The following is a 137,584-nucleotide window of genomic DNA, read 5'->3' as shown; positions in this document are numbered from 1 at the left end:
AGTGAGACTCTGTCAAAAAAAAAAGAGAAAGGAAGGAAGGAAGGAAGGAAGGAAGGAGGGAGGGAGGGAGGGAGGGAAGAAAGGAAGGAAGGAAGGAAGGAAGGAAGGAAGGAAGGAAGGAAGGAAGGAAGGAAGGAAGGAAGGAAGGAAGGAAGGAGAAAATTAGAAAAATATGGTGGCAAAAATGAAAAGTATCCCAGAAAATTTGGAAGATGAAGTTCATGAACTCTCCCAGAAAGTAGAGTGAAAAGAAAGAGATGAAAAATGAGAGAAAAACAGAATTTAAAAATTCGTGGTCTGGTGCAATGGCTCACGCCGGAGGTGGGCAGATCACCTGAGGCCAGGAGTTCAAGACCAGCCTGGCCAACATGGTGAAACCCCGTCTCCACAAAAAACAAAAATTACACTTTGGGAGTCTGAGGCGGGTAGATCACCTGAGATCAAGAGTTCGAGACCAGCATGGCCAACATGGTGAAACCTTGCATCAACTAAAAATACAAAAATTAGCCAGTCGTGGTGGTGCACGTCTGTAGTCCCAGCTACTTGGGAGGTTGAGGCAGGAGAATTGCTTGAACCCAGGAGGTACGGTGGCTCACACCTGTAATCCCAACACTTTGGGAGGCCAAAGCAGGTGGATCACAAGGTCAGGAGTTCCAGACCAGCCTGGCCAACATAGTGAAACTCTGTCTCTACTAAAAATACGAAAATTAGCTGGGCGTGGTGGCGGGCGCCTATAATCCCAGGTACTCAGGAGGCTGAGGCAGGAGAATTGTTTGAATCCGCAAGGCGAAGGTTGCAGTGAGCTGAGATGGAGCCATTGCACTCCAGCCTGGGCGACAGGGCGAGACTCCATCTCAAAAAAAACAAAAAACAAACAAACAAACCAGTAGACAGAAAATCAGTTCAGTATATGGAAGACCCGGACATATTATCAACAAATTTGAGCTAATTGACATTTATAGGTCACTTAATCTAACAACAGAACACACAGTATTTTCAAGAGTACATAGAGCATTCATGAGGATAAATGATATTCTGGTCCACACAGCAAGCCTCAACACGTTTAAAACAATTGAAATCATAAAAAGTATGTTCTCTGACCACACTGGATTAAATTAGAAATGAATAACAGAAAGATACCTAGAAAATCCCCCAAATATTTGTAAACAGCACTCTTCTAAAAAACCCAGGGGTCAAAGAGGAAGTCACAAGGGAAATGAACAAATAGTTTGAATTGAATAAAAATAAAAACACAACATATAAAAATGTATGGGACACAGCCAAAGTGGTGTTTAAATGAAAATTTAAACATTAAATTAGAAAACTAGGAAAGTTTCAAATCAGTAATTAAATATTCCACTTAAAGAAACCAGAAAAAAGAAGAGGAAATTAAATCCAAAGCAAATAAGGAAGGAAATAAAGTAGAAATGAAATGGAGAACAGAAAAACAATAGAGAGACCAGGCACAGTGGTTCACACCTGTAATCCCAAAACTTTGAGAGGCCAAGGCAGGTGGATCATGAAGTCAGGAGTTCGAGGCCAGCCTGGCCAAGGTGGTGAAACCCTGTCTTTACTAAAAATACAAAAATTAGCCAGGTGCGATGGCGGGTTCCTGTAATCCCAGCTACTCGGAGGCTGAGGCAGGACAATCGCTGGAACCTGGGAAGCGGAGGTTGCAGTGAGCTGAGATCATGACACTGCGGGAAGGGGAAGGAGGAAGGGAAGGGGAAGGGGAAAGGAGAGGGTCAATGAAACCAAAAGCTGGTTCTTTGAAAAGATCATTAAAAATCAATAAACTGCTAGACAGACACATTAAGAGAAAAACTATATGAAAAAACTGGTGGCCGGGCATGGTGGCTCACGCCTGTAATCCCAGCACTTTGGGAGGCCGAGGCAGGTGAATCACAAGGTTGTGAGTTCAAGACCAGCCTGGCCAATATGGTGAAACCCTGTCTCTACTAAAAATACAAAAATCAGCCGGGCGTAGTGGCATGCACTTGTAGTCCCAGCTACTCGGGAGGCTGAGGCAGGACAATTGCTTGAACCCAGACGGCGGAGTTTGCAGTGAGCCAAGATCACACCACTGCACTCCAGCCTGGGCGACAGAGTGAGATTCCATCTCAAAAAATAAATAAATAAATAAATAAATAAATAAAAAATGATAAAGGAGATTAGGTCATTGCTTGTAGGAGCTGCCAGTTAGGGGAGAGATTGACTACAAAGGAGCCAGAGGGAACTTTTAGGGAATTAGAAATGCTCTATATCTTGATGGTGATGATGCACATAATTCTGTACACTTATCAAAGCACACAGAACTGTACACCTAGGCCAGGTGCAGTGGCTCACACCTGCAATCTCTACTTTGGGAGGCTGACGTAAAAGGACTGCTTGAGGCCAAGAGTTCAAGGTTGCAGTGAGTTATGATGGCACTACCGCACTCCAGTCTGGACAACACAGCAAGACCCTGGCCACCCCCCACAAAAAAAGAAGAAAGAAAATAAAATATGAATGCATTTTAGTATTTTATGTAGAAGGACTATCTTATAAACTTTTTGTTTTAGATGTGTGTTCTGGATTGCAGAGTATAATGTGTTATTTTACCTCATGAATTATGGTTTTATAAAAAGAAAGAGGCCAGGCGTAGTGGCTCAGCCTGTAATCCCAGCACTTTGAAAGGCTGAGGCAGGCAGATCACCTGAGGTTGGGAGTTTAAGACCAGCCTAACCAACATGGAGAAACCCAGTCTCTACTAAAATTACAAAATTAACCAAGTGTGGTGGTGCATGCCAGTAATCCCAGCTACTCGGAAGACTGAGGCAGGAGAATCGGTTGAACCTGGGAGGCGGAGGTTGCGGTGAGCCAAGATCGCGACATTGCATTCTAGCCTTGGCAACAAGTGCGAAACTCCGTCTCAAAAAAATAAACAAATAAATAAAAGAGAAAAAAGAAGAAAGAAGAAAGCAAGCCCTTGTCTGAGAACATGCCGCGGTCTTTCCCACCTCGGGACTTTCGGACCAGTGTTCTCTCTGCCTGAAGTGCTGGAGCATTCTTCTACTTCAGGTCGCCTCCTTGGGAAGCCAGCCACTCTATCAAGTAACTAAATCTCTCCCCACTCTCTATCTCTGTCTATCACACTATTTCCTTCATATCACTTTCTCCAATCTGTCATCATTTTACTTCTGTGGTAGTACATGGAGACTGTGGACTTGTAAATTGCATCAGATAGCTGCTTTCTCCAGTCCCACCCCCGTAGTTTTAGAGATGGAGTCCCCCTGCGTTACCCAGGCTGCAATGCCAGGACTATTCACAGGTGCAGTCATTGAGCACTACAGCCTCCAACTCATGGGCTGAATGCAGAGCTTAGAGCTTGCAGTGAACGCCAATAATGAGTTCTTCGACAATTCCAGCTGACTGGGGCCGGGGGGCAGTTCTTCTAAGAGAGTCTGCCCCCGCATCTGTCTGCCAAGTATTTACTGCAAGGGCTTGTTAAACCACATCCACTAGATGGCTTTTTTGAGGTCGGGTCGTGAGACACCTGTGGCCCTGTAAAAGCACTCAAACTGCATTCTCAGGAGGCTATTTTCAGCGTTCCTTATCACACCACACACTCCACTCTCTGTCCTGTTTTCAGGGTCAAGGAGTTTCATTCTCACACACAAATAACATACACACAGGGCCTCAGTATTTTCCATGCCCCGACCTCAAATGCCATGTACATAAGCTTGAATATGTTGCCGTGCGCACCACCCCCCTCTTCTCCCCCTTTTTAAACAAAGCCTGCGGGTCATCCAATGCAAGGTAAGCTTCTATCATTCTTCCCTGGTCATAGATGTGTTGGTGGCAGTACAGAGTCATCTGCAGATGCCTAGCAAACAGATACAAAAAGAATAAGTACAACAGCCATCACCTAAATGCATACGTTTAACCCACACTACCTAACACTACTAAAGTGTTAGGGTTTAACCATTGAAAACCTTCTTGTAATTGCTGAACGGTACTTGTTAGTAGTTACTGTGACTATTCTTCAAGTTGTTTCTTTAATTTACACTCAAGAGTGGAAATTTGAGAAGACAAATGGTTGTGATAAGCCCCTCGTAGAGGTGCTTTTACTCTCTCCCAAGCATATTGGGAGGTACTATATGGCAGCGGTGTGACACAGATAGAATTATATTTCCAATCACAATGTAAATTTTGACGGGTAATGAATGCCTGCTGCTGATTCCCCAGCTATTTCACAGCAGTTGAGAGAGCCTTCAGGCGAGACAATAGTTTTATCAATATTTACCTATTCTTGAAGTTCATGGGTTACATTATATACCATGTGACTTACCACCGAGGCTGTGTAAATAGATTGTCAGAGAAACAGCTGTAGTAGCGGCAGTTGCTAATATAGTAATAGCTGAGCCTAAAAAGGCAATTAAAGTGGCCAGAAATCTTTTTTTTTCCAAGTATGAGACAATGCTTTTTTTGTTTTGTTTTGTTTGTTTTTGAGACGGAGTCTTGCTCTGTCACCCAGGCTGGAGTGCAGTGGCGTGATCTCGGCTCACAGCAAGCTCCGCCTCCCGGGTTCACGCCATTCTCCTGCCTCAGCCTCCCGAGTAGCTGGGACTACAGGCGCCTGCCACCACTCCCAGCTTATTTATTTATTTATGTATTCATTTTTTCTGTATTTTTAGTAGAGACGGGGTTTCACCGTGTTAGCCAGGATTGTCTTGATCTTCTGACCTCGTGATCCTCTCACCTCTGCCTCCCAAAGTGCTGGGATTACAGGCGTGAGCCACCGCGCCCCGCCGAGACAATGTTTTTCTAAATAGCTGCAGGGTGGAATCTCCCTCCCAGCTCCGGGTTAAATTTACAGGCAACCACAATTCTGCACGCCATTTTAAGATCATGACATAGGTTATATTCAACTGGGTAACATTTGGATGAAACAAGCATGTAGCATACCTACTACTGGAAGAGACTTTAATACATGAAAGGATTGATTCTGCTCTATGTTGGGAACACCTTGCCCAAACAAGAGTATGTAAGGGTGTGTAGTACAAATTAAGACTGTGTCAGTAGCATTATGATGCCAGGAGAGGGTATAGTTGCCACCGCTAGTAATAAACTTACCATGTGAAAAAACCCATTCAAAAAAAGGAAGTCCTAATCTCTAAATTTGGGTATGAGCAGGGCTTAAAGCTTGTTTCCTTTTCAGTTGTAATATTGATCCTGAGGTCAGGAGATCAAGACCATCCTGGCTAACACGGTGAAACCCCGTCTCTACCAAAAATACAAAAAATAGCCAGGCGTGGTGGCGGGCACCTGTAGTACCAGTTACTCGGGAGGCTGAGGCAGGAGAACAGCGTGAAGCTGGGCGGCAGAGGTTGCAGTAAGCCGAGATCACGCCACTGCACTCCAGCCTGGGTGACAGAGCAAGACTCTGTCTCAAAAAAAAAAAAAAAAAAAAAGAAAAAAAAAGAAAAGACCGGGTGCGGTGGCTCACGCCTGTAATCCCAGCACTTTGGAAGGCCGAGGCGTGCGGATCATGAAGTCATGAGATCGAGACCATCCTGGCTAACACAGTAAAACCCTGTCTCTACTAAAAATACAAAAAACTTAGCCGGGCCTGGTGGCGGGCGCCTGTAGTCCCAGCTACTTGGGAGGCTGAGGCAGGAGAATGGCGTGAACCCAGGAGGCAGAGCTTGCAGTGAGCCGAGATTGCGCCACTGCACTCCAGCCTGGATGACAGAGCGAGACTCTGTCTCAAAAAAAAAAAAAAAAAAATTTTGGTCCTGAAAGCCCATACTCTGACTAGGTAATAGAATTATTGGAGGGACTTCCAAATCCAATAGTCTGATTTGTAGACATAAGATTACCATGGGGACCCCAATCAAGTAAGGTGCCATTGTCAAACAGGCCCTTGACTCGGTGCAGGTTGTCTGCACAGCGACAACTGGACGGCCTCAGACTTATATTGCCAGTCCCTGCTTGGATAGCATATAGGAAGATTAGGCAGTTGTGTAGCTTCATTAGACACCTCAGTAAGATTAGTGGTAACAGCAGAAATAAAGGTCAAGTTTGCAAACTTAGTATCCCTTTTGGGCTGATAGTAAAGATACTCCTGGGGAATGAGAGTAACACACTTATGTGCTATTGCGCAAAAACAAAGAGGGATTACTAGACAATAAAATCAAGGAGTCATTAAGTTTAATCCATCCCAAATTTTCAGTTAAGGGTAAGACAGGGGCATCCATCGACCTTCTGTCCAAGAAGTATCATTAGATGACAAAGGCAGGTCAGCATCCCACCATTACATGGTTATTACATAACATTAAAAACAGGGGGATTTAGAACATGACTCCAATAAACATGTTCTTGAGCTTATCTCACTTGGCAAAGGACAAGAATTACCAGCCACCCCAACATCCATGTCTGTCTTACTTTCTCAGAAGTTTCCCCAGTTACCGTCAGATACATAGGAGACCAATTCTTTGCAGTTGCAGGGGCTTCCACAGCTGCATGCCGGATAGGTACTTGCTGATCCAATTTATTTTATTTTATTTTTTTTGAGACAGAGTCTTGCTTTGTCACCAGGCTGGAATGCAGTGGCGCAATCTCAGCTCACTGCAACCTCTTTCTCCCGGGTTCAAGAGATTCTCCTGCCTCAGCCTCCTGAGTAGCTGGGATTACAGGTGCCCGCCACCACGCCCGGCTAATTTTTTTTTTGTATTTTTAGTAGAGACGGGGTTTCACCATGTTGGCCAGGATGGTCTCGATCTCTTGATTTTGTGAGCTGCCTGCCTTGGCCTCCCAAAGTGCTGGGATTACAGGCGTGAGCCACCGCACCCGGTGATCCAGTTTCTTTAGCTGTCCCCAGGTAATGTCAGGTGCCTCTAAGTCATCAACGTCATTGTTCGTTCTCCAACAACCCAGCCTATTCTTGAGAAGAGCCCCATATTCCCCCGTTTTTGTTTAATAAGATATATGTTAAGAGTTTGATGAGCTTGTTTAACAATGGCCTGACTGGTTGAGTTATAAGGAATATTAGTTTTGTGTTGTATGTGCCAAAGTTGTAATGCATATGCAAATAGAACACTAAGATAGCAAGGTCCATTATCAGTTTTTATAGTGTGTGGAAAGCTTAAAGTCATAATAAATTTAAACAAAAGAGCAATTGCATCTTTCGTTTTTTCTCTGGTCTGGAGGGTAGCATGTATCAGGCCCGTGTCGTAACGTGGAGAAATTTGAAACATCCAAAGGGCGGATACGGAGTAACATCAATTTGCCAAATAGCATTAGGCACTAGACTTTACAGGTTGGCACCAAGGCCTAAGGAAAACGGGGAAAGAGAATGCGGTTGGCAATGAGGACAAGTTTTATTCATCATGTGAGCTTGAGTAAGTGTCAAATGAAACTGTTAAGACTGCGGGCGTTCTGATGAAAAAAAGCATAATCAGCTTGAGCTTGCAGAAAAGCAGGAGATTCTGCAAACCACATTTATGGTCATACTAGAGCATCAGCTTTAGCATTCTTTTCTGATAAGGGACCAGGTAGCCCAGAATGAGAGCTGAATATGTGTGATCTAAAGAGGGTGACGACGGCGGGTACAGAGGAGCTCTTGTGCCACAAGAAACAAAGCTAGTGGGGTTCATTTGTAATGCCCTTCACATGTGCAAGATCTAAATGAGTAATACTATATACCACATAAGTGGAATTACTAATTATATTTATGTTTTGGTGAGGAAAATTTGTAAGGCCAATATCAGGGCATGTAATTCTGCCTGTTGCGTAGATTTTAAAATGCTCTTGGAATTTGTGCTGCCAGTTCTGCGTGGCATCTTGCCACACTATATAGTTGCTTTTTCAGTTTTCTTTTTTTTTTTTGAACCATCTGTAAAGACAGTGGTGGCATAAAGTAAAGGCTCAGAGACAACAATAGATGCAAATTTAACAGGCACAGTTTCTAAGAAGTTCAGGAGCTTAGAAGCTGGTAAATGAAAGCTGATATTACCAATAAAGTCAGCCATTGCTACTTGCCAATCAAGATCACAAGCTAAGAGAGTACGAAATTGTTCCTTGCTTAAAGGTAGGAAAAGAGTAGCAGGGTCATATCCTGACAGCTGGACGCAATGTTGGCATCCCTTTATGAGAAAGAAGCTATTAAATCTGTAGTCTTTCGTACATGTTTAGAGGGATTATGAGACAGATACATAACATATAAAATACAGAAATGGCAAAAGATAAAGCCTACCTGTTCAACTCAGGCGTGGAAGGGAAGGATATTTTAAATAATTTTTACTATATTTTGGCCCTTGAAAGTCATTAGAATGGGACTGCAAGTCACCAGGACAATAAACCTGCACTGAGTTAGCTTAAGTGTGTAAAAAAAAAAAGGGGGGGGGAAAAGAAAAACTTTAAAAAATGTCCTTTGGTGTTAGCCATTTTCCTGCATCAGCCTTTAGCTGGAATGTCTTAGAAGTGAGCTTGGGAAAGTAGGGCTGTGACCGGGTTCTTTTTATTCGTTCTGAGCTCCTTAGGCAGCTTCTCTTTGTAACTGCCTGCCACTAGTTGCTGCCCTTACCCTGAGAGGAAGGAAAGAAGACTACAAGTGGCAGTAAGAGACCAGAGAAGGACCAGGTGGTAAAGTGTGTGTGTAAGCGTGGAGGCTGGAGGCAGGAAGGTAACAGGCTGGGGGAAAACCACTCCCCTTATCTTCTAGGCCACCTACGCCTGCAGCCAACCCTGTTAGGTAAGGTACTGAAAATATACTGGGCTTTTTATTATTTTTACCACCCTCAAGCAGAGAGGCTCAGGGGAGAGCAGACAAGCAGCACAGGGTCTGCTTTGAAGTTTTCTTTTTTCTTTTTTTTTGACGGAGTTTCACCCTGTAGCCCAGGCTGGAGTGCAGTGGTGCGATCTCGGCTCACTGCAAGCTCTGCCTCCCGGGTTCATGACATTCTTCTGCCTCAGTCTCCCAAGTAGCTGGGGCTACAGGCGCCTGCCCCAATGCCCGGCTAATTTTTTGTATTTTTAGTAGAGACGGGGTTTCACCATGTTAGCCAGGATGGTGTCGATCTCCTGACCTCGTGATCCGCCTGCCTCGGCCTCCCAAAGTGCTGGGATTACAGGCATGAGCCACCGCGCCCGGCCTGAATTTTCTTAGCCACAGTGCTTTTAAACATTTTACAAAAAAGCGAAACGAACATGCCTTACTGCTGCATGTAGCTTCTGAAGATGACAGCAGCTGACAGAGCTCGTCCACCTCAGTCTAGTTAGCATTTAAATGTGGCTATGGGAGAGCATCCCTTATTAGCGGGCTCCTCCCCAAGGGCTCTGTACTCTAGGCTGCTCCACACTCCTTCGCCCACCTTAGGCTAGTAAGGTCGGAGTGCACACAGACTGTTTCTTAGCCCTTTCCCGAGGGGGCCAGGGAAGACAAAGAATTGCTTGTCAACTGAGACTTGTGAGGGATGGCAGGGAAGGGCAGAAGTAGGAAAAGCAGCAGCACAGCAAGCAGCAGGCCACTTCCTGGGCAGAGTTACTAAGGCAGGTGACCATGGTGAGGAGGATCCTCAGGACTGGGCTGGAGCTGCCTGCAGCCACCCAGGGACTCGGTCTGTGCCTTTTGGCCTCCTCTCCATCACCACAAACCCAGAAAGGGGCAACCTGCCCAGACTGCCAGTGACCAAATGGGCACTCCATGGCATCTTAGCAACTCTCCTGCTCCAGGCCTCTGTGGGCAGCAAGAAAGCTAGAGCTACCTGGGATAAACCCCAGGAGGCAGCATGCAACTTCCCCTTATATTCCAGGGTATTCGAATGTAATACCTGGTCCCAACACCAGGCCGTGGGGCTACTGTCCTACTTTTAATCCAGCTGTAGCCTGAGCTAAAAGAGTAGCCTTATGTAAGTTACCTCCAATGCCATTTCAAGCCTTAATATATTCAGCTAAATGAGCCTTCCCTCTCAGGGGTCTAATAGCAGTTTGACACTCTGCATTAGCATTATCGTATGCAAGAAGGTGTATTACAACATCCTGAGCTGTTTTATCAGTTATGGCTTTATTCACAGCCTCTTGGAGCTGAGCAATAAAATCAATATATGGTTCTTTAGGTCCTTGTTGGACAGAACTGAAAGGAGGATATTTTTCCCCTGTAACATTTATCCTTTCCCAAGCCCGTAAGCACATAGGGCGCAGCTGAAAAATGGCAACATCCTCCATTACTGCTTGATTCTCTAATCGACCCCAGTTAAAGCCAACTCCCATTCATTGTTCAAAGGAAACAGGCACAGGTGACTGTGCTTGTGTTTTTTCCCTTGCCTGAGTTTGAGCTTCATCAGCCCATCAGGTTTTAAACTGTAAATACTGAGATGGAGTGAGAACAGATTTTGTCAAAGCATCCCAATCATATGGTATTAACCTATTATCAGAGCCACATTTTTCAACAAAGTTTGCACAAAAGGAGAGTTTGGTCCATATTGACTAATGGCTTGCTTAAATTCTTTTAATAACTTAAAAGGAAAAGTGGCCCAATTAGCTATATTCTGTCCTCCTTGCTGGGTTATAGTAACTGGAAATTGCCATGCTTCGAGGTCTCCCTCAGCTCTAGCTTTTTGAATAGAATTTCGTATAGCACCATCAACTGCTCCAGGTTTTAACGTTGCAACTACAGGAGCAGAAAGTTTTTCAGCTAATTCATTTTCTCACCCATTAAGGGGAGAGGGAGGAGGTGGTCATTCACTTAATTCAGCAGGTGGAGTCGACCGGCTAGTAAAACATACCTTTTTTATAGTTTTCCTTTCTTTAATCTCCTCCTAGCTGTTCCTTACACTCAGAATCTGTGGTTTTTTACACCTGTCCTCCTCTTCCTCATCTGAATCGGCCTCATCATCTGTTTGAAATGGCGCAAAAGCTGCTTTTATTAGCACCCACATTGACCAAATGGAAACTGGAATTTCTGTTCCATCTTTATACGCCTTTTTAAAATCTCTTCCAATTCTCTCCCATCCATCCAATTCCATAGTCACTTGTTCTGGAAACCATGGGCGAAACTGCTCCACTGTACTAAAGAGTGATACCAAATTCTGAGTACTCACTTTCACTCCCCCTCTTCATAATAAATGCCTTAAGAAATTCAAATAAGCAGAATGTTTGCTTTCACTCTGTCCCATTGTTACCCTGGTTTTCCGCCAAGCTTCTTTCAATCATCCTCGGGTGTCCTCTGACAATGCATCCTCCACTTTCACATGCTCTAGGGTTCCTTCACCAGGGTCTTCGTCACCCCACGTTGGGCACCAGGAATGTTGGGGTGATCAGACCCAACACCAGGCCGTGGGGGCTACGAAGTCCAGCAGAGTCAAAGGAATGAGAAAACACAAGTTAAGACTTGAGAAAGTGGGACCAGGGAGCCAACGCTAGTATGGAGGCTGCGAAGGTCCCGAGCTCTGGGAGCCCATGCTATTGACTGGTGATCAAACAAAGAAACAGGTGGTGAGGATGTGGGGGTTGAAAGGAAGATGTATCAAGTGAATGAACTACAGCTGTGATGGTTTAGCATTTTCTTTGAAAGGTATGGCTACTTGAGATAATAGGAGAGCTAGAAGCAAGGAGCCAGCAAGTCTGGACACATTCCAAAGGCCTCCAGGGGTTTTACCGTGGACCCCGGACATGTTCCAGGCCCTGCCTCAGCTTCTCTCCCAACACTCAGTTTTTCTCCCAACACAACCTAGCTTAAAGGATCCTCACATGCTGCAGTGATGACTCTGTGCATAGACCAAGGAAGCAGAAGCTGTGGTAGCCGGTAAAGTACTTCCTTGGTGGTCAAATTCTGGAGGGCTAAATGTGTGTGTATGCACGTGAGTGACCAACAACCCTGCCTGCGGTGTTGTTTGTGTGGATGGTGACAAGTCCTACTGGTGGATGGAGAGTGGGTCCTCTCCAGGGTTCCATAGCTACCTCATATGGCTTAGGGCGGCTCCTGCCGTGGGATTTATACCAGCATGCCAACACTAAGAGGGGCCTAATTCTCCTTTAGGGGAACAGCCAGAGAGGACAGCACGAGTGGGAAGTGTGCAAAGGACCTTCAGAGAGGGAAAGCAGGGAAACAGGTCAACCTCCCAGAACAAGCAAGGCAAGACACCCCCTGGTTTGAGGGGTTGTGCCTTCCAGGACAGGCAAGACACACCTTGGTTTGAGGGGTTGAGCCTTCCAGGACAGGCAAGGTGACACATCCCTGGTTTGAGGGGTTGAACCTCACACAAACCCCGCCTTTCTTCTTAGGGGAAGAAAGTAGCTCTACTCCCACCAGTCCCTTCCCTAGGGGAAGAGGAAGGATAGGGGAGAACAGCGGCATAAGCAGCTGGCAGAGGCAAGGAAAGACCAGCAGAGAGAGAGGGGAACAGAGAGGAGAGAAAAAAGAGAGAAGGAAAAGAGAGAGAGAGAAAGAGAAGGGAAAACAGGAAGGAATTATCTACACCATTTTTTTTTTTTTTTTAAGACGGAGGCTCGCTCTGTCACCCAGGCTGGAGTGCAGTGGCATGATCTCGGCTCATTGCAAGCTCCGCCTCCTGGGTTCACGCCGTTCTCCTGCCTCAGCCTCCCAAGTAGCTGGGACTACAGGCGCCCGCCACCACGCCCGGCTAATTTCTTGTATTTTTAGTGGAGACGGGGTTTCACCGTGTTAGCCAGCATGGTCTTGATCTCCTGACCTTGTGATCTGCCTGCCTCAGCCTCCCAAAGTGCTGGGATTACAGGCGTGAGCCGCTGTGCCTGGCCCCATCTATACCAATTTTAAGTTAATTTGAACTAAACAAGGTCTTATTAACAGCAAAAGATAATTGAAATCCCAAACTTACAAGGTTTTCAACAAAAGTAAAGTTTGCTAAAAGTTAAGTGTAACATATATTATCCTAACTTCTAATCTTAGGCAGTCTAGTCCACAAACATGAAGGAAGTTCGCTTTGGAAAAGAATGGCTGTCAGGCACCGTGGCTCACGCCTGTAATCCCAGCACTTTGGGAGGCCAAGGTGGGCAGATCACAAGGTCGGGAGATCAAGACCATCCTGGCTAACATGGTGAAACCCTGACTCTACTAAAAATATAAAAAATTAGCCGGGCATGGTGGCAGGCACCTGTAGTCCCAGTTACTCGGGAGGCTGAGGCAGGAGAATGGTGTGAACTTGGGAGGTGGAGCTTTTAGTAAGCCAAGATCACACCACTGCATTCCAGCCTGGGCAACAAAGCAAGACTGTGTCTCAAAAAAAAAAAAAAAAAAAAAGGCTGGCGTGGTGGCTCACACCTGTAATCCCAGTGTGTCCGGAATTTGTTCCTTCTGGTGGGTTCTTGGTCTCGCTGACTTCAAGAATGAAGCCGCGGGCCCTTGCGGTGAGTGTTACAGTTCTCAAAGATGGTGTGTCCAGAGTTTTTTCCTTCAGATGTTCAGATGTGTCCAGAGTTTCTTCTTTCTGGTGGGTTCGTGGTCTTGCTGACTTCAGGAGTGAAGCCACAGACCTTCGCAGTGAGTGTTACAGCTCTTAAAAGGTGGCGCCTCCGGAGTTGTTTGTTCCTCCTGGTGGGTTTGTGGTCTCACTGGCTTCAGGAATGAAGCCACAGACCCTCATGATGAGTGTTACAGCTCATAAAGGTAGTGGTGACCCAAGGAGTGAACAGCAGGAAGATTTATTGTGAAGAGCGAAAGAACAAAGCTGCCACAGCGTGGAAGGAGACCAAAGCAGGTTGCTGCTGCTGGCTCAGGTGGCCTGCTTTTATTCCCTTATTTGGCCCCATCCACATCCTGCTTTTTAGTCCATTTTACAGAGAGCTAATTGGTCCACTTTACAGAGTGCTGATTGGTCCATTTTTACAGAGGCTGATTGGTGGGTTTACAAACCTTTAGCTAGACACAGAGTGCTGATTAGTGCATTTACTATCCTTTAGCTAGACAGAAAAGTTCTCCAAGTCTCCTTACCCAATTAGCTAGACACAGAGCGCTGATTGGTGCGTTTACAAACCTTTAGCCCCAATTAGCTAGACATAGAGCGCTGATTGGTGTGTTTACAAACCTTTAGCTAGACACAGAGTACTGATTGGTGCATTTACAATCCTTTAGCGGCCGGGCGTAGTGGCTCAAGCCTGTAATCCCAGCACTTTGGGAGGCCGAGACAGGCGGATCACGAGGTCAGGAGATCGAGACCATCCTGGCTAACCCGGTGAAACCCCGTCTCTACTAAAAAAATACAAAAAACTAGCCGGGCAAGGTGGCGGGCGCCTGTAGTCCCAGCTACTCGGGAGGCTGAGGCAGGAGAATGGTGTGAACCCAGGAGGCGGAGCTTGCAGTGAGCTGAGATCCGGCCACTGCACTTCAGCCTGGGCAACAGAGCGAGACTCCGTCTCAAAAAAAAAAAAAAAAAAAAACAAAAACAATCCTTTAGCTAGACAGAAAAGTTCTCCAAGTCCCCATCCAACCCAGAAGCCCAATTGTCTTCACCTCTCACCAGCACTTTGGGCAGCGGAGGCAGGTGGATCACAAGCTCAGGAGATCAAGACCATCCTGACCGACATGGCGAAACTCTGTCTCTACTAAAAATGCAAAAAAATTAGCCAGGCGTGGTGGCGGGCGCCTGTAGTCCCAGCTACTCAGAAGGCTGAGGAAGGAGAATAGCATGAATCTGGGAGGCAGAACTTGCAGTGACCTGAGATCGTGCCACTGCACTCTAGCCTGGGTGACAGAGTGAGACTCCATCTCAAAAAACAAAAAAGGTTGGGGAATAAATATGTCTACAAAGTGTTATTAAAACTAAGTTTAACATTAATAGGCCAGGCGCAGTGGCTCACGCCTGTAATCCCAGCACGCTGGGAAGCCAAGACAGGCGAATTGCCTGAGTTCAGGAGTTCGCGACCAGCCCGGGCAACAAGGTGAAACGCCATCTCTACTAAAATACAAAAAAATTAGCTGGGCGTGGCACCGTGTGCCTGTAGTCCCAGCTACTGGAGGCTGAGGCAGGAGAACTGCTTGAACCCGGGAGGCAGAGGTTGCAGTGAGCTGAGATCACCCCACTGCACTCCAGCCTGGGTGACAGAGTAAGACTCCATCTCAAAATAATAATAATAATAATAATAACACAAATATAAAAGTGAAATTTCACTTATCTGGTCTAAAAATCATACAGGAAGCACTGTCAAATATAAAATGGTGTTTGGCGTTCTTTGGTCTAAAAACTAATAAAAATAAGTGCTAAAGGAAATTTATCAGTAAGAAGGCGTCAATGACTATAGAGTCCACTGTTAATGTCCTCATATTTAAAACAAAAGGTCAATTTCTTAGAAATTATATGCTTGGGCCGGGCACGGTGGCTCAAGCCTGTAATCCCAGCACTTTGGGAGGCCAAGACGGGCGGATCACGAGGTCAGGAGATTGAGACCATCCTGGCTAACATGGTGAAATCCCGTCTCTACTAAAAAATACAAAAAACTAGCTGGGCGAGGTGGTGGGTGCCTGTAGTCCCAGTTACTTGGGAGGCTGAGGCAGGAGAATGGCGTAAAAACCCAGGAGGTGGAGCTTGCAGTGAGCTAAGATCCGGCCACTGCACTCCAGCCTGGGCGACAGAGCGAGACTCTGTCTCAAAAAAAAAAAAAAAAAGAAAGAAATTATATGCTTGGTTTATCTTCCACTTTCCTTTCCCTCAAAACTAAAAGTCTTTTAGCACATGTACCACCCCTAGAATTTCCGGTAAACCAGCACCAGCCTGAAGATCATGTTGTCATTAAAGGGTGGAAAGAAGGAAAACTCGAGCCAGCCTGGAAAGGACCCTACCTTGTGCTGCTAACCACTGAGACTGCTGTTTGTACAGCGAAAAAGGGATGGATTCATCACACTTGGAGTCAAGAAAGCGCCACCCCCTCCAGAGCTGTGGGCTATAGTCCCAGGGGGAAACCCTACCAAACTAAAGCTAAGAAAAATTTAACTCTTTCATCTATTCTATTACTCTTCTTTCCTTGCTCTATTGCTGACCATCTAGTTATTAACATAACCAAGTCAATTTCATCTCAAACTATTGCATTTAATGTTTGCTTTGTTTTACCCCATGGGAACTTGCCAAGTCAAAGACAGCTCTCTACTTCAGAAAAGTACCTCTGTCTGTCCTGACTCTCCTCAGACTGGGCATTAGTAAATTAGGACCACTGAATCCAGGGGGATTTCAATAAAGTCCCCAGTGTCAACCAGGAGTCTTGACCTCTAATGTAGAGCTTTTATGCTGTAGTTGGTCCAGCGTTCTGTGGATCACTAAAGAGCAAGTATGGATTGCCCCAACCAGTTTTTGTAATTTCATAAAACCACACATTCATTTTACTAGAGGATCGTAGAAGTTAAAGACTTAAAAAACATTTTGGCAATTAAGACAGGATACCAAGATGCAAATGCCTGGTTGGAATGGATCAAATATTCTGTCCACGTTAAACAAAAGCAATTGTTATGCTTGTGCACTCGGCAGGCCAGAGGCCCAGATTGTCCCCTTTCCACTAAGGTGGTCCTCCAGTCGACCAGGTGTGGGCTGCATGGTAGCTCTTTTCCAGGATTCTACAGCCTGGAGTAACAAGTCATGCCAAGCTCGCTCTCTGCTATATCCCAAAGTCTGGCACCCTGCGGGTCAGCCCCCAAGGGCCATCCAGCTTCTGTCTCCCAACACTAAGTTCACTTCATGTCTCTCCCAACAGGAAGGAAACTTAGCGTTCCTTGGAGACCTGAAAGGATGCAGTGAGCTTAAGAATTTTCAGGAACTTATCATTCAGTCAGCCCTTGTTTATCCCCAAGCGGATGTGTGGTGGTATTGTGGTGGACTTTTACTGGACACTCTGCCAAATAACTGGAATGGCACTTGTGCTTTATTCCAATTGGCTATCCCTTTCACCCTGGCATTTCATCAACCAGAGGAAGGAAAAATAAGATATCATAAAGCAAGAGAAGCCCCTTATGGGTCTTTAGACTCTTATGTCTGTTTAGACACAATTAAGAGTCCCACAGGGAATACTAGATCAATTTAAAGCCCAAAATCAAATCGCTGCAGGATTTAAGTCAATATTTTGGTGGGTGACAATTAATAAAAGTGTAGATTGGATAAACTACATCTATTACAACCAACAGCAATTTATTAACTACACTAGAGATGCTGTTAAAGGAATAGCTGGGCCGGGCGCGGTGGCTCAAGCCTGTAATCCCAGCACTTTGGGAGGCCGAGACGGGCGGATCACAAGGTCAGGAGATCGAGACCATCCTGGCTAACATGGTGAAACCCTGTCTCTACTAAAAATACAAAAAACTAGCCGGGCGAGGTGGTGGGCGCCTGTAGTCCCAGCTACTCGGGAGGTTGAGGCAGGAGAATGGCGTAAACCCGGGAGGCGGAGCTTGCAGTGAGCTGAGATCCCGCCACTGCACTCCAGCCCTGGCGACAGAGCAAGACTCCGTCTCCAAAAAAAAAAAAAAAAAAAAGGAATAGCTGAACAATTAGGGGCTACTAGCCAGATGGCTTAGGAAAATAGCGTCAAGGGTGTCCATGTGAAGAGACCAAACAGGCTTTGTGTGAGCAATAAAGCTGTTTATTTCACCTGGGTGCAGGCGGGCTGAGTCCGAAAAGAGTCAGCAAAGGGTGGTGGGATTATCATTTGTTCTTATAGGTTTGGGATAGGCATACAAAGTACATTCTTAAGGGCAGGGGAGAATATTACAAAGTACCTTCCTAAGGACAGGGGAGAATATATTTATCAGTTAGGGTGGGGCAGGAACAAATCACAATGGTGGATTGTCATCAGTTAAGGTAGGAACTGGCTATTTTCACTTCCTTTGTGGATCTTCAATTGCTTCAGGCCATCTGGATGTATACGTGCAGTTCACAGGGGATATGATGGCTTAGCTTGGGCTCAGAGGTGAAAGGGTGGCCTACCCCTCCACACCTGTGGGCATTTCTCGTTAGGTGGAACGAGAGACTGGAGAAAAGAAATGAGACACAGAGACAAAGTATAGAGAAAGAAAAAGTGGGCCCAGGGGACCGGCGCTCAGCATACAGAGGACCCACGCCGGCACCGGTCTCTGAGTTCCCTTAGTATTTATTGATAATTATCTTTACCATCTTAAAGAAAAGGAAGTGGCAGGATAATAGGATCATGATAGGGAGAAAGTCAGCAGTAAGACATATAAATAAAGTTCTCTGCGACATGAATAAGTTTAAGGAAAAGTGCTGTGCCTTGATATGCATATGTAAACATCTCCATAAACCTTTTTAGTGCATAAAGAGCAGCATTGCACTAGCAAGTCCCGCCTTTCGCCCTAAGGCGGTTTTCTCCTTTCTCAGTAAATAGAACATACAATCGGGTTTTACACTGAGATGTTCCATTGCCCAGGGAGGGGCAGGAGACAGATGCTTTTCTCTATCTCAACTGCCAAGAGGCCTTCTTTCCTCTTGTACTAGTCCTCCTCAGCACAGACCCTTCACGGGTATCAGGCTGGGGGACGATCAGGTCTTTCACTTCCCACAGGCCATATTTCAGACTATCACATGGGGTGAAACCTTGGACAATACCTAGCTTTCCTAGGCAGAGGTCCCTGTGACCTTTGGCAGTGTACGACCTTTGGCAGTGTACGTGTCCCTGAGTACTTGAGATTAAGAGAATGGTGATGACTTTTAACCAGCAAGCTGCCTTCAGGCACTTGTTTAACAAAGCACACCCTGCACAGCCCAAAATCCTTTAAACCTTGAGTCACCACAGCACATGTCTCTTGCAAGGACAAGGTTGGGGGTAGGGTCACAGATTAACAGCATCTCAAATACAGCACAAAATGGAGTCTCTTATGTCTACTTCTTTCTATATAGACACAGTAACAGTCTGATCTTTCTTTGTTTTCCCCACAAGAGGCCTGACAAATAGGACAGCCTTAGACATGATATTAGCAGAAAGAGGAGGAGTCTACATCATGATTAAAACTCGATGTTGCACCTTCATCCCAAACAACACCGCCCCTAATGGAAGTATAACAAAGGCATTGCAAGGTCTGACTGCTCTATCCAATGAGTTAGCCAGCAACTCAGGGGTAAATGACCCCTTTACAGGATGGCTAGAAAAGTAGTTTGGTATATGGAAAGGAATAATAGTCTCAATTCCTATTTCCCTCACTGGTGTAATAGGTGTACTTATTCTTGTCGGGTGCTGTGTCATACCATGCATCCGTAAGTTGATGCAGAGGCTCATAAAAATGGCACCTACTAAAACCTCCCTTAACTATCCTCCACTTTATCCAGAGAAGCTGCTGCTTTTGGAAAATCAAGCAAAACAACTAAGCTAAGACATATTTTAAAAGTTTGAAAAGAAAGCTGTAAGGAAATACAAGGGGAGGGGTTGTTAGATGTGAGTTCTAAATTTCTTTTCAAAGAATTAATGTGTCAGTATGTTCAATTCTTTGCCTTCTGCTTTTAAACTTTACTTCCTTGTAAAGCAATCTTTTTTGATTACCTACCCCACCTTGACTCATTCGGATCACCTGTTCCACCCTAACTCATTTCAATTACCTGCTACCTGCTCTGCCCTGACTCCCACCAAAGCACTCACCCCGTCATTCTCTTTAAATTAGCCAATCGGAATTAGTTTAGCCTGTGTGGTCTAACCCTAGCCAACAGGGGAAGGACATAGCAGCAGCGGCCACGTGCATCAGGGATAAGAACCCCTTCCTCCACCTTGTCCAAGTGTGCGCTCACCATTGTTCCATCTGTAAGGGTGTACCCTTCTATATAGAAATACCTTGCCTTGCTGAGAATTAAAAAGAAAATTTTATATTTGAATGCTATTCCTTTTGTGGCACCAAAACTTTGTATATAACAAGGGAAACAAAACAGAGGCCAGAAGGCTGATGCTGGAAGTAGGAAATGAGAACTTGCATATGAGGGATACAATCATAGCCACTTTCCTTCAGTCCTGGAGGCACCCCTCCAGGGTTTGTCCAGCAGACGCGGCCACCCCATCATACAAATGTTCGCTGACCAGGGATCTTATCTAAGAACGGACTTATGGGCAGATTACAATCTTTTTTTCTGAGATGGCGTCTGGCTCTGTCGCCCAGGCTGGAGTGTAGTGGCTGGATCTCGGCTCACTGCAAGCTCCGCCTCCCGGGTTTACGCCATTCTCCTGCCTCCGCCTCCCGAGTAGCTGGGACTACAGGCGCCCACCACCTCGCCCAGCTAGTTTTTTTTGTATTTTTTAGTAGAGACGGGGTTTCACCGTGTTCGCCAGAATGGTCTCGATCTCCCGACCTCGTGATCCGCCCGTCTCGGCCTCCCAAAGTGCTGGGATTACAGGCTTGAGCCACCGCGCCCGGCCCAGATTCCAATCTTTAAGGCGGATGGGAGGCGCTGTTGGCTGAATGGAGCCAACAAATGCAGGTCCCTTTAAGGGTGGAGGAAAGGAGGCAATGGCTTTTCTATAGAGAGAGGAAAAGGCTCCAGTTCGTCCTTATCCTCACTAGAAAAAAAAAATCCTCCTTATGCCCTGCAGAAGGGAATGAAGTAGAGAGAGGAGCACCCTCCTGCTGTTCTGGTTCCTGTTTTTCCTCATTAGAAAAAATCTCTTATTCCCCATAGAAGGGAATGAAGGGAGGAGAGGAATCTCTCCCTTTAAATCGTCTGAATTCTTTTCAGGTGGAGGTAACAGGCGTTCTAACTCCCCACGATCTGGCAAATAAAGAAGATACAACGCAGATGGTCAAAATAGTAACATTAGTAAAATGACCTTGCTCATATCCTCTTTCCAGGCAGCGACCTACCTGCTCCCATAACTTTAAATTTAAGGTTCCTTGATCAGGAAACCAAGGACATTCCTGCCTAATTAAAAGCATAAGACTAGGCCGGGCGCAGTGGCTCAAGCCTGTAATCCCAGCACTTTGGGAGGCCGAGACGGGCGAATCACGAGGTCAGGAGATCGAGACTATCCTGGCTAACCCGGTGAAACCCCGTCTCTACTAAAAAAATACAAAAAGTTAACCGGGCGTGGTGGCGGGCGCCTGTAGTTCCAGCTATTCGGGAGGTTGAGGCAGGAGAATGGCGTGAACCCGGGAGGCGGAGCTTGCAGTGAGCTGAGATCTGGCCACTGCACTCCAGCCTGGGCGACAGAGCGAGACTCCGTCTCAAAAAAAAAAAAAAAAAAAAAAAAAAAAAAAAAAAAAAAGCACAAGATTGTGTAGAGCTTCAGGCTCTACAGTGCACTGGATAGCCTGAAGTAGCTGTTGCACTGTTTTAAAAAATACTTTCTAAGGCCAGGAGCAGTGGCTCACGCCTGAAATTCCAGCAGTTTGGGAGGCTGAGGCAGGCGGATCACGAGATCAGGAGTTCGAGATCAGCCTGACCAACATGAAGAAACCCCGTCTCTACTAAAAATACAAAACTTAGCCGGGCGTGGTGATGCGCACCTGTAATCTCAGCACTTTGGGAGGCCGAGGCGGGCAGATCACGAGATCAGGAGTTCGAGATCAGCCTGACCAACATGATGAAACCCTGCCTCTACTAAAAATACAAAACTTAACCGGGCGTTGTGACGCGCACTTGTAATCCCAGCTACTCAGGAGGCTGAGGCAGGAGAATCACTTGAACCAGGGAGGCGGAAGTTGCAGTGAGCCGAGATCGTGCCACTGCACTCCAGCCTGGGTGACAGAGTGAGACTCCATCTCAAAAAAAAACAAAACAAACAAACAAACAAACAACACACACACACACTTTTTGTTCTTTGTTCATTTCCTGACCCACGATAACCGAACCCCTGGTATTTTTCGCGTGGGTCCTATCCACCTGATGGCAGTCAGGAGTGTCTCTTACTGGGATTCTCCGAAAATTGATGTGCTCTCCTCCTTCACGCATAACTTCAAGGCGATGGTGTCGCCTTACAGAGTTTATAGCTCGCAGTGAACGCCAAGAATGAGTTCTTAGACAATGCCAGCTGAGTGCGACTGGGGGAGCGTGGGGGGGCGGGGGCAGTCCCTCTAAGAGGGCCGGCCGCAGCGTCAGTCTGCCAAATACTTATTGAAAGGGCTTGTTAAATCACAAACATCCACTAGATGGCTTTTTTGAGGTCAGATTGTGAGACACCTGCGGCCTTGTAAAAGCACTCAAATCACATTCTCAGGAGGCTATTTTCAGCGTTCCTTATCTCACCACACCCTCCACTCCCTGTCCTGTTTTCAGGGTCAAGGAGTTTCATTCTCACGCACAATTAGCATACACACAGTGCCTCAGTATTTTTCCATGTCCGGACCTCAAATGCCATGTACATAAGCTTGAATATGTTGCCATGCACCCCCCACACTCAAGTGTCCCCATCCCTTTAAACCTGTCCTGTGGGGTTAGTTCTCCCACTGCTCGTGAAAGATAACTCAGGCAGGCCACAGAGCATGTCTGCTCAATCCCTGGAACCAAAAAAAAAAAAAAAAAAAAAATCCTCCAAGCATCATTTTGAATTATATTTTTCTCTCGGCCAGCTCCGACTGAGTGTCTTGACACGGGAAGCTGCCAGTGGGAAACTGGCAGAGTGGCTGGCTTCCTCAAGAATTTCTTTCTTGCCTTCCTGTGTCTGACTCTCCACCCTCCCCCTCACAGCTGGAAGCAGAGGAGGTGAGGGGGACAAAATGCTTTACCTGACGGCCACACACTACTAGTGATTTTGGTTTCCTCTGGCTGTGGCAGATGTTCAAATGACTTTTGCTCTAGTATGATGTTTGTGGGTCTTTTATAAACTCCCAATAGCTGAATATCTCTCGCTTATACTCTGTAGCCCAAACTTTGCATTATTTTATTTTTTAATTTTTATTTTATGTTCAGGGGTACGTGTGTAGGTTTGTTATATGGGTAAATTGTGTGTCATGGGGCTTTGGTGTACAGGTAATTTAATCACCCAAGTAACAAGCATAGTACCTGATAGGTCCCACCTTGAATTTGTCTAGGTGTTAGATTGGCTGCAGTTCTCTACCACTTCCTGTTATCCGAGGCCTTTACAGCGTGCCTTGGTGGCTAGTCACTGTCACCAAAAGGTACTTAGGAGGGCATGGTACTTAGGAGGGCCCTTAGGAGGGCGCCCACCTGGAGTCCCAGCTACTTGGGAGACTGAGAAAAGAGGATCACTTGGACCCAGGAGGTTGAGACTGCAGTGAACCATTCATGTTCATGCCACTGCACGCTAGCCTGGGCAACAGAGCAAGACCCTGTCTCAAAACAAACAAAAAAAAAACATAGCAAACCCCTGTCTCTATTAAAAAGATAGAAATTAGCTGGTGGTGGCATACACTTGTAATCACAGCTACTGGCTGAGGCATGAGAATGGCTCGAACCTAGAAGATGGAAGTTGCAGCGAGCCGAGATCATACCACTGCACTCCAGCCTGAGTGATGGAGTGAGACTCTGCCTCAAAAAAAAAAAAAAAAAAAGTTTGATTACACTCTCAGCTGACAGGGGTGGGGAAAGGAAACTGGTACTGTCACACATTGCTGACAGGAAGGAAGGTACACTGGTGCGGCCTCTACAGAAAGCATTTAAAAAATATCTACCCAAATCAAGTATTTACATATTCTTTGACCTAGCAGTTCTACTTCAAAGAATATACATTTACACTAGACCTTTTTTTTTTTTTTTTCCTGAGATGGAGTCTTGCTCTGTCACCGAGGCTAGAGTGTAGTGGCACAATCTCAGCTCACTACAACCTCTGCCTCTGCCTCCCAGGTTCAAGCGGTCCTCCTGCCTCAGTCAGCCTCCTGAGTAGTTGGGATTACAGGTGTGCACCACCACACGCAGCTAAGTTTTTTTTTCTTTTTGAGATGGAGTCTTGCTCTGTCGCCCAGGCTGGAGTGCAATGGTGAGATCTCGGCTCAGTGCAACCACTGCCTCCCAGATTAGAGCAATTTTCCTGCCTCAGCCTCCCAACTGAGTAGCTGGGATTACAGGCGCCTACCACCATGCCCAGCTAACTTTATATATTTTTATATATATATATATATAAACTTTATGTGTATATATATATAAACTTTATATATATATAACTTTATATATATTTGAAGGGGTGGCCTGCCCCTCCACACCTGTGGGTGTTTCTCGTTAGGTGGAACGAGAGACTTGAGAAAAGAAATAAGACACAGAGACAAAGTATAGAGAAAGAAAAGCGGGGGCCCAGGGGACCGGCGCTCAGCATACAGAGGACCCACGCCGGCACCGGTCTCTGAGTTCCCTTAGTATTTATAGATAATTATCTTTACCATCTTAAAGATAAGGGAGTGGCAGGACAATAGGATCATTTTTAGGGAGGAAATCAGCAGTAAGACATAAGAACAAGGATCTCTGTGACGTGAATAAGTTTAAAGGAAAATCCTGTGCCTTGAGATAAACCTTTTAGCAGCATTGTTTCATTCTATCACATGGGGATAAACCTTGGACAATACCTAGCTTTTCGAGGAACAAAGACACACCCTGCACGCCCAAAATCCATTAAAGCTTGAGTTACCACAGCACATGTCTCTTGCAAGGACAAGGTTGGGGGTAGGGTCACAGATTAACAGCATCTCAAATACAGAACAAAATGGGGTCTCTTATGTCTACTTCTTTCTATATAGACACAGTAACAGGCTGATCTCTTTCTTTTCCCCACATATATTATATATATATAACGTTATATATTGTGTGTGTGTATATATATATATATATATATATTTTTTTTTTTTTCTGAGACAGTGTCTCGCTCTGTCACCAAGGCTGGAGTGCAGTGGCACAATCTTGGCTCACTGCAACTACACCTCACAGGTTCAAGCAATTCTCCTGCCTCAGCCTCCCGAATAGCTGGAATTATAGGCGCTCACCACCACGCCCTGCTTATTTTTGTATTTTTAGTAGAGACGGGGCTTCACCATGTTGGCCAGGCTAGTCTCGAACTCCTGACCTCATGATCTGCCCGCCTTAGCCTCCCAAAGTGCTGGGATTATAGGCGTGAGCCATTGTGCCAGGCCAATTTTTTGTATTTTTAGTAGAGACAGGATTTCCCTGTGTTGGCCAGGCTGATCTCGAACTCCTGACCTCAGGTCCACCCGCCTCGGCCTCCCAAAGTGCTGGGATTACAGGCATGAACCACTGCGCCCGCCCTTGTGTGTGTGTGTTTTTGAGATGGAGTTTTGCTCTTTTACCCAGGCTGGAGTAAAGTGGCACGATCTCGACTCACTGCAACCTCGGCCCCCCGGGATTCAAGCGATTCTCCTAACTTGGGCTCCCGAGTAGCTAGCTGGGATTATAGGCACCCACCACCACGCAAAGCTAATTTTTGTATTTTTAGTAGAGATGGGGTTTTACTATGTTGACCAGGCTGGTCTCAAACTCCTGACCTCAGGTGATCCACCCGCCTCAGCCTCCCAAAGTGCTGGGATTACAGGCATAAGCCATGGTGCCTGGCCTGCTGGCAATCTTTGACATATCAGCCTGATCTCTGCCTTCATGGTCACATGTCATTTTCTATCTGCAAGCCTATGTCCAAATTTCCCTTTTTAATAAAGGGGGTGAGAGGCCCACTCAACTCCAGTATGACCTCATTTAACCAATTACATATGCAACGACCTTATTTCCAAATAAGGTTACATTCTGAGGAACTGGGAGTTAGGACGTCAACATATGAATTTTATTGTTTTTCCTTTGACTTTTATTTTAAGTTCAGGGGTACATGTGTGGGACGTGTAGGTTTGTTACACAGGTAAACAGGTGCAATGGTGCTTTGCTGCACAGATCATCCCATCACCCAGGTATTAAGCCCAGCATCCATTAGCTATTCTTCCTGGTGCTCTTCCTTCCCCTGCTCCCCCTGACAGGACCCAGTTGTGTTGTTCCCTACCCTGTGTCCATGTGTTCTCATCATCACTTATAAGTGAGAACATGCAGACAAATGAATTCTTTACTGTTTTTTTGTTTGTTTGTTTGTTTGTTTTAGAGGAGTCTTGTACTGTCACCGGGGCTGGAGTGCAATGGTGAGGTCATAGCTCACTGCAACCTCGGTCCCCTGGGTTCAAGTGATTCTCCTGCCTCAGCCTCCCATGTAGCTAGCTGGAATTATAGGTGCCTGCCACCATGCCCAGCTAATTTTTGTATTTTTAGTAGATACGGGGTTTTGCCATGTTGGCCAGGCTGGTCTCGAACTCCTGACCTTGTGATCCACCCGCCTTGGCCTCTCAAAGTTCTGGGATTACAGGGGCATAAGCCGCTGCACCTGACCTGATCTTGTTCTTTTTTTTTTTTTTTTTTTTTTTTTTTTGGAGATGTAGTCTCGCTCTGTTGCCCAGGCTGGAGTGCAGTGATGCGATCTTGGCTCTCTGCAACCTCGCCTCCCGAGTTCAAGCCACTCTCCTGCCTCAGCCTTCTGAATAGCTGGGACAACAGGCCCATGCCACCATGCCTGGCTAATTTTTTATATTTTTAGTAGAGACGGGCTTTCAGCACGTTAGCCAGGATGGTCTCAACCTCCCGACCTTGTGATCTGCCCGCCTTGGCCTCCCAAAGTGCTGAGATTACAGGCATGAGACACTGCGCCCAGCCCAGCTCTTGTTCATTTTTATGGCTACACAACATATGAATTTTTAGGAGACACAATTCAACCTGTAACACATGGTTATACTGGGGTTGAGAGCGAGATGGAAGAAATACAGCCAAGTGTTGACAAATGGAGAATCTGAGTGAAAGAGGTACATGCCAAAGTTCTTGGAACTGTTCTTAAATTTTTCTGTAAGCTGAAAATTATTTCAAAATTAAAAAAAAATTCCAACAAGGTGCTAGGTTTATTTATTACACAAGATCTTGGTGCTGAACCTACCATGTGAAAGGAATGGTAAAGAGACAATAAAGGTATTTGTGTGGCCTTATTGCCCACTTGCCTGGGACGTAAATGAGGGTATCAGAGATTAATATGTTACATTTACATAGGGCTTTATAATTTACAAAACACCCACAACATCAAAAAACCTTTGTTTCATTTATCTCTCAGAATAATTCTGGGAGGCAAGAACTTTTTCTGATTTTATTAAAAAAAAAAAAAAACTAAACTAAAGAAAGGTCATGTGACTTGTCCACAGCTTCACACAACTAAGAGATCAGTTTAAATTCTAGTCCAGGGTTTTTTTACTCTTTTGAGACTCCTTTGCAGCTGCCATAAAAGACAATGCGGCACGACTTGAAACAACATTTTTTTTATTTGAGACAGAGTCTTACTCTGTCGCCCAGGCTGGAGTGCGGTGGCGCAATCTCAGCTCACTGCAAGCTCTGCCTCTGGGGTTCACGCCATTCTCCTGCCTCAGCCTTCCGAGTAGCTGGGACTACAGGCCCCCGCCACCACTCCTGGCTAATTTTTTGTATTTTTAGTAGAGACAGGGTTTCACCGTGTTTGCCAGGATGGTCTCGAACTCCTGACGTTGTGATCCGCCCACCTCGGCCTCCCAAAGTGCTGGGATTACAGGCGTGAGCCGCCGCGCCCAACCCTCGAAACATTATAACATCATTTCTGCTCTTTTGGGGGGTGACTTGACTTTCCGAGTAAGGAAGGTTTTCCTAGTCAGACATGGAGGCTTATGCCTGTAATTCCAGAATGATGGGAGGCTGAGGTGGAAGGATTGCTTAAGCTCAGGAGTTAGAAACTAGCCTGGGTAACATAGCGAGACCCTGTCTCTACAAAATTAAAAAATGAGCCAGGCGTGGTGACACACACCTGTGGTCCCAACTACTCAGGAGGCTAAGATGGGAGGATTGCTTGAGCCAGGGAGATCAAGGCTGCGGTGGGCCATGTTTGAGCCACTACACTCCAGCCTGGGTGACAGAGCAAGATCCTGTAGCCTGGGTGCGGTGGCTCACGCCTGTAATCCCAGCACTTTGGGAGGCCGAGGTGGGTGGATCACGAGGTCAGGAGTTTGAGACCAGCCTGGCCAACATGGTGAAACCCCGTCTCTACTAAAGATACAAAAAATTAGCCAGGTGTGGTGGCACGTGCCTGTAATTCCAGCTAGTCAGGAGGCTGAGGCAGGAGAATCGCTTGAACCCAGGAGGCAAAGGTTACAGTGAGCTGAGATCGTGCCATTGCACCCCCCAGCCTGGGCGACAGGGTGAGATCCCATCTTAAAAAAAAAAAGATCTGTTAAAAAAAGAAAAAAAAAAAAGGAACAAGGTCTTCCTATTGATGTAAAAATGAAAATGAAATATTTTAGGTAGGATTCTCTAAAGGTTCCCAGTATAAGGTTCACTACTACACACACTGCTTCCTCCACCGTTCCCCCTCCCCTCCCTCACCCTCACTTGGGGAAATCCCTTGTCTCTAGATGGCCTTCAATTTCCCTACCCAACCTTCAGGCCAATGCCTGGGGAACAGGATCAATAAAAGGTCTTCTTTTTTTATTTTTATTTTTTTGAGACAGAATCTCACTATGTCACCCAGGCTGGAGTGCAGTTGCAGTGGCATGATCTTGGCTTACGGCAACCTCTGCCTCTCGGTTTCAAGAGATTCTCCTGCAGCAGCTTCCCAGGTAGCTGGGATTGCAGGCACGCGCCACCACTTATGTCCGGAGCTGCGTGGCCCGGCCATAGCGATTATAACTGACGACTGATGCCTGAGCGCTATACATTTCCACTTTATGCCTCCTCCCTAGATTTACTTTCTTCCTTATTCTGCTGTCTCATACGCCAGTACAAAATGGCGCTCTTCCGGGTTCTTCATCACCCATTTTCCCGTGCCCGGGAAAATGATCAACTTACAGCGCAGGCGCCATCCCGCGCCCGGGAAAATTACCAACCGACGGCACAGGCGCAACATGACGTCTGACCGAAGAAACCAATACCTACCTGGCCACGCCCACTGCAGGGCCACCATCATCACCCTGGCCCAACCTCCACCCTTGCTGGTCTATATAAGGCATTACACTGCCACCAATAAACGAGACTTGATCAGGATACTGTCTTGTCTCCATTTCTCGTGTCTCTTGTTCCCCTGAGTTCCCACTCCCTCTTCTAGGGCCTACAATGACGATCCTGCGGGTCGGGACACGTGGCGCCCAACGTGGGGCCTGGAAATGAGGGATTCTGTGAGGAAGAGGACGCGAAAGAACGGTCAACCGTCAAGGTGAAACTAAACTCCTCCGATCACCGCGGGAACCTGCCGCGTCAGAATCGAAGGTAAGTGATGCGTCCGAAATGGGACAAGAATTAAGTCAACATCAAATCTATGTAGGACAATTAAAAGAGGCTTTAAAGATACGAGGAGTAAAGGTTAAAAGTAATGATTTGTTTAAATTTTTTGATTTTGTAAAAGACACTTGCCCTTGGTTCCCACAGGAAGGAACTATTGATATTAAAAGATGGCGTAGAGTAGGAGATTGTTTTCAAGATTATTATAATGCTTTTGGGCCAGAAAAAATTCCTGTGACCGCCTTCTCTTATTGGAATCTCATTAAAGATTTGATAGATAAAAAGGAAGCCGATCCACAAGTCATGGCCGCGGTCACTCAAACAGAACATATTCTAAAGGTTAGTTCTCACTCTAACCTCACAAAGCCTCCGCAAGATACGGAGGAGGATCTCATTTCCCTTGAGAGTGAGGATGAGGGAGTCAAGTCTCCTTCTGTAACAGATAAAGAAATATTACACAAAAACAAACAAACAAAATATCCGGTTTTACAAACACTTCAAAAAGAGGAAGAAACTAATAAGTCTGATCAATTAAACATAAATTGGGATGATTTAGAGGAAGAGGCGGCTAAATATCATAACCCCAACTGGCCTCCCTTTACTTCACGCCCGCCCCCATATAATGGGACACGTAATGGGGCTTCTGCGCCCATTGTTATGGTAGTAGTAGATCCCAAAGAAGAATTAAAACAAAAAATTGCTCAACTAGAAGAACAAATTAAACTTGAGGAGTTGCATCAATCGTTGATAATTAGGCTCCAAAAATTAAAAACAGGAAATGAAAAGATACCTAACCCAGATGTTATGGAGGGTTCCCTGCACCCACCTCAGCAGCCTGGACAGCATGTTCCAAGAGGGAGGTTAGTTGCTAGCCGACATAGAGAAGACTCCTCCCCCAAAGACATCTTCCCAGTTACTGAAACCACAGATGGGCAAGGACAAGCTTGGAGACATCATACTGGGTTTGATTTCACTATCATAAAAGAGTTAAAAACTGCTGCTTCTCAATATGGGGCTACTGCTCCATATACTCTTGCAATAGTGGAATCTGTAGCCGATAACTGGCTCACTCCTACAGATTGGAATACCTTAGTTAGGGCAGTTCTCTCTGGGGGAGATTATTTAATTTGGAAGTCAGAGTTTTTTGAAAATTGTAGGGACACAGCTAAAAGAAACTAACAGGCAGGAAATGGCTGGGATTTTGATATGTTAACTGGTTCAGGTAACTATGCAGACACTCAGGCCCAAATGCTATATGATCCTGGCTTGTTTTCACAAATCCAGGCAGCTGCTACAAAAGCCTGGAGGAAACTCCCTGTTAAAGGAGACCCAGGGGCCTCACTCACGGCAGTCAAACAAGGACCAGATGAGCCGTTCTCAGATTTTGTACACAGACTCATGACTACGGCAGGTAGAATTTTTGGAAATGCAGAAACGGGTGTAGATTATGTTAAACAGTTGGCATATGAAAACGCCAACCCGCCTGCCAAGCGGCAATCAGACCTTATCAAAAGAAAACAGATTTAACAGGATATATTCGCCTTTGTTCAGATATTGGGCCCTCATATCAACAGGGTCTAGCAAAGGCCGCCGCCTTTAGCGGTCAAACAGTAAGAGACTTCCTCAATAACAAAGGCAAAGATAAAGGGGGGTGCTTTAAATGCGGTAAAAAAGGACACTTTGCAAAAGATTGCCATGAAAATCAAAATAAAAATCCAGAAACAAAAATTCCAGGCCTTTGCCCAAGGTATAAAAGAGGAAGGCACTGGGCCAACAAATGTAAATCTAAAATTGATAGTCAAGGAAATCCTTTATCGTCTCAGCAGGGAAACGGGGTGAGGGGCCAGCCCCAGGCCCCAAAACAAGCATATGGGGCGGTCAGCTTTGTTCCAGCCAGTAGCAACAATCCATTTCAAAACTTAGTAGAGCAACCCCAGGAAGTGCAGGACTGGACCTCAGTTCCACCTCCCACACAGTATTAACACCTGAGATGGGACCACAAACCTTAAATACAGGAATATATGGGCCTTTACCACCTGTCACTTTTGGGCTACTCTTGGGAAGAAGTAGTGTCACCATGAAAGGTTTACAAGTCCTCCCTGGAGTTATCGATAATGATTATGAAGGAGAAATTAAAATCATGGCCAGAGCTATTAACAACATTATTACTGTCCCTCAAGGGGTTAGAATAGCACAGTTAGTTTTGCTACCCTTAGTTAAAACAGATAATAATATCCAACACTCTAACAGAAATACAAAAGGTTTTGGATCATCAGATATATATTGGGTGCAACCAATTACAAATCAAAAACCCTCTCTAACCTTATGGTTAGATGGTAAGGCATTTACTGGGCTAATAGACACAGGGGCTGATGTAACCATCATTAAACAAGAAGATTGGCCCTCTCATTGGCCTACCACAGAGACTTTAGCTCACCTGAGAGGAATTGGACAAAGCAGTAATCCTAAACGAAGTTCTAAATACCTAACATGGACAGATAAAGAAAACAATTCAGGCCTCATTAAGCCATTTATCATCCCTCACTTACCTGTTAATCTTTGGGGATGAGACCTGCTCTCCCAAATGAAAATTATAATGTGCAGCCCAAATGATATAGTTACTGCACAAATGCTAACTCAGGGATACACCCCTGGTAAAGGTCTTGGAAAAAAGGAAAACGGTATTCCACAGCCTATACCAGTCTCAGGGCAACTTGATAAAAAAGGGTTTGGAAATTTTTAGCTCAGGCCACTGACATACCTGCACCCCAAAAGTGCGCTGACCCTATTACTTGGAAGTCAGATGAGCCCGTTTGGGTTGATCAGTGGCCTTTACTTAATGATAAGCTAAGTGCTGCCCAACAGTTAGTGCAGGAACAACTGCTAGCAGGACATATTACAGAAAGTAATTCCCCTTGGAATACACCTATCTTTGTCATTAAGAAAAAGTCTGGCAAATGGAGACTCCTACAAGATTTAAGAGCCATAAATATCACTATGGTCCTTATGGGTGCCTTACAACTGGGACTGCCCTCACCAGTTGCGATTCCTCAAAAATATTTAAAAATCATTATTGACCTTAAAGATTGCTTCTTTACAATCCCCCTTCATCCTGCTTATCAGAAAAGGTTTGCCTTTAGTCTTCCATCTACAAATTTTAAACAACCAATGAAACGTTACCAATGGAAAGTCTTACCTCAGGGTATGGCCAATAGTCCTACCTTATGTCAAAAATATGTAGCCGCTGCTATAGAACCAGTCAGAAAAATATGGACACAAATGTATATTATACACTATATGGGTGATATTTTAATAGCAGGACAGATTGGTGAACAAGTCTTACAGTGCTTTGCCCAACTCAAACAAGAGTTGACAACAGCCGGACTGCAAATAGCCCCGGAAAAAATACAACTACAAAATCCATATACCTATCTTGGTTTTCAAATTAATGGACCCAAAATCATTAATCAAAAGGCCGTTATACGCCGTGACCATCTAAAAACTTTAAATGATTTCCAAAAATTACTGGGAGACATAAATTGGCTTCGACCATACCTAAAACTTACCACAGGAGAGTTAAAACCTCTTTTCGATATATTGAAAGGAAACTCTAATCCAAAATCCCCCAGGTCCATTTCCAAAGAAGCATTAACGGCACTCCAACGGGTAGAAGATGCCATTACAACACAATTTGTTACCAGTATTGATTACTGTCAGCCATTAATATTCATTATTTTTAACACAGCAATAACCCCTACTGGTTTATTCTGGCAAAACAATCCCATTATGTGGGTACACCTGCCCTCCTCCCCCAAAAAGGTTTTGTTGCCTTATTATGATGCCATAGCTGATCTAATTATCTTGGGAAGAGAAAACAGTAGAAAATACTTTGGAATAGAACCCTCTACCATTATACAGCCCTACACTCAATCACACATCCATTGGCTGTTACAAAATACAGAAGCCTGGCCAATTGCTTGCACTTCTTACACTGGCACAATTGACAACCATTACCCACCTAACAAACTCATTCAATTTTGCAAACTTCATGCATTTGTATTTCCTCATGTTACCAGTAAGGAACCTCTCAATGACACATTATTAATTTTCACTGATGGATCTTCCACAGGACTCGCTGCTTACACCTACAATAATACAATTGTCAAATTCCAAACCACTTATACATCAGCTCAGCTAGTCGAATTACAAGCCATAATTGCAGCATTATCAGCTTTCCCTTGTCAGCCACTTAATATTTACACAGACAGCGCCTACCTGGCTCATTCAATACCCCTCTTAGAGACCGTGCCACAAATTAAACATATTTCAGACACAGCTACCCTATTTCTACAATGTCAACAACTTGTTCAAAAAAGGACTACTCCCTTTTTCCTTGGACATATTAGAGCACATTCAGGATTACCAGGACCTTTAGTACAAAGTAATTCAACAGCTGACATGGCAACAAAAACCATAGCCACAGTCACTACAGACAATTTACAACAAGCACAAAAAGCACATGCCCTACATCATTTAAACGCCCAGACCTTAAGACTTATGTTTAAAATTACTAGAGAACAAGCCCGACAAATAGTTAAACAATGTGCCAACTGCATAACTTATTTACCCGTTCCTCATCTAGGAGTTAACCCTCGAGGACTCATCCCCAACGAAATTTGGCAAATGGACGTTACACATCACTCAGAACTTGGCCAACTAAAATATATTCATGTATGCATAGACACCTATAGTGGGTTCATTATTGCAACTCTCCAGACAGGAGAGGCCACCAAACATGTCATAACTCATTTATTACATTGCTTTTCCATCTTAGGTATACCCAAACAAATTAAGACAGATAACGGTCCTGGTTACATAGCCAAAACTTTCTTACAATTCTGCAACACCCTACAAATTAAACATATCACAGGCATTCCCTACAATCCCCAAGGACAAGGTATAGTAGAAAGGGCCCATCTATCATTAAAAACTACTATCAAAAAAATAAAAGGGGGGAGCTGGTACCCCGTGAAGGGTACCCCCAGAAACATACTTAATCATGCCCTCTTTATCCTTAATTTTTTAAATTTGGACAGTTACGGAAAATCTGCTGCCGACCGTTTCTGGCATCCTGAATCTCAAAAACAGTTTGCAATGGTTAAATGGAAAGATCCACTCGATAATTCATGGCATGGCCCTGACCCAGTTTTAGTTTGGGGAAGAGGCTCAGTATGTATTTTCTCACAAAAAAATGATGCAGCCAGATGGCTGCCCAAAAGATTGGTAAGACAAATGAATCATAACCATTGTCAATCCAGGGAAAACAATCCTCCCTGAGAAGTTTCTTCCCTTTTGTTTTTCAGAAAATGAAGCCCAACATGAGATTCTTTTGGAAAATAATCATTTTATATAACATAGTGACAGTCTATGCAGGTTTTGATGACCCTTGTAGAGCAATAGAACTAATACAAAAGCAACACAGCCAGCCTTGTGACTGCGGTGGGGGACAAGTATCTGAACCTCCGTCAGACAGAATCTTCCAAGTGACTTGCTCGGGCAAGACAGCTTACTTAATGCCAAACCAGCTATGGAAATGTAAGTCAACCCCAAGAGACACCTCCCCTAGCGGGCTGCTCCAAGAATGCCCCTGTAGTTCTTTCCAGTCCTCTGTACATAGTTCTTGCTACACCTCATATCAACAATGCAAATCAGGCAATAAAACATACTATACGGCTACGTTACTAAAAACACAAACTGGAGGTACCAGTGACGTACAAGTATTAGGATCCACCAATAAACTTGTACAATCTCCTTGTAACGGCCAAAAAGGACAGCCTGTTTGCTGGAGCACTACAGCCCCTATCCACATCTCTGATGGGGGAGGTCCATTAGACACCACAAGAATTAAAACTGTTCAGAAAAAACTAGAAGAAATTCATAAAGCCCTGTATCCTGAAATTCAATATCACCCTTTGGCCCTGCCTAAGGTTAGAGATAACCTTATGATCGAAGCTCAAACTTTTGATATCCTTAATGCCACTTACAACTTACTCCAAATGTCCAATACAAGCCTTGCCCACGATTGTTGGCTTTGTTTAAAAATGGGTCCCCCTACTCCTCTCGCTATACCTAACTTTTCATTATCCTATGTCAATTACTCAGGTGAGTCCTTGGTCAATAACTCTTGTCCAATTATCTCTCCCCTCTTAATTCAACCAATGAAGTTTTCTAATTCTTCTTGCCTCTTTTCACCCTCTTACAATAGCACTGAAGAAATCGATCTAGGCTACGTTGTATTCAACAACTGTACCTCCATAATCAATATCACCAGCCCCTTGTGTGCTATAAATGGCTCGGTTTTCCTCTGTGGAAGCAACATGGCATATACTTATCTACCCACAAATTGGACAGGGCTTTGTGTTCTAGCCACTCTTCTCCCTGACATTGATATCATCCCTGGAGATGAACCTATCCCCATCCCCGCTGTTGAGCATTTTATATATAGACCAAAACGGGCCATACAATTTATTCCCTTGTTGGCCGGACTGGGAATCACCACTGCATTTACAACAGGAGCTACAGGCCTAGGAGTCTCACTAACCCAATATACTAAATTATCCAATCAATTAATTTCCGATGTACAAACCTTATCCAGTACTATACAAGATCTACAAGATCAGGTAGACTCATTAGCTGAAGTAGTTCTCCAAAATAGAAGAGGTCTAGACTTACTAACAGCAGAACAGGGAGGGATGTGTTTGGCTTTACAGGAAAGATGTTGTTTTTATGCTAACAAATCCGAGATCGTTAGAGACAAAATAAAGACCTTACAAGAAGAGCTAGAAAAACGCAGAAAAGACCTGGCCGCCAATCCGCTTTGGACTGGACTCCACGGACTTCTCCCTTATCTCCTACCATTTTTAGGTCCTTTACTTACCCTTCTACTCTTTCTCACTCTTGGGCCTATAATCCTTAATAAGCTTATGGCATTCGTCAGACGACAAATCGAGGCCTTCCAGGCCAAGCCTATACAGGTCCATTATCATCGCCTTGAGATATCTGAACATGGTGAGTCTTATCCGCCCTTATAAGACCACCTCCCCTGTGAGCTGAACTGGACAGTCAATGACGGGTAAGAGGACACCACCCCCAATTGAGCCTAAGACAGGAGGGCCGCCCTTGCTGCTGCCTAATCCCATGACGGGCTTAAAAGGTGGGGATGAGTTGACCCAACCTAAGACAGGCACAGTTCCCAAGGGGCCATCTCTCATCATGAAATAATAAAAAAGGGGGACCTGTCCGGAGCTGCATGGCCCGGCCATAGCGATTATAACTGACGACTGACGCCTGAGCTCTATACATTTCCACTTTATGCCTCCTCCCTAGATTTACTTTCTTCCTTATTCTGCTGTCTCATACGCCAGTACAAAATGGCGCTCTTCTGGGTTCTTTATCACCCATTTTCCCGTGCCCGGGAAAATGATCAACTTACAGCGCAGGCGCCATCCTGCGCCCGGGAAAATTACCAACAGACGGCGCAGGCGCAACATGACGTCCGACCGAAGAAACCAATACCTACCTGGCCACGCCCACTGCAGGGCCACCATCATCGCCCTGGCCCAACCTCCACCCTTGCTGGTCTATATAAGGAATTACACTGCCACCAATAAACGAGACTTGATCAGGATACTGTCTTGTCTCCATTTCTCGTGTCTCTTGTTCCCCCGAGTTCCCACTCCCTCTTCTAGGGCCTACATTGACAATCCCGCGGGTCGGGACACACTTACAGGCGTGAGCCACCACGCCTGGTCTAAGAAAAGGTCTTCAATCAATCAAAAAGGAAAGAAAAGAAAAGGTCTTCAATCCTTGTCCCCACAAGTTCCTCAACCACATCCTCTACCAGTAGCCTCTGAGACCTGGACCATCGATGGGAAAACTTCACTCTTCTTTAAAATTACCCTGGCTGGGTGCAGTGGCTCACGCTTGTAATCTCAGCACTTTGGGAGGCTGAAGTGGGCAGATCATTTGAGGTCAGGAGTTCCAGACCAGCTTAACCAACATGGTGAAACCCCATCTCTACTAAAAATACAAAAAAATTAGCTGGACGTGGTTGCACATGCCTATAATCCCAGTGCTGAGACCAGCTCAGTAGGGGAGACCCTGACCCAGTGGCACTAGAGGAATTAAAGTCACACACACATAAAAATAGAGGTGTGAAGTGGGAAATCATGGGTCTCACAGCCTTCAGAGCTGAGAGCCACAAACAGAGATTTACCCACGTATTTATTAACAGCAATCCAGTCATTAGCATTGTTTCTATAGATATTAAATTAACTAAAAGTATCCCTTATGGGAAATGAAGGGATGGGCCGAATTAAAGGAATAGATTGGGCTAGTTAACTGCAGCAGGAGCATGTCCTTAAGGCACAGATGGCTCATGCTATTGTTTGTGACTTAAGAATGCCTTTAAGCGGTTTTTCACCCTGGGTGGGCCAGGTGTTCCTTGCCCTCATTCCCGCAACCCCACAACCTTCCAGCTTGGGTGTTAGGGCCATTATGAACATGTCACAGTGCTGCAGAGATTCTGTTTGTGGCCAGTTTTGGGACCAGTTTATGGCCAGATTTTGGGGGCCTGCTCCCAACATCCCAGCTACTTAGGAGGCTGAGGAAGGAGAATTGCTTGAACCCAGGAGACAGAGATTGCAGTGAGCTGAAATTGTGCCGCTGCGCTCCAGCCTGGGAGACAGAGCGAGACTCCATCTCTAAATGAATAAATAAATAAGTAGAGTAAAATAACCCCAACCCAATAGCCAAGTCCAAATCACATACCCTTGCCCTGCTGATCCATCATGGTCTTTGTCTTTTTATAAGCCTCCCCTTGGGCTCATGCAGTCAATGATAATCCTTGCATTATCATTAGGAAGAGAGTGCTCTGTGTTATAACATCTCAAACTTAGCTGCCTGCAGACCCAGTGGGGAGAACTACTCCTGTGAGAACTCAAGTCCCTTCTGCTTATTCCCACCCGCCTTGGTTAGGATAGACCATCTCACCCCCTACCATCCAGCCAGAAGGGGCTTTAGATCCTTGACTGACAATGGCCCACAGATGCATGGTAGTTCCATTTCCTCACTCTCTATCAGTTGGGGCCTAAGACTTTGAGCCTTGAGGCTTTGAGACTTGAGACCCAGAGTGACAGGCAATTCTAGCTTATGCCTCCATGTTGGGCCTTCAGTTTCCAAATCACAGAATTATACTATGAAAAAGCTGAAAAGAGTTCATGGATCATTTAGTCCAGACCTTTCACATCACACTGGATGTTTACATAATTGATCCGAAGGCTCAGAGGGTCCGCTTTCTTTTCTCTTAAGTGTGGGAATTAGGGTCAGGACTGGCAGGTGCAGGACTTGCCATGGCCATGCCCCTTAATCCCGGCAGTGCTGAGCAAGGCCTTCCATCCCAGCCCCCGATCCAGCCAGCTGTCTGACTGTGAGTCAGGATGACAGAGGAAGGTGATGTGGATGAGGGGGATGTGTTCCTGGCATTTGCCCAGGGTCCCTCTCCTCCCAGGGGTCCCATGCGACGTGCCTTGGACAAGGCTTTCTTTATCTTCCTGGCCCTCTTCCTGACACTGCTGATGCTGGAGGTTGCTTATAAGCTGCTGTGGTCACTACCATGGGCAAAGTTAGGGGACTGGCTCCTGGAGACACCTCAGAAGGAGGAGGAGCTGGAATTGTGACCACCTTTCCTATAAACATCTTCTTTCCGCGCCAAGGAGGTGAGAGGGGAGACAGGAGGGAAATGGGAGTGTTGGGGGCTGTGAAGGAGATGCTTGGATAGCTTAGGGCAGCAATCTTTTTTTTTGGTGGGGTGGGGGATGGAGTTTTGCTCTTGTTGCTGGGGCTGGAGTGCAATGGTGCGATCTTGGCTCACTGCAACCTCTGCCTCCAGAGTTCAAGGGATTCTCCTGCCTCAGTCTCCTAAGTAGCTGGGATTACAGGCATGTGCCACCGCACCCGGCTAATTTTGTATTTTTAGTAGAGACAGGGTTTCTCCATGTTGGTCAGGCTGGTCTCGAACCCTGACCTCAGGTGATCTGCCCGCCTTGGCCTCCCAAAGTGCTGGGATTACAGGCGTGAGCCACTGCGCCCGGCCAGGGCAGCAATCTTAAATTCTGCACCTATACTTGGGGAAATAATTTTGAAAAAGTATATACTCCTTCACATATCTTTAAGTAGGTATCTAAAAATTTTCATCATCAGTTAAAATTGTGGCCGGGCACAGTGGCTTATGCCTGTAATCCCAGAACTTTGGAAGGCCGAGGCAGGGGGATCACCTGAGGTCAGGAGTTCAAGATCAGTCTGGCAAATATGGTGAAACCCTGTGTCTACTAAAAATACAAAAACTAGTTGGGCAAGTTGGTGGGCACCTGATTCTCTGCCTCAGCGACTTGGAGACTGAGGAGGAGAATCGCTTGAACCCCGGAGGCAGTTGCAGTGAGCCGAGATCACACCATTACCCTCCAGCCTGGGTGATAAGAGTGAGACTCCTTCCAAAAACAAATAAATAAATAAATAAAAATTGTTTCAAGGATGTAATTCTGGCATATTGAAAATATTCACATTTATTTATTTATTTATTTATTTATTTATTTATTTATTTGAGGTGGAGTCTTGCTCTGTCTCCCAGGCTGCACTGCAGTGGCACAATCTTGGCTCACTGCAACCTCTGCCTCTGGGGTTCAAGCTATTCTCCTGCCACAGCCTTCTGAGTAGCTGGGACCACAGGTGTGTACCAGCACGCCTGACTGATTTTTATATTTTTAGCAGAGACGGGGATTTCACCATGTTGGCCAGGCTGGTCTCCAACTCCTTTTTTGTTTTTTGAGACAGAGTCCTTCTGTCGCCCAGGCTGGAGTGCAGTGGCAGTGATCTCGGCTCACTGCAGCCTCTGCCTCCCAGATTCAAGTCTGCCTCCCAGATTCTCCTGTCTCAGGCCCCCAAATAGCTGGGATTACAGGTGTGCACCACCATGCCCAGCCATTTTTGTATTTTTAGTAGAGATGGGGTTTCACCGTGTTGGCAAGGCTGGTCTGGAACTCCTGATGTCAAGTGATCCACCCACCTCAGCCTCCCAAAGTGCTGGGATTACAGGCGTGAGCCACTGCACCCAGCCTATTTATTTATTTATTGAGATGAGGTCTCACTATGTTGCCTAGGCTGGTCTGTACTCCTGAGATCAAGCAATCCACCCACCTCAACTTCCCAAAGTGCTAGGATTATAGGCGGTGAGCCACAGCATCTGGCTTTATTTTATTTTATTTTATTTTATTTTATTTTTTATTTTATTTTAAAATTTTTTTTAGTTTTTGAGATGGAGTCTTGCTCTGTCACCCAGGCTGGAGTGCAGTGTCAAAATCTCGGCTCACTGCAACCTCCACCTCCTGGGTTCAAGCGATTCTTCTGCCTCAGCCTCCCAAGTAGCTGGGACTACAGGTGCCAGCCACCACGCCTGGCTAATTTTTGTATCTTTAGTAGAGAAGGAGTGTCACCATATTGGCCAGGCTGGTCTTGAACTCCTAGACCTCGTGATCTGCCCGCCTCGGCCTCCCAAAGTGCTGGAATTACAGGCATGAGACACGTGCCTGACCTATTTATTTTTGTGAGACAGAGTCTCTCTATGTTGCCCAGGCTGGAGTGCAGTGGTGTGATGTTGGCTCACGACAACCTCCGCCTCCCAGGTTCAAGCAATTCTCCTGCCTCAGCCTCCCAAATGACTGGGACTACAGGTGCCCGCCACTGCACCCAGCTAATTTTTTTGTAATTTTAGTAGAGACGGGGTTTCATCATGTTGGCCAGGCTGGTCTCGAACTCCTGTCTTCAGGTGATCCTCCCACCTCAGCCTCCCAAGTGCTGGGATTTCAGGTGTGAGCCACCACGCCCAGCCTATTTTTTTATTTTTTGAGACAGAGTCTTGCTCTGTCACCCAGGCTGGAGTGCAGTGGCACGATCTTGGCTTAACTGCAACCTTCGCCTCCCAAATTCAAAGGATTCTCCTGCCTCAGCTCCCAAGTAGCTGGGATTACAGGCACCCACAACCACAAGTGGCTAATTTTTTGTATCTTTAGTAGAGACAAGGTTTCACTATGTTGGTCAGGCTGGTCTCAAACTCTTGACCTCAAGTGATCTGCCCACCTTGGCCTCCCAAAGTGCTAGGATTACAGGCGTGAGTCACCATGCCTGGCCCGGCATTTTAAAATAAAACAATTAGATCACCATTTATTGTCCAGTGGAATTGAAATATCATAGTGACGCCGGGTGCAGTGCTTCACACCTGTAATCCCAGCACTTTGGGAGGCCGAGTTGGGTGGATCACGAGGTCAGGAGTTCGAGACCAGCCTGGCCAATATGCTGAAAACCCATCTCTACTAAAAAAAAAAAAAAAAAAAAAAAAAAAAAAAAAAAAAAAAAAATTTAGCTGGACATGGTGTCATGCGCCTGTATTCCCAGCTGCCCAGGAGGCTGAGGCAGGAGAATCGCTTAAACCTGAGAGGGGGAAGTTGCAGTGAGCCAAGATTGTGCCATTGCACTTCAGCCTGGGTGACGGAGCAAGACTCCGTCTGAAAAAAAAAAAAGTATAAATAAGTTCTTACCAGTTGGGAATTATTCCTTTTTTTCTTTCATCGCCTCTTTTCTCCTTGAGCTCCTACTACTACTCCACTTCCCCACAAACTTTATGCTTTTATACTTGAAAGTCCTTTATTGACCAAACTTTTACATCTTCCTGCATATACATATATATTAATGGAGATGAAAAATATCTTTCTTGTGTTTGTAAGACTCTAGTTGTTAAAAATTATTCTGGAGTAACTGTTACAATTATTATAAGAACAGAATGTTCTTATAAACATGTGATCGTACACATTTTTTTTTTTTGAAGGAGTCTTGCTCTTTCGCCCAGGCTGGAGTGCAGTGGCGGGATCTCGGCTCACGCAAGCTCCGCCTCCCGGGTTCATGCCATTCTCTTGCCTCAGCTTCCTGAGTAGCTAGGACTACAAGGCGCCTGCCACCACGCGCTGCTAATTTTTTTTTTTTTTTTTTTTTGTATTTTTATTTTTAGTAGAGACGGGGTTTCACCGTGTTAGCCAGGGTGGTCTCGATCTCTTGACCTCATGATCCGCCTGCCTCGGCCTCCCAAAGTGCTGGGATTACAGGCGTGAGCCACCGCGCCTGGCCGATGGTACACATTTTTATAACTGTTAAAAATAAATTTTTAATAAGATAGTAGTCTGGGAGTGGCGGTTCACCCCCATAACCCAGCACTTTGAGACGCTGAGGTGGGAGGATTGCTTGAGGCCAGGAGCTCAAGATCCATCTGGGCAACATAGTTAGACTCTGTTGCTATAAGAAAACCTTTTTTTTTTTTTTTTTTTTTTTTTTTTTTTGAGACGGAGCCTTGCTCTGTCGCCAGGCTGGAGTGCAGTGGCTGATCTCGGCTCACTGCAACCTCCGCCTCCCAGGTTCAAGTGATTCTCCTGCCTCAGCCTCCCGAGTAGCTGGACCCACAGGCGCGTGCCACCAAACCCAGCTATTTTTTGTATTTTTAGTAGAGACAGGGTTTCACCATGTTGACCAGGCTGGTCTCAAACTCCTGACCTCAGGTGATCTGCCCGCCTCGGCCTTCCAAAGTTCTGGGACTACAGGCATGAGCCACCGCGCCCGGTCTCTACAAAAAACTTTTTTAAAAAAATTAGCCGGGTGAGGTGGTGTGCGCCTGTAGTCCTAGCTACTTGAGGTGGGAGGATGGCTTGTGAGCTATGATCGTACCACCGCATTCCAGCCTGGTTGATAGAACAAGACCCTGGCCGGGCGCCGTGGCTCAAGCCTGTAATCCTAGCACTCTGGGAGGCCGAGACGGGTGGATCACGAGGTCAAGAGATCGAGACCTTCCTGGCTAACACGGTGAAACCCCGTTTCTACTACAAAATACAAAACAAAAACAAAAACAGAAACAAAAAAACCCAAAAAACTAGCCGGGCGAGGTGGCGGGCGCCTGTAGTCCCAGCTGCTGGGGAGGCTGAGGCAGGAGAATGGCGTAAACCCGGGAGGCGGAGCTTGCAGTGAGCTGAGATCCGGCCACTGCACTCTAGCCTGGGCGACAGAGCGAGACTCTATCTCAAAAAAAAAAAAAAAAAAAAAAAAAAAAAAGCAAGACCCTTTTTTTCTTTTTCTTTTTCTTTTCTTTTTTTTTTGAGATAATCTCGCTCTGTCGCCCAGGCTGGAGTGCAATGATGCGATCTCGGCTCACTGCAACCTCCGCCTCCCGGGTTCGAGCGGTTTTCCTTCCTCGGCCTCCTGAGTAGCTGGGACTACAGGCGCCTGCCACCACGCCCAGCTAATTTTTTGTATTTTTAGTAGAGACGGGGTTTCACCATGTTAGCCAGGATGGTGTCGATCTCCCGACCTTGTGATCTGCCCACCTTGGCCTCCCAAAGTGCTGGGATTACAGGCTTGAGCCACCGCGCCCGGCCGACCTTGCCTTTAAAAAAACAAACAAACAAACAAAAAAAGAAAGGAAATAAAAGAAAAAAAAAGAAAAGGTGTTCATGGTGCCTTAGTGAAAGAAACAGGGTACATTTCCCTTTATTTTAAACAGGTAAGAATACCCCAGGAGATTTCATGGTTGAGAACTACACTTTTGAGGGCGGAGGGGAAAAAGAGAGAACTATTCTTTTTTCTTAAGAGGGTGTCTCTATTGTAAAAGGAGAAGTGAAGAATGAGAACCTGTACTGCAGGTGTTTCCTTAGGAAGACCAATTTTGGGAAAGTTGAGGTTCTGGAAATTAAATCCCTTACATCTCCCAAGTTCCAGTCCCCGCGGAGGTTTTTTACGTTCCTCATTTTGAAAGCTGTAGACTTTGACGACTGGAGAGAAGTGATGTGGGGTTGTTCAATGGACGGGTGTTTGCGATTCTATGACTCAGCGTTAGGGATGTAGTAAATTCTGTGAACCTAGTCAAGCGGCAAGATGCCCACCACTTGTAGAAATGGGAATCTTTACGATTGGGACCTTGTTAATCTTTCTGGTTTCCTCGTAAGCTCACCTCTGGACCCAGCCTTGCCTCCACGACTCCCTCCAACCTCCCTAAACTCAACGAGGTGGGTATCAAGTCTGTTTCTTCATCCTTCATTCTTTTTTCCCCCTCTCCCAGAAGAGGAGGAAACCCGAAGTATTTTATGAGCCTCATTTCGTTTCACAGCAGCCCTCGCAGAGGCTCAAACTCTCCTCCAAGCCCCACCCCATCATCGCCCATCCGCAGACCCTGGGCCTCCACGACAAAGCACAGCCTCACAGTCAGCACCGACGGCCCTTCGAGGACCCCCTCTGGAGAAGGAGAACCATTCAGGTCCCAACCGTCTGGTTGGTCATCAGTTCTGTGGTGAAGCTTGAAAAGCAAATCAGCAACAATAGTAATAATAATAACACTTTTGTATGGCGCATTGTGCTTATTTGTACGCATGTGTTAAAACGATCGCGGGACGCAGCACCTGGCAGTAGAAGCAGCTGCTGGACAGCGGCAAAGAGCGCGCCGCCCTTGCAGGGGAAGGGGCTGGGTCAGCCGAATAAGCCGTGGAAATGGGAACCTGGGGGACAGGAAAGCAGGGCCAGATAGCTTGCCAATAGCCTAGTTGAAGAAAAAGGTTTTACTTCCCTTTTAAGAGACTTCTGCCATTCCCTGAAACCCTGCGCAGCTTTGGAAAGCCCAATTCCTAAACCACCCTGTTCGGTTCCCCTGCCCCTCCTTGGAAAGGAGGCTCCGTTCTCCCCACGCGCTACTCGCCGGCGGTTGGGCCCCAGGGAGGAAGTTTCTGATTGGCGGAGTCAGAGAAGCACCGGGTGAAAAGAGCTCCTCCGGCTGCGCACCGAAGTTCTGGCGTAGCCAGCGCCGTACGGCAAAATGGCGGCCCCCAGCTGCTTCGGGACGCCCGGGTTCGGGGAGACAAACTCCGACCCGTAAGACAGCGCTGACTATGTGGGCGGCACTGGAGGTGTTCGCGGGGCGGGCCTACGGCCACTTCCGGCCACAGGAAGCCTTGTTCCGTACGACAATATGGCGGCGCTTAGTTGCATGCAGGCGGAAACTCTGTTGCTTCCGGTCCGTAGTGGGGCCTGCGGTGGGAGTGGGAAGGAAGGCGGAGGGAACCATGCGAGGTTCTGAGATCTGCGGCGAGGGTCGCCTCGAGAGACGGTTTCTGAGGTGGGGGCCGGACGGTGCGGGGATCAGAGGCAGGGGCGGGGATATCGAGGCAGAGGTATTGGGGAGAGCCGGGCTCTGAGTCTGAGGGGAAAACTGTGGTACCTTCCTATCCCTGAAAGGGAGTGGGGCGGCCGGGGGCTGAACTGGGGGAGGGGGATTTGGCGGGAAGCGCATCTACCGGACCGGCCGGACCCAGGGTTGGGATCTAAGAGGAATCGGGAGAGCGTAGCGCGGTGCGGGGGGACTTCTAATTAGTTACAGGTCACCGAGAGAATGGGGAAAATTAGGGTGGGGTGAAAGGGAGGGGACTTGGGTAAAATATCTTCAACCTAAAGGCCCAGTTTGAGGAGACTCATCTGAGGGTGAAATATGGAGATAATTCAAGGAGGGGAAAAGAGAACGCACTGTTGGGAGGGAACCTCTTTCACCTCAGAGAGTCTAGGAGTTGGGGTGATCATTCAGGATGGGGCGGGTGTGGGGTTGACTTGTTTGAGGGCAGAGGGGGCAAACACATGAGGTGGCGCCCACAGGAGTGTGTTGTCTGTGCCAGGGGGTGTCAGGACGATTTAGGGTGTAGTGTGGGAGAAAGAACCAACTTGCCAACTCTGAGAAATAGTGGGGAAATGCAACAGAAAGACCGGAAATGGACGTGAGGGGTGGAGCAGAAGGTGGCAACTTAAGGTGTGGGGGGGTTTGCCCCCCACACACACCACTTGAAGGGCCCGAAAAGCATATAGAACTAATGGTTATTGAAATAAGGTGGTGAAGACAGTGTTGGTCAGGGCTGAAACCCAAGGAGTTCAGAAAATGCGTGAGGTGAAGGGATGGGGCTATGCTGGAGGGGCTCATTCTGAGGCCCCATCCCCTTCCAGCAGGAATTCTGAAATCCCCACCACTTCCTCCCTCCGGGGGGTTTGATTCCCCCATGGCCACCGCTAACAGCATCATCGTGCTGGATGATGATGACGAAGATGAAGCAGCTGCTCAGCCAGGGCCCTCCCACCCACTCCCCAGTACAGCCTCACCAGAGGCAGAAGCCCCTAGCTCTTCTGAGCCTCATGGGGCCAGAGGAAGCAGTAGTTCGGGCGGCAAGAAGTGCTACAAGCTGGAGAATGAGAAGCTGTTCCAAGAGGTGAGCTTTAGCGGGGAAGATTGTTGTACCCCAGGGAGGGGGATGGCTGACTGGCTCTCCTGTCCTTTCTTCCCCACTAACCCCACTCCCCTTTCTCTCAACCCCCTCCCTTGTCTCTCTTCCCCTTCCTTTCTTCCCCTGAACCTTCTAGTTCCTTGAACTTTGTAAGACGCAGACAGCAGACCACCCTGAGGTGGTCCCATTCCTCTGTAACCGGCAGCAACGTGCCCACTCTCTGTTTTTGGCCTCAGCGGAGTTCTGCAACATCCTCTCTCGGGTCCTATCTCGGGCCCAGAGCCGGCCATTTAAGCTCTATGTCTACATCAATGAGCTCTGCACTGTTCTCAAGGCCCACTCAGCCAAAAAGAAGCTGAACTTGGCCCCTGCTGCCACCACGTCCAATGAGCCCTCTGGGAATAACCCTCCCACACACCTCTCCTTGGACCCCACAAATGCTGAAAACACTGCCTCTCAGGCCCCAAGGACCCGTGGTTCCCGGCGGCAGATCCAGCGCTTGGAGCAGCTGCTGGCGCTCTATGTGGCAGAGATCCGGCGGCTGCAGGAAAGGGAGTTGGATCTCTCAGAATTGGATGACCCAGACTCCACATACCTGCAGGAGGCACGGTTGAAGCGTAAGCTGATCCGCCTCTTTGGGCGACTATGTGAGCTGAAAGACTGCTCTTCACTGACCGGCCGTGTCATAGAGCAGCGCATCCCCTACCGTGGCACCCGCTACCCAGAGGTTAACAGGCGCATTGAGCGGCTCATCAACAAGCCAGGGCCTGATACCTTCCCTGACTATGGGGATGTGCTTCGGGCAGTAGAGAAGGCAGCTGCCCGACACAGCCTTGGCCTCCCCCGACAGCAGCTCCAGCTCATGGCTCAGGATGCCTTCCGAGATGTGGGCATCAGGTTACAGGAACGACGTCACCTCGATCTCATCTACAACTTCGGCTGCCACCTCACAGATGACTATAGGCCAGGTAGGGGGTTAGCGGGATGCCTCTCAGTGACCCTTGTATGTCAGGTATGAGGCGGATGGGGCATCTCTCTAGTCCTTTCTAGGGTTTGTACTCTTCTAGTCCCTTCCACGGCTGAGTGCTCTGACTTTATATCTTCCCACGTAGGTGTTGACCCTGCACTATCAGATCCTGTGTTGGCCCGGCGCCTTCGGGAAAACCGGAGTTTGGCCATGAGTCGGCTGGATGAGGTCATCTCCAAATATGCAATGTTGCAAGACAAAAGTGAGGAGGGCGAGAGAAAAAAGAGAAGAGCTCGGCTCCAAGGCACCTCTTCCCACTCTGAAGACACCCCCGCCTCCTTGGATTCTGGTGAGGTGTGGATGGGGTAAAGCCTTCAGAGAGACATTGTCCTTCCCCTGCACTGGCCACCAGGGAGTCCAGGTTGACTGATGGGGGAGCATGAGAAGGAATGCAAGAACCAAACCCTCTAGGGCAAGGGATTCCTTAGAGAAACTTCTTTGTCCCCCAGGGCCCTAGTGGAATGGCATCCCAGGGGTGCCCTTCTGCCTCCAAAGCTGAGACAGATGACGAAGAAGATGAGGAGAGTGATGAGGAAGAGGAGGAGGATGAGGAGGAGGAGGAGGAAGAAGAAGAAGAGGAGGAGGCCACAGATTCTGAAGAGGAGGAGGATCTGGAACAGATGCAGGAGGGTCAGGAGGACGACGAAGAGGAGGAGGAAGAGGAAGAAGCAGCAGGTATGTCAAGGGAACATTCTCCTCACCTGTCATTTCTGTTTTTGTTAGGCATAAGCCACCTGTTTGAGACCTTTCCCTTCCTCTTAGTGTCCTCTCAGCAGTATTTTTTCCCCTCATTCTCGGGCTACCCTCTCCCCTTTTCTTCTTTTCCAGGTAAAGATGGAGACGGGAGCCCCATGTCCTCACCACAGATCTCCACTGAAAAGAACCTGGAACCTGGCAAACAGATCAGCAGGTCTTCAGGGGAGCAGCAAAACAAAGTGTCACCCTTGTTACTGTCAGAAGAACCCCTGGCCCCCTCCAGCATAGATGCTGAAAGCAATGGAGAACAGCCTGAGGAGCTGACCCTGGAGGAAGAAAGCCCTGTGTCTCAGCTCTTTGAGCTAGAGATTGAAGCTTTGCCCCTGGATACCCCTTCCTCTGTGGAGATGGACATTTCCTCTTCCAGGAAGCAATCAGAGGAGCCCTTCACCACTGTCTTAGAGAATGGGGCAGGCATGGTCTCTTCTACTTCCTTCAATGGAGGCGTCTCTCCTCACAACTGGGGAGATTCTGGTCCCCCCTGCAAAAAATCTCGGAAGGAGAAGAAGCAAACAGGATCAGGGCCATTAGGAAACAGGTAATAACAACAGGAGGAGGAAGAGGGAAGCCAAGGAGGGATTGCAGGGGACTTTCGGAGAGGAATATTGGGGAACTGAGTCTGCTGGGAGAGACTGGACTGCCCTCCTCCAGCCTCAGTCTTCCCTTACCCCTCCACATATTTATGTTTCGGTTTCTAGCTATGTGGAAAGGCAAAGGTCAGTGCATGAGAAGAATGGCAAAAAGATATGTACCCTGCCCAGCCCACCTTCCCCCTTGGCTTCCTTGGCCCCGGTTGCTGATTCCTCCACGAGGGTGGACTCTCCCAGCCATGGCCTGGTGACCAGCTCCCTCTGCAACCCTTCTCCAGCCCAGCTGTCCCAAACCCCCCAATCACAACCTCCTCGGCCTAGTACTTACAAGGTAAGAAGGGGAGGCCGTGTTTCCTCTGATAATTTGTTCTCTTTCATTGTCTGTTTCAGCTGCTCTGTCTGAATATTGCACCTGCCACATCCTGTCTCTTCCTTTTTCCCACCTGTTTTATCCTGTAAATCCTCCTGTCTGTTTCTTTTCTCCTGTACTCCAGATCTCTCTGACTCTTTGTCTCTCACTTCCCTGCAGACAAGTGTGGCCACACAATGCGATCCAGAAGAGATCATCGTGCTCTCAGACTCTGATTAGCTGCCTCCCCTTCTCCCTGCCTCCAGAATGTTTGGGGATAGCATTTGGAGGAATGTGGGAAGCAGATGACTGAGGAAGGGATGGACTAAGCTAATCCCCTTTTGGTGGTGTTTCTTTAAAAAAAAAAAAAAAAAAAAACTAAGTTTTACACAGAAACATTAATAAACAATAAAGTTCTTTTCTTACTGTATCACTGTCTTTTTCTTGTCCTTCTACTGTTACAGATTGGCATTAGCTGTCCCCTTGCTCAGGGTTAGCCCAATATCCCCGGGGTAGTCCCGATCTGTCCTTTCTAGCCTGGTCTTTTGTTGTTGTTGTCTCGCTGTGTCTCCCAGGCCAGAGTGCAGTGGTGCGATCACAGCTCACTGCAGCCTGGACCTCCCAGTCTCAACTGATAATGCCTCAGCCTCCCGAGTAGCCGGGACTACAGGCGCGTGCCACCATACCTGGCTAATTTTTTGTTTTTGTTGTTTGTATTTTTTGTAGAGACAGGGTTTCGCCATGTTGTTCAGGCTGTACTTTTTTTTAAGTGCTTCAGCCGCCTTAACGCACTTTACTTTTTCACTTCGTGCAGTAGGAGTGAAAAAGCCAATGAGGGGCCGACTCAAGGTTATTTGGCCAATCCAGGCCCGGAGAAAGGGGGCGGGGATTCAGGGGGCTGTAAGGCGCTAGGAAGAGGGCGATTAGATCCCACCAACCAGCTAATGGTCACAGCTCAGAGGCGGAGCCTGGGGAACGATACCTGAACCCATCGCCAATGGGAAAAGACAGGCTTATAGCTTTAAAGGGGAATAAATGCTTCTGCCAAACCAAGTCCTGAGTTCCCAGCGGAGGAGGGGATCTGATCTTTTAAGGTGGAATGAGGCGACGGTTCTTTAAAGGCAAAGTGGCCGAGTCGGCCGAGTATTGCCCAGCGGCACGGGCGGGGTGCCCGGCTGTGCCTTTAAAGGCAGAGGGGCGGGAGGCGGAGCGGAGGCGGAGGGCGGAGGGAGTCGGCGCAAGATGGCGGCGGGAGGGGCCCAGGCTGCTGCTCTGGCCGCCGAGTGAGGGGCGGGGGGGGCCCGGGGGCGCGCGGCCCGGTAAGCGGGGACGCGCGAGGTTGGGGGGCGCCTTCCGGGTGGGAGAAGAGGCTGAGGTAGCGCCTGGGGCGGAGCGGGGGGGGCGGGGTCCGTTGTGGGCGGAGGTAGACAAGGGGCGGGGCCGAAAGGCCCGATAGTGGGCGGGGCACGGGGGCGGGCCTGGAAAGGGGCGGGGCTATAGAGAAGCTGGGGTAAAGGGGGCGTGGTCGACGAGAGAGCTGGGGGGGCATAGCATGGAGGGGAGATGGAGCGAGGGTTGGTTTTCAGTAGCGGAGCTGCCCTGCCCCCTCCCAAAAAGTGGGTGCAAAACACCAAAAAGGTAGATTTTGGAATGTCAGACTCCCAGGTAAATGGGAAATAGGGTATAATTCCAAAGGAAGCCACTCCACCCCCTAAGAGCACCTTATTTCTCTAACCTCCAAGGAAAGGGCACAGGATTTGTCAGATACCTGTGTTTGCTGGCGGTGCCACTTGCTGTGTGACCTTGGATAATCTTGTAATCTTTCTGAGCCTCAGTTTCCTCATCTGTCAAATGGGGTTGAGAGGAATACCTACCTCACTCTTGTGGGGAGTTACACAGATAATGGGTGTGAACATATTTTTGAGTTGTAATGGGCTGTGTCGTTATAAGATGTTATCATTATTCTTTTCTCTTTTTCTTCCCAGAGACCCCCCCGGCCGCCCTCTTCCTTTCTTTGTTCCTGTGGCTGGGGGGGTATCCCCTCCCTCCACAACATGGAGCCATCTCCTCTGTCTCCCAGTGGGGCAGCACTTCCCCTGCCGCTGTCGCTGGCTCCGCCCCCACTACCCCTGCCGGCAGCTGCGGTGGTACATGTGTCCTTCCCTGAGGTGACCAGTGCCCTCCTGGAGTCCCTCAATCAGCAGCGTCTGCAGGGCCAGCTCTGCGATGTGTCTATCCGAGTGCAGGGCCGTGAGTTCCGGGCTCATCGGGCTGTCCTGGCTGCCTCCTCCCCTTACTTCCATGATCAGGTCCTACTCAAGGGCATGACCTCCATCTCACTGCCCAGTGTCATGGACCCAGGCGCCTTTGAGACTGTCCTAGCCTCCGCTTACACTGGCCGCCTCAGCATGGCTGCTGCTGACATTGTCAACTTCCTCACAGTGGGGTCTGTGCTCCAAATGTGGCACATTGTGGACAAGTGCACTGAACTACTCCGAGAAGGCCGGGCCTCAGCTACCACCACCATCACTACTGCTGCAGCCACCTCTGTCACTGTCCCTGGTGCTGGGGTCCCATCTGGGAGTGGGGGCACTGTGGCCCCTGCTACCATGGGCTCTGCACGCTCCCATGCCTCCAGCCGGGCCAGTGAGAATCAATCTCCCAGCAGCAGCAACTACTTCAGCCCCAGGGAGTCCACTGATTTCTCATCTTCCTCCCAAGAGGCATTTGCAGCTTCTGCAGTGGGCAGTGGGGAGCGTCGAGGAGGTGGCCCTGTGTTCCCAGCCCCTGTCGTTGGCAGTGGGGGGGCCACATCTGGAAAGCTGCTGCTGGAGGCAGATGAGCTGTGCGATGATGGTGGGGATGGGAGAGGGGCAGTGGTTCCTGGGACTGGGCTCCGGAGACCCACCTACACACCCCCTAGCATCATGCCACAGAAACACTGGGTATACGTGAAGCGAGGTGGTAATTGCCCAGCACCAGCACCGCTGGTTCCCCAAGACCCAGATCTGGAGGAGGAAGAGGAGGAGGAAGACCTGGTGTTGACCTGTGAGGATGATGAAGATGAAGAGCTAGGGGGTAGCTCCAGGGTTCCAGTGGGGGGAGGGCCTGAGGCTACCCTCAGCATAAGTGATGTCCGTACCCTGAGTGAGCCCCCAGACAAGGGAGAGGAGCAAGTTAACTTCTGTGAGTCCTCCAATGACTTTGGCCCATATGAGGGTGGGGGTCCTGGGGCAGGTCTTGATGACTCAGGGGGGCCAGCTCCCTCTTCCTATGCACCCTCCCACCCTCCTCGACCACTTCTTCCCTTGGACATGCAGGGCAACCAGATCTTGGTCTTCCCGTCGTCTTCATCCTCCTCCTCACAGGCTCCAGGCCAACCACCAGGGAACCAAGCAGAACACGGGGCAGTGACTGTGGGGGGCACGTCGGTGGGGAGCCTGGGTGTGCCGGGTAGCGTTGGTGGGGTCTCTGGAGGGACTGGCAGCGGGGACGGGAATAAGATCTTTCTGTGCCATTGTGGGAAGGCCTTCTCCCACAAGAGCATGCGGGACCGGCACGTGAACATGCACCTCAATCTGCGGCCGTTTGACTGCCCCGTGTGCAACAAAAAGTTCAAGATGAAGCACCATCTGACTGAGCACATGAAGACGCACACAGGTCTCAAGCCCTACGAGTGCGGAGTCTGCGCCAAGAAGTTCATGTGGCGAGACAGCTTCATGCGCCACCGAGGACACTGTGAGCGCCGGCACCGCCTGGGTGGGGGCGGAGCCGGACCTGGGCCTGGGACGCCCACGGGGCCATCCTTGCCTTCCAAGAGAGAGTCTCCCGGAACGGGCGGGGGCAGCGGCGACGAAGCGAGTGCGGCCACGCCCCCGTCCAGTAGACGTGTCTGGTCCCCACCCAGCGTCCACAAGGTGGAGATGGGCTTCAGTGGAGGTGGAGGAGCAAACTGAAGGGGCAGGCTACTGGGGTGGGGTAGCTTTCGGGAAAGGGAATAAGCACGATACATGGGCGCTGTGACCCCCGGGTGATCTCCCACCACACTTCCTGTCTTCCTTTATCTCTGTGGACTTGTATATATTCTGGAAGGGGAACCACAGTTGCACCATCGCCTGCCCATTCTACTACTCAACCCCTCCCTCCCAAGGTATTTCCGGAACTAAGCCCTTCCTTTCCCTCTGATGGGTACACTGAAGCCCCTGCTCCACAGAGTAGGGTGCACATGGAGGGTAGGAGAGGGGGCGTGTTGAGCATCTTGCAGTCACAGGGTCAGGGGTCAGGTGGTTGTAGTCTGTGCCTGAAGTCTGTGTTTGTGTTGTCGTGGAGACCAGGCCTTTGAGCCCCACCCTTGTCCTAGAACCTACCCCCTCTCAAGGATGCGGTCTTTATTTCTACCCTCTGTCCTCGCCACCCCCCACTTCCCGTGGAAATTCCCAACTCGGTTCTCATGGAGGAGTGGGTGGAGACAAGGAGGGAGTAAGTCTTAGGAGTACAAGGTTTTTATTTTTTTTAACAGTGATTAAAATATTTATTGGTCATTTACTTGGCTTCCCGACACCGGTGTGTTTGGTGGGGACGCGGCACAGATGGGGGAAAGCAGGAGTAATGGTTTTCGGGCAAGTGGATGCTGGAGAGCACACACAGGAGTTTGGGGAGTGGGGAGTGGGTGCCTGGGCTTGGGGAGGGCTCCGACTCGGGGCTGCTGTGTAGTCCAAGAGGGCGCGGTAAGACTGGGGTGTTCTGGTGAGAACTGGAGAGGATCTTCCCGGGTCCCTGCCTGGCCGGTGAGGAAACACCGGTCTCCCAGGCACCTTCACCTAACCAGAGCGGGGATTTCCACCGCCCCTCCCGTCGCCCTTTGGAGGAAAGTGAAAGTGAAAGGAGGAAGAGGAGGGTTGCTGGCTGAGGAGGTCGCAGAGCCATGAAGTCGCTGTCTCTGCTCCTCGCTGTGGCTTTGGGTGAGCGAACCCCGCGACTCATCGCCCAGGAACTAGAGGGAAGCGGGGGGAGGTGGCCCCATTGGAGCCGACGCCAGGGTGGGTGGGAGTGGGCAGGTCACCAGATATCCAAGCCGCCCCTCATTCGCACCCCTGTACGCCAGGCCTGGCGACCGCCGTCTCGGCAGGACCCGCGGTGATCGAGTGTTGGTTCGTGGAGGATACGAGCGGAAAGGGTCTGGCCAAGAGACCCGGTGCACTGCTGTTGCGCCAGGGACAGGGGGAACCGCCGCCCCGGCCGGACCTCGACCCTGAGCTCTACCTCAATGTGCACGGTGAGTCTTTAGGGACTCGCCGCCCCCCTACCTCTGTCGCCTCCACCGAAACCCCCTCCTCTTTAGATCCGGCAGTGACCTCGGGCCTCAGCTTCCCCCTCTATAAAGTGAGTCTCACTATGGGGTAGTCTGTGCATTTGAAGTTCCCTGAACGCTGCCCTTCCAGCCCCTTTCCCGGCGGTGACTCTACAGCTGCAACTTCCTTCTCTACACTCAGACCCCACGGGCTTCCTCCAGGCTGCCTTCAGGCGGTACCCCCGGGACGCCCCCGCACCACACTGTGAGATGAGCCGCTTCGTCCCTCTCCCCGCCTCTGCGAACTGGGCCAGCGGCCTGACCCCGGCGCGGAACTGCCCGCGGGCCCTAGATGGGGCTTGGCTGATGGTCAGCATGTCCAGCCCAGTCCTCAGCCTCTCCAGCCTCTTGCGACGACAGCCAGAGCCTCAGCAGGAGCCTGTTCTCATCACCATGGCAACAGGTAGCTGGGGAGGGGAGGTGAAGGGTAGGTAGCTTCTAAGGGTCCAGATCAGCCAGTGGTCTCGCTTTATGGACTTGAGCAAGACATTTCGCTAATCGGGGTTCAGTTTCCTTTTTTTGTTAAGAGAGGTGTTTGGCTAGAATGAATCAATCTCTACCGCTCCTTCTAGCCCTCACCCAGTTAAAAAAAAATACTGCGGCTTGGCGGAGGTGTGGGGGGAGAGCCGGGGCGGTCAAGGGGGTTACTTTCTGATGTTTCGAAGGGCGGGGCTTTGAAGAGGTGGGGTTTCCGGACACCAGACCTGGAGAGACTTGTCAGGTGATGCGAGGTGGGAGGGGTTCAGAGGCAGGAGCGTTTTTTCTCTGCTCCTGTCAGATCTGTATCTTGCTCGGCACCCTCAGCTTTGCAGTTCACTCTTTCAAAACCCAGCTCTCTAGCCCCACCTGCGCCCACACCCAGCGCTGCGGCAATCTGCAAAGCAAAGGCTCTTGCACTCTAGCGCATTGACCTTCCCTGACAGCCGCGTGTGGGGATGTGCTGCCGCTCTGTGGTCTGCAAACAAGTGGGCTCGAGTGGGCGGATGGACGCTGCTGGAGATTGGGTGGTTCCTATTGCATTGCAGGGTGCGTTGCAGTTTGAGGCCCAGGGGTCGGAAGCTTTGCTGGGCTGGGACGTGGGAGGGACTGTGCAGATAATTCAAGAATGAGGAGAATCTGACCTGGATATCTGGGAGCTCTCCGTCCTGGCAGTGGAGGCGGGGTATTCCTGGGTAGAATACCTGTAGAGTTCTTAGCTTTTCTATCTGGATTTTATGTAAGCGACACAGCCTGATGGACAGGCCAACCCTGCACCCTCCCTTCCCTCCACCCTCCTGAGAATTACCCACAGAACCAAGGAGACAGACTTGAAACCCACGCTGAAACCCTCACCTCTGCCTATACCTCCGTTCTTAGTCTCAAGCCCCCACCCTGGCAGAAGCTGAGGAGCACTGCTCTTGTGTAGACAGTAGCTCTCTCTGGTGGGGGGAATATTTCCTAGGGCTACTGGCTCCACCGAGGTGATGATGAGAATGGTCTTTGCTTTCTGAGTTTGTTTTTCCAACTGTAAAATGTGCATACTATTTCCCAGCTGCCTTTCCTGTTGTGACTATCAAGAGATGGCACTGTGTTAATTTATTCATTGACTTAATAAATACTTATTAGCACCAAGAATGAGTTGGGACTCAGCAGTTCTCAGTCCACACTGGAAATAAGAATCCTGTTGGAGGTTTCTAAAATAAACTGAAACCTCATTCAATCCCATGCTTGACTTGGTCAATTAAATCAGAATCTCTGGGGTGGCCCTGGGTAACCTTAAGGGTCACAAAGATGATCCGATGTAGATTCTGCTCTCCAGGAGGTTCTGGGCGGATTTGCCACAGATAATCCTAATGTAAAGTAGAAAGTGAAGGACGTGCAGACAGGGAGCCTTGGAAGTGTCCAGGTGGTAAGATTGTCTGTATCTCACAGACAACTGGGGTCAAAGCAAGGTGCTATGCTATTTTTTATTTTTATTTTATTTATTTATTTATTTTTGAGACAGAGTTTTGCTCTTGTTGCCCAGGCTGGAGTGCAATGGCATGACCTCACACTCACTGGAACCTCCGCCTCACTGGTTCAAGCGATTCTCCTGCCTCAGCCTCCCGAGTAGCTGGGATTACGGGTGCACACCACCACACCCAGCTAATTTTGTATTTTTAGTAGAGATGGGGTTTCTCCATGTTGGTAAGGCTGGTCTTGAACTCCCAACTTCAGGTGATCCTCCCACTTCGCCTCCCAAAGTGCTGGGATTACAAGCGTGAGCCACTGTGCCCGGCCTGCTATCTATCTATCTATCTATCTATCTATCTATCTATCTATCTATCTGTGTTTGAGACAGTCTCCCTCTTATTGCCCAGGCTGGAGTGCAGTTGCAGTGGCATGATCTTGGCTCACTGCAACCTCTGTCTCCCAGGTTCAAGCAATTCTCGTGCCTTAGACTCCCCAGTAGCTGGGATTACAGGTGCATGCCACCATGCCTACCTAATTTTTGTATCTTTAGTAGAGACAGGGTTTCACCATGTTGGCCAGGCTGGTCTTGAACTCCTGACCTAAGATGGTCTGCCTGCCTTGGCCTTCCAAAGTGTTGGGATTACAGGTGTGAGCTACCACGCCCAGCCTGCTGTGCTCTTTCTTTTCAAGCATTTTTGCTTGATTTGGGATTTAAGAAAATGAAAGCTGTTGTGCTGATGTACAATTAGAAATGAAATCTCTCCAGGGTCAAATATCATTGATAATTTTGCTAATATACATTTATACTTGTCTTATCAAATATTTTAAAATGTTTGTTGACAAATATACTTATTTATTTATTTGAGACAAGGTCTCCCTCTGTCGCCCAGGCTGGAGTGCAGTGCAGGCTGGAGAGCAGTGGCATGATCTCAACTCACTGCAACCTCCACTTCCGTGGCTCAAGTGATCCTCGTGCCTCAGTTTCCTGAGTAGCTGGGACCACAGGCATGTGCCACCATGCCCAGCTAATTTTTGTATTTTTATTTGTGGAGATGGGGTTTCATCAGGTTGCTCAGACTGGTCTTAAACTCCTGGGCTCAATTGATCTGCCCACCTTGGCCTCCCAAACTGCTGGGATTACAGGTGTGAGCTGCCTGGCCCCAAATATACTTTTTTTTTTTTTTTTTGGAGACAGAGTCTCACCCTGTTGCCCAGACTGAAGTGCAATGGCGTGATCTCTACTCATTGCAACCTCTGTCTCTTGAGTTTGAGTAATTCTCCTGTCTCGGCCTCCTGAGTAGCTGAGACTACAGGTGCCCACCAGCACGCTCAGCTAATTTTTGTATTTTTAGTGGAGACAGGGTTTTTTCACGTTAGCCAGGCTGGTCTCGAACTCCTGACCTCAGGTGATCCACCCACCTCAGCGTCCCAAATTGCTGGGATTACAGGTGTGAGCCACCATGCCAGGCCTATACTTTCTTAATATACTTTGTGTATATTAAGAAATATACATTCTCACCATTCTTTTAAAATATTACTGAGCCAGGTGAGGTGACTCATGCCTGTACTTCCAGCACTTTGGGAGGTCTAGGTGGGAGGATCATTTGAACTCAGGGGTTTGAGACCAGCCTGGGCAACATAACCAGACCTTGTCTCTACTAAATATTAAAAAAATGCTGGGTACAGTGGCTCACATCTGTAATCCCAGCACTTTGGGAGGCTGAGGTGGGCAGATCACCTGAGGATGAAAGTTCAAGACCAGCCTGACCAACATGGAGAAACCCTGTCTCTACTAAAAATACAAAATTAGCTGGGCATGGTGGCGCATGCCTGTAATCCCAGCTACTCGGGAGGCTGAGGCAGGAGAATTGCTTGAACCTGGGAGGCGGAGGTTGCCGTGAGCCAAGATCATGCCATTGCACTCCAGCCTGGGCAGCAAGAGTGAAACTCTGTCTCAAAAAAAAAAAAAAAAAAGTTGGGTGTCGTCCCAGCTACTCTGGAGGCTGTGGTGGGAGGATTGCACCTTCGATGGGTGACAGAGTGAGACCCTGTCTCAAAAAAAAAAAGAGTTAAACTGTAAAACCTTTAGGTTTTGTTTATTTTAATTTTTTTTCTTTTAAATAAAGATGGGGTCTTGCTATGTTGCCCAGGCTGGCCTCAAACTGCTGGGTTCAAGTGATCCTCCCACCTCAGCCTCCCAAGGTACTGGGATTACAGGTCTGAGCCACCCTGCCCAGCCAGGTTTTGTTTATTAATCCTGTGGATTTTTTTTTTTTTTTTTTTTTTTTTTGAGATCGAGTTTTGCTCTTGTTGCCCAGGCTAGAGTGCAATGGCATGATGACAGCTCACCGCAACCTCCACCTCCCAGGTTCAAGTGATTCTCCTGCCTCAGCTTCCCAAGTAGCTGGGACTACCAGCATGCACCACCACGCCCGGCTAATTTTGTATTTTTAGTAGAGACGGGGTTTCTCCAGTCTGGTCTCAAACTCCCAACCTCAGGTGATCTGTCCGCTTCAGCCTCCCAAAGTGCTGGGATTATAGGCATAAGCCACTGCACCCGGCCTGTGGATCTTTTTTTTAGCAATTCAAAAGTATGTTTCTGGATTTTGACAAACTAAGTGAAATTGCATACTGTTTTTACTCTACTGAACAATTCCATGAAGCTGAGAACAGTTCAACCTTATAGGCCTCAGAAGCTAGGACTAAAAAGAACATACAGATAATAACAAGAAGAAAAAGATTACTTCTACCCGAAGGACCTAGACATTTCTGGGAAGAAACAGCAGTGAAAATGACGTTAAAGTACATGGAGTATTTAGATCACGGATCTCCAATCTTTTGGCTTCCCTGGGCCACACTGGGAGAATAATTGTCTTGGACCACACATAAAATACATGAACACGATTACTGATAAGCTAAAAAAATTTGTGAAAAAAAATCTCATAATGTTTTAAGAAAGTTTATGAATTTGTGTTGGGCTGCATTCCAAGCCGTCCTTGGCCGCATGTGGCCCGTGGGCTGGAGGTTGGACAAGCTTGATAGATGTTTGGGAGAAAATGGGAAAGACATTGTAAACTGAAGGGACCTCATGACCAAAACAGAGTTGCCCAATGATGACCACTTCTACTAGGCACAAGGAAGGGGTTCTATGTGGCTGGTTTGTAGGGTACAGGAGAAGTCTGGAAGGGTGGGTTAGGGGCTGAATGTTCAAATACCTTGAAAGCTGGGCTTTGTTCTGTAGGTGAGAGTGAACCATCAGAAGTTCTTTTGGAGGGCTGGTTGTTCTAAAAAGGCTGTTTGTTTTGTTTTGTTTTGTTTTTGAGACAGAGTCTCGCTCTGTCACCCACATTGGAGTACAGTGGCACGATCTCGGTTCTCTGCAAGCTCCGCCTCCTGGGTTCACGCCATTCTCCTGCCTCAGCCTCCCAAGTAGCTGGGACTACAGGCGCCCACCACCATGCCCGGCTAATTTTTTGTATTTTTTAGTAGAGATGGGGTTTCACCATGTTAGCCAGAATGGTCTCGATCTCCTAACTTCATGATCCGCCCGCCTCGGCCTCCCAAAGTGCTAGGATTACAGGTGTAAGCCACCGTGCCCAACCTAAAAAGCCTGTTTTTATTATGTACATATTTATTTTTTGAGACGGAGTTTCACTCTTGTCACCCATGCTGAAGTGCAATGGGACAATCTTGGCTCACTGCAACCTCTGCCTCCTGGGTTCAAGCAATTCTCCTGCCTCAGCCCCCCAAGTAGTTGGGATTACAGACACCTGCAACCACACCCAGCTAACTTGTTTTTTGTATTTTTAGTAGAGATGGGGTTTCACCATGTTGGCCAGGCTGTTCTCGAACTCCTGACCTCAGGTAATCCACCTGCCTCAGGCTCCCAAAGTGCTGGGATTACAGGTGTGAGCCACCATGCCCAGAAAAAACCTGTTATTTTACTTGATTCTTTTAAAAGACAAAGGTCAGATCTTTGGACTAGTGGGGAAAATACCCGTTAAATGATTTTCCCAAGTTAACCAGCAAGTCCACAATGATGAAGGTAATGAAAACAATAACAGCTTACATTTATCAAGTATTTTCTATATGCCAGGCCCTGTTCTAAGCACTTTATATGCATAATCTCACTTATTCCTCTCAACAACCATAGGCCGTAGGTTTTAATATTATCCCTATATTGCAAATGGAGAAATATGGGACACAAACCAGTTAAATAATTTGCCCAAGGACACACAGTGTGTAAGAAGCAGAGCTAGAGGCCAGGCGTGGTGGCTCACACCTGTAATCCCAGCACTTTGGGAGACTGAGGCAGGCTTATCACCTGAGGTCGGGAGTTTGAGACCAGCCTGGCCAACATGGTGAAACCCTGTCTCTGCCAAAAACACAAAAATTAGCTGGGCATGGTGGGGGACGCCTGTAATCCCAGCTACTCAGGAGGCTGAGGCAGGAGAATCACTTGAACCTGGGAGGCAGAGGTTGCAGTGAGCCAAGATCGCACCACTGCACTTCAGCCTGGGCGACAAGAGCAAAACTCCATCTCAAAAAAAAAAAAAAAAAATTAGGGCTAGAAATTGAACCCAGGCCATATGACTTCAGTCTATGCCTTTATCGACTGACTTCCTAGGTATTTGGGATTTTTATTTTATTTATTTATTTATTTATTTATTTATTTATTTATTTATTTATTGAGACAGAGTCTCATTCTGTTGCCCAGGCTGGAGTGTAGTGGCATGATTTTTCGCTTACTGCAACCTCTACCTCCCAGGTTCAAGTGATTCTTCCATCTCAGCTTCCTAAGTAGTTGGGACTACAGGTGCCTGCCACCACACCTGGCTAATTTTTGTATTTTTAGTAGAGATGGGTTTTCGCCATGTTGGCCAGGCTGGTCTTGAACTCCTGACCTCAGGTAATCCACCTGCCTCAGCCCTCCAACATGTTGGGATGAGCCACTGCGCCCAGCCGTATTTGGGATTTTTTTATTTTGAAATGGGGTTTCCCTCTTGTTGCCCAGGCTGGAGTGCAATGGCACAACCTCGGCTCACTGCAACCTCCGCCTCCTGGGTTCAAGCAATTCTACTGCCTCAGCCTTCCAAGTAGCTGGGATTACAGGCATGTGCCACCACACCCGGCTAATTTTGTATTTTTAGTAGAGACGGGGTTTCACCACGTTGGTCAGGCTGGTCTCAAACTCCCAACCTCAGGTGATCTGCCCGCCTTAGCTTCCCATCTGGTGTAACCAGCCATCGCGTCTGGCCCATATTTGGGATTTTTAAACAGGTAAATGATGGGATCAGACTTGTAGTCACCTTGTTTGGCTGCAGTGTGAAGGAGGAGTTGAAGGAATAGGGAGATCAGACAGGAGGGCTGTTGTAATTGTCTAAATGTACATTGATGAGAACCTGAGTTGGAAACAGATATGAGATCTGTTAGGTCCTGGTGGGGAAAGCATATAGCACATAATTTTTGACAATTTGCTTGTCTATCATTGGACTATAGGCAATTTGAGGGTAGGGACTGCCTGTCTTGTTCACCATTCTGTCTTCTACCAGGATACCTTGAACATCTTCAGTGCTCAATAGTTGCTGAATGAATAAATGAATCTGAGTAACTCCAAGGGTTTGCTTTTAGTGTCTGGCCAGCTTGGTGATCATTCATCAAAGACAGGGAAGATGGGCATTGGAGCAGGGTGCGGAATGTTGCAGAGATGCTATTGACTTGGGGTATGCTAAGTTAGGTGTAACTATAGCAAACATGTGTGTAGACTTACTGTGTTCCAGACAGTGTTCTAAGCACCCTTGATATTTAGGTGTCTCTATTATCTAAAATTGGGAACTGAATAGACTTGAGTAGCAAGAGGTATTAATGACTTAACCCTCACAACAACCTCATGAAGTAGGTACTAATATTATTATCAACTTTTAATTTTAGAGATTAGGAAGCTGAGCCATGGAAAAATGAAGTGGCCCAAGGCCATATAAATAAGCTGCAGAGGGGATTTGAACCAGGTCAGCCAGGCTCCAGGCACTTAGCCACTGCATTGTACTGCTTCAGTAGAGATAGAGGTCTGTGCTCAGGTCTAGGCTATAGCTTGTAACCTTCTAGAGTCAGTAAATATTCTGTACAGCACCACAGGACTGACAGTCATGGCTCAATCATTGTCTTCACCCATACTCAAGAAAGGCCTGGTTCCTCAAGGGTGGTGCTTGAAGATAGAGTGGTTCAGGTTGTGTGAGAAGTGACCTCGGATTCTGCAGTCCCGAGCTTGAGTGTGCTATGTGTTCAGAGTAGGCTTCAAAGGCCATATACCCTCATTGCCCCTACTCACCACCCCTAGACCTCTCTGCTCACCCTCCGCCACACTAGGTGCCACTCAGTCGCAGAGCAAAAGGAATTCGCAGGGAGGGCTAGGAAATGGTGAGTATCAGAAAAGGTGTCCTCTGAGGGGTGGGTAAACTGCAGTTTAGTCCTCCCCAATAATGCATTTCTCTATTTTTTTCTCCTTCTTTTTCTCCCTCATGCCCCTCCCAACCCCTCATCTCCCTATCTTCCTCAGTGGTACTGACTGTCCTCACCCATACCCCTGCCCCTCGAGTGAGACTGGGACAAGATGCTCTGCTGGACTTGAGCTTTGCCTACATGCCCCCCACCTCTGAGGCCGCCTCATCTCTGGCTGCGGGTCCCCCTCCCTTTGGGCTGGAGTGGCGACGCCAGCACCTGGGTAAGGGACATCTGCTGCTGGCTGCAACTCCTGGGCTGAATGGCCAGATGCCAGCAGCCCAAGAAGGGGCCGTGGCATTTGCTGCTTGGGATGATGATGAGCCATGGGGCCCATGGACCGGAAATGGGACCTTCTGGCTGCCTAGAGTTCAACCTTTCCAGGAGGGCACCTATCTGGCCACCATACACCTGCCATACCTGCAAGGACAGGTCACCCTGGAGCTTGCTGTATACAGTGAGTTGGGGGACAGAGGTCTCCAAGGGTAGAGGGTGGGCACTGGATTGTGGGGACCGTGATGGGGGAGGGATGATGGAAAAGAGGGTGCCTGGGTAAGTAAGTAGAGATAGAAACGGATTCCTGGGAGTCAGAGGGGTAATGGGAGGCTAGAAGGTTCCTGGGAATTTGAGGGGCTTTGGCATGGGTGTGATGCACCAATGGAGAGACAGTGGGTTCCCCATTTCAGGAGAAGAAACCCAACCTTCTTTAGTTCTAAGGAAGCCAGAAGGCAAACTGAGGATCTCTTAGGGAGGACAGTATGGACTGATTTCCCTATGCTCATTTCGTTCTCTTTCCCCAGAACCCCCCAAAGTGTCCCTGATGCCAGCAACCCTTGCATGGGCCGCCCCAGGGGAGGCACCACCGGAGTTGCTCTGCCTTGTGTCCCACTTCTACCCTCCTGGGGGCCTGGAGGTGGAGTGGGAACTCCGGGGTGGCCCAGGGGGCCGCTCTCAGAAGGCCGAGGGGCAGAGGTGGCTTTCGGCCCTGCGCCACCATTCCGATGGCTCTGTCAGCCTCTCTGGGCACTTGCAGCCGCCTCCAGTCACCACTGAGCAGCATGGGGCACGCTATGCCTGTCGAATTCACCATCCCAGCCTGCCGGCCTCGGGGCGCAGCGCTGAGGTCACCCTGGAGGTAGCAGGTAAGAGCTGGGAGCTCCGCGGAGCCTGAGCCAGCCTTCGGGAAGACAGGAGCTCACTCTCATCCCTTCTGCCTGCCAGGTCTCTCAGGACCCTCCCTCGAGGACAGCATAGGCCTTTTCCTGTCTGCCTTTTTTCTGCTCGGGCTCTTCAAGGCACTGGGCTGGGCTGGTGAGTGTGAGCCCCACCCTGACCATGACCTGAGGCTGGTGGACTTTTCCCTCCTCTACTCCCAGAAGCCTGATACCCATCCCTCTGCCCTCCACCTGTACCACTCCGGCATCCCATCCCTTCTCAATCTTTTCCCACAGCTGTCTACCTGTCCACCTGCAAGGATTCAAAGAAGGTACATTGCTCCACCTCTCTGTATCTTTCCCTTGTCACTTTATCTCCTCATCCTATCTTAAAACCCATGGAGGGAGGCTGCTGGTGTGGTAGGCAGAACCTAGGCTTAGAATTCACGCTGATCTGGGTTAAAACCTGGCACTATATCCTAACTGTAGGAGTCTTTGTGCATGCTACTTAATCTGTATCTGTTTCCTTGGGTGTAGGGATTTTATTTTATTTTATTTTTTTCTTTTTTTTTGAGACGGAGTCTCGCTCTGTCGCCCAGGCTGGAGTGCAGTGGCCGGATCTCGGCTCACTGCAAGCTCCCCCTCCCGGGTTTACGCCATTCTCCTGCCTGGCGCCCGCCACCTCGCCCGGCTAGTTTTTTGTATTTTTTAGTAGAGATGGGGTTTCACCGTGTTAGCCACGATGGTCTCGATCTCCTGACCTCGTGATCCGCCTGTCTCGGCCTCCCAAAGTGCTGGGATTACAGGCTTGAGCCACCACGCCCGGCCGGGTGTAGGGATTTTAAAAAGTTACTTAGGCAGTGCTGTCTAGTAGAAAGATAATGCAAGCCACATATGTAAATTTAAATAATCTAGTAGTCACATTAAAAAAAAAGCAGAAACAGATAAAATTAACTTAATAATATACTTTATTTAATCTAGTAATTCTGGTCCCTTATCTGAAATACTTGGGACTAGAAGTGTTTTTGGATGTTGGATTTTTTTCAGGCTTTGGAATATTTGCATATATATCATCTTTGGGATCACACCCAAACCTAAACACAGAAATCATTTATGTTTCCTATACACATTGTACACATGGCCTGAAGACTTTGTTTCCTTGTTTTTTTTTTTGAGACAGAGTCTCTGTCGCCCAGGCTGGGGTACAATGGTGTGATCTCGGTTCATTGCAACCTCCACCTCCCGGGTTCAAGCGATTATCCTGCCTCAGCCTCCCGAGTAGATGGGATTACAGGCACCCACCACCACACCCGGCTAATTTTTGTATTTTTAGTAGAGACCAGGTTTCGCCATGTTGGTCAGGCTGGTCTCGAACTCCTGACCTCAGGTGATCCGCCCACGGCCTTGGCCTCCCGAAGCGTTGGGATTACAGGTGTGAATCACTGCACCCAGTCACAATATTTTTAATAATATATGTGATCCATCACATGAGGGCAGCTGTGGGATTTTCTACTTGTGGCATCATGTTGGCACTAAAAAAATTTCAGGTTTTAGAACATTTCAGATTTTAGATTTTTGGACCGGTGATACTCAACCTGTACATCCAAAACATTATTGCAACATGTGAACAATATAAGAAATTACAGGCTGTTGTGCACAGTGGCTCACGCCTGTAATCCCTGCACTTTCGGAGGCCGAGGCGGGAGGATCACCTGAGGTCAGGAGTTCGAGACCAGCCTGGCCAACATGATGAAACCCCGTCTCTACTAAAAATACAAAAAATTAGCCAGACGTGGTGACGGGCCCCTGTAATCCCAGCTACTCGGGAGACTGGGGCAGGAGAATCACTTGAACCTGGGAGGCGGAGGTTGCAGTGAGCCGAGATCACACCATTGCACTCCAGCCTGGGAGACAAAAGCAAAACTTTGTCTCAAAAAAAGAAAAGAAAAAGAAATTACAATCTCGGCCAGGCGAGTTGGCTCACGCCTGTAATCTCAGCACTTCAGTAGGCTGAGGTGGGCGGATCACCTGAGGTCAGGAGTTCAAAACCAGCTTGCCCAACATGGTGAAACCCCGTCTCTACTAAAAATACAGAAAAATTAGCCGGGCATGGTGGTGCGCACCTGTAATCTCAGCTACTCAGGAGGCTGAGGCAGAATTGCTTGAACCGGGGAGGTGGAAGTTGCGGTAAGCCGAGATCGCACCACTGCACTCCAGCCTGGGCAACAGAGGGACGCTCTGTCTCAAAAAACAAAACAAAACAAAACAAATTAGCTGGGCACGGTGGCACACACCTATAGTCCCAGCTACTTGGGGAGCTGTGGCAGAAGCATCACTTGAATCTGGGAGGTCGAGGCTGCAATGAGCCAAGGTTGTGCCACTGTACTCCAGCCTGGGTGACAAAGTGAGACCCTGTCTCCAAAAAAAAAAAAAAAGAAAAAGAAAAGAAATTGCAGCCCTTTTTCCACCCTAAGTATTCGAAAGCAGGTGTTTAAACAGTCAGCACATCTCAGTTTGGACTAGCCACATGTCAAATGCTCAATAGCCAAATGTGGGTAGTGGCTGCCATATTGGACAGTGGAGCCTGAGAGGACTGTTAGGAGGATTAAGGAAGACAGTGTATCTCCTTTAGAAGATGTAGGAGATAGAGCACTCAGCACAGTGTCTGGAGGGCAGAAAATGTTAGCCTCATCCTTCTCCTATCATCTGTGCCCATGATAGTTTATATGCCTCTGGACTGACCATATACACCTCAACTGCCTTCTAATATTCTGAATTCCTCACCACCTTCCTCTCTTCCAGAAAGCAGAGTGAGGGCACTCACCTCCATCCTGTGGAAGCCACCATCATCTCTGGCCCAAGCGTCTGTAGTAGCTCCCCAAAATAATACCCCATCATCTGTTCCTACTCCCTCCAATCTCTCTCCACTGAGTGGCTGGAATGCTTTTTTTTTTTTTCCACTTATACAAGGGAGAATTTTTTTTTTTTTTTTAAAGACAGTCTTACTCTCTTGCCCAGGCTGCAGTGCAGTGGTGTGATCTTGGCTCACTGCAACCTCCGCCTCCTAGGTTCAAGCAATTCTCTGGTTTCAGCCTCCGGAGTAGCTGGGATTACAGGCACATGCCACCACACCAGCGAATTTGTGTATTTTTAGTAGAGACGGGGTTTCACCATTGGCCAGGCTGGTCTTGAATTCCTGACCTCAGGTGATCCGCCCTCCTCGGCCTCCCAAAGTGCTGGGATTACAGGCGTGAGCCACTGCACCAGGCCCAAGAAATGCTTTTTTAAAAAACACACATCTTATGGCATTCACCTTCTTGGAGCTCTAGGACAGTGGTTCTCAAAATTTTTTCTCTCAGGACCTCTTAAAAATCATCAAGGACTCCAAAAAGCTTTTGGGTATGTGGGTTATAGCTATCAATATTTATGGTACTAGAACTTAAAACAGAAAAATTTAAAATACGAGAATACATACGCATACATTCCATTCATTGTGGGAACCATGGTGTCAATACATATCATGTAGTTTCTGAAAAACTCCACTGTACACTCTTATAGAATGAAGAAGGCAAAAAACCTTTTTTGTTTTGTTTTTTGAGACAGAGTCTCTCTCTGTCGCCCAGGCTGAAGTGCAGTGGCGAGATCTCGGCTCACTGCAAGCTCCGCCTGCCGGGTTCACACCATTCTGGTGCCTCAGCCTCCCGAGTAGCTGGGACTACAGGCGCCCTCCACCATGCCTGGCTAAAATTTTGTATTTTTTAGTAGAGACAGGGTTTCACCGTGTTAGCCAGGATGGTCTTGATCTCCTGACCTCGTGATCCACCCGCCTCGGCTTCCCTGTGGTGGGATTAGTGGCGTTAGCCACCGCGCTCGGTCGCAAATAACATCTTAATTTTGTTATAAAAAATAGTCAATCTCACATGCCCCTGACATAGTCTCAGCGACCTGTAGGGCCGAGGTTACACTTGGAGAACCCGTGCTCTAGGGCCAAACCCATTCTTCTTGCCCTGGCCCACGTGTTCCCCCCACCGCCCCACACTGGAGCCACTGCCTAATTCTCCAGCCCTAGATGGTGCTCGCCAGCCCTCTTCTCAATGCTCATCACACACAGGGCTATTCCTTTCCTCCAATGAACCAACCGCCTCCCGCCCACCTCCAGTTCCCAGCCCTCTGTTCCCTTTGCCTGGTCCACCCTCGGCCTCCCTGGGTCGCAGACGAGGTCGGCCTCGTCATTCCCCGCAGACCGCCGCGCGTCCCTCTTGTGCGGTTCACCACAGTTGTATTTTAAGTGATCGTGTGAGTCGTCGTTAAATGCCTGTCTCCCCGCGGATCATGGGCTCCTCGAGGACAGAGACCAGCCTGTCTGTCCACTGCTGTAATCCCGCGCCGGCATAGGGACGTAAGGCCCCACTGGAGGGCGCTCATCAAATAGCTGCTGGATATTGACGAAGGAAGCGGCGGCGCAGCTCAGGGATCTCCGAGTCAGGACTGTCGGCCAGACCGACGGGGTAACGGGTCTAATGGTGTGGGAATAAAGTTGTATTCCAGTGCTTCCAAACGGGCCTCTCATTCCAACCCCCTTCCAAGCAAAATGAATATTCCAATCACCTCTGGTCCCTTCCAGCGACCCTGAACCCCTCAGAGAACGCCCCGTCGACACCGTTCCGGGTCGGGCGCCACTACTGGCGCATAAGATGCGCTCAAGCGGAGGGTACTCCAACCGCAAAGCGACGCCGAGCCGACAGGGATCCCGGCCTCGGCGCCGGAAGTCCCAGAGAGCCGAATCTGGAACCGGATGTGGCTGCTTCCTGCCCCGCCCCCTGCCGAGGGGGCGGGAACCGAGGGCCCTTCGGAAAACCCGGCCGGGATTTCGGTCAGCTGAGTTCGTGGGTTGTGGTGGGGAGCGTAATCCCGTGGGGATGGAGTGACCCACTCTCTCTCCTCCTGAAACGCTTCCCGCGGGAGTTTTAGCCGTGTTATTGTTGGGGAAGGGAATGTCAAATTCTGCTCCTGCCTTCCCCCAGGGGCTGGAGACTGGAATCTTTATTCCAGTTCAGTGCGGAGCGACGTGGTCTCCAGAATCCCCGAGTGTAGAGGCGGAGGACAGTGGAGCTGGGGACTCGGGCGCCTGGGTCCTGGTCCCTGAGCGTCCGGCGCTCCCCTAGTCCGCGGCCCTGGCTCCTGTCCTCACTTCCTTCCCCTTTTGGCTCCTGCTCTCGGAGCGGGCGGACGCGGGGGGGAGCGGAAAGGGCGGAAGGGCCCGGGAGCCTAGCGGGGGGGGTTCAAGGGGGTACGGAAAAGCCGGGGAGGGGACTTGGTCCGGGGCCGGAGACCGACGGCAACAGCGGCCCAGGACCCACGCTGCCCCCACCCCTCCCGAGCAGGTCAGAGCCTGAGCACCCTGCGCGTCCCCGTACTCGTGACCCCCTCCTCCCCCAACTGCACCAAGGGCCACCCTATTTCACCCTTCTGTTGCCCCCCTCCCCCAGCCTTCCTGCAGAATTCCCTTCCGGTCTTCTTGACACCCACCCACGTCCCTTCCCTGCCCGGCTCCCCCGCGCCCGCCTGACTCTCCACCCCCACCCCACCCCGTCTCTCCCCAGGCGCCCCCATGGCCCGACCCCGCTGATTCCTTCACTCGGCCATGCTCCCGCGGCCCCTGCGGCTGCTTTTGGACACGAGCCCCCCAGGGGGAGTCGTACTGAGCAGCTTCCGAAGCCGGGACCCCGATGAGGGTGGGGGCCCAGGTGGCCTGGTCGTGGGCGGGGGGCAGGAGGAAGAGGAGGAGGAAGAAGAAGAGGTGAGACGCGGGTGGTGGGAGGTAGGGGGCGGATGTATTTCTGAAGTCTCCACTTTTCTCTTGTCTCTGGGTCCCTACATCTCCTCCTCCTTGCCTCAGTTATTCTCGCGCCTCCCTGGGTGTCGGCCCGTTTCTCTGCTGCGGGGAGTCCCGGCGTCTCTGTGGTTCTCTGTCAGTGTGACTCAGGACCTGCCCGCAGGAACCTGCCTGGAACTTCTGGCTGGCTGTCCCTGCGGGTCTCTGGCCCTCTGCCTCTGCCTGCCTGAGTGTGCCTACTTCTCTGAGCAGTCTTGTCTTGCCCCCTGTCTCCCTCCTTGTTTTTGTTTGGCGGGGAGGGGTTTGTTTCCACAGTAACCAGCTCCTCTGACTCTGGGATTGGGGAGGGAACCCTCAGATTTCGTGACCCCTCCTTCCCTCCCTCCCCTTTACCCCCCGCCCCCCCATCCTCGGTAGAGGCAGGGAAACCACGGTTCTGGGACCTGGAGGAACGATCCTAGGGTGGGTAGAGAGTGGTTACCTGTTTTCATTAGGGATTAATGGTGGTGGCCAGGAGCAGGATTTTAGGCCTCAGGAGGGGCCAGAATTTGGATTTGGGGCCCCGAGGCCCTGAACTCCTAGGTCCAGATCCTAAGTGAGGGCAGGTTGACTGGCAAGGCTGGTTTTTCGGGATCGGTCGGGGGAGGGACTGGGGCCACGTGACTCTCTGAGTCTACCGCCCCCCAGCCCCCATCATCCCACTTCCCCTTTTCCTTCCTGGACTGGGATTGGAGCTGCTACCTTCAGGGGTCCCTTAGGGCTGAGATAGTGGAGGCACTACCTGAGGGACCAGGGTGAAAGGGGGCCTGAGAAGGACTAAAGCTCTGGGCTGGTCTAGTCCTTGGCCGGGAGGGGTGGGGCATGCGGCAGTGCCTGAACTGAGGTTTCAGCTACTCCTAGTCTCTGCCTCTGGCTTGCTGCCTCTCGCTTCCCTCTCCTGCTCTTTGTACCCTGCTTCTCTGTAGTGTGTGGGTTCAGCTCTCGGGGGAAAGGGCTTTGGGGGTCTCCAGGATCAGAATTCCTGTACTCCATCCACGCCTCCACTGCAGCCCCTTCGACTCCACCGGGGCCCTGAGGCGACTGGGGTGGGGCTGTCTGGGCCCCAGTGGGGGAGACCTGGGGTCACCAGCTCCCCCCACCCTTCCTCGCACTCGCTGGTACTATGCCCTGCCACCACAGGTGAGGGGTATAGAGGGAGAAGCAGGGCCTGGGGTGAAGGCTGAGGGCAGTGGGGGGTGATATGGAACTGTCTGACTTCCCCTTCCTTGCTCCTGCAGGCCCCTGTATCTGTCTGGGATGAGGAGGAGGATGGTGCCGTGTTTACCGTCACAAGCCGCCAATATCGACCTCTTGATCCCTTGGTGAGATCATGATTTTAGCTTCTCACCTCTGACTCTTCAGTTCCCTTCCTCTGGCTGACTTTCTGGCCAGAGTGCTAGGTTGGAGTTCTGGAGTCCTGGACTCTGCTGTATGACATAGGCCAAGACTTTTGCCCTCTCTGAATATCAGAAAAATGAGGCTGGAACATCTCCTGGGTCTGGGATTGTCCTCAGAAATCTAGGGGCAGAGTGGGAGAAAGCGTTGGTGATTATCTCTTTGTGTCCTCCAGGTCCCTATGCCTCCCCCGCGTTCCTCCCGACGGCTCCGAGCTGGCACTCTGGAGGCCCTGGTCAGACACCTACTGGATACCCGGACATCAGGGACTGATGGGACTTTCATGTCAGCCTTCCTGGCCACCCACCGGGCCTTCACCTCGACGCCTGCCTTGCTAGGACTTATGGCTGACAGGTCAGAGTCATAAGGGACCCAGGGTCGTGGAGTGTCTGTCCAGATTTCCTAAAGTTCCAACATCCCACCAAAATAGTTAAGGCCACTGGGGGTTTGGGGAAAATGGACAGATAGATCCTCTTCTTCCCCTCAGGCTGGAAGCCCTTGAATCTCATCCTACCGGTGAACTAGAGAGGACAACAGAGTGAGTGACCCCTGTTTCTTAATCTCACAGTCCACTCTGCCCAGGCTGCAGCTTTACCTCTCACCCTTGGCTGATTCCCTTCTCCCAGGGTAGCCATCTCTGTGCTGTCAACCTGGCTGGCCTCTCACCCTGAGGATTTTGGCTCTGAGGCCAAGGGTCAGCTTGACCGGCTTGAGAGCTTCTTACTTCAGACAGGGTATGCAGCAGGGAAGGGTGTTGGGGGGGGCAGCGCTGACCTCATCCGCAACCTCCGGTCCCGGGTGGACCCTCAGGCCCCCGACCTTCCTAAGCCCCTGGCCCTCCCCGGCGATCCCCCTGCTGACCCCACGGATGTCCTGGTGTTCCTCGCTGACCACTTGGCCGAACAGCTGACCCTGCTAGATGCGGTGAGACCCTGACCTCTGGCCCGTATGCCCCCTGACCCCTTACTAACCTCTCCTTGACTCCAGATCCTTTCCTTGCTTCCACCCTTTCCTGATCCAGCTCCTAGCCTCCTTCACCTACCATTTTGACTTTCCCTTTTTCCCTTTGGTTGTTACCCTTCAAACCCTGTGCCCCTCTGGTTCCTTGGCCACCTGAGATCCTCAGATCCCTAATATTGGAAGGCTGACCTCACTTGACTATGAACTTTAACCTCTTACCTCTACCCTGCAGGAGCTATTTCTCAATTTGATCCCCTCTCAGTGCCTGGGAGGCCTGTGGGGTCACAGAGACCGGCCAGGACATTCTCACCTCTGCCCATCTGTCCGAGCTACTGTCACACAGTTCAACAAGGTGGCAGGGGCAGTGGTTAGTTCTGTCCTGGGGGCTACCTCCACGGGAGAGGGACCTGGGGAGGTGACCATACGGCCACTCCGTCCCCCCCAGAGGGCCCGCCTCCTGGAGAAGTGGATCCGTGTGGCGGAGGTGAGAGAGAAGATTGCCCCACGGTGGGTGGCCATGGCATGGAGAGGGCTCCCATAGCCTTAGCTCTCTTTGACCCCCACAGGAGTGCCGGCTGCTCCGAAACTTCTCTTCAGTTTATGCTGTGGTGTCAGCCCTGCAGTCCAGCCCCATCCACAGGCTTCGGGCAGCCTGGGGGGAAGCAACCAGGTGGGGGAGCTGAGGCATTGGACTGGGGTGGGGGTTCCTCAGAAGGCAGGGAAGAGGGGGTGACAGAGCCAGGCCTGTCCTCAGGGCCATTTTCTCCCTCCCCCAGGGACAGCCTCAGAGTCTTTTCTAGCCTCTGCCAGATTTTCTCCGAGGAGGATAATTATTCCCAGAGCCGGGAGCTGCTCGTGCAGGTGAGAGCCTGGTTTGTGGCAATCCCCCCTCTCCCTGCTCCCTACTGCTCCCCCACGTCTCTTTATTTTGTCACCACCAGGAGGTAAAGTTGCAGTCTCCTCTGGAGCCACACTCCAAGAAGGCCCCGAGGTCTGGCTCCCGGGGTGGGGTGAGTGACTAGCTGGGTGGTGGGCTTGGGGGTTGTGATTATGAAGGGGTGAGGAGTATGTTTTAGGGGAACAGCCTGAAGGATGGGTAAGGGAGGCACAGAGGGGTGAGGGGTGAGGAGAATGAAATCTGTTCTCGGAGGCAATGGGGAGGGCAAGTGCGGAGGGACGGAGGGCCCTCACATCCATGGCAGGCACATCTGACCCTGACCCCTGACCTCAGGGTATAGTCCCATACCTTGGCACCTTCCTGAAGGACCTTGTGATGCTGGATGCAGCCTCCAAGGATGAGTTGGAGGTCAGTGGTGTGTGTGTGTGTGTTGTTATGATGATGTAACAAGTGGGCTGCAGGGTCCGACAGATCCCCCCCTTGCAAGGGGCTGTAAGGCACAAATAGCTGAGTGTAGGACAAAGCCAGATCTATTTCTGTGCCAAGTTGCCTCAGTGGTCTGTAAATGAGAAACTAGAAATAGCATCTACATTGATCTGTTATTATAAGGGTTAAATGAATTCGTATTTGTCAAGTGCTTAGAACATGCCTGAAACGTAAGCACATCTAGGTTTTGTGATGGGCTCCTGCTCTATTGCTAGAGTTTGTTAAATAAACAAATACTGAGACCTTGGGCAAGTTCCTTATCCTCTCTGGATGAGGAATCCTATCCAACTGGATTCTATCCAGTCTTCTCATCTGCAAAGCAGACTAGTTGTCTACCTGAGATATTAAATTTCAAGGGTCAAGTGCAGTGCTTAGGCCATGATAGATTGAGGGGGAAGGCAGGGAGGGATGGAAGAGTCAGAGAGACTAGAGGGAAGTGATTGTGAGTTGGATGTGGCTGTGTGTGTTTAAGAGAGGGGATATTCTCTCTCTGTGGCCTGGAAGGTAGTGTTAGAACTTTCACTCCATCCCCATTTTCCTCGCAGAATGGATACATCAATTTTGACAAGCGGAGGAAGGTGAGTGGAGTGCCTGGGCTGGATGCTGGACTTCTCAATCCGTGTTCCCGGAAGGGGAGGGGGGGAAGTCAGGTGTCCCTGAGTTTTGGCTCCTGCAGTTTGAGGGCTCCTTCCCAGGAGTTTGCAGTCCTTTCTGAGTTGCGACGGCTCCAGAATGAATGTCGTGGCTATAACCTCCAACCTGACCATGATATCCAGAGGTGGCTACAAGGGCTCCGGCCACTGACAGAGGCTCAGAGGTGACTGGCGGGTGAGGTTGGGACTCTAGGGCTCTGGCCAGGTGTGGGGGATTGGTGTCATGTCCTGAGCTCTGTCTTTTGCCCCCTAACCCAGCCATCGTGTATCCTGTGAGGTGGAGCCACCTGGTTCCAGTGACCCTCCTGCCCCACGGGTGCTTCGGCCAACATTGGTCATCTCGCAGTGGACAGAGTGAGAGATTCACTGGCTGGGGGGTGGTTACTTGGAACTTCCACTTTTCTTCTGATCCTCCCAATCTCCTGCCACTGTAGGGTTCTGGGCTCTGTTGGGGTCCCTACCCCGCTTGTGTCCTGCGAGCGGCCCGGTATGGCGGGAGATGAGGTGCCTACGACTCCTGCTCCTCTGCTGACTCGGCTGGCCCAGGTGAGCTCTGCTCCTGACTCTGACCTTGACGCTGACCCTCACTCTGTAAATGTTTCTTCCTTAACCTCCCTGCCTTCATGCCAGTCCCATGTTGTTTATTCCTAGCACATGAAGTGGCCGTCCGTCTCGTCACTAGACTCTGCCCTGGAAAGCAGTCCATCCCTGCACAGTCCAGCTGACCCCAGCCATCTCTCCCCACCAGCCTCCTCCCCTAGGCCTTCTCGAGGTCACCGCCGCTCAGCCTCCTGTGGCTCCCCGCTGAGTGGGGGTGCAGAAGGGGCCTCCGGGGGGACTGGATATGGGGGAGGGGGATCTGGGCCAGGGGCCTCTGATTGCCGAATCATCCGAGTCCAGATGGAGCTGGGGGAAGATGGCAGTGTCTATAAGAGCATTTTGGTGAGGGAGCCTTGGGATGGAGTTGGGGTGAAGGATGGTGTCTTGTTGGACTATAAATGTCTGAGGTTTGGGCAACCAAATGGAATTGAATGTAGTTTTAATTTTGACTTTTGGTTTTGGCAGTTGTTTTACTTATTTTTAATTTTATCTTGTAAACTCTGGTCTTCAATACAAGCTGAAATTTGTTTTATTTTGATGGCTATTTTGCATTAGTTGCTACACCTTAAACTTTTGGTGGCCATATTAAAATTTCAGAATCAACAGCAGTTTCCCCAAAGGCAAGCAGCTCTGTTTCACTGGGCACCATGTGGGCTGGCTTATGGGGTATAGGAAGCCACCGTATTGGGTGTCCCTGTTCCTTTTAAAGCCTTGGACACAACCTTTTGTGGTTGGGTTCAGTGGCTAAGGGTAGAAGGATGGGAATTCATGGCTGATTGATTGCTCTTTTGGTCTCCTGTCCTGCCAGGTGACAAGCCAGGACAAGGCTCCAAGTGTCATCAGTCGTGTCCTTAAGAAAAACAATCGTGACTCTGCAGTGGTTTCAGAGTATGAGCTGGTACAGCTGCTGCCAGGGGAGCGAGGTCAGAGGCCATGAGGGAAAGGCAGACTCGGGAGGAGAGTGGAGTGCTTCCACATCTGGGCGGCTGTGGGGGGAATGACTGTGTTTGTGCTTGACATCCATCCCCTGAACCTTCAGAGCTGACTATCCCAGCCTCGGCTAACGTATTCTACGCCATGGATGGAGCTTCACATGATTTCCTCCTGCGGCAGCGGCGAAGGTCCTCTGCTGCTACACCTGGCGTCACCAGTGGCCCGTCTGCCTCAGGAACTCCTCCGAGTGAGGGAGGAGGGGGCTCCTTTCCCAGGATCAAGGCCACAGGGAGGAAGATTGCACGGGCACTGTTCTGAGGAGGAAGCCCCGTTGGCTTACAGAAGTCATGGTGTTCATACCAGATGTGGGTAGCCATCCTGAATGGTGGCAGTTATATTACATTGAGACAGAAATTCAGAAAGGTAGCCAGCCATCCTGGGGCAGTGAAGTACCACCGGTTTACCAGACAGCTGAGAAATCCAGCCCTGTGGGAACTGGTGTCTTGTAACCAAGTTGGATACCTGTGTGTAGCTTCCCACTTGTGTGTGCTTCCTACCTGTGCAGCACGCAGGTAGTGCTGGAAAAAACGCATCAGTTTCTGATTCTTGGCCATATCCTAATACGCAAAGGGCTAAGCAAAGGCCTCAAGGCTCTGAGCCCCAGGGCAGAGGGAAATGGCAAAAAGTAGGTCCTCGCAGGAGTTCTTCCCACTCTGGGGATTTCTATCACTGTGACAACACTAAGATAATAAACCAAAACACTACCTGAATTCTACTCCCCTGTCCTTGTAGTGCGTATGAACTGGCTGCTATGAGTGGGGGTGGGGAATTGGCTGAAGGTAGATGCCATGGAACAGGAAGGGGCACAATGTTTTCTATCCCCATGAACAGAGCAAAAAGTGAGTGAGGTATTGGTGAAAAAAGTTTCCTCAGAACAATTTTTCTTCAGTAACCTCTCTACCACTGGTCCCTTGCTGCAAATGTGTATAGAACAATTTTAGGACAAGGAAATGGCAGAACAACTTTATGGACGACATATAAACTTGGGAGGACTTATACACTACAAAGCATTACGTGCTGGGATTTTAAGTCAGTTTAAGCTACATTCAAGCAAATTCTAGGAAGACAAAGGCTGAAAAGTACCAATAGAGATGCCAGGGCTGCTGGCAAGGAGGGTAACCACATTTCATCCTGCGGCCTCAGGTTAGAGAACTGTGAATTCTTTTTCAATTGAACTGACATTCCTAGTAATATGCTATGTTGTAAATGCCCTTCCAAAATAATCATGCCAACCAAGATGAGGGAAAGTTAAGGGTTGTATATACAGGCAAGAAGTAGGTTTGAGGACGTTTAGGATTTCACTTTCAAGAAAGAAAGAACATCGTGCCACAAAGAAATTCCAAGTGCAAGAGTTTGAACCTGAGGGGGTAATACAGGTGGTGTGTGTGAAGGTGGAAGGGACTGTGGGGATATGACAGAAGCGCCTGGTCAGGAAACAGAGCCAGGTGTTTTTACATTTTATTAGCTACAGTATAGATCCTAGAGCTGCCTCATTCCCTCCCCTCCCCTCCCCTCCCCTCCCCCCACCATGGGGTCAGGCCTTGCCAGGAGCCCCTGCCTTTGCCGCCTGGGCCCGCTGGAACTCCTGCTGCAGCTGAGCAAGGGTCTCCCTCTGTTGCTCTGACTGCCGCTCAAGATCCCGGAGCTGGGATTCGTATCGCTTACTAAAGAGAGACAAGGTAGACAAGTAGAAAGGGAGAAATTAGTAGGACTTACTATGGAGGGTGCTAAACGCAAGAAAGAGGTGGAAAACGAGATTAGGGAAGGGAGAAGGGGGGTTAAAAGGGAAGGAAGGGGTTGGAGGAACTGGAGGACTAGGGGCCACTATGGAGAGCTGTTCTGCAGTGGTTCAACACCTCTACTCCAATGGTTCACTTGCATCACAGGGTGCAGCACACAGTGGTGGAATAAAGACTCACATTTCAGCTGTGATATAGTCCAGCCTCTTCCCTACTGTGGCCCGAGCCTCCCCCAGCTCCTGTTTGACTAGCACCGGACCCAGAAGTTTAAAGACCACGTTGGACCCATCCAGCAGGGCCAGTTCCTGATGGAGGGATGGGACATACGTGATCAGAACCATGGCTAGTACAGGTCCCTCCTCGCCCCACAAATCCCAGTCCCTCACCTCTTTCACGATATTATTTTCTGTTAGTTGTGCTTCAAGTTTCTGCCTCCCCGACATGGATTTACTCAAGTCTGGGGATAAGAGGAAAGGCAAGATTAGAAACATCAATCCTAGTCAGGTGGATATGGATCTGAGGAAGCAGAAAAAGATGGGGGCAGCGGGTCAGTGAATAGGGAAGAGTACTGAAGCGGGAAAGTCTCTGCACGCGAGGGCCCAGATGGGGCAACAAACCTTATCTCGGTAATGGCTTTGGGTTGTGAGTGCATTGGGCGAGGCCATACCGACCCTGCTCCCTTACCCTTCTGTAGCTGTTGATATTTCTCCACTTCTCCCTGCAGCTTCTTCTGGATCAGCTCCGCCATGGCAGGGATGAAAGCCTACGGGGAGCGAGACAAGGGCGCTGCGTCTCACTCTCTGGAAGGTACCTGAGCTCCCTTTTCTGATCTCGCCTGCGGAAATGATAGCACTCTTGAGAGGCAGCCCTGAGGGGCACAGCCACCTCCCCCCCGTCCCGGGTATCGACTCCACCCCGTTCCCAGGATATGGTGGGCGAAACGCTAGACCATAAGCCTCTCAACCGAAATCCTAACCTATTCACGTTCTGCTTTCAGTAGTAATAAACCCGGAAGTAAACGAGGAATGGTGGGAAAAGACTGCGCCGGAAGTTTCTTTCTGACCCTTGATGGGAAGTGTAGTTCTGACATGTTTAGCGAGTGGAGTTCTGCTAAAAAGACTGGACTCGGATATTTTCAGGCAAGATGGGGAAACTAACCCGGAAAAAGAAACCGCACCGCTACTTAGCCCCTGGTCCCGGACCTGCCTTTCTTTTGTAAGTCACTCTTGCATAAGCTGCCGCTCGCGATAAGGTGCCAAGAGCTCTTCCGCCCCTCTAAGGAGAGCGTGCCCTCACTCAAGATGGTGCCTAGAGAGCTTCAGACCTGGTACACTGCTGATTGGATGAAGGATAGAGGACTTCCGGGAGTTTTCAAGCCGACTGTGGGGCAGCTGAGAGGAGTTTTGCACGTGGATCGCCGTTCGGATGGGCGAGGTGGAGACAGCCCCCAAGCCGGGCACGGATGTCCCGCCCAAGAAAGACAAACTTCAGACCAAGAGAAAGGTATCGGCCTCCCTGGGTGGGAAAGGAAGTTTTTTGCTGCGGGGTCGTGGGGGCGGGGCGTGGGTGCGGAGTATCAGAGTTCCTGATCTGCTTGTAGAAACTGCGGCGATACTGGGAGGAAGAGACCGTTCCGACTACAGACGGAGCCTCTTCAGGGCCTCCTTGTAACAAGAAGAATCGGGAGCGCCGTCCTCAGAGACCAAAAAATGCTCACATATTAAAGAAGTCTCGGATCTCTAAGAAGCCTCAGGTCCCGAAGAAACGCCGAGAATGGAAGAACCCGGAGTCCCAGCGGAGCTTGTCCGGGGTGAATGTGGAACCTGATGGGTGGCGAGGCAGGCCGCCTTGTGCTTTGAAAGGGTTGGGGGTCAATCCAAGGCTGTCTACTAACTGCGTTCTCCTTTCCCCTAGGCCCAAGATCCATTCCCAGGCCCCGCCCCCGTCCCTGTGGAGGTGGTCCAGAAGTTCTGTCGCATTGACAAATCCCGAAAGGTGAGGTCCAGCCGGAGAGTTGGGAAGTGTTGGAGGCAGGGAGTGTCTGGGTGAGTTGAATGGAGGCTGGGCCAGGTAGCTCTCCTGTGACCCCACTAATCCTATGGTTCTTCTGCCACTCCTCCCCACCAACAATGTTATAGCTACCACGTTCTAAAGCCAAAACTCGAAGCCGACTTGAGGTGGCTGAAGCTGAAGAAGAGGAAACAAGTATCAAAGCTGCTCGTTCTGAGCTGCTGCTTGCTGAGGAACCTGGGTGAGTGGGCCCTAATCTGGACCCCCAATCCCTGCCTTATAGGACTGTCTTTTCTCGTTTTTATGTTGGTACACTTGCTTCATATTGGGAAACTTTACTGCTATCCTAACCCTTGTTTTCAGGTTTCTGGAAGGGGAGGATGGGGAAGACACAGCAAAGATATGCCAGGCTGACATTGTGGAGGCAGTGGACATTGCCAGTGCAGCCAAGGTGAGCCTGAGGAGGTAAAGGAGCCAAGGGATTGATTGGTGGTGCAGGACAAGAGAGGAATGGGGGCTAGAAGAAGGCCGTTACTGCAGGGTACTCATTTTTTTTTTTTTTTTTTTCACTCTTCTCTTTCCCAGCACTTTGACTTGAATCTGAGGCAATTTGGGCCCTACAGACTAAACTACTCTCGAACTGGAAGGTAAGGTTGAATTCTAGTGACTCTTGAACTAAGATGTGTTTCCTTAACCACTTTAGCCATGCCCACTTCAGCCATTCGCAGTGTATGTTTGGGTTGTTGATGAGGGGAGGGTCCTTCCATTTGCTTGGGTGTGAGGGTGAGCACCTGGAGCAACATGTGTCTGCCCACCTGGAGAGATGGGGCTGGCATGGGGCAGACCTCAAGTCGTCTGAGTCGGTGGTCCCCTGCCTTAACACCCTGCCTGCCCCTCACCTCCAACAGACACCTGGCTTTTGGAGGGCGCCGAGGTCATGTGGCTGCCCTTGACTGGGTAACAAAGAAGCTTATGTGCGAGATCAACGTCATGGAGGCAGTGCGGGACATCCGGTCAGTGGCCTCATTGTCAGCAGTCAGTAGGGGTGAGATAGTCCATCCTTGATTGAATGATAGCCTATAACCTCATTTCCCAGTTGAACCACTCTTCCTCTCCCCCAGGTTTCTCCATTCTGAGGCACTGCTTGCTGTTGCCCAGAACCGCTGGCTCCACATCTATGACAATCAGGGCATTGAACTCCACTGTATCCGCCGGTGTGACCGAGTGACACGGCTTGAGTTCCTGCCCTTCCACTTCCTCCTGGCTACAGCTGTGAGTGGCCGTGGAGCTCAGGAACTGGGTGGCAGCCCTTGGGATGACCACTTCTCCTTTAGGACCCCAGGAGAGGGAATACAGAGGGCAATCAGGACTGGGTCATTCTCTCTGTCTCTCTCTTTCTCAGTCAGAAACAGGGTTTCTGACCTACCTGGATGTATCAGTGGGGAAGATCGTGGCAGCTCTGAATGCTCGAGCTGGGCGGCTCGATGTCATGAGTCAGAACCCTTACAATGCCGTCATCCATCTCGGACACAGCAATGGTCAGTACCTGGCTTAGTTTTGACTCTCCGACCATCCTGACTTGCGTTTCTTCTATATTTATACTTCATGAGTCCCTTAAAGTTACCCTTTTATTTCCCTTTTTTGTTATCTCTTGGTCTTGAGTTCCCATCTTTCCCAGGTTTAATAATCTCAGGGTCAGGTTTGTATTAGCAACTTTGGTTCTTCTTCTCTTCCAGGTACTGTGTCTTTATGGAGTCCAGCTATGAAGGAGCCACTGGCAAAGATTCTCTGTCATCGTGGTGGGGTCCGGGCTGTGGCAGTAGATTCTACAGGCACGTAAGTTACTGGTGGGATGAGGTGTTAGGTGGGCAGAAAGTTGTGGAAGGTAGTGTGCTTTAGGAGCACAGACTCTAAAGCCGGGATGCCCAGGTTTAAATCACAATGTTACCACTGATGGGCCTTGTAAGTATGGGCATATGGCATAACCTTTGTGTACCACAGTTTTCTCACCCCAAAAATGGAAATATGAGTGTCTAGTTCAAGGGTCCACAAACTTTTTCTGTAAAGAGTCATATAGTAAATATTTTATGATTTGCTGATAAGAAGTAAAATCAAAGGGTACTGTGTTGGTATTTAAATACCAAGAGAAAACAAATTATCACAATTTTTTTTTTTGAGATGGAGTCTCGCTCTGACGCCCAGGCTGGAGTGCAATGGCACAATGTCAGCTCACTGCAACCTCCGCCTCTTAGGTTCAAGTGATTCTCCTGCCTTGGCCTCCCGAAGAGCTGGGACTACAGGCACCCAGCACAACACCTGGCTAATTTTTGTATTTTTAATAGAGACAGGGTTTCACCATGTTGGTCAGGCTGGTCTCGAATTCCTGATCTCAAGTGATCTGCCCGTCTCAGCCTCCCAAAGTGCTGGGATTACAGGCGTGAGCCACTGCGCCAGACCTTTTTTTTTTTTTTAAATCTTTTGAGAGAGATGTAGTCTTGCTCTGTCTCCCAGGCTGGAGTGTAGTGGCGTGATCTCAGCTCACTGCAACCTCTGCCTCCTGGGTTCAAGCGACTCTTCTGCCTCAGTCTCCCAAGTAGTTGGGATTATAGGCACCTGCCATCATGACCAGCTAATTTTTGCATTTTTTTGTAGAGACGGGATTTTACCATGTTGGCCAGGCTGGTCTTGAACTCCTGACTTCAGGTGATCTGCCTGCCTCGGCTTCCCAAAGTGCTGGGATTACAGCTGTGAGCCACTGCACCCGGCCCACACATTTTTAAGTTATAAAATTAAACATAATATGGCCAGGTGCAATGGCTCACGCCTGTAATCCCAGCACTTTGGAGGCTGAGGCGGGTGGATCACCTGAGGTCAGGAGTTCGAGACTAGCCTGGCCAACATGGCAAAACCCTGTCTCTACTAAAAATCCACAAAATTAGCTGGGTGTTGTAGCAGGGGCCTGTAATCCCAGCAACTTGGGAGGCTGAGGCAGAAGAATCGCTTGAACCTGGGAGGCAGAGGTTGCAGTGAGCCGAGATTGTGCCATTGCACTCCAACCTGGGCAACAAGAGCAAAACTCCGTCTCCAAAAAAAAAAAAAAAAAAAGGTTAAACATAATATGAGGCTGGACACAGTAGCTCATGCTTGTAATCTTAACACTTTGGTAGGCTGAGGTGGGCAGATCGCATGAGCCCAGAAGTTCGAAACCAGCTTGGGTGACATGGCAAAACTCTGTCTCTACAAAGATAGAAAAATTAGGCAGGGGTGGTGGTGCATGCCTGTAGTCCCAGCTACTCAGGAGGCTCAGGTGGGAGGATCACTTCAGCACAGGAGGTTAAGGCTGCAGTGAGCTGTGATCATCCCACTGTACTCTCGCATCGGCAACAGAGGGAGACCCTGTCTTAAAAAATAATAATAAATATGATTTTTTTTTTTTTTTTTTGAAACGGAATCTCGCTCTGTCGCCCAGGCTGGAGTGCAGTGGCCCAATCTCAGCTCACTGCACGCTCCGCCTCCCAGGTTTACGCCATTCTCCTGCCTCAGCCTCCGGAGCAGCTGGGACTACAGGAGCCCGCCACCTCGCCCGGCTAGTTTTTTGTGTTTTTTTTGGTAGAGACAGGGTTTCACCATGTTAGCCAGGATGGTCTTGATCTCCTGACCTCGTGATCCACCCGTCTCGGCCTCCCAAAGTGCTGGGATTACAGGCTTGAGCCACCGCGCCCGGCCTAAATATGATATTTGTGTAATACAGATTTACTAATGGGAAGAACTGAATTTCTTTTTGAGGATAACATTTTGCCTAGTTCATGTACAAAGTTAGTGTTCCAAATGATCAAATTTGACTGTAGATACTCATATTCATGCAGATCTCTAGAGATTTCATGTATTTCATCTTTGAAAACGTCTTTTCACACAGTTAGGTAATGATAGGTGATATGTGAGGTGCTCAAAATGCTGTGAAGCACTTATGACTCTGTCACTGTGACTTGTAGTGCACAAAGCAGGAGTGCAAATCAGGATGCCGTAGTCTCTGTCATGACCACTCGGCTGTGTGTTGTAGAGCAAAAGCAGCCACGGTGTAAGTAAATAGTGAGGGCCATGTTCCAATAAAACTTTATTTGTGGATACTGGAATTTGAATTTCATACAGTTTTCACAGTCTCAAAATATTCTTTTGATTTTTTTTTCAACCACTTAAAAATGTAAAAACCATTCTTGGCTTGTGGGCTATACAGAACTAGATGATGGGCCAGGTTTGGCCCATGGGCAGTAGTTTACCAAGCCCTAGTTTAAAGCCCTTATAAAAAGCTGTTGTAGACATTAAGATGAGTTAAGGCATATAGTTTAGCACAGTGCTTAGCAAATAGGGAGTGCTGTACAATTCATCATTGTTGTTCAAGATGATCGTTCTCTCCAGGTCTGGCTGATGTGAGGGGTAGAGATGGTGTCTGCTTTGGATTTCTGTTGTTCCTGAGAGAGTATCTGCATTTTCCACAGCTGTTCTCTCTGATTTGTATTTTTCTCTGATTCCTTTCGTCAGGTATTCACTGGGCATCTGCTGTGGGCGGGGCTCTGTGCTGAAGTTCTGGAGATAAAAGGATGAATCATTGAGCCTGCCTTGGCGTGGTGCTCCAGTTACCCTTTGGGTATAAAAACTTGTGGCTGTGGTTTTTTTTTTTTTGAGACAGAGTCTCACTCTGTCACCCAGGCTGGAGTGCAGTGGCACAATCTCACTGCAACCTCTGTCCCCGGGGGTTCAAGTGATTGTCCTGCCTCAGCCTCCTGAGTAGCTGGGATTACATGCACCCGCCACCACGCCCGGTTAATTTTTAAATTTTTAGTAGAGACGGGGTTTCACCATCTTGGCCAGGCTGGTCTTGAACTCCTGACATTGTGATCCACCTGCTTCAGCCTCCCAAAGTGCTGGGATTACAGGCATGAGCCACTGTACCCGGCCATGGCTATGGTTTTTGAGAATGACTGGCCAGGTGATGCATTTATTTATTTATTATTATTTTTCGAGATGGAGTCTTGATCTGTCACCCAGGCTGGAGTGCAGGGACACGATCTCGGTTCACTGCAACCTTAGCCTCCTAGGCTCAAGTGATTCTTCTGCCTCAGCCTCTGAGGAGCTGGGACTACAGATGCGTGCCACTGCGTGCAGCTAGTTTTTGTATTTTTAATAGAGATGGAATTTCACTATGTTGGCCAGGCTGGTCTCGAACTCCTGACCTTGTGATCCGCCCATCTGGTCTCCCAAAGTGCTGGGATTATAGGCCTGAGCCACTGCTCCTGGCCTCTGTAATTGTATCTTTGTGAACAAGTGATTTGGTTCTGCCCTTTTTACTCCATATCTATACCAGCCTGGCTCTAGGAGAGTCGGAAAGCCTGCCCAAGGGTTTCTGCCCTCTCTGGGCCACTGGGCCAAAGCTGTAGCTTGCCCTCCATGGGCTACCTGGGTCAGCCACTCCTCTGCTTAGCGCTTAATCACTAGTTAGCTGAGGCCTGAAGTTTAAACAACACCTTGATGCTGAACAGCTCTGGTCCTTGTGATCTTCAGCCCATCCCTGCTTTTCTCTGGTCCTTCTCAGGAGCTTGTCAGATAGGCCACGGGGACTCCAGCGATGAAGCCGACCATCTTTCATAAGAGGTGTTCTGGTAGCCTGCATTAGGATTGGACTGGGTTGACTTCTCAGAGCCGAACTGCTGCTTGCAAGTTTAGTAGTACAGTAGTATGGCCCAGACTCCCATCTGGCACTAGGCTAGTCTTTACCCAGGGGATCCCATAGATGGGTATGTGGAGGGGAGAAGAGCCAGTATGCATCCTTGAGTTGTTAGTTCACCAAAGGATGTGACCCTGTGTTCCAGGAGCGCTCAGTAATTCCTGGTTTGCACTGATGGCCTTTCTCTGTGGTAAAGTCAGGGCCCTGATTATCTTGTCGGAAGTATCCGGTTGGGCCTGCCTTGGGCTCCGTCACTGTGCAAGTCTCTGCTCATAAAAACTCTTTAGTTCCCTTCTTCTGGGTTCACAGCCAAGGCAAAAGAGAGTCCTTGGCCTCTTGGCAAACATACATCCCCTACCTGGCTGGTTCCCCTTCAGCTTCCCTCGTTAAGGAATAACTTGAACATAGAAACTCCAACCTCACCTGTAATCCCAGCACTTTGGGAGGCAGAGGAGGTCATTTGAGGCCAGGAGTTCAAGATCAGCATGGCCAACATGGCGAAACCCCGACTCTACTAAAAACGCAAAAATTAGCCGTGGTGGTGCATGCCTGTAATCCCAGCTACTTGGGAGGCTGAGGCACAAGAATCACTTGAACCAGGGAGGCGGAGGCTGCGGTGAGCCAAGGTCACGCCACTGCACTCCAGCTTGGGCAACAGAGTGAGACCCTGTCTCAAAAAAAGAAAAGAAACTCCAACTTCTGAAAGTAAACAACTTATGCAGTACATGATTCCTGGAGAGGATTTGGTCCCAACCTTCCCTCCCTCCTTCCAGGGAAAGCACACAGAGGGGCAGACCAAGGGTTACTTCACCACTTTCTGAGTCGGTCTTCTCAAGTCCTTGGAGCCTTCAGTTTGTGATTTGTCATTGCCAGAGAGCAACGTTGGGATTGTGAGCTGTGGGTCCTCGGTCTGACTTTAAAGAAATCCCACAAATTTTCTGCTCCTGGTTTTCCTGACCATGTTTCCCACCAATCCTGCTAACATAACCTCTGCTTCCCTCTCAGTCTCCACACTCTGGTGTTAATGCATGTGAACCTGCTGTGTATCTCTTTCCTGTACTTTTTTGAGAATTACTTAGAATGGGTCAAATCCCACCTTTCCCATGAAGCCTTTCTGACCACTGCAGATGCTCTTTCCCCTTGCTGGGCTGTGTGCTGCATGTGTATACAGGGGGACACAGCACATTTAGGTGCAGCCTGTCGTGTGGGTGCCCCTTTTGACTCCCGTGTCTTGAGAGGGCTGTGTGGTGTTAGCAAATGAGAGGCAGATGCTAAAGAGATAGGTCTGACCCTCCACTGACCTAGCTTTCCTTTCCCTGAGCTTCAGTTTCCTCACCTCTTAAAGGGAAATAAAAATAGTAAGAGTTGTGTGCAGCTTAACCAAGAGGATGCCTGTGGAGTGTTCAGGGTGATGGTAGTGGTTATTACTATTAATCTTTTTCTCCCCAGCCAGACTTGATGCCTGGACTTGGCCACAGCTTGCTTGGTAAACCCATTTACTGACAGATTAATTGATCCCTCTTTTCTCACCAGGTACATGGCCACCTCTGGCCTAGACCACCAGCTGAAGATCTTTGACTTGAGAGGGACCTACCAGCCTCTGAGCACTCGGACCCTGCCCCATGGAGCAGGGCACCTGGCCTTCTCCCAGAGGGGACTGCTGGTGGCGGGAATGGGTGACGTTGTCAACATCTGGGCAGGGCAGGGCAAGGCCAGCCCACCCTCCCTTGAACAGCCGTACCTCACCCACCGGCTCTCAGGCCCTGTGCATGGCCTTCAGTTCTGCCCCTTTGAAGATGTGCTAGGGGTGGGGCACAGTGGGGGCATCACCAGCATGCTGGTCCCTGGTGAGTGGGCCAGGGATGGGGCTTGAAGTGAATGAACTCTGGGTGGAAGTTTGGGCCTGAGACATCCAGGAGCTGGGGGATTGGTTGGGCTGGAGCTGTTGGACTTAGGTCTTTCCTTACGGCTCCGTGCTCCTCCCTCCCTCCCTTCAGGGGCCGGTGAGCCCAACTTTGATGGCCTGGAGAGTAATCCTTACAGAAGCCGGAAGCAACGCCAGGAGTGGGAGGTGAAGGCCCTGCTAGAGAAGGTGAGGCTGCCTTGCTGGAGAGGGTGAGGTTCCCCTCTGCTGGAGAGGGTCAGGCTCCCCCCTCCTGGAGAGGGTGAGGTTCCCCCCTCCTGGAGACTTCCTGGAGAAGGTCAGGTTCCCCCTGCTGGAGAGGGTGAGGTTCCCCTCTCCTGGAGAGGGTCAGTGTTCCCCCTGGCGGAGAGGGTGAGATTGCCCCTGTTAGAGAAGGTGAGGTTCCCCTGCTGGTTGGTGTTCAGCATGGTTGTGAGGCCCCTGCTGCTGGGGAAGGCATGCATGTGGTTTTGGGTTGGAGGTAGAGAAAGCTATCCTGAGGTCTCATGCTGGGGGTCCTGGGTAGAGGGGTTCAGCAGCCTTCCTGGCTTCCCTTTTTGGTGCTACCCTCCTGTGGCTCCTTGCTGAGTCCTGTCCCTCTGTGAAACCCTCAGGTACCTGCAGAGCTTATTTGTCTTGACCCACGAGCCCTGGCCGAGGTGGACGTCATCTCTCTGGAGCAGGGAAAGAAGGAGCGGATAGAGAGGCTGGTATGGAGCAGGCCCCTGAATGCCCAGGCCTGTCTTCTCCCCCACATCCTCTCCCCACCATGGCTTGTCCCCAGAAGTGTGGCCAGCAGGTGGGTGCTGCCAGTTCCCTGACTCCGACCGAGGCTGTAACAGATTTCACTCCTGTCCCCTCCCTCAGGGCTACGACCCGGAGGCTAAGGCTCCCTTCCAGCCAAAGCCAAAGCAGAAGGGCCGCAGCTCCACAGCAAGCCTGGTGAAGAGGAAGAGGAAGGTCATGGATGAGGAACACAGGGTAGATGAGTACTGGGATGGGCTGGGCCTTCCACAGGCTTCCTGCTTGTGCCTCTGCCCTGTCAGCCTGCCACTTCTCACTGTCCCTGTGTCAGTGCTTGTGCCTTCTGCCCTGTCCTTCCTGCTTGTGCCTCTGCCCTGTCAGCCTGCCACTTCTCACTGTCCCTGTGCCCTCCCCCTCTCTGGTCCCCAGGACAAGGTCCGGCAGAGCCTTCAGCAGCAGCAGCAGCAGCAGCATAAGGAAGCGAAGGCCAAGTCCACGGGGGCCCGGCCATCTGCCCTGGACAGATTTGTGCGCTGAGCCAGACTCCAGGGTTGCCTGGGAACAGTCTCTCCCCAAGATCACCTGTAGGGAAAAGAGTGTTCCCTGGAACAAGGAGGTGGGGCACTGTGGTCCTTTCCCCAACTGGGGGTGGACAGCTGGCTCCTGGGGTGGGTTGGTATTAAAGAGGAAAGCGATTTTTTGGATCATGTGTCTGGATCATCTTGTGGACCTGTTCCCCTCCCCCTTGCCCAGCATGAGGCCATTCTAGGATCAGAGGGGTCAGTGTCCTGCCTCTACCCCCACCCCCATACCTTGTGGCTGCTGTGGCGTTAGCTTTGCCTTTTAGGGGCCTTCCTCCTCAGAGAGGCTGTCCTCTCTCCCATGTCCCTGGAGATGTCCTTCCCATGAAGCAGGGTCTGGCAGCCTCTGGGGTCTCCAGGTTTGTGTTGTTCTGGGGGTCCTGGTGAAGACCACAAAGCACTCGAAGAAGTGGAGACAAGTTTATTGAGGAGCTTGACAGCCCTCTTCTGCCCTAGCTTGAGAGAACAGCTGCAGCATTTTTTTCTTTTTCTCTTCCTGATGACCATCTTTCAGGCTGGCGGGCCAGGCCCCTGGGTGTCTCCCATATCCCTGTCTTTAGTGAGACTGAGGATCTGGTATGAGGAAACAGATCAGCTGCAGCCAGTGAGGGCCCCTGCGTTGGGCCTGGGAGAGAGAAGGTCCTGTTCCTGCCTTTCCTGTGGCCCCAGGCACTCTCAGCTGTGAAGCCAGGCTATTGCTCGACACCGCAGGATGCCCAGGACTCCCTGGAACCAGGAGCAAAAGGGCGCAGTCCTTTCCCCGTCAGAGCCACCCACCAGCTTCCAGGCTTCCTGCATCTTCCAGGGGTCCAGCCTGTGGGATGTCAGCAGGAATTTCCCATAGCAGCACCGGTCTAGTGGGTAGTGGGTGGCACCAGCCAGCTTGACACACTGTGTTGGGGCGAGGCCTCCTCGTCGGGCACTGACCCCCACAAAGACATCCTCTAACGGGAGAGGGGGTGCCCGGCTAGCCACCTTGAGAATGAGCTGCACAGCAGACGCTGACAGCACATACCCCGTGCCTGAGGCATAGGGTGGGAAGGGGCCCCAGGTGTGAGGCCACTGCTCCTCTGATACACGGTGCCTGCCCCCTGGTGTCCGAGAGGGGTTTACTCGCCAGTGCACCCGGCCCAGGTACAGAAGAGGCACTTCCTCGCTGTGCAAGGCCTGGCCTCCTTCCTGCTGTTCATTTCCAACCTCGGCCTCTCTGTGGGGTTCCGTGCTTCTCTCCCAGTGCTCCCAACGGCCCCCTCGCAAGACCAGCTCTGATACCAGTTCGGGAACGTTGACATACACATCATCGTCCGTCTTGAGGACGTATCGGGCCATAGGGCAGTGTTTCTCAGCCCAGTTCAGCCCGCTGAGGGTCTTGAGGGTGAGGTTGCGGTAGGAGTCCTGGAAGGCGGCCTGCAAGATATCCCCCTGGGCTGCTGACTCCGAGGCCAGGTCGTTCCCCTGGGAGCCCCACACGGGGTGCTGTGCGTTCGGCTCTCCCAGCAGGAATAGCGTCTGTACCCTGAGTCCCCGGGCCTCGCGCAGCCCGCCCCACGAGGCCCGAATGGCGTTTCTCTGGTTCAGGTTTTCCGGAGCCGTGCACACCAGGATGAGCAGGAAGGGAGGAGCCCCGGGACCACCGCAAGCTTCCTGGTTGGGGATCAAGAGGCGGGGCAGGGCCAGGGGCGGCCCCGGTGAGGCGGGGGCTGGGAGCAGGGAGGCTAGTGAGAGGCTCAGCAGCTCCTCCCCCAACCCCGAAGGCCCGAAGAGGGTCCAGACGATCACTAGCAACAGAGCGGTGAGGAGCAGGCGCCGGAAGAGCCTGAGCGGCATGGTGCGGCGCACTCCAAGGGGAATCCGGAGCGAAGGGCGGAGACTAGCTCCCCGGGCCTAGGTCACCGCCGGGATTTAACCGACCACGCCTGGGATGCGGAGGGCGGAGCACGCGACCGGGACCAGCGCACCCTGGGGGTCGGGGGAAGCCGGTGCGGACCGCGGTCCAGGCATGCTGCGGGGGTGGCTACCTTGTCGTCGCGGCCTCGCCGCCAGCAAGCTCCGCTCCATGGCTGGCCGACTGCGGCACTCACGGCCCCTCCCCCGCCTCGCCCCGGCGGCCGGCCTGCCACCCGCTTCCGCGCTGCGCGCTCCCATCCCCGCCGGAAGCGGCGTCGGAGCAGCGCAGCAGGGCGCGGAAACCCGGGCGGGTGGAGTGGCACCAAACGGAGCGAGACCGGTCTGTCCAGCCACTCCCTATCCCAACCCACCCACGTATTCCACCAGGGGGACCACACCCTACATAACCAACGTCTGTGTTTTTGCCTTTGTTGCTTTGGTCACAGCCCCAAAGATTTTCTAACTAGATGACCTTTTTAAAAAACAAAACAAAAAACCCAGAGTGACCAAGACCTGCAAACTCACCTGAACTGCAACTGTCTAGGCTCAGCTACCCATTCCACAACCATGCTGCACACCAACCCCAGGGGATTGGTCTCTAAACTGGTCTGGGTCACCCCCTCCAGGCTGGGAATTGTTTTCCCCTCACATTTCTCTTTACAGAGAGGGACATCACTAGCTACACATAGGGAGACTGAGGGGTCTGCAGCATCACCACTGCTAAAACCAATAGCACTGTGTGGGCAACTGAGTAGGGCAGCTCTAAATGGAAAAGGGACCCAGCACTTTAACATTCCCTATTAGAATGGACAGAAAGGACAGGAAGCCATAGGTATATAAACTATTTATTGACAAGGCCTACAGACTTATTTCTTCTTGGACACACCCACGGTGCGGCCACGGCGGCCAGTCGTCTTGGTGTGCTGGCCTCGGACACGAAGGCTGCAGGTAAAAAGAGAAGGGTCATAGGTCATACACAGCACAAAGAAAGGTTGGGGAAAAGGAAGAGCGAGTAGGAGGAATGCTGTGAGTCGAGGTAGGCAGTGAGATGAGACCTCCACTCACCCCCAGAAGTGGCGCAGCCCTCTATGGGCCCGAATCTTCTTCAGTCGCTCCAGGTCTTCACGGAGCTTGTTGTCCAGACCATTGGCTAGGACCTGGATTCAGAGGCGGCGGCAAGGGACGTTTTATCCCCTGACCACCTACGGCCAATTCTATCAGGACCCTCCACCCTTCCTCTAATCCTGCCCTCATTTCAGTACACACCTGGCTATATTTTCCATCCTTTACATCCTTCTGTCTGTTCAAGAACCAGTCTGGGATCTTGTACTGGCGTGGATTCTGCATAATGGTGATCACACGTTCCACCTGGCAGGCAGGACAAGGTCAGATCTACATGGCCCCCTTTCTGAGGCTGACCCCACCCCCAGCCCCCTTCTTGTCCTCACCTCATCCTCAGTGAGTTCTCCCGCCCTCTTGGTGAGGTCAATGTCTGCTTTCCTCAACACCACATGAGCATATCTTCGGCCCACACCCTGAATGAAATGAGGGTTCAATCTGATTTTTAAATTCCTTTATAGCCTCATTATTCAAAAAGCTCACAAAGGTAGGATCTGCAATAATCTATTTTGCAATCCCCTAGGTCACCCTTTCCTCACCCACCTTTCCAGATATAAACCATTCGACAGAAGGTTAACTTTGGGCCGCACGCAGTGGCTCACGCCTGTAATCCTAGCACTTTGGGAGGCCCAGGTGGGTGGATGACTTTGAGGGCAGGAGTTCGAAACCAGCCTGGCCAACATGGTGAAACCCTACTAAAAATACAAAAAAATTAGCCGAGCATGGTGGCGGGCGCCTGTAATCCCAGCTACTTGGGAGGCTGCGGCAGAATTGCTTGAACCTGGGAGGCGGAGGTCACAGCAAGCCGAGATCACACCACCACACTCAAACCTGGGCGAGAGAGAGAGACACCTTGTCTCAAAAAAAAAAAAAAAAAAAAAGGTTACTTTGTTCAGGGGCACGACTGAATCATGAATACAGAATTTAGTATTATAGACAACCCTTTGAAAGCAGGCAGTATCTTTTTTTTTTCTCCTCATTGCTCAGCATATGTATTTGTCACTAAGTGCCTTCTGATTCTTGCATTTAGGAGAACAAGAGGCCTGCCTCTCCAAGCTAATGCAGTAAACCAGAGTCTTATGAGTTACAGGATTTGATTAAGGTACTTGGGCTGTCAGTTCTTCAGAATCTCTAAGGCAAATCCCTGTATCCCTATAATCAAAATATTCCAAGATCACAAACTGAATTTTGTCAGTGCCCAGAACTGACCGCCCAAGTGATTATAAAAAAAACCTAATGCTTACATTGGTAGCATCATATCAACACCAGCACTAGCACCCATGCCATCTAAACTCATGAACCAAAGTGATTTGGAGAGTGAAGGATGAACTGAATAGTAAGCCCTGCCCCTCATTTTGTCCAACTAGAACCTCAGAATGTGGCCCTATTTGGAAATAAGGTCTTCACAGAAATAATTAGGTAAAATGAAGTTATCTTTGATTAGGGTGGGCTCTAGATCCAATGACAAATCATAAGAGAGACATGAAGAGGACCATGAGATGACAGCAACAGATAGGAGTAATGCAGTTACAAGCCAAGGAACACTAAGGATTACTGACAACCACCAGAAGATAGGAAGAGGCAAAGTTCTTAAGTGCCTCCAGCGCCGTAATTTTCTTAGTTTATATGAACTTGTTATAGTAGGCCCCAGGAAACTAAAATAAATGGCAGTTCCTCTCCGCAAGAAAGAGAGATCAAGGGTTGGCTTCACAGTGGCTCATGCCTGTAATTCCAGCACTCTGGGAGGCTGAGGGTGGAAGATCACTGAGCCCAGGAGCTCCAGACCAGCTTGGACAACACAGCAAGATCCAGATTAGCCAGACGTGCTGGTGGTGCACACTTATAGCCCCAACTACTTGGGAAGTTGAGGCAGAAGGATTGACTTGAGCCCTGGAGGTCAAGGCTGCAGTGAACAGTGATTCCGCCACTCCAGCCTTTCAAAAAATAAATGTGGCTGGGCGCAGTGGCTCAAGCCTGTAATCCCAGCACTTTGGGAGGCTAAGGTGGGTGGATCACCTGAGGTCAGAAGTTTAAGACCAGCCTGACCAACATGGTGAAACCCCATCTCTTCTAAAAATGCAAAAATTAGCTGGGCGTGTGCCTGTAATCTCAGCTACTTGGGAGGCTGAAGTTGCAGTGAGATGTGATCGCTCCACTGCACTGCAGCCTGGGTGATGGGGCGAGACTCTGTTTCAGAATAAATAAATAAACGTGACCAAGGGTCAAATTATTACGTTTATTCAGAAGGGAACAGGGTCTTTCAAATTTATTTATTAATTAAATGACGAGGTTTCACCATGTTGGCCAGGCTGGTCTTGAATTCCTGACCTCAGGGGATTCACCCACTTCAGCCTCCGAAAGTGAGTCACTGCACTCAGCCTCAAATTTAATTATATGTTTACAAATGAAGATTTACTTCAAAATGAGAGTGGGAAGAGAGATAGATAAAATGAGATTTCTAATTTTAGTTAGAATAACCTTCATCCATGAAGGTTATTCTCTATTACACTTCTGAATGGTGCACCTCTACTTAAGCCTCACAGCAAGTATCTAAGTACAGTATTTCACACTGCCTTCCTTATTAGTTTCACAGAGCACCCAACAGAAGGAATTTTCCTCTACACATTCCTTAAACCAGCCAACAGTATCCCTACTACTATCCATTCGCTAACGTCGCCTAAGTATCTACTATGCAACAGAAGCCAAGAACTGTAAGACAGGCCTGGCCCTGCACCCATGAAGTGGACACATACTGGTAGGCTATTTCCACAACTAACTACAAATTCTGACTTAAGAAAAAAAAAAAAAAAAAAGGAACGTGTGTATCTAGAAAGCCAGGAGTTTATTAGGTTTGTGGAGAGAAATACCCAAGTGAAAATAATTACTCTTGCATTCACTGATTTGATTCTTAAAAGCCAAAGAGAGAGATGTACTCCTTCACACTTTAACAGGAGTGTCAATTCTGACATATGAGTAAATGTCCTGCTCATACTTCTTCCACCCTCCATCTACAAGTTTCTTCACACTTTTTATCTGTTGGCATTTTTACTCATCCCTCAAGATGCCCAATAATCCTCCAATTCTCAGGGAATATAAATTTCACAGGAAACGTTGTTGTTATGATGGCGGGGTGGGTAAAGAAACCGAATCTAGAAGCATCTCACGGTTCAGGAAAATCTTAGCGAATTCGGGTGAGCAACCATACCTCCTCCCCACTTCCCCGGGTGAAATGTTTTGGCTTGACCTTAGACCACTCTCTTGGCTTTAATCACTTATTTTCTGTGGTAAATGTGGTAAGTGCTAAAGGGGTTAGTCTCTCCCTAAACCACTTTCTTTTCTTAATCCAGCAGTCAAGGTGATCTGGATGAGACTCAAGTCTCCCCAACCTTGCTTCATTTTTGCTTATGTTTTCACAATCCAATTCTCATTTACATTCCCTATTCCTTACCCTACTTTACTTACCTTAATGGCAGTGATGGCAAAGGCTATTTTCCGCCGCCCATCGATGTTGGTGTTGAGTACTCGCAAAATATGCTGGAACTTTTCAGGGATCACTAGAGACTGGTTTAAAAAGTACGGGGGAGAAATTAGACACAGTAAACTATCAAACAGTAAGGTTGATAAAGCAAACGAACTTCATACAAAACGGTTAAGCCTGTCACACAAGTGGCAAAGGCACCCGATCCCCACCCCTAAGGTTTTCACACCACACAGCAAACTCCTCAGTCCTGCAAAGTAGGTACATGAAGCGTTCAAGCTTGGGAAAATGCAACCTTTGGAGAGAGGAGGCAGGTCTCCTGCCCATTCCCAAAAGTGCGTGGCGGAAGCCAGAGTTCCCCATATACGCCCAAGCCTTAGGCAGCTTCCGTGCGCCAGAGCAGTGACCCTTCCTCGGGCCCGCTCTCCGGAACTGGAAATCTTTGGTGTCCCTTTCCAGGGGCGCGATCCAAGGCTTCATACGGAAAGTCTCGGGCCCTCAGGACAGGGCGTTTCCAGAACCCCAACAGCCGGCTTTCCTTGCCCGAGTTGCGATGTCGCTGGATCACAGCACGGTTTCCAGGCTTACCATGGCGGCAGCACAAGCGGCGGCGTGTAGGCCTCCTGTGGAAGAGAGAGCGGAAGTGACGCGGTATCATTATATAGCTTTCAGGAGGAAGAGGCGGAGCGATCTAGGAGAAGTGCTTCCGGAAACTGTTTCAGCCTGACCTGGCTGGACTTAGGAGAGTATGGCTTGGGTACCACAACTTCCGGTGCGCCTTTCTTTACAGTTCGTAAAGTTCGTAGGTATAAGAGCAGCGAAGGTTCCGGGCTAGTTTGTGCTTCAGACTTCCACATTTCCGTTTAGAGTTGGGTGAAGTGGTTAGAACTGAAAGGGAACAGCTGGAGTCAAACAATTTAACTCAAATATCTGGGAACGATTTCGCGCTGAGGAAGACCCTTTGGGACTTGTAGCTCCACTCCGGGGAAAGGACTCGCCGGCCTGACAGTTGCCGGAAGTGAGGCTGCGGGGAATGGCCGCCGCTGCGACCATGGCGGCTGCCGCCCGGGAACTGGTGTTGCGGGCTGGGACATCAGACATGGAGGAGGAAGAGGGCCCGCTGGTGAGAGCGCGGAACTGTTTCTCCTCCGTAGTCCCGGTGCTCCTAGCTTCAGAAAGACCTGAGCTGGGTTTAGGCACAAGGGTGGGAACTTAGCTGCTACCCGTGATATTACCTGTTTGACTCCCCGTACCCTTCCCTGTGATCAGACCCGACCCTGAGCGGGACCCTCGTGGCTGACACTCATATTCTGGGGCACAATTTCAATTTCGCTCCACATTTTGTGGTAGAGTCAAGAAGTAATATAATGTAAAGGTTAAGAACATGGACTCTGGAGCCAGACTGCCTGGGTTCTAATTCCATCTCTGCCACTTACACGCTGTGTTCCCTTGGGCAAGTTAACCAGCTTTTCTGTGCCATCATTTCTCACACCTGTAAGGTGAGGAAGATAAAACTTACTGTATACATCGTCGTTAGGATTAGATGAATGAGTATGTTTAAGATTGCATCTCGCACGCAGGTAAACACTGTGTATTTTGACGTTTCTAGAAAGCCTGGGGTTCCCCAGAGGTGTGATGGAACATCGAAGATGGCAGGAGCCTGAGGGTCCTAAATTTAAGTGCAAGTTCAGCTCCATCCTCTGCAATTCCTAGCTTTCCTCATTAGGTCATCTCCACTGTCTTGTCTTTTACTTTTTTTTTTTTTTTCTTGAGACGGTTCTCCCTGTGTTACCCAGGTTGACCTTGAACTCCTGATCTCCTCTGACAGTCTTCCCGTCTCAGCTTCTAAGTAGTTGGGACTACAAGGAGCCCGCCACCATGCTGGGCTACCTCCACTGTCTCATTGGATCGTCTCACTCCTTGTCGTATTTCTTACCCATCAACACAAAATAGGAGAGTGGGTACAATGTGAGACTTAGAATTTTTCAAAGCAGTACCTGTGGCTCCCAGTAAAAGCACCTCCTTCTCACTTGAAGGACTGGGGATATCCAATTATATTTTTTCTTTCTATCTTTCACCGTATCCTACTCCCATTAACTTATTCCTTTTCAGGCGGGTGGTGCTGGGCTCCAGGAATCACTGCAACTTGGGGAGTTGGATATCACTTCTGATGAGTTCATCCTGGATGAAGTGGATGGTAAGTGATGGCGTGGAGTGGGTACAGTACCTGTAATCTGAGAGGCATGGGAGCTGGAAGGAATAAGGTAGGGATTGGTGTGCAGATACTCAATGTGGGGAGAGGGAGCTGTGGAGCTGAACCCTTACGATAAACTTCTATTTCCAGTTCACATTCAGGCAAATCTGGAGGATGAGTTAGTAAAGGAAGCTCTTAAAACGGTGAGGATTTCCCCTATACTAATCTGCCCTTCTATCTACTCTCCCCCAAAAGGAAAAACAACAGTTTTTTGCTTTTGTTATATCAGCCTGGTATCTGACCCTTTAGTCCTTCACTGATTCTGTTACAGTGTCCCTTTACTGAGACTTTTTTCTGACTTGTCATCTTTATGTCCTCCCAGGGTGTAGATCTCCGTCACTATTCAAAACAAGTTGAACTGGAGCTACAGCAGATTGAACAGAAATCCATTCGGGATTGTATCCTCCAGCAGAGGGAAGGGGCGGTGCTATTGATACGGGGATTTTGTGGTGTGTGGTACAGATGTCCCAGCTGGGGTCAACATCTGTGAGGCTTCTGTCACTTCAGAGAGCAATTGGAGAGGTACTACAAATCTGAGGATCTCCCATTTTCACCATGAGGCCCCTTGACTTTTTGTGCGTCAGATATTCAAGAGAGTGAGAATATAGCATCTCTGCACAACCAGATCACAGCCTGTGATGCTGTCCTGGAGGTTAGTAATCCTGAACTGTGACCCCTAATAGCTGCTCTGAACCAGATCATGGACTCTGGTGCCATTTTTAGGTCATCAGCCTTAAGATGGGGACAAGTTAGGGTCATTTTCAAGATGACTTCAGAAGCCTTTTTTGTTATTGCTGCCATATTTAATGTTATTTCCTGGTTATCTGGGGTATCTCATCCTTTGCCACCCTCATGGACTGATGAATACTGAGGACTTCACAGAGAGGCTTTGGTGGCCCACTTATCCCCTACAAACCCTATAGCACTCCAGCAACATCTTCTACCTTCCCTACAGCGAATGGAGCAGATGTTGGGAGCTTTTCAGAGTGACCTCAGCTCCATCAGCTCTGAGATCCGGACACTGCAGGAACAGTCAGGAGCCATGAACATTCGACTTCGAAATCGCCAGGCAGTTCGGGGGAAACTTGGGGAGCTTGTTGATGGTCTGGTCGTGCCTTCTGCTCTGGTCACGTGAGTTACCGGTTTGAAGGGTCATAATGTCCATAGCGGGTGAATGGGCTGGGGTGACCTACCTTATTTACCATATGGGTCTACTGGCTCCAGATTAAGTGCTTTTTAGAAATTAGTAGCCAGGTTAACCACCATTTCTTTAGGCAAGCATTAGGCATCAAAGATTAAGATTAAGAATGATGTAAGATCAGGTGTATAGTAGGAAGGTCCAGGAATAGAAAACTTTGTACATGTGTCCTGACTATATGGTACAATGCAAGGTGGTAGAGATGATAGGGGCTGGAGATAAGGAGTGTGGTCTGGGTCTGGTTTAGGGATGTCTGGGTTTCCCTTGTAACTTATCCCACCCCTCCCTGCTACCCAGGGCAATTCTGGAGGCTCCAGTGACAGAGCCCAGGTTCTTGGAGCAGCTGCAGGAGCTGGATGCCAAGGCAGCTGCAGTCAGAGAGCAGGAAGCTAGAGGCACAGCAGCCTGCGCGGATGTCAGAGGCGTGCTCGATCGGCTCCGGGTCAAGGTGGGAAGTAGGGATGGATACCCTGGAGGCTACTAGAAGCAGCCCTCCCAAGATCTTCACTATGGATTTCCTTGGCAGAGCTCACTGTAACCTGTCTCCAAGAACTTCACCCTGCCTTTTCTGGGCAGCCCCATTCTTGCCTCTCTGGGTTTCCCTGAAAATCTTGAGAAATACCAAAGAGATATTCACCACTTTTCAACCTATGTTTACCAGTTGTTGCTTCCCCCAATTCCTCTCATACTGCAAAAAGGTTGTGGCTTCATGCCCTGTGCTTGGTTCCCCACATCTAGGCAGTGATGAAGATCCGAGAGTTTATCCTCCAGAAGATTTATTCCTTCAGGAAACCAATGACCAACTATCAGATCCCCCAGACGGCCCTGCTGAAGTACAGGTCACAACCCCAAGGAAGTGCATGGGATGGCCTTTGAGCTTTGGAGCAGCCTAATGTGGGCATCTGGTTTCCTGGGAGACAGGTAGACTGACATGTTCCTGACCTCCTAGGTTCTTCTATCAGTTTCTGCTGGGCAATGAACGAGCAACAGCAAAGGAAATCAGGGATGAATACGTGGAGACGCTGAGCAAGATCTATCTGTCCTACTACCGCTCTTACCTGGGGCGGCTCATGAAGGTGCAGGTAAGGTCAGGAGGGAGAGGCATTCCTGGGCACGTGGACTGGGAGGAGGGGACATCCCTGGGCAAGGAATATTTTATTGTGTTGTTGGAAGAGACGGTTATCAGTTCTCTTTTCTGTTTTCTTAGTATGAGGAAGTTGCTGAGAAAGATGATCTAATGGGCGTGGAAGATACAGCGAAGAAAGATATCCTAGTTCTGGGGAACCCTCATGCCAGGTCTTGAGAGTGGGAGGACTTTCGGCTGCAGCCACCAAGGCACTGCTCCTTACCTTTTCCTACGGGACTGAAACCTTTTAGAATGTGATGAAAGCTACAGCCTCCCTCCCAAGAAAGATGCACACATCATTTTGACACATAGTTTTGCATATGATTGCAGGAGGTAGGGAGACACCCTGAAGTCCGTTCACAGATGTCATCACGTGGGGCCCTAGTACTGGGAAAGAGGGCTGACTAGGCCATGTCTCGCTGTCTGGGGTCCCCGCAGATAGTGAGTCTTTGGGCCCAGTTATGGTCTCATTGTTTTCCCTGACTCTGACCCATCTTACGATTCTTCTCAAAGCCATCACTCCGCAGCAGGAACACCATTTTCACCCTAGGAACCCGCGGCTCTGTCATCTCCCCCACTGAACTTGAGGCCCCCATCCTGGTGCCTCACACAGCCCAGCGCGGAGAGCAGAGGGTATGAGGAGGAACAAGCTTCAGTCATGAAAGAGACTCTGAGCATGGGGGGAGGGAAGGCCAGACCTCAGGGCAGAGCTTCCCAACCTGCAGGCCCTGTCTCGATCCCCTTAGACTTGGGAGTGGCCTTCTCCAATCACTGCGGCCTGCTGTGATGCGAAAAGAGCTGGGAACCATTGACTTAAGGGCATGCAGAGGGGAGAGACTGGCTGAGGGGAATGATGATCAGAGGCAGGTGTTGAGGTGGATGCAGGAGTAGCAACAGCAGGTGGGTGTAGGCCCTTTTTGTACCCCTATGTTCCCCCACCTTTTCAGTGCCCATTCAGCTTGCTCTTTGACAGCCTGGACCTAGATGGATGCCAAGGGTCTGCCCAGCTCTTATTACCCAGGTTTACTGATTTTGCAGCCATATCCATGGGAAGTCAGTGTTGAGGTCCATCCCTTCTGTGTTTCTTCTTTACTTCTCCTCTCCCAGTATCCATTTGAGGCCCTCTTCCGCAGCCAGCACTACGCCCTCCTAGACAATTCCTGCCGCGAATACCTTTTCATCTGTGAATTTTTTGTTGTGTCTGGCCCGGCTGCACATGACCTGTTCCATGCTGTCATGGGCCGTACACTCAGCATGACCCTGGTAAGATTCCTATTTCCTGTACTATTCAACACCTTTGTCCCCAGTCTTCATCAGCAGCATAGTGGGGTCATGACTCTGGTAGAACTGATATCAGGATCACCTCATTCTAAAATGTCTAAGCCTTGGCTGGGCACGGTAGCGCACACCCATAATCCCAGCATTTTGGGAGTCCGAGGCAGTAGGATTGCCTGAGCTCAGAAGTTTGAGACCAGCCTGGCCCGTCTATAAAAAATTAGCCGGCTGTGTGTTGATGTATGCCTGTGGTCCTAGCTACTTGAGATGCTGAGGTGGAAGGATTGCTTGAGCCCAGGAGGTCAAGGCTGCAGTGAGCCATGCACTCCAGAGTGAGACCTGTCTCTTAAAAAAAAAAGAAAAGCTGGGCACAGTGGGTCATACCTGTAATCCCAGCACTTTGGGAGGCTGAGGCGGAAGGATCTGTGAGTTCGAGACCAGCGTGACCAACATGGTGAAACCCCATCTCCACTAAAAATACAAAAATTAGTCGGGCGTGCACAGCCTGTAATCCTAGCTAATCAGGAGGCCGAGGCAGGAGAATTGCTTGAACCTAGGAGGAGGAGGTTGCAGTGAGCCAAGACTGCGCCACTGCACTCCAGCTTGGGTGACAGAGTGAGACTCCGTCTCAAAAAAAAAATGTCTAAGCCTTGTTACTTAGACTTGTCACAGTGTTACTTCCCATGAAATCCTCAGAGTGTAGGGTCCCTGAGACTCCCCCTACTGCTGCCCCACAATCAGGCAATAGCACGTGAAAACTGAGGGTCCTCCAAACCTCTGACCCAAGCTCAGCCTGGAACTCTGCTGTGATAGGCTTGTGGTCGTAGATCCTGCTGCGGCCAGGTGCAGTGGTTTACACCTGTAATCCCGGTACTTTGGGAGACGAAGGCAGGAAGATTGCTTGAGGCCAAGAGTTCAAGACCAGCCTGGGCAACATGGCAAGACCTTGTCTTGACAAAAAATTTAAAAATAAGCCAGGCATGGTGGTACACACCCATGGTCCCAGCTACTTGGCAGGCTGAGGTGGGAACATCACTTGAGCCCGGATGTTTGAGGCTGCAGTGAACTGTGATTGTACCATTGCAATCTAGCCTAGGTGACAAAGCAAGAACCTGTCTCTAAAGTCAAAAACGCCGGGCGCAGTGGCTCACACCTGTAATCCCAGCACTTTAGGAGTCTGAGGTGGGCGGATCACCTGAGGTCAGGAGTTCGAGACCAGCTTGGCCAACAGGGTGAAACCCCATCTTTACTAAAAATACAAAAATTAGTCAGGCGTGGTGGCAGGCGCCTGTAATTCCAGCTACTCAGGAGGCTAAGGCAGGAGAATCGCTTGAACCTGGGAGGCAGGCGGAGGTTGCAGTGAGCTGCGATTGCGCCACTGCATTCCAGCTTGGGCGACAAGGGCAACAAGAGCGAAACTCCATCTCAAAAAAACAACAACAAAAAAAGCCAAAAACATAGATCCTGGTGGGCAAGGCAGTAGGACCACCCGGCTGGCAGTGGACAGGAAAGCAGGGGGCAGTTGCATTTTACATCTCTCCCTTCTGTCCTATCCAGTGCATCATCCCCAAAGAAACACATGCGTTTGTTCATAGTCACTGAGGAAAACAAACTGACATTCTCTTTTAATCCTCTGCTTGTTCCCCAATCACACAGAAACACCTGGAGTCCTATCTAGCTGACTGCTACGATGCCATTGCTGTTTTTCTTTGTATCCACATTGTTCTCCGGTTCCGTAACATTGCAGCAAAGAGGGATGTTCCTGCTCTGGACAGGTCACTGAATTCTGGTCCTTGATGCCCAACAGGCCACGAACTCTCTTGGTCTTGCATGACTCTGCCCTGACCTTAGACTTCTACTGACCTGGTATCATCAACCTTTATTCCCATTGATTTGCTCCAGAGGCAGTACTGCTGCTTTTTGACTCACCTTTCTCCAACCACTGCCCCCCCATCCCCACAACTAACTGTTGACCATTAAACTGAATGGTGCCCCCCTCCCTCCCATCCCTCTCCAACATTCCTTGCTGGCTGACCTCAGATTCTGATTAAGCCCACAGGTACTGGGAACAGGTGCTTGCCTTGCTATGGCCACGGTTTGAGCTGATCCTGGAGATGAATGTCCAGAGCGTCCGAAGCACTGACCCCCAGCGCCTAGGGGGGTTGGATACTCGGCCCCACTATGTGAGGGAGGGCAAGGACAAAGGGTTCTTGAAAGGCAGGGCTCTAAGCATCATTGTGGGGGTTGGCCAAGGTCACAGTTGTGTCATGGGCCACGCTATGAGCAGGCATTCTGGGAGGGTGGTAAAACTCATGGTGAGTGGTGCACTGTGGGTAGGAGGGACTGGAGGTGGAGTCACATCACATGGCGGCGGGTTGACCAAGGGAGTTGGGAGGTGGTGGTGGTTGGGCCAGGAGGTGGGTGTGATTTTCCTTGCCACTCTGTCCTAGATCACACGCCGCTATGCAGAGTTCTCCTCTGCTCTTGTCAGCATCAACCAGACAATTCCCAATGAACGGACCATGCAATTGCTGGGACAGCTGCAGGTAAGGGTCAGACAGGAGAGACTTACCAGCAGCAGGGCTGCTGCCAGTGGGTGGAGGCTGAGGAGGAGCCAGAGGGGGGCCTGATGGCCTTGCTTTCTGGTGTCACCTCTTCCTCTCTGCCTTTTCAGGTGGAGGTGGAGAATTTTGTCCTTCGAGTGGCAGCCGAGTTCTCCTCAAGGAAGGAGCAGCTTGTGTTTCTGATCAACAACTATGACATGATGCTGGGTGTACTGATGGTAATAGGTGCTCCTTCTCCTTGTCTTCCTACCCAGAAAATTTGGTTTCCCCCACTGCTCTGTTAGCTCTGTGAGGGCAGAGATGATGCCTGTCTTGTTCAGCGTTTTACTCTTGGAGTCTGGCACAGTGTCCAGCTTAGTACAATAAGTGTGGAATGAAGGGGACATCCTGAAGTGAAGGACTGCTTTCCCCAAACTTGACATTTCCCTTTGTCTTCCCTTAGGAGCGGGCTGCAGATGACAGCAAAGAGGTTGAGAGCTTCCAGCAGCTGCTCAATGCTCGGACACAGGTAGGGGTGTGGGGAAAAGGGAAGGGACAGCTTTGTGTGCTGTTTTCAGCTCCTGTGTGTTTGTGTGTATGTGTGTGTGTAGGGAGTGGCATAATGGACCTCAGGTACATGGAATTACTGTAACTCTTGATCCACAACATACTGTCATTATTGGTCTACTTTATTTTATTTTGTCTTTGGTTTTGCTTTTTTTTTTTTTTTTTTCTTTTTTGAGGCAGAGTCTCGCTCTGTCACCCAGGCTGGAGTGCAGTGGCATGAACATGGCTCACTGCAGCCTCGACAGCCTAGGCTTAAGCAATCCTCCCACCTTAGCCCCTGGGTAGCTGGGACCACAGGCATGAGCCACCACGCCTAGCTAATTTTCTATTTTTAGAATGAATTTTATTTTTTTCTTTATCCATCCCCTCAAGCACTTATCCTTTGTGTTATAAACAATCCAGTTACACTCTAAGTTATTTTAAAATGTACAATTAAGTTATAATTGACTGGCCGGGCGCGGTGGCTCAAGCCTGTAATCCCAGCACTTTGGGAGGCCGAGACGGGCGGATCACGAGGTCAGGAGATCGAGACCATCCTGGCTAACACGGTGAAACCCCGTCTCTACTAAAAACACACAAAAAAAAACTAGCCGGGCGTGGTGGTGGTCGCCTGTAGTCCCAGCTACTCGGGAGGCTGAGGCAGGAGAATGGCGTAAACCCGGGAGGCGGAGCTTGCAGTGAGCTGAGATCCGGCCACTGCACTCCAGACCGGGCGACAGAGCGAGACTCCGTCTCAAAAAAAAAAAAAAAAAAAAAAAAAGTTATAATTGACTATAGTCACCCTGTTGTGCTGTCAAATAGTAGGTCTTATTCATTATTCCTATTTTTATTTGTACCCATTAATCATCCCCACCTCCTCCTTAGCCTTCCACTAGCCTTCCCAGCCTCTGGTAGCCATCCTTCTACTCTCTTCGTACATAAGTACATGGTTCAATTGTTTTGATTTTTAGATCCCACAAATAAGTGAGAACACATGACATTTGTCTTTCTGTGCCTGGCTTACTTTACTTAATATAATGATCTCCAATTCTATGCATGTTGTTGCAAATGACTGAGTCTCATTATTTTTTACGGCTGAAGAGTGCTCCATTGTGTACATGTCCCACATTTTCTTTACCCATTCATCTGCTGATGGACACTTAGGTTGCTTCCAAATCTTAGCTATTGTGAACAATACTGCAACCAACATGGGAGTGCAGATACCTCTTCCATGTATTGATGTCCTTTCTTTTGGGTATATACCCAGCAGTGGGATTGCTGGATCATATGGTAGCTCTACTTTTAGTTTTCTGAGCAGCCTTCAAACTGTTCTCCAAAGTGTTTGCACTAATTTACATTCCCACCAACAGTGTATAAGGGTTCTCTTTTCTCCACATCCTTGCCAGCATTGTTATTGCCTGTCTTTCGGATAAAAGCCATTCTCACTAGAGTGAGATGAGATCTCACTGTCGTTTTAATTTGCATTTCTCTGATGATAGTGATGGTGAGCCCCTTTTCATACATGCCTGTTTGCCATTTGTATTCTTTTGAAAAATGTCTATTCAAATCTTTTGCCCATTTTTTAATAGGATTATTAGACTTTGTCATGCAGTATTGTTTGAGCCCCTTATATATGCTGGTTATGAATCCCTTGGCAGATGGGTAGTTTGCAAATATTCGTTGTCTCTTCACTTTGTTATTTCTTTCGCTGTGTGTGCAGAAGCTTTTTTTTTTTTTTTTTTTTTGAGACAGAGTTTAGCTCTTGTTGCCCAGGCTGGAGTGGGATAGTGCAATCTTGGCTCACCGCAACCTCTGCCTCCTAGGTTCAAGCAATTTTCCTGCCTCAGTGTCCCGAGTGCCTGGGATTATAGGCATGTGCCACCATGCCTGGCTAATTTTGTATTTTTAGTAGGGATGGGGTTTCACCATGTTGGTCAGGCTGGTCTCAAACTCCTGACCTCAGGTGATCTGCCCACCTCCATCTCCCGAAGTGCTGGGATTACAGGTGTGAGCCACCGTGCCCAGCTGTGCAGAAGCTTTTTAATTTGATGTGATCCCATTTGGCCATTTTTGCTTTGGTTGCCTGTGCTTGTGGGGTATGGCTCAAGAAATTTTTGCCCAGACCAATGTCTTGGAGATTTTCCCCAGTGTTTTCTTGTAGTAGTTTCATAGTTTGGTCTTAGATTTTAAGTTTTTAATCCATTTGAATTGGTTTTCTTTTTTTATATTTTATTTTTATTTTTTATTTTTTTTGAGACGGAGTCTCGCTGTTGCCCAGGCTGGAGTGCAGTGGCCAGATCTCAGCTCACTGCAAGCTCCGCCTCCCAGGTTTACGCCATTCTCCTGCCTCAGCCTCCCGAGTAGCTGGGACTACAGGCCCCCGCCACCTCGCCCAGCTAGTTTTTTGTATTTTTTAGTAGAGACGGGGTTTCACCGTATTACCCAGGATGGTCTCGATCTCCTGACCTCATGATCCGCCCGTCTCGGCCTCCCAAAGTGCTGGGATTACAGGCTTGAGCCACCGCGCCCGGCCTGAATTGGTTTTCATATGTGGCAAGAGATGGGGGTATAGTTTCATTCTTCTGTGTAATGGATAGCCAGTTTTCCCAGCACCATTTATTGAAGAGACTATCTCTTTTCTTTTTTTTTCCTCAGACGGAGTCTTGCTTTGTCACCTAGGCTGGAGTGCAGTGGCGCAGTATTGACTTACTGCAACCTCCGCCTCCTTGGTTCAAGTGATTCTCCTGCCTCGGCCTCCTGAATAGTTGGGATTACAGATGCCTGCCACCACGCCGGGCTAGTTTTTGTATTTTTAGTAGAGGTGGGGTTTCACCATGTTGACCAGGCTTGTCTTGAACTCCTGACTTCAAGTGATCCTCCCGCCTCGGCCTCCCAAGTGCTGAGATTACAGGCATGAGCCACCGTGCCTGACCAAGAGACTATCTTTTCCCCAGTGTATGTTCTTGGCACTTTTATCAAAAATGAATTTACTGTAGGTGTGTGCGGGCTAATTTTTTAATTTTGTAAAGACAGTGTCTTGCCATGTTGCCTAGACTGTTCTTGAATTACTGCCCTCAAGTGAAAAATCTAATGATTCTTTTGGTTTTTTTGTTTGTTTGTTTTTTTAGAGACGGAGTCTCGCTCTGTCTCCCACACTGGAGTGCAGCAATATGATCTCGGCTCACTGCAACCTCTGCCTCCCAGGTTAAGTGATTCTTCTGCCTCAGCCTCTGAGTAGCTGGGACTACAGGTGCGTGCCACCATGCCCAGCTAATTTTTGTATTTTTAGTAGAGATGGGGTTTCACCATGTTGGCCAGGCTGGTCGCGAACTCTTCATCTCAGGTGATTCACCCGCCTTAGCCTCCCAAAGTGCTGGGATTACAGGCATGAGCCCCTGCACCCGGCCCAGATTCTGTTTTTAATGACACTGAAAAACAGAATGAATTTTTGTTTTGGCATTATATAGCTCTACTTTTAAAAACAAGAACACACACACAAAAGGGGGAAAAAAGCAGGAGTACAATAAATGCAACGTTTAGATCAATGAGTACCTGTGCATGAGAGGCACAGGGATGGTTTCAGGAGGATTTCATAGTTTGATGGTGGCTTTTGCCAAGCTGCTACTTCTTGGATTGTGTGGTGTGTTCGTGGGTGTTTATATCATTAAAAAACAAAACAGCCACTGCACTGGGTTGTTTTATTTTTTAATGATATAAACACTGATGAGACAAGGCAAGAAAACAGCAAGGCAAAAAAAAAAAAAGCCAGGCATGGTGGTGTGCACCTGTAATTCTAGCTATATGGGAGACAAAGGCGAGAGGACCACTTGAAATCCAGGAGTTCGAGGTTACAGCAAGCTGTGATCATGCCATTGTAGTCTACCCTTGGCAACAGAGCAAGACCCTGTCTCAAACAGCAAAACAAAAATCCCCAGAATCACAGGATTTTTTTCATGCATAATTTTTCTAATATTGTCATGTTATTGCATATGGCTATAGTTCATTCTTTTTCACTGCCATATATGACTTGTGTGATTAAACATATTCTATAAATGGATTGTTTCCAGTTTCTTGCTTCTGTGAGCATTGTTTTATGAATAATCATGTCTTTTAGCACACATAGATACTGATTATCTTCATCAGAAGTTTCTCTTGGGTATAAACCTAGGACAGTAGTCTTGCTGTTTATAAGATATGCAGTATTAGTCTTTATAAGACAATGATAAATTGTTTTCCTAAGTAGTTCCTTCTCACCAGCAATATGTAAGAATTCCTTCTGAGCCACATTTTCTCCAACATGTGGTATTATCAGATCTTTGCCATTGTTTTTTTTTTTTTTTTTAGAGACCAGAGATGCTGCTAAAGATGCTTGGGATCAGAAATGTTTCAGATTTTGAGTTTTTTTGGATTTTGGATTACTTTCATTATTTTTACTGGTTAGCATCTGTAGTCTGAAAATCTGAAATCTGAGATGCTCCAAAGAGCATTACCTTTGAGCATCATGTTGATACTCAAAAACTTCCGAATTTTGGAGCATTTTGGATTTTAGATTATTGGATTAGGGATACTCAACCTGTATTTCAGTGGGTCTTTATTTGTAATTTCCTGATTACTAATAACATTGAGTATCATTTCAAATGTTTAGTAACTATATGTAGGGGTTCAGTCAGGCTGGTGGGAAAAATATTAGTTATGATAGCCACAAACCCTCTTCGAAGGCCTGGGAGTTGCATAACTTCGGTAATAGATATGGTTGAAGGCGACCTGATCTTTACCTTTAGTTAAATAAATTAGAGTAATAACAAAGGAATGTGGGGAAGTTATCTAGCTAGCTTGTTTACTCATGTGGTCTTAAGACTAACCTTTCATGTACCGCAGGTGCTTAACTGCTTTCTACTCAGGAAGTCCACAGTGTCAGTTACCCTGTAGTGGTGTTGACTCAAGTCTTTGTCAATTAATCTTTACTGAATAAATGCGAGTCTCACTAGCTGGTCAGGACCGCCATCGCAACTGTTTACAGTACTCTACAGGGAGTTTGTAAGCAGCCTGCACACACTCAGCTGGACTGGCAAAGCAGAATATCTGTGTCAGTGTACTTCATTCATCTGTCACCGGGTCAGGGGTCTGCAAGGGACAGACTCCTCGCAGCTGGTGCCCTGTGTGAGGCGTGTCACCACAACTATACCATTTTTTTTTTTCTGTAGAATGGCTGTCATAGCATTTGACCTTTTAAAAATCGGGTTGTGGCTGGGCATGGTGGCTCACACCTGTAATCCCAGCACTTTGGGAGGCTGAGGCGGATGGATCAGTTGAGGCCAGTAATTCAAGACCAGCCTGGCCAACATGGCAGAACCCTGTCTCTACTAGAAGTACAAAAATTAACCAGGCATGGTGGCACATGCCTGTAGTCCCAGCTCCTCAAGGGCGCTGAACCTGGGAGGTGAAGGTTGCAGTGAGTCAAGATTATGCCACTGTACTCCAGCCTCAGTTACAGAGCATGACTCTCTCAAAAAATAAAGAAAAAAATAAGTCTGCTGGTATTTTTTGATTTATAAGAGTTCTTTGTATCATCTACATACTAATCTTGATTATATATAGGTTACAGATTATCTTTTAGTATGTATCTTTTTACCTTTTTTTTTTTTTTTTTGGTGAGATGAGGGTCTTTCTATGTTGCCCAGGCACCTGGGCTCAAGAGATCCTTGCACCTCTGTTTTTTTTTTTTTTTTTTTAGACGGAGTTTCACTCTTGTTGCCCAGGCTGGAGTGCAATGGCATGATCTCGGCTCACTACAACCTCCGTCTCCTAGCTTCAAGCAATTATCCTGTCTCAGCGTCCCGAGTAGCTTCAGCCTCCCAAAGTGCTGGGATTACAGGCATGAGCCACCGCGTCCAACCTTTGTTTTTTTAATGTTGCTTTTCGATGAAAGAAATTTATAATTTTAATGTGATTGAATTTATCTGTCTTTAATTTTTTTTTTTTTTTTTTTTCTTTGAGACAGAGTTTCGCTCTTTTTGCCCAGGCTGGAGTGCAATGGCACGATCTCGGCTCACCGCAACCCCTGCCTCCCGGGTTCAAGCGATTCTCCTGCCTCAGCCCCCCGAGTAGCTGAGATTACAGGCATGTGCCACCACCCTGGCTAATTTTGTATTTTTAGTAGAGACGGGGTTTCTCCATGTTGGTCAGGCTGGTCTTGAACTCCCGACCTCAGGTGATCCACCTGCCTCGGCCTCCCAAAGTGCTGGGATTACAAGCATGAGCCACTGTGTCCAGACTATCTGTCTTTCATTTTTATGTCTTTGTTTTTAGTAACAGTCTTGCTCTGTCACCCAAGCTGGAATGCAGTAGTGTGATCATGTCTCACTGTAGCCTCAACCAGCTGGGCTCAGGCAACCCTCCTGCCTCAGCCTCCCAAGTAACTGGGTCTACAGTTGTGTACCACATGCCCAGCTAATTTTTGTTGTTGTTGTTGTTGTTTTGTAGCGACAGAGTCTCACTATGTTGCCCAGACTGGTCTCAAACTCCTGGCCTCAAGTGATCTTCCCGTATCAGCCTCCCAAAGTGCTGGGCTTACAGCCACTATCCACCTCACCTGTGGCTCATGCCTGTAATCCCAGCACTTTGGGAGGCCGAGCGGGGGTGGATTACGAGGTCAAGGGATCAAGACCATCCTGGCCAACATGGTGAAACCCCGTCTCGAGTAAAAACACAAAAAAATAAGTTGGGCGTGGTGGCGCACACCTGTAGTCCCAGCTACTCATGAGGCTGAGGCAGGAGAATCACTTGAACCGGGAGGCGGAGGTTGCAGTGAGCCGAGATCATGTCACTGTACTCCAGCCTGGGCAACAGAGGAGCAACTTGTCTCAAAAAAAAAAAAAAAAAAAAAAAAAATATATATATATATATATATAAAAAATTGTATCTTTTCTATTCTTCCCTCAAAATATTCACTTATATACACTGATGGTGTCAGATAACTAATATGAGACTAGGGAGATATGCTGCAAGGAAGGATCTTTCTATAATCAAGGCATCATTGTGATGTGATTTTGGATAGAGATTACAGTCATGCACCACCACACCTGGCTAAATTTTGTATTAATAATTTATTTTTAAATGGAATAATAATTTCACTTTCTTCTTACCAGATCTTATTGTCTGGGTTGTTTGTTTTTATGGGTTTTTTTGTTTGAATCTCCCTTTTACATTAAACAAAAATTAACGTTTTATTATGGGAAATTTCTTTTTTTTTTTTTTTTTTGAGACGGAGTCTTGTTTTGTCACCCAGGCTGTCTCAGCTCACTGCAAGCTCCGCCTCCCAGGCTTACGCCATTCTCCTGCCTCAGCCTCCTGAGTAACTGGGACTACGGGCGCCCGCCACCTCGCCCGGCTAGTTTTTTGTATTTTTTTAGTAGAGACGGGGTTTCACCGTGTTAGCCAGGATGGTCTCGATTTCCTGACCTTGTGATCCGCCTGTCTCGGCCTCCCAAAGTGCTGGGATTACAGGCTTGAGCCACCGCGCCTGGCTATGGGAAATTTCAATATGCTATTAGAAAAGCATAGTGAACCCCCCGGCACCATCAGCCATCAGTGATATTCTGTGTATAACAATTCATAGACAGTTTTGTTTCATCTATACCAACACCTATTGCTTATCCTCCTTCTGTGTCCCCCAGTTACTTTAGATTAAATCTTATCACTTCATCTGTATCGGAATGTTTTTCTTTTTTATTAAGAAAAGTATTGCCGGGCGCGGTGGCTCAAGCCTGTAATCCCAGCACTTTGGGAGGCCGAGACGGGCGGATCACGAGGTCAGGAGATCGAGACCATCCTGGCTAATACAGTGAAACCCCGTCTCTACTAAAAAATACAAAAAAAATAGCCGGGTGAGGTGGCGGGTGCCTGTAGTCCCAGCTATAGGGAGGCTGAGGCAGGAGAATGGCACAAACCCAGGAGGCGGAGCTTGCAGTGAGCTGCGATCCGGCCACTGCACTCCAGCCTGGGCGACAGCGCGAGACTCCCTCTCAAAAAAAAAAAAAAAAAAAAAAAGAAAATTATTTTTGACATAGGGCCTTGTTGTAGTGCCCAGGCTGGAGTGCAGTGGCATGATATGGCTCCCTGCAGCCTTGAACTCCTGGGCTCAAGTGATCCTCCCACCTCAGCCTCCTAAGTAACTGGGACTACAGGTGTGTGCCACCACACCTGGTAACAGAATGGTTTTAAAAACTACATTATCACACTTAAAAAAATTATCTTATTTAAAATAACTACCATTCAGATTTCCCCAGTTATTTCATAAGTGATTTTTTTTTTTTTTTTTTTTTTTGAGACAGAGTTGCACTCTTGTTGCCCCCAGGTTGGAGTGCAATGGCCCGATCTCAGCACACTGCAACATCTGCCTCCCGGGTTCAGGCAATTCTTCTGCCTCAGTCTCCCAAGTAGCTGGGATTATAGGCACCCATCACCACGCCCTTTTTTGTATTTTTAGTAGAGACAGGATTTCACCATGTTGACCAGGCTGGTCTCAAACTCCTGACCTCAGGTGATCTACTCACCTCGGCCTCCCAAAATGCTGGGATTACAGGCATGAGCCCACTGTGCCCGGCCTTCATAAATGATTTTTATGGTTCAAATCAGGATCCATGTAAAGTCCATATATGTGTCTTTTTTTAATCTATAGATTTCCCTTCCATCTTAACCCCCTCTCTTCTGCGATTTATTTGTGGAAGAAACTGAGTTACTGAGTCATTTGTCATCTAGAATGATGTACAGTTTAGATTTTGCTGACTGCATTCCATGGTGTGGCCAAACTGTTCCTCTGTCTGGTGTGTTTCTCATAAATGTATAATTAGATGGAAAGGTTTGATCAGATTTAAATTAGTTTTTTTTTTTTCTACAGGGATATTTGAGAGGTAGTGGTATGCATTTCCATCAGGAAGCACATAATGTCTTCTTGGCTCTCTTTGTGATGTTAGTAGCCATCAATTTCAGTGCCTAGATACATTAATTAGATTTCTGTATCTCCTACTATCTCAGAATTTTCCATCTTCTGTCTGTGCTACATTCTGAGTCCTTTCTTCAATTATAAATTCTAGTTCATTGTATAATTCTTGTTACTCTGTTAACTTTCTAAAATTCGCTTTTCATATCTAAAAAATTTCCTTTTTTCAAGTCTGTTCATTCCTAATAGTTCTTACTAATTGGTCATTTTTACATCCTTAACTTTTTCTTTTCTTTTCTCTTTTTTTTTTTTTTGAGACAGAGTCTTGCTCTTTCATCCAGGCTGTAGTGCAGTGGCGCGATCTCAGCTTACTGCAACCTCCGCCTCCCGAGTTCAAGCAGTTCTCCTGCCTCAGTCTCCCGAGTGGCTGGGATTATAGGCACCCACCACCATGCCCAGCTAATTTTTGTATTTTTAGTAGAGACGGGGTTTCATCATGTTGGCCAGGCTAGTCTTGAACTCCTGACCTCAGGTGATCTGCCCACCTCAGCCTCCCAAAGTGCTGGGATTACAGGTGTGAGCCACCGTGCCTGGCCTATCCTTAACTTCTGACATTGCAAACAGTGCAACTGCTATCTGTATCTGATAGTTCTAAGGTCAGCAGCTATTGCTTATTGTGTCTGCTGATTCTCTTGGTAGCTGCCCTTCTTTTGTGTCTAGTTATCTTTGAGTTCATTGTTTGATCTTAACCAGGGGTATTGTATGGGCCAAAATTAGGATTGAGGATATTTTTCTCCATAGAGAATTTTCCTTAACTTTTGCAGCAGCTGAAAGATGCCATTCACACGGATCTACATTAGTCATAATGCCACAATTGGGCAAATCTGCTGACACCAGGACACCTGTGTATATGTGTTTGTCTTTCCAGGAATTCATTGAAGAGTTGCTGTCTCCCCCTTTTGGGGGTTTAGTGGCATTTGTGAAGGAGGCTGAGGCTTTGATTGAGCGTGGACAGGCTGAGCGACTTCGAGGGGAAGAAGGTATGAGGAAAATGCGGTAATGATGGGATCAGTGGTAAGGGAAGTGGAAAAGAAAAATGAAAGGATGCAGATTACATGGTGGGGGAATAGAGTATGAAAGACTGGATTGAGAGAATACCAGAAAAGAGGGTTTGATGGTAAGGATGGCTATACCTTGGGGAGAACTTAGTGGAGTTGAAGATCAGCCAGATCCGTCTCTGACACTCTCTTTCCTCCTGCTATTAGCCCGGGTAACTCAGCTGATCCGTGGCTTTGGTAGTTCCTGGAAATCCTCAGTGGAATCTCTGAGTCAGGATGTAATGCGGAGTTTCACCAACTTCAGAAATGGCACCAGTATCATTCAGGTGACCTGCAAGTCCCAGCCCCCACTCAGATACCCCATCATTTATTATTTTCTCCCATCATTTTGCTGGGCTCAGCATCATCTAAGTTACCCTTGGTCTTCAGTTACTAGCTGTGCCCAAAGTGCTGGATGAGCCCTAACCTGATTTTTTTTTTTTTTTTTTTTTTGAGAGAGTCTAGCTATGTTGTCCAGGCTGGAGTGCAGTGGCACGATCTGGGCTCACCTCCACCTCTACCTCCACCTCCACCTCCATCTCCCGGGTTCAAGTGATTTTCCTGCCTCAGCCTCCCAATTAGCTGGGATTACAGGCGCCTGCCACCACATCCAGCTAATTTTTGTATTTTTTAGTAGAGATGGGGTTTCACTGTGTTGGCCAGGCTGGTCTCGAATTCCTGACCTCATGATCTGCCTGCCATGGCCTCCCACAGTGCTGGGATTACAAGTGTGAGCCACTGCGCCTGGCTGCCTAACCTGATTCTTAATCATCACTATTAGCACCACTTTACAGTTTGATCCCTCAATGACTTTCTTTGACCAGGGAGCGCTGACCCAGCTGATCCAGGTCTATCATCGCTTCCACCGGGTGCTGTCCCAGCCGCAGCTCCGAGCCCTGCCTGCCCGGGCTGAGCTCATCAACATTCACCACCTTATGGTGGAGCTCAAGAAGCATAAGCCCAACTTCTGATGTGCCGGAAACCACCCTGAGATCTGCCAGTCATCTCCATGGACTTCTGCACCCCATTCCATACCCTTCTTCACCTGGGGGTCCCCCTTCCAGTTTTCCCCTTGCCTCCCAGGCCCTTGACATGGCTTACCTGCCTTCCCTCCCAGCACCTTGCCCAACAGGATAAGCTGGATCTCCTTGGCCGTCTGAATTTCCCAGTGTCTTCAGGTTTCCCAAGACCACTTCCCTGTGGGCTTCCAAAATGGCCTTTATCATTTCTCCAGTCTGTCACCCTCCTTTCCTGCTCCCGTACACCCAAGGCTTGTTTCTTCCCCTGTAAAAACCTTCACTGCGTCAATCTCTGGTTCACTCAACTAGTCACCATGTCTTGAGGCATGAAGCCTCAGCTCTTGGAATTGCTGGCAAGGGGTGACTGCCTCTGTCATTGTGTTTTTCAAAGTGATTTCTTTTCCGTAGTTTTTTGACCTAAGATCTCAGCAATTTGAACACTAACCCCTCCCCTCCTGGCTCAAGAATTAATCCCAAGTCAGTATGCAGAAAATAAATATTTAATATGACATGACACTTCTCCCATTTCCTTTCTCCTTCCTCCTGAAGGCCTTAAGGTAGCCCCATCTCTAGAGTGACCTTTCCTTTCTGACTGCTTCCTGGGCTTATATCCCTTATGGCGGGTGTAACCTCTAACCTCTAGCTACTTCCAGGCCAGAGGAGGAAGGTGGCCCCTGGCTAAAGCAGATGCTGCAAGGGCTGAGAACCAGGCCGCGCAGCCCCAGACACTATCTCGAGGGCTCCCCTGGGACAAGCCCAAGCTGACTCTGGAATCCCTCCTCTGTAGCAGCTCCGTAGCTCCTCTGGTTGTGGCTGTCACAGTCCCTTGCCTCCTGGGCTGCAGCAGCCAACCCACACCCACACCGTTGGGGCAGGGGTAGACCAGGCGAAATTCATCCACACCCACACCGTTGGGGCAGGGGTAGACCAGGCGAAATTCATCCACACCCACACCGTTGGGGCAGGGGTAGACCAGGCGAAATTCATCCACACCCACACCGTTGGGGCAGGGGTAGACCAGGCGAAATTCATCCACACCCACACCGTTGGGGCAGGGGTAGACCAGGCGAAATTCATCCACACCCACACCGCTGGGGCAGGGGTAGACCTGGCAAAATTCATCCACACCCACACCGTTGGGGCAGGGGTAGACGAGGCAGAATTCATCCATGTCATCTATTTGTTTGACTTGGAGCCTTCCTGCTGCCCACGCCTATACGCTTCGTTTGACCTTAGGCTCTAGACTGGAGAGACACAGGGACCCCTTTAAGGCCTAAGAGGAGAGGTGCAGTTAAGGAAAAATGGTAATTTGGGGATGTTTCCTGTCTCCTCCACCCCCACGGCCTAAACATTCCCTTCCCAGGTCCCTGGAGAGTGGTGGAAAGAAAGCGGATTCCACTCCCCGCCTTAGGCCCTCCGGATGCGGGTCTAGACCGCCGGCGACGGGAGGTGTCTTGAGTGAGTCTGTGACTGCCGAGCACACCCGCCGCGGAGCGGAGGCTGCTGCGTGCTGAGGCTGAGAGCGGGTCCGGCTCCGGGTTCTCCTAATTGGCGGACGCGGGAGGTGGCGTGGTAAGGCAGAAAGGAGCGGGATCTCAGCTCTCGCCTTTTCAGGGTTCCGCCCCATATCTGAGAGCCGCTCTCTGATTGGCTTGGGAAACCGTATCTCAGCGCTTTGGCCTAGCGACTTTGAAAGTGTTTGCGCCTGAGACCGAAGTGCAGAGGAGGGCGAGCACAGGCGGAGAGGATTGAAGAATCAGCGATTCCTGATTGGCCAGGCGTGTCTTGAGGGCGGGGCCAGAACTGCGTCCTTAAGTGACCTCGCACTTGCCCCGCTCACCCGCTCCGCGTTATTCAGGGTTTACACCGCCTGACTCACTGCGCTATGCGTTCCCTCACACCTGCTGGATGCCAGGCGGCGGTGTGCCAGGCTCTGAGGGGCCGCGAGCTCACCCCAGACGCCAGCCCCGGGAATCCTCTGTTCCTCCACTTTCCCTTCCCGCTGCTGCTTTCTTGGCCACCCACTCCCAGGTGTCACTCTTGGGGCATCCAGATGCTCTGGCATTTGACCTGACTCCAGCCTAAGCGCGAGGACGGGAGAAAGGCCAAGGGTATGAGATTTGGGACAGGAGAGGCATTTAGCTACTCTGACAAAGAGCGTGGGTTCCCAAAGAAAGGGTCCCCAGATACCCCGCAGGGGAGACTGTCGAGACAGACGGCTTTAGTCAACTAATGCTCGCATGCGGGGAGGGCTATGCAGGCAGCCACCACGGTTCTTCACAGCCTTCATTCTTTCCTTCCCCTGTCCGTCGCAGAACCCAAATCCTCAGAGCTGACTGAAAAGCGCGTGTTGTTGAATTCGCTGAGGGGCAGACGTGCGGAATGTGAGCCGTGGGGCGAAGGGACAGCTCCGGAGGCTCGAGATTCCGGAACCCGGTGGGCATTCAAGTGATACTGAAGCACGCAGTTTTCAGGGACATTAAGCTCGCCCCGGGGGTCCACTGGAACCTTCTGACCCAACGGTCTCTCTGGACAGGGTGATCCGGAACAGACGATGAAGAGACAGACTAGCGTGAAAGGGAGCAGCGATGCCTACACTGACCTCCGGAGGGCAGCATGATCAAGGGAAGGAGCTGTTCACGCTCCGCTCAAACCCCCGCGCAGCCTCTGCGGCTTACTCCGGCTTCCCAAGGCGGCGAGGTTCCACCCCCACCACCGCCGGCCCCCGCCGCCCTCTTCGCGCTGAAGCTGCAGAGGGTCTGTTTCTTCAGCCCAAAATCCTCTGCTCTGTGGTTTAAGATTCCCAGGCTTAAACTCGTAACTGCTAGAGTCATCACTCAAACTTCTCCCACACTTGTTTTGGTGATGACGGACACAGGGGCCTCACAGACTCAGAAGCATCTGGAATCATTCCGAAGGACAGAACTGTGTCATTATCCTCTTTCCCCCTGCTAATCTCTGAGAACAGTGTCTGTATATGGCACAGGGGTCCCTAGTGTTATATAGAAGGACTTGGCGATGTCCTCATGGGCTGTAACGGCCCCCAGTGCTATTCAGGGATCTCTGTCCTTTAAAGAGATATCATTTCCCTTTATTTCTCTACCTTTGTGCCCTCACTTCGCCCTGAATTGTTTCCTTAAACTGAGCTTTCTGGGAAACGTTTACTTCGTGTTCAACAGCAAAGTCTTGTGTTCAACAGCATAAGGCGAGGGCGGCAGGGGACAGTGGGGCGGGAGTTTGTTTGCTTTGGCATTAATTTCAGAGCTGCTGAACGTGGACAAAAGAGAGAAGGAACATTCTCCTTTCTTCCATTCCTGTAAATATGGGCCCACCTACCCTCCACTTAAGAAGGGTGGCTTTTCTGATTTTAAGATATCAGGCAGCCGGGCGAGGTGGCTGACACCTGGGATCCCAGAACTTTGGGAGGCCGAGGCAGGAAGATCCCTCGAGGCCAGGAGTTCGAGACCAGCCTGGCCAACATTGCAAAAACCCATCTCTACTAAGAATACAAAAATTAGCTGGGCGTGGTGGTGCCTGCCTATAATCCCAGCTACTAGGGTGGCTGAGTCAGGAGAATCGCTTGAACCTACCTGGGAGGTGGAGATTGTAATGAGCCGAGAGGGCCACTGCACTCCAGCCTGGGTGACAGTGAGACTCTGTCTCAAAAAATAAATAAATAAATAAATAATAATAAATAAATAATAATAAAAATATATAAATTGAGCTTTAAAATAAAGTAGTCAGAGGCCCAGGGTGGTGGCTCATGCCTGTAATCCCTTTGGAAGGCAGAGGCCAGAGGATCTTGAGTGCAGGAGTTTGAGACTAGCCTGGGCAACATAGGGAGACCCCATCTCTACAAAAAAAAAAAGCTAAGCATGGTGGCCCATGCCTGTGGTCCCAACTACTTGTGAGGCTGAGGCAGGAGGATTGCTTGAGAACAGGAGTTAGAGATTGCAGTGAGCTATGATTGCACTACTGCACTCCATCCTGGGTGACAGAGTGAGACCCTATCTCTTTTAAAAAAAAATTTAAAAAGTAGATTTAGTGTGAAGACTCAAGAAAAGAAAGAGAAAGCAAGCAAAACTTTAAGGAGAGGAGAATCGAAATTGGCTGTCTTCATCCTGGACATAATGGACACACCAATTCATGTTACATACTAGAGTTAACTAAGTGTTTTCAGAAGCAGTTGTCATTAAACCAACATAGTTATTGAAGCTCTGCTCTGTGTTCTGTGATAGGCACTGTGGATTCAGCAGAGACTAAATCAAAGTCCTTGATCTCAGAGGACATATTTTCATCTAATTGAATTCATATATCAGCCTTATGAGGAGGTGTTCTTCCTGTTTCAGGTAATGAGCTTGAATTTCAAATAATGAACTCAAAACCATATAGGCACTCAGTGGCTGAAACTTCTGTGCCCACATTCAGCTTTTGTTCTATGACTCCAGGCTGGGAGTCATGGAGCTGAGGAGGTAGCCGGTTGTAGAGAAGCAACAGATTAATAAGTAATAGTAAATTTTGAAAGGATATTTACAGAACTGAAGGAAAAGCTGAACAGGTGGTCTTTGGAAAGGACAGAAGCCAGGATAGTTCCATCGTCCAGGCAGCAGATACCAATAGTCAATGCTTCTACTTTGGGTCAAGAGAGAGAACTCCAATAGGCTTAGGGTGGGTCAGGTGCTCACACTCCTCTAAGGAAGGGGAGGGTCCCTTGAAGAATAGTACCATAGACTACCTAATGTTGGAGGATAATAGCCCCAACGCAAAAATGGGATCCTGCTACCAGACGAATGGGATACAGATGCCAGGTAGCAAAATCCAACAAATGTACACGTGCCAAAATCCTAACTCCATCACTAAGAGCCATGCAATCCTCTGAATATCAATTAGATTAATTGACACTCTTTTTCCTCTTGCTACTGTGGTACATGTAGTAGTTACCTTTATTCTTCACTTTGTTTTCTCATAAGACTAACCAGTTTTTTAAAATAAAGAAATAAAAGCAAAATTGCTTATTGTCTTATTCTATTCATTGGCAAACTAGTAACATTAAATAAACTCCAGACAGAGCTGCTGGAGAAGAATCAAGTACAATTTAGTAGAAATAACACTGTATGTGTGAGGGTGAGTGTGTGTGTGTGTGTGATGGAAAAGACTTTGTCCTGCCCAAACTGTAAGTCATGACCATGCCCCTCTCAGCAGAAGTTTATCTTTTTGGAAGAAGTTTGGAAGAAGTTTATCTCATTTGGAAGAAGTTTATAAGAATGCAGCTTAAAAAAAATCATGTGATTTTGGAGCAAGGTCAAGCCTTTGCTATTGCTTCCACATTTTGTTTTGTTTTATTTATTTGTTTACTTTTTAGTTTTTTGGGGGTTTTGTTTGTGTTTTTGAGACAAGGTCTCGCTCTGTTTCCCAGGCTGGAGTGCAGAGGCACCATCTCAGCTCACTGCAACTTCCGCCTCCCGGGTTCAAGCGATTCCCCTGGCTTAGCCTCCTGCGTAGCTGGGATTACTGGCACGCACCACCACATCCAGCTATTTTTTGTTTTTTTAGTAGACACAGGGTTTTGCCATGTTAGCTGGGCTGGTCTCGACCTCCTGATCTCATGTGATCCGCCCGCCTCGGCCTCCCAAAGTGCTAGGATTACAGGCATGAGCCATTACGTCCAGCTAGTTTTTAGTTTTTTGAGACAAAGTCTTGCTCAGCCCCCCAGGCTGGAATGCAGTGGCATAATCACCGTTTACTGCAGCCTTGACCTCATGGACTTAAGCAATCCTCCCACCTCAGCCTCTGGGATAGCTGGGACTACAGTCACGTGCCACCACGCCTGGCTAATTTCTGTAGTTTTTGGTAAATGCGGTTTCACCATGTTGCCCAGGCTGGTCTTGAACTCCTGAGCTCAAGTGATCTCCTACCTTGGCCTCCCAAAGTGTTGGAATTACAGGCATGAGCCACTGCCCCAGCCTGTTTTATTTATTTAGTTAAAAATATATGAAAAGAGGCCCTGTGCGGTGGCTCACGCCTATAATCCCAGCACTTTGGGAGGCTGAAGCGGGTGGATCACCTGAGGTTTTGGAGTTCAAGACCAGCCTGACCAACATGGAGAAACCCCATCTCTACTAAAAATATAAAAAATCAGTCAGGCATGGTGGTGCATGCCTGTAATCCCAGTTACTTGAGAGGCTGAGGCAGGAGAATCGCCCTAACTCGGGGGAGGTTGTGGTGAGCTGAGATTGCACCATTGCACTCCAGCCTGGGCAACAAGAGTGAAACTCCATCTCAAAAAGAAAAGGAAAAAAAAAAAAAAAAATATATATATATATATATATATATATATATATATGTATATATATAAAAAAAACATATGAAAAGGCCAGGTATGGTGGCTCATGCCTGTAATCCTAGCACTTTGGGAGGCTGAGGCGGGCGGATCACCTGAGGTCAGGAGTTCGAGACCAGCCTGGCCAACATGACAAAACCCTGTCTCTACTCAAAATACAAAAATTAGCCAGGCGTGGTGGTGCATGCCTGATATCCCAACTACTTGGGAAGTTGAGGCAGAAGAATCGCTTGAACTCGAGGGCAGAAGTTGGCAGTGAGCCAAGATCACACCATTTCACTCCAGTCTGGGCACAAGAGCAAGACTCTCTCTCTCTCTCTCTATATATATATATACACACATATATATATATATATGAAAAGCAGGCAGGGCATGGTGATCCACGCCTATAATCCTAGCACTTTGGGAGGCTTAGGTGGGCAGATCAGTTGAGCACAGGAGTTCGAGACCAGCCTGAGCAACATGGTGAAAGTCTGTCTCTACCGAAAATACAAAAATTAGCTCGGCGGGGTGGTGCATGCCAGTAATCCCAGCTACTCCAGAGGCTGAGGCAGGAGGATCGCTTGGGAAGGCAGAGGTTGCAGTGAGCCGAGATGACACCACTAGACTCCAGTCCAGGTGACAGAGCAAGACACTGTCTCAAAAAATAAAAACAAAAAAGAAAAGAAATCACCTGCCTTATGAAGAAACAGTTGGTAACAGATATAAGATACAGAATGTACAGCCCCTGGTATAGAATAAGTCCTTAGAAATGTTAGTTCCTCTCTGTCCCTGTGTGACATGAAGGGAATTCCAAGGCCAGTACCACTTCCTGGTGGCTTCCCTCACTTAAGTGCTGTGTACCCCATTGCAAAAACTATGTCTCCCAGGTTCCTGATACCACATCCCATGTCCTCTGCCTTTGGGGCTGTCATAGGATAAAGTGTCATTTTCTGTATGAGCTAGAAAAGAATCTTCCGAACAAAAGTCTGCCTTGGGAATGATGATATAGCTAAACTGAAAGGACAATTAGTTTTCGTATCCAGACCAACCCAACCTTCAGGGCTGGGGACTCATTTGATGCTCCCATTCAAACAATTGGAGAACATTGTGTCTGAGTACCGGGGCTTTTTAGTATCTTTTCTCCAAATGTTACATCCTTAGGGGCTTTGAATAGTAGAAGAGCCTACAATAGTGGTTCAGATGAAAGCACGCAGGCATGTGGAGAGTTTCCACTCCCTGATCCGTGAGACAAACCTTAGGGTGGAAAAGAGGCTGCTGGGGAGGTTGGCTCTGAATGTAAAACTGGGAGAAGCACCTCCTGTCAACCTAAGGGCTTGTGGGCAGGGGCAACATGTTGACCTGGCTTCCTTTCCACTCTGAGACATCACTGGCTCTCATGCAGAGCTTTTCTTTTCTTTTCTTTTCTTTCTTTTTCTTTTTTTTTTTTTTAGACAGAGTTTCACTCCTGTTGCCCGGGCTAGAGTGCAATGGCACAATCTCGGCCCACCACAAACGCCACCTCCCCAGCCCAAGCGATTCTCCTGCCTCAGCCTCCTGAGTAGCTGGGATTACAGGCATATGCCACCATGCCCAGCTAATTTTGTATTTTTAGTAGAGACAGGGTTTCTCCTTGTTGGTCAGGCTTGTCTCGAACTCCTGACCTCAGGTGATCCACCTGCCTTGGCCTCCCAAAGTGCTGGGATTACGAGCGTGAGCTACTGCGCCTGGACTTTCAGTTTTTTCTTTCTTTCTTTCCCTCCTTCCTTCCTTCCTTCCTTCCTTCCTCCCTCCCTCCCTCCCTCCCTTCCTTCCCTCCCTCCCTTCTTTTCTTTCTTTTCTTTCCTTCTTTCTTTCTTTCTCTCTCTCTTTCTTTTTTTTTTTTTTTTTTTTTTTGAGACGGAGTCTCGCTCTGTCGCCCAGGCTGGAGTGCTGTGGCCGGATCTCAGCTCACTGCAAGCTCCGCCTCCCTGGTTCCCGCCATTCTCCTGCCTCAGCCTCCCGAGTAGCTGGGACTACAGGCGCCCGCCACCTCGCCCGGCTAGTTTTTTTTTGTATTTTTTTTAGTGGAGACGGGGTTTCACCGTGTTAGCCAGGATGGTCTCGATCTCCTGACCTCGTGATCCGCCCGTCTCGGCCTCCCAAAGTGCTGGGATTACAGGCTTGAGCCACCGCGCCCGGCCTCTCTCTCTCTTTCTTCTGCTTCTTCTTCTTTTTTTTTTTTTCAGGGTTTCACTTTGTTGCCGAGGCTGGAGTACAGTGAGTGGCACGATCATGGCTCACTGGAGCCTCAACTTTCTAGGCTCAAGCAATCCTCCTACCTCAGCCTCCTTAGTAGCTGGGATTGCAGGCATGAGCCACTGTGCCCAGCGTAATGCAGGGCTCTTCATCCAGGATCCCAAGGGGAAACAAAGATAGGATAAAATTACATTGCATTTTCACTAATCTCTAACTGATATTTAGCATCTTCTCCAATGATAAATGTAGGCAATAAACCTACACAGGTATTTGTAGTACATGTGACTGTTGTTAATAGAATTTACAGGTTTATATCATCTTCTGATAGTTGCAGAAATTTCAAAATGTCATGTATGCTCATGGTTACTTTGTAGTTAGTGGTAGTGGTTAGACTCACCACTAGATCTTCTTACACATTTTGCTTCATTTTGATAACTGTACTTCAATATGATTGTTTTCCTTTGTAATCCCATTTATTTTACTTTATGTAGTTGAAGGTTATTCTGAGACTCCACAGACTTCTCCAGACTTCCAAAGCCTGTCTTAGACATAAAAAGTTAAGAAACCTTAAATCTCTAATGATGCTGTCATTTCCTGTTTTGTATTATTTTACAACCAGGGTAATTAGGAATGCTTTCTTCTTCTTCATTCTTCTTCTTCTTTTTTGAGACGGAGTCCTGCTGTGTCACCCAGGCTGGAGTGCAGTGGCACGATCTTGGCTCACTGCAACCTCTGTCTCCCAGGTTCAAGCAATTCTCCTGCCTCAGCCTCCCAAGTAGCAGGCACCCACCGTGCCTAGCTTTTTGTGTGTGTATTTAGTGGAGATGGGGTTTCACCATGTTGGCCAGGCTGGTCTTGAACTCCTGATGTCAGGTGATCTACCCACCTCAGCCTCCCAAAGTGCTGGGATTACAGGCATGAGCCACCTCGCCTGGCTTGCTTTTTTGTTTAAACTAAATATCTGCTTGTAAAATTTCTGCCCATATTTTCTTCATTATTACTCAAATTCAATTATTCATTTATTTGCCAAATATTTAGGAAACACTTCTCTTTTACAAAACCATGCTGCATAAAACTGTTATTATGCGAAAAATAATCCTTACTCACCATGCCCTCCACCCTGACCCACCAACCCCATTTACAATCTGGTAGAGGAGCTGGACTGTTTACTTACATAGGACACACAGGCTGCAGCTTACCATGGACAGGGAGGGAGATGATCGTTCCGGGTGCAGGCAACAAGAAGGTGTATTGTCTGTGGAGAATTTAAAAATAATTCTAAAACCAGCTGTTTTTTGAGATGGAGTCTGACTCTGTTGCCTAGGCTGGAGTGCAGTGGCACCATCTCACCATCTCAGCTCACTGCAGCCTCTGCCTCCCGGGTTCCAATGATTCTCCTGCCTCAGCCTCCCAGGTAGCTGGGATTACAGGCACACACCACCATTCCAGGCTAATCTTTGTATTTTTAGTAGGGACGGGGTTTCACCATGTTGGCCAGGGTGGTCTTGAACTCCTGACCTCAGGTGATCCTCCTGCCTCAGCCTCCCAAAATGCTAGGATTACAGGTGTGAGCCACCGCGCCCAGCCTAAAGCCAACTTTTTATTGATGCTGTGCACCAACAATTATAAAACAATGTTAGTGACAAAATACCCCTTGTGGTGTAGCCTCCTCCCACCACTCCACCCTGCTTGGTATACCACTGCACACAGGGGAGTTTAACCATTTCCAGTTTACACACACGCACACGCACACACACACACACCCTTTGAAACTTCCTTTTCTCCTCCTCAACTCCCCCAGCCCAGTTCTCATGTCACTCTAGTCAGGGTGGGATCTGCAGCGCTGCTGGGCCAGTATCCCCGAAGGTGAGTCCAGCCCTCTCCCTGTAAGCTCTTTGGCCTCTGGATGGTCTCATTAATAGTCCAGGATGAGCCCTGCAAACTTGGCGTCTATAGGCAGGTCTCAGCTCTTCTTAACGCCCCTGGGCTTGAACCCCTTGGCAACTGCATTTGACATACATGATTCCCATCCCTCATCTCCAGATTTTCCATCCTTCAAGAAAACTCTGGATTTCCTGGTCACGCCAAGGCTTAATGAACCGGCCTGGCAGCTTCTCTGGTCCTCAAGATTCCTTTTCTTGCCTTACTTTCTGAAGACTTCTAGTAGTTTTACTTGGAAGTGTCACTGACTCCATTTTTCTGCAGTTCTTTTTTCTGTAGCCCCAGGGACGGCAGGGAGCTGACACCTCATCTGAGCTGCTAGAATTGAGGTGAGAAAGGAGGTTCCTAAGTGCAGAAATGTGTTTTCTCCTCTCAGCCACCACTGAAGGCCTTGGATGTGATTGAGTCAGACCTACCCTGCACAGTCTCCCTTTGGATTACCTCAAGATAAACCAATTTGTGACTTTAATTACATCTGCAAAGTCCCTTCCCAGCAGCACCTAATCTAAAGTGTGATTCAATGAGTGAAAGAGGGTGTGCTAGTGATCAGGTAGGGAAGTGATTCCAAGGGTCCCTAGACTCTACATTCCCAACAGCAAAATGTGACGTTGTTACGTTCTGACAAGTGAACTCTCCTCCCAAATTCATTGCCTGAGTTGATGCAAATGAATTCAGCCATGCCTTTCGGGTTTGGCATCTGAGAAGTGTCTGTGACTTGGGAAGAGTGGTCAGAATGGCAGGTGATGGGAAGAGACCACATTTCAGCTGGTGGAGAGTGAAAGGACAGCCAACATCTGGCTCTTTCTGAAGCATAGACATATTGGAGACTGAAAGTGTCTGTTGGCCTCACAGGCACTGAGGAAAGCCTCCCATCCTCTCAGATTTTCCTCCTTTTTCCTGAGGTCCCCTGAACCCGATAGTCTGTAATCTTATTCCATGTCTGGGCCAACAAACTACCTTCCATGGAGGATTTGAATATAATAATCAGTTTCCTCTGCATTCCTCCAGAACGCAGAGTCCACACCATCCACGAGTCTACCAAACAAAAGCTTCCTCATTGGTCTCAATGTTGAGCACTCAAAGTTCTCTGAGCTCATTTAGCACCAACCCATCATCCTTAAAATCCACAGGATGGGCGGGGTGCAGTGACCCATGCCTTTGATTACAACACCTTGGGAGGCCAAGGGGCAGATCTCTTGAGCCCAGGAGTTCAAGACCGGCCTGGGCAACATGGTGAGACACCATCTCTACAAAAAAAAAATTTTTTTTTTTTTGGAACAGAGTCTCACTCTGTCGCCCAGGCTGGAGTGCAGTGGTGCGATCCCAGCTCACTGCAACTTCTGCTTCCAGAGTTCAAGCGATTCTCTGCCTCAGCCTCCCCAGTAGCTGGGATTACAGGCATCCTCCACCATGCCCAGTTAATTTTTGTATTTTTAGTAGAGACAGGGTTTCACCATGTTGACTAGGCTGGTCTTGGACTCCTGACCTTGTGATCCACCCACCTCAGCCTCCCAAAGTACTGGGATTACAGGTGTGAGTCACCACACCCAGCCTACAAAATTTTTTTAAAAAAATTAGCCAGGAATGGTGGTGCACACCTGTGGTCCCAGCTACTTGGGAAACTGAGGTAGGAGGATTCCTTGAGCCCAGGAGATTGAGGCTGCACAGTGAGCTGTGATCACGCCACTGCACTCCAGCCTGAGCAATAATGAGACCTTATCTCAGAAAACAAAAAAACAACCAAAAATATCCATAGGATGAAACATATGTTTGATTATGACAACTTGCTCATGGCACCTTCTGAATGGCCCAACTCCCTCACAGATCCCCAGACCAACTGTTTTTGTTGCAGAGATAGCTTCTTGTAACCTCTTTTTTTTTTTTTTTTTTTCTTGGAGATGGAATTTCACTCTTATTGCCCAGGCTGGAGTGCAATGACATGATCTTGGCTCACTGCAACCTCTGCCTCCAGGGTTCAAATGATTCTCCTGCCTCAGCCTCCTGAGTAGCTGGAATTACGGGTGTGCACAACCACACCCGGCTAATTTTTGTGTTTTTAGTAGGGACAGTGTTTTGCCATGTTGGCCAGGCTGGTCTCGAACTCCTGGCCTCAGGTGATCCACCTGCCTCAGCTTCCCAAAGTGCTGGGATTACAGGCATGAGCTACTGCACCCGGCCTATAGCCTCTAATTTCATTTTCATCCAAAAACTTTAATGGAAGACCCACGGATTCCCTCTTCAAGTAACAGCAAAGCCCATCTCCTTTAAGATTTCTTTGATCATCTTTGTAAAGCTTGACCTTAAAGTCTTCTGAGGATTTCTCCTGGAGGCAAACCAGATATATATACATTTGTATTTCTGTCTTCTTCAACATGAAATTATCCTTATTCCATTTTTCTTTTATCTCCCCTTTTTTTAGGATCAGTGGGTTTGGGGGGTTTTCTTTGCAGAAGTTCTGCATTCCTAGCATTGACATCTTGTACATTTGCAGGAGAGCTAGATGCCCACCATTAGAAAAGCCACACTTGGCTGGGTATGTAGCAATGAAACCTTTAGTGGCCTTGGGAAACCACCCCTTCTTGTCCAGATCCCACTCACTGTGGGAGTCAGTTGGCTGCAGCCCTAAATAACCCATTTGCCACTGAGATCTTCTTATCTGTTGCAGTCCTTGGTGTCTCCATATAATTTTTGCATTCACAACTGCTCATCAAGTCATCATTGTCATCCACTTCATGTTTGCTACCTAGTCAGGGGCAGGGTTCAGGTAATCAAAGAGGCTGCTCTGCTGGGCCTGCAAGGCTCCACCAAGTATGTCTGAGGCAACAGCCCAAGCACTGTTGTAAACATTTGCATTAGTCCGTTCTCACACTGCTATAAAGAAATACCTGAGACTGGGTAATTTATAAAGAAAAGAGGTTGCCGGGCACGGTGGCTCACACCTGTAATCCCAACACTTTGGGAGGCTGAGGTGAGTGGATCACTTGAGGTCAGGAGTTTGAGACCAGCCTGGCCAAATATGGTGAAACCTTGTCTCTACTAAGAATACAAAAATTAGATGGGCATGGTGGCGCAGGCCTGTAATCCCAGTTACTTGGGAGGCTGAAGCAAGAGAATCACTTGAACCAGGGGGGCAGAGGTTGCAGTGAGCCAAGATCATGCCATTGCACTCCAGCCTAGGTGACAGAGCAAGACTCCGTCTCAGAGAAAAAAAAAAAAAAAGAAGATGTTTGTTGGACACGGTGGCTCATGCTTGTGATCCTAGCAGCACTTCGGGAGGCCGAGGCAGGAGGATCAACACTTGAGCTCAAGAGTTTGAGACCAGCCTGGGCAACATGGCAAAAACCCGTCTCTATAAAAAATACAAAACTTAGCTGGGTATGGTGGCATGTGCTTGTGGTTCTAGCTACTTGGGGAGCTGAGGTGGGAGAATTGCTTCAGACCAGAAGGTTGAGGCTGCAGTGAGCTGTGACTGCACCACTGCCTGGGCGACAGAGCAAGACCCTATCTCAAAAAAAAAAGAGGTTTAGTTGGCTCATGGTTCTGTGGGCTGTACAGGAAGCATGATGCTGGCATCTGCTCGGCTTCTGGGGAGGTCTCCAGAAACTTACAATTATGGCAGAAGGCAAAGGGGGAGCGAAGCTTCTCACATGGCAGGAGCAAGAGAGGGAGGAGGTGCGGCACACTTTTAAACAACCAGAGCTCACCAGAACTCACTATCATGGGAATAGCACCAGGGGGATGGTGCTAAACCATTCGTGAGAATCCACTCCCATGATCCAGCCACCTCTCACCAGGCCCCACCTCCAACACTGGGACTACAATTCAACATGAGATTTGGTGGGGACACAGATCCAAACCGTATCGACATTTAACACATTGCATCTTTGAATTGTCACAGCAACCCTGTGAGGTGGGTACTAGTGTTATCCACATTTTACAGAAGAGGAAACTGATGCCCAGAGACCTTGCCAAGGTTATAGACAGGACAGCTAGTGCATGACAAAGCTGGAGTTGGAATGCAGCCAGTTCTGCTTTAGTAGCCACTTTCTTGCCTGCCTTTCTATTGTTATTTCTTTATCTTTTCTTTCTTTCTCTCTCTTTCTCTTCTTCCTTCCTTCCTTTTCTTTCTCTTTTTCTTTTCTTTTCTTTTTTTTTTTTGAGACAGGGTCTGGCTCTGTTGCTCAGACTGGAGTGTGGTGGTGCCATCTTGGCTCACTGCAACCTCCACCTTCTGGGCTCAAGCCATCCTCCCACCTAAGCTTCCCAAGTAGCTGGGATTACAGGTGTGCACCACCACACCTGGCTAATACTTGTATTTTTTTTAGTAGAGATGGGGTTTCGCCATGTTGGCCAGGCTGGTCTTGTACTCCTGGCCTCCCAAAGTGCTGGGATCAGGTGTGAGCTATTGCACCCAGCTTGAAGCTACATTTTTTTTTTTTTTTTTTTTTTTTTTTTAATGAGACGAGTCTTGCTCTGTCCCCCAGGCTGGAGTGGTGCCGTGGAGTGATCTCAGTTCACTGCAACCTCTGCCTCCTGGGTTCAAGCAATTCTCCTGCCTCAGCCTCTTGAGTAGCTGGGATTACAGGCACCTGCCACCACTCCTGGCTGTTTTTCTATTTTTAGTAGAGACGGGGCTTAACCATATGGGCCAGGCTGGTCTCAAGCAATCCGCCTGCCTCGGCCTTCCAAAGTGCTGGGATACAGGCATGAGCCACCACACCCGGCCAGGCTACATTCTTAAACGCCACTTTTTACAGCTTCCTAGAAACTAAATGGGTGAAATTCATTCTGCCTCCTGTCCTTGTTTTTATCATTTCATAGTGAAAACATAAACTCCCAAGCCCACCTACTCTATTGCACTGTGTCTCCACGACACTCTGTACTTTCTGGATCTGACTCAGCCCTCCACTTGCCCCCTCCCTAACCTGCCTGTGCCCTCTAATAAACTGCAGCCCCCCCTCTTACCCTTAGCTTCTCCTTGGAGCATTCCCTCCACTTCCTGGCGTTAAGTGAAATTTAACTCTCCCTTGAGGGCACTACCTCCTCTGCAGGCTTCTGAAATGAGAGTTGTTGATTTTCTTACAGCTGAGGGTGCTCTCCTGGCTTCAGATTGCTGCCTCCAGACTACTCCTTCCCCAGCCCCCAACTCTAGCTTAAAATAACCCTCTGCCTTCCAGGCTCAGCAATTAGGCTAAACTTTCCTCTTCCTTTCTCACTGCTACTGTCTGCCAGCCCCCTCCACCTCACTCAGGGGAACGCTGGCCTAGCTGACGTCTAAGTCTTTGCATTGAGTCCTTCCTCAGGGTGACTTCATTGTCCACCTGGAGGATCCATTCCCTACCTGACCTCTCAATAACCTGGGCACTTGATCCCAAGAACCTTCTCCTCTCCAACTCGGCCACACATTCTCATTGTCACACCCTGGACCTTATCACCTGAAGGAGCCCCTCCTTGAGAATCAGTCAAGCAGCCTGCTCTTAACCCCCACCTCCTAACCTTCTGTCCATCAGTCTGTCTGCCCTCCTCGCAACCAATTTTCAGTCTCCTAGGACCTTCGGATCAATGATGCCCTCCTTCTTCCAGCTTATGAGCCCCTCCCTATTCAGTTCAACTCCACGACCCTTCATTTCAACACCTCTCTGGACAATATCGCCAACTCCCCTTCCCCTCTGTATTTTCATCCTTTGCATCCAAGTGGCAAAACCCCAACCCTGGATGAGCCCAGTGATCTGTTTTCTTCAGGATTTTACTCTGATAGCCAAGAACTGTTGGTGGTGGTGGTGGAAATCACACAACAAGGAAATGGTTCCCACTCCTCACTCATGATCATGAACTCTAATGAGGCTCCCAGAATTGTTTAGTGGCCCAACCACATCACCCTGGTCAATGGCTATGTTAAACCTCCCTGGTCCTTGAACCTCTGAGGCTCTTCTGTCTCTCACCTCAAGCTCACTTGATGACCTCCCTCTTATGTCACAGAGAAAACCAAAGTCATCAGAGGTGAGCTCCCTCAACCATCTGTCACCAGATCCACACCCCTCCAAGAGGAACATAATGCATGCAGCGTGTGTACCTTGATTTGATCCTCATTTGAAATATATGTATAGGCTGGATGCAGTGGCTCACGCCTGTAATTCCAGCACTTTGCTTGAGCTCAGGAGTTCAAGGAGGGTGGATTACTTAAGCTCAGGAGTTCAAGACCCACCTGGGCAACAGAGAAAAACCCTGTCTCTACAAAATGAAAATACAAAAATTCGTCAGGTGTGGGGGGTCACATCTAAATAGTAGTTCCAGCTACTTAGGAGGCTGAGGTGGGAGGATCACTTGAGCCTGGGAGGCGGAGATTATAGTGAGCTGTGATTGCACTGCTGCACTCTGGCCTGGGTGACAGTGAGACCCAGTCAAAAAAGAAAGAAGGAAAGAAAGGAAGGAAAGAAAGAAAGAAAGATCGAGAGAGAGAGGGAGAAAGGAAGGAAGGAAAGAAGGAAGGAAGCAAGGAAGGAAGGAAGGAAAAAGAAAAGAAAGGAAGGAAAGAAATAAATGAAAAAGAAAGACATATATAGAAGACATTTTGAGGCTAACTGGGGAATATTTAAGCATATTCTGCTATCAGATGAAGTGAAGGGGTGATCGTTATTTTCTAATTTTTTTTTTTTTTTTTTGAGACTGAGTCTTGCTCTGTCACCAGGCTGGAGTACAGTGGCGCGATCTCAGCTCACTGCAACCTCTGCCTCCTGGGTTCAAGCAATTCTCCTACCTCAGCCTCCCAAGTAGCTGGGATTATAGGTATGCACCACCACGCCCGGCTAATTTTTGTATTTTTATTAGAGATGGGGTTTCACCATGTTGACCAGGATGGTCTCTATCTCTTGACCTTGTGATCCTCCTGCCTCGGCCTCCCAAAGTGCTGGGATTACAGGTGTGAGCCACCATGCCTGGCTGTGATCATTATTTTCTTAGCTGTGATTATGTATTGTGGTTACGGAATCTCCTTATTTTTGGGAGATGCATGCTGAGGTACTTCGGTGTGAAGCACATGCTTTCCTATATTTTCACATGGTCCAAGAATGTTTTAGTAGTCGCTTAACAATTTCTATGTTAAAAAAAAAAAGTGGCAGGGGGGGAGCCGGGCACAGTGGGTCACGCCTGTAATCAATCCCAGCACTTTGGGAGTCTGAGGCAGGCGGATCACCTGAGGTTGGGAGTTCAAGACCAGCCTGACCAACACCGGAAACCCCATCTAAACTAAAAATACAAAATTAGCTGGGCATGGTGGCACATGCCTGTAATCATAGCTACTCCGGAAGCTGAGGCAGGAGAATCGCTTGAACCCAGGAGGCGGAGGTTGCGGTGAGCCGAGATCATGCCATTGCACTCCAGCCTGGGCAACAAGAGTGAAACTCCATCTCAAAACACAAAACAAAAAACAAACCCACAAAAACATATATAGGCCTGGCACTGTGGCTCATGTCTGTAATCCCAGAACTTTGGGAGGCCAAAGCAAGAGGACCCCCTGAGTCCAGTTTGAGACCAGCTAGGCAATAAGGCGAGACCCCGTCTCTACAAAAAATTTAAAAATTAGCCCGGCATGGTGCCATGCACCTGTGGCCCCAGCTACCTGAGAGGCTGAAGTGGGAGGATGGCTTGAGCCCAAGAGTTTGAAGCTGAGATGAGCTATGATCAGGTCACTGCACTCCACCCTGTGAGATGAAGTGAGACCCTCTCTTGGGGAAAAAAAATAAAAAAAGAACTATATATATGTAAATATATATATGTATGTTTGTACATATATAATATATAAATATTTGTATATATCTATAAATAACAATTGTTAAATCTAAGTAAAATGATGGACATACAAACAATATTGTATTATATTTTCAAGTTTTCTGTACGTTTGAAATTTTTCATAATAAAAAACTGGGCAAAATTCTGTCACTTCCACTTACTGCTCGACCCTTTCAGGCTGGTGTTTATCTCTACCTTACTGCTACTCAAATGTTTTTTTGCAATGAACTTTATGTCATTAAGTCCATTGTTTCGTTTTCTTCTTACTTGAACTGCCACTAGTAACTGACGTTGCTGGCCCGTTCTTTCTTGGAACACTGTCGTTTTTTGGCCTCCAGGACTTGGCATCTTCTGGCTTCCTCCTATCCCTCCCCTGGCTGCTCTTCCCCCCGCTCAGCTGGCCCACTCTGCCTTTGACTGAAATCACCTGGTCACATTGGAGGTCATCACGAGAGGTTGGTCCTGGACCCTCCTCTTCTCATGCTACCCTTTCCTTCCAGGGGATCACACCTGTCCTATGGCTTCAGTTCCTATTAGCTGGTTACTCTCAAATTTATCTCTTGCCTCAAATCTCCAGATTTGACCACCTTCCTGCCTGGCATCCCTACTTGGTTATCCCAAAGGAACTACTAGCTCTTTTTTTTTTTTTGGAGACAGAGTTTCACTCTTGTTGGCCAGGCTGGAGTGCAGTGGCAAGACCTTGGCTCACTGCAACCTCCGCCTCTTGGGTTCAAGTGATTCTCCTGCCTCAGCCTCCGGAGTAGCTGGGATTACAGATGCGTGCCACCACACCCGGCTAATTTTTTGTATTTTTAGTAGAGACAGGGTTTCACCATGTTGGCCAGGTTGGTCTCAAACTCCTGACCTCAGGTGATCCACCCGCCTCAGCTTCCCGAAGTGCTGGAATTACAGGCGTGAGCCACGGTGCCCAGCTTAATTTAGCATATTTGAAACAGAAGTCATGATCTTCCCCCAGAAGCAGTATCATCCTCAGATCTGAACCACAGGGGCCCTGCCCTGGCCCACATACTCTAGGGGGATTCACCTATCACAAACAACCTATCACACACATTTATTACACATGACACCTGGGCACCTCTGTCACTGATCTGCTCTCAGTGCTGGCATGGCACAACCTGAAATATTACACATCTCTTGTAATTAACACCGTTCAAGCCCTGGGGAACGGTGACTTCTGCAATCTCTTGCCCTGTATCCTGGAAACGAAAGATGACTATAGCCCAATTCTGTGAAAGTCTGAGGTTGTGCCTCTGCCTGGATTCTGAAGCATGTACTGCTTTGGAGTATAGGGAGGATTTAAGCAATGGAAACACGTAAGTGAAAGAAAACACACTTTAACCAGCTTGTTAAATATTACCTCTCAAATAGTGTGATAAAATATCATTTCCCAATAGTGTTGAGTGCAGTTTTTCTTGTTGCTCTTTGTTTTAGAGGTATGGATGTATGTTGTGCTGCATTTACAACAGTTGCAAAGGATAGCTGAGGAACATGTTGCTGTATTAAACAATTCTTATTACTCTTAAATTTGTATGCATGCAGTGGGAGGGGTGGTGAGGGATAAAAAAAAAAACTACACATTTACAGTGTACACTCCTCCAGTGATTGGGACACCAAAATCTCAGAAATCACCACTAAATAACTTATTTATGTAACCGAACACTACCTGTTCCCCAAAAGACTACTGAAAATAAAAATTGAATACATGCAGGTCTAGATATGACTCATGTGAAGTATGATATTGATTCTCTATGTTGTAATAGATGGACATTGAATACGAGATTATGAATATAGTCATCTTCAGTATTCACCAGGGATTGATTCCAAAACCCTCACTGATGCTCAAATCCCTTGTATAAAATGGCATAGTATTTGCATAAAACCTATGCACATTCTTCCATATACTTTAAATCATCTCTAGGTTATCTATGGTACCTATCACAATGTAAATGCTGTATAAATAGTTATATTGTATTTTTTATTTATATTATTTTTATTATATATACATTTCTTTCCTTCCTTTCTTCCTTCCTTCCTTCCTTCTTTCCTTCCTTCCTTCCTTCTTTTTTTTTTGACAGAGTCTTGCTCTGTCACCCAGGGTGGAGTGCAATGGCATGATCTCAGCTCACTGCAAACTCTGCCTTCCGGGTTCAAGAGATTCTCCTGCCTCAGCCTCCTGAGTAGCTGGGATTACAGGCACCCATCACCACGCGTGGCTAATATTTTTGTATTTTTAGTAGAGATGGGGTTTTACCATGTTGGCCAGACTGGTCTCAAACTCCTGACCTCAAGTGATCCGCCTGCCGTGGCCTCCCAAAACGCTGAGATTACAGGCGTGAACCACCACATCTGGCCATATATATTTAAAAAATATTTTTATGCTTCGGTTGGTTGAATCCACAGGTGTGGAACTGCAGATACAAAATGCCAACTGTAGTGTAATTTTTATAAAACTATCTGTCTTAGTCCATTCAGGCTGCTATAATGAAATACCTTAGACTGAGCAATTTATTAACAATGAAAACTGCTTACAGTTCTGGAGGCTGGAAGGTCCAAGATCAAGGTACCAGCAGATTTGGTAACCAGTGAGGGCACACTTTGCTTCATAGATGGCACCTTCTTGCTGCATCTTCATAGGTGGAAGGGCCAAACAAGCTCCTTTGGGCCTCTTTTTTCTAAGACATGGTCTCGCTGTGTCACCTAGGGTAGAGTGCAGTGGCTCGATCTCGGCTTACTGCAAGCTCCGCCTCTGGGGTTCAAGTGATTCTCCTGCCTCAGCCTCCTGAATAGCTGGGATTACAGATGCCTGCCACCATGCCTGGCTAATTTTTGTGTTTTTAGTAGAGAGAGGGTTTCTCCATGTTGCCCAGGCTGGTCTTGAACTCCTGACCTCAAATGATTAGCCTGCCTGAGCCTCTCAAAGTGCTAGGATTACAGGCATGAGCCACCGCGCCCAGCCTGGGCTTCTTTTATAACAGCATTAATCCCATTCATGAGGACAGGCCCCTCATGACCTAATCACCTTCTAAAGGCCCCATCTCGTTTGTTTTTTTTTTTTTTTTTTTTCTCCAGACGGAGTCTCGCTCTGTCTCCCAGGCTGGAGTGCAGTGGCCAGATCTCGGCTCACTGCAAGCTCCACCTCCCGGGTTCACGCCATTCTCCTGCCTCAGCCTCCCGAGTAGCTGGGACTACAGGCACCCGCCACCTCGCCCAGCTAGTTTTTTGTAATATTTAGTAGAGACGGGGTTTCACCGTGTTAGCCAGGATGGTCTCGATCTACTGACCTCGTGATCCACCCGTCTCCGTCTCCCAAAGTGCTGGGATTACAGACTTGAGCCACCGCGCCCGGCCTAAAGGCCCCATCTCTTAATATCACCACATTGGGGATTAGGTTTCAATTTATGGATTTTAGGGGGGCACAAACATTTATGCCATAGCAATACATAATAAAAATTAATATATATATTTTTTGAGACAGGGTCTCACTCTGTCACCAGGCTCGAGTGTGGTAGCTCAATCATGGCTCACTACAGCCTCGACCTCCCAGGCTCAGGCAATCCTATCTCAGCCTCCAGAGTAGTTGAGGCCACAGGTGTGCGCCACCTCGCCTGGCTAAGTTTTCTATTTTTTGTAGAGATGGCATTTCATCATGTTGCCCAGCGGGGTCTCAAACCACTGGACTCAAGTGATCTGCCCACCTTGACCTCCCATAACACTGGGATTTCAGGTGTGAGCCACTGTACCCAGCCCAAAATTTCAAAAAAAAAAAAAAGGCAAGCAAAAAGTCAGCTTTATCTAAATGTGTTTGACTTAAAATATTGACGTGTATTAATTATCATTTATATTTTGTCCAGATGCTGTGTCTCATGGCTGAGATCCCAGCACTTCGGGAGGCCGAGGTGGGAGGATCGCTTGAGCTCAGAAATTTGAGACCAGCCTGGACAACATAGTGAGATCATCTCTCTACAAAAAGTAAAAAAAAAAA

The 137,584-nt window shown here is 48.7% G+C and overlaps 10 protein-coding genes and 1 pseudogene across 21 annotated transcripts; 7 read left to right on the top strand and 4 right to left on the bottom strand.

Moving 5' to 3' along the window:
* The first annotated feature begins 38,665 nt into the window (after positions 1–38,665).
* SMIM40 (small integral membrane protein 40) lies at positions 38,666–39,278 on the top strand. The gene has a single exon (XM_038005960.2). It carries the CDS (start codon positions 38,693–38,695, stop codon positions 38,930–38,932), a length of 240 nt encoding a protein of 79 aa, XP_037861888.1. The 5' UTR covers positions 38,666–38,692; the 3' UTR covers positions 38,933–39,278.
* Positions 39,279–45,304: 6,026 nt separating this feature from the next.
* DAXX (death domain associated protein) lies at positions 45,305–49,749 on the top strand. 4 transcript variants are annotated; one of them, XM_007972943.3, is made up of 8 exons: positions 45,305–45,450; positions 46,393–46,582; positions 46,734–47,565; positions 47,710–47,918; positions 48,074–48,299; positions 48,453–48,918; positions 49,079–49,301; positions 49,500–49,749. In XM_007972943.3, the coding sequence occupies exons 1-8, from the start codon at positions 45,398–45,400 to the stop codon at positions 49,557–49,559; spliced, it is 2,259 nt and encodes a 752-aa protein (XP_007971134.2). In that variant the 5' UTR covers positions 45,305–45,397; the 3' UTR covers positions 49,560–49,749. The 4 variants fall into 4 exon arrangements, with proteins under 4 accessions (XP_007971134.2, XP_007971133.2, XP_007971131.2 ...); XM_007972942.3 differs by having other exon boundaries at positions 45,342–45,450; positions 46,323–46,582; positions 47,058–47,565; XM_007972940.3 differs by having other exon boundaries at positions 45,342–45,450; positions 46,323–46,582.
* Positions 49,750–50,546: 797 nt separating this feature from the next.
* On the top strand, positions 50,547–53,864 carry ZBTB22 (zinc finger and BTB domain containing 22). Its single transcript, XM_007972944.3, has 2 exons — positions 50,547–50,638; positions 51,305–53,864. Exon 2 carries the CDS (start codon positions 51,374–51,376, stop codon positions 53,273–53,275), a length of 1,902 nt encoding a protein of 633 aa, XP_007971135.1. The 5' UTR covers positions 50,547–50,638; positions 51,305–51,373; the 3' UTR covers positions 53,276–53,864.
* Positions 53,865–54,132: 268 nt separating this feature from the next.
* On the top strand, positions 54,133–68,811 carry TAPBP (TAP binding protein). 3 transcript variants are annotated; one of them, XM_007972946.3, is made up of 8 exons: positions 54,133–54,280; positions 54,424–54,594; positions 54,812–55,072; positions 63,158–63,556; positions 63,900–64,241; positions 64,321–64,410; positions 64,551–64,585; positions 67,056–68,811. In XM_007972946.3, exons 1-8 carry the CDS (start codon positions 54,244–54,246, stop codon positions 67,065–67,067), a joined length of 1,347 nt encoding a protein of 448 aa, XP_007971137.3. In that variant the 5' UTR covers positions 54,133–54,243; the 3' UTR covers positions 67,068–68,811. The 3 variants fall into 3 exon arrangements, with proteins under 3 accessions (XP_007971137.3, XP_072862022.1, XP_007971136.3); XM_073005921.1 differs by lacking the exon at positions 64,551–64,585; XM_007972945.3 differs by lacking the exon at positions 67,056–68,811 and having other exon boundaries at positions 64,551–64,842.
* Positions 68,812–69,527: 716 nt separating this feature from the next.
* Positions 69,528–76,828, top strand: RGL2 (ral guanine nucleotide dissociation stimulator like 2). Of its 2 annotated transcripts, XM_007972947.3 has the most exons (18): positions 69,528–69,637; positions 69,857–70,053; positions 71,367–71,450; positions 71,699–71,877; positions 72,011–72,061; positions 72,150–72,447; positions 72,716–72,967; positions 73,050–73,153; positions 73,260–73,344; positions 73,425–73,493; positions 73,715–73,789; positions 74,413–74,445; positions 74,563–74,684; positions 74,779–74,874; positions 74,955–75,066; positions 75,172–75,462; positions 75,929–76,043; positions 76,160–76,828. In XM_007972947.3, the coding sequence occupies exons 2-18, from the start codon at positions 69,898–69,900 to the stop codon at positions 76,369–76,371; spliced, it is 2,334 nt and encodes a 777-aa protein (XP_007971138.3). In that variant the 5' UTR covers positions 69,528–69,637; positions 69,857–69,897; the 3' UTR covers positions 76,372–76,828. The 2 variants fall into 2 exon arrangements, with proteins under 2 accessions (XP_007971138.3, XP_007971140.3); XM_007972949.3 differs by lacking the exon at positions 69,857–70,053 and having other exon boundaries at positions 69,550–69,637.
* A 727-nt stretch (positions 76,829–77,555) lies between these two features.
* PFDN6 (prefoldin subunit 6) lies at positions 77,556–79,029 on the bottom strand. Of its 2 annotated transcripts, none has more exons than XM_073005922.1 (5): positions 79,011–79,029; positions 78,537–78,687; positions 78,239–78,309; positions 78,033–78,157; positions 77,556–77,777 (listed from the first exon to the last, which is right to left on the bottom strand). In XM_073005922.1, exons 2-5 carry the CDS (start codon positions 78,598–78,600, stop codon positions 77,648–77,650), a joined length of 390 nt encoding a protein of 129 aa, XP_072862023.1. In that variant the 5' UTR covers positions 78,601–78,687; positions 79,011–79,029; the 3' UTR covers positions 77,556–77,647. The 2 variants fall into 2 exon arrangements, with proteins under 2 accessions (XP_072862023.1, XP_007971145.1); XM_007972954.3 differs by lacking the exon at positions 79,011–79,029 and adding an exon at positions 78,829–78,907.
* A 174-nt stretch (positions 79,030–79,203) lies between these two features.
* Positions 79,204–88,935, top strand: WDR46 (WD repeat domain 46). The gene is made up of 15 exons (XM_007972952.3): positions 79,204–79,355; positions 79,453–79,662; positions 79,767–79,847; positions 79,991–80,103; positions 80,226–80,313; positions 80,448–80,509; positions 80,771–80,875; positions 80,984–81,134; positions 81,265–81,400; positions 81,599–81,698; positions 87,118–87,431; positions 87,582–87,676; positions 88,102–88,197; positions 88,355–88,468; positions 88,661–88,935. Exons 1-15 carry the CDS (start codon positions 79,278–79,280, stop codon positions 88,766–88,768), a joined length of 1,851 nt encoding a protein of 616 aa, XP_007971143.3. The 5' UTR covers positions 79,204–79,277; the 3' UTR covers positions 88,769–88,935.
* Positions 88,936–89,218: 283 nt separating this feature from the next.
* B3GALT4 (beta-1,3-galactosyltransferase 4) lies at positions 89,219–90,927 on the bottom strand. Its single transcript, XM_007972956.3, has one exon. It carries the CDS (start codon positions 90,637–90,639, stop codon positions 89,488–89,490), a length of 1,152 nt encoding a protein of 383 aa, XP_007971147.1. The 5' UTR covers positions 90,640–90,927; the 3' UTR covers positions 89,219–89,487.
* A 603-nt stretch (positions 90,928–91,530) lies between these two features.
* On the bottom strand, positions 91,531–96,009 carry RPS18 (ribosomal protein S18). Its single transcript, XM_007972957.3, has 6 exons — positions 95,885–96,009; positions 95,281–95,379; positions 92,148–92,234; positions 91,966–92,067; positions 91,765–91,856; positions 91,531–91,641 (listed from the first exon to the last, which is right to left on the bottom strand). Exons 1-6 carry the CDS (start codon positions 95,885–95,887, stop codon positions 91,566–91,568), a joined length of 459 nt encoding a protein of 152 aa, XP_007971148.1. The 5' UTR covers positions 95,888–96,009; the 3' UTR covers positions 91,531–91,565.
* A 93-nt stretch (positions 96,010–96,102) lies between these two features.
* VPS52 (VPS52 subunit of GARP complex) lies at positions 96,103–115,804 on the top strand. 5 transcript variants are annotated; one of them, XR_012089139.1, is made up of 21 exons: positions 96,103–96,419; positions 97,409–97,493; positions 97,641–97,693; positions 97,873–97,948; positions 98,135–98,202; positions 98,506–98,681; positions 99,046–99,196; positions 99,487–99,587; positions 99,698–99,830; positions 99,956–100,013; positions 100,374–100,507; positions 100,982–101,137; positions 102,806–102,924; positions 103,209–103,332; positions 103,600–103,695; positions 103,824–103,931; positions 104,156–104,221; positions 107,367–107,488; positions 114,108–114,219; positions 114,445–114,563; positions 115,101–115,804. XR_012089139.1 is itself a non-coding variant. In XM_007972958.3 (20 exons), exons 1-20 carry the CDS (start codon positions 96,330–96,332, stop codon positions 115,245–115,247), a joined length of 2,172 nt encoding a protein of 723 aa, XP_007971149.1. In that variant the 5' UTR covers positions 96,104–96,329; the 3' UTR covers positions 115,248–115,804. The 5 variants fall into 5 exon arrangements, 4 of the variants coding, with proteins under 4 accessions (XP_072862019.1, XP_007971149.1, XP_072862021.1 ...); XM_007972958.3 differs by lacking the exon at positions 107,367–107,488 and having other exon boundaries at positions 96,104–96,419; XM_073005918.1 differs by lacking the exons at positions 107,367–107,488; positions 114,108–114,219; positions 114,445–114,563; positions 115,101–115,804 and adding an exon at positions 106,894–107,339.
* Positions 115,805–117,581: 1,777 nt separating this feature from the next.
* LOC140708910 (17S U2 SnRNP complex component HTATSF1-like) lies at positions 117,582–136,228 on the bottom strand (annotated as a pseudogene).
* Between the last annotated feature and the right edge of the window lie 1,356 nt (positions 136,229–137,584).

Source organism: Chlorocebus sabaeus, chromosome 17 (assembly GCF_047675955.1).
Source record: "Chlorocebus sabaeus isolate Y175 chromosome 17, mChlSab1.0.hap1, whole genome shotgun sequence".
Taxonomy (NCBI): Eukaryota; Metazoa; Chordata; class Mammalia; order Primates; family Cercopithecidae; genus Chlorocebus; species Chlorocebus sabaeus.
Note: the sequence above shows the minus strand (reverse complement) of the source record. Positions and strands in the feature narration are given on the sequence as shown.

Coding starts and splice junctions, on each gene's coding strand:
- SMIM40 (XM_038005960.2), top strand. CDS start 38,693: ATGACAGAGGAAGGTGATGTGGATGAGGGGGATGTGTTCCTGGCATTT.
- DAXX (XM_007972943.3), top strand. CDS start 45,398: ATGCGAGGTTCTGAGATCTGCGGCGAGGGTCGCCTCGAGAGACGGTTT. Junction 47,919..48,073: donor CCTCCTTGGATTCTGGTGAG/GTGTGGATGGGG, acceptor TTTGTCCCCCAG/GGCCCTAGTGGAATGGCATC. Junction 48,919..49,078: donor TCAGGGCCATTAGGAAACAG/GTAATAACAACA, acceptor TTCGGTTTCTAG/CTATGTGGAAAGGCAAAGGT.
- ZBTB22 (XM_007972944.3), top strand. CDS start 51,374: ATGGAGCCATCTCCTCTGTCTCCCAGTGGGGCAGCACTTCCCCTGCCG.
- TAPBP (XM_073005921.1), top strand. CDS start 54,244: ATGAAGTCGCTGTCTCTGCTCCTCGCTGTGGCTTTGG. Junction 63,557..63,899: donor CCTGGAGCTTGCTGTATACA/GTGAGTTGGGGG, acceptor CTCTTTCCCCAG/AACCCCCCAAAGTGTCCCTG. Junction 64,242..64,320: donor GGTCACCCTGGAGGTAGCAG/GTAAGAGCTGGG, acceptor TCTGCCTGCCAG/GTCTCTCAGGACCCTCCCTC.
- RGL2 (XM_007972947.3), top strand. CDS start 69,898: ATGCTCCCGCGGCCCCTGCGGCTGCTTTTGGACACGAGCCCCCCAGGG. Junction 72,968..73,049: donor AGTGGATCCGTGTGGCGGAG/GTGAGAGAGAAG, acceptor TGACCCCCACAG/GAGTGCCGGCTGCTCCGAAA. Junction 73,345..73,424: donor GCCGGGAGCTGCTCGTGCAG/GTGAGAGCCTGG, acceptor TGTCACCACCAG/GAGGTAAAGTTGCAGTCTCC.
- PFDN6 (XM_073005922.1), bottom strand. CDS start 78,600: ATGGCGGAGCTGATCCAGAAGAAGCTGCAGGGAGAAGTGGAGAAATAT. Junction 78,158..78,238: donor AAAATAATATCGTGAAAGAG/GTGAGGGACTGG, acceptor TCCCTCCATCAG/GAACTGGCCCTGCTGGATGG. Junction 77,778..78,032: donor GACTATATCACAGCTGAAAT/GTGAGTCTTTAT, acceptor GTCTCTCTTTAG/TAAGCGATACGAATCCCAGC.
- WDR46 (XM_007972952.3), top strand. CDS start 79,278: ATGGGCGAGGTGGAGACAGCCCCCAAGCCGGGCACGGATGTCCCGCCC. Junction 79,663..79,766: donor CCCAGCGGAGCTTGTCCGGG/GTGAATGTGGAA, acceptor CCTTTCCCCTAG/GCCCAAGATCCATTCCCAGG. Junction 80,314..80,447: donor ACATTGCCAGTGCAGCCAAG/GTGAGCCTGAGG, acceptor TCTCTTTCCCAG/CACTTTGACTTGAATCTGAG.
- B3GALT4 (XM_007972956.3), bottom strand. CDS start 90,639: ATGCCGCTCAGGCTCTTCCGGCGCCTGCTCCTCACCGCTCTGTTGCTA.
- RPS18 (XM_007972957.3), bottom strand. Junction 92,235..95,280: donor TTGCCATCACTGCCATTAAG/GTAAGTAAAGTA, acceptor CATTTCATTCAG/GGTGTGGGCCGAAGATATGC. Junction 91,642..91,764: donor GGGCTGCGCCACTTCTGGGG/GTGAGTGGAGGT, acceptor TTTTACCTGCAG/CCTTCGTGTCCGAGGCCAGC.
- VPS52 (XM_007972958.3), top strand. CDS start 96,330: ATGGCCGCCGCTGCGACCATGGCGGCTGCCGCCCGGGAACTGGTGTTG. Junction 97,949..98,134: donor ACAGAAATCCATTCGGGATT/GTATCCTCCAGC, acceptor TTTGTGCGTCAG/ATATTCAAGAGAGTGAGAAT. Junction 98,682..99,045: donor GTGCCTTCTGCTCTGGTCAC/GTGAGTTACCGG, acceptor CCTGCTACCCAG/GGCAATTCTGGAGGCTCCAG.